Genomic DNA, 144179 nt, shown 5'->3' on the forward strand with positions numbered 1-144179 from the left:
CGGTACCCACCGCCGCCCGCCATGCAGATAGCAGTACCCACCGCCGCCCGACATGCAGATAGCGGTACCCCCCACCACCCGCCATGCAGATAGCGGTACCCACTCCCGCCCGCCATGCAGATAGCGGTACCCACCGCCGCCCGACATGCAGATGGCGGTACCCACCGTGGAACGGCGGTGACTCACCGCCGGGGAACGGCGGTGGGTACTGCTATCTGCATGTCGAGCGGCGGTGGGTACCGCTATCTGCATGGTGGGCCCCTGGACTGAATGGGCATGGGCATGAGCATGAGCGGTGACTCACCACCGGGGAACGGCGGTGGGTACCGCTATCTGCATGGCGGGCTGCGGTGGGTACCGCTATCTGCATGGCGGGCCCCTGGACTGAATGGGCATGGGCATGGGCGGTGACTCACCGCCGGGGAACGGCGGTGGGTACCGCTATCTGCATGAAGGGACATACCAACTGCCATTTCACAATGTAGATTTAAATGTTGTGGGAAGCCTGTCCCCCCCCCCCCCACGCAGCTTGTGTGAACCTCCATCGCGGTGCCGGAAACTGTATGCATTTGTAAGATGCACCCTAGTGGCAGCGCACGCATGACCGCGCCGGTGTGTCCCCGCCATGGCACCCTATTCAACAGCCAATGGGAGAAGCATTTGTGGAGGCTGAATGCAAGTTTTGAAATTGCGGCAGGCGTGCACTGCCAGCGCGAGGCCAATTACTGCATGGTCAGGCACTCATTCCGTGTTGGCAAGGGGACATGGGTGGGTGAGCAGGTACATGTAAATGTAAATGTAAATGTACAGGAATTTATATAGCGCAAATCACCAAGCGGTTTCTAAGCGCTTGCTTAGGGAACCCGTCCTGGTATTCCCCTGTGAGATAACCCCGGCAGGGTATCCGCAAGGTAAAAGCCAGGCATCCCGCCGCGAGGGGCCGTTGTTGAGATTAAGCAAGCTATTGCCCAGAGTCGCAGAGTGTGAACCCGTGAATCGAGTAGGCACCGGAGCGAGAATTGTCGAGTCCATGGACCTTTTAGGACTCAAGACCCCGCCGAGCCGGGAATTGAACCCTGGTCCCGGGCTGACCTCTGCTTCCAGGTCTGCCTCCTCTAACCAGTGAGCCACACTTGGTACCTGCACACCATGGTACCTGCAAACACATCATGCTGTGGAGCGGGCGCTGTCCAAGGGTGTCCATTGGCCACCATGATCATGCAACAGGGCAGTGCTAACATTGCAAGTTACACATCCAGACCAGTGCTGTGTGCACATGCCAGGCCAGTGCACATCTGTGACAATGTAGTGATGTGGTGGCTCACATGTGACATGGGTTGTTGGTTTACATTGACACAGTTCATTGTTACTATGGACCTGCATATTGTGTTACATGTGTGTCTGTGCATGGTATGTGCAACGACATGTGATGATGTGATGGATGCACTATGAATTTGTTGCTGTGTGATGTATGCCTGATGGATTACCCTCTCATGTGTTCTTGTCCAGCCTATGCAAGTCTAGTCAGAGGTGCATGACCTCATGGACTGTGTATTTATCTATTGGCATGGTGCAGCACAAAGATTGGGGCCTGTGTGAATGCCTGTCTACACATGAGGTGTATGTTGCACAATCAAGGCTGTCTGTGCTACATGTGGGAACGTGCCTTTGGGCATACACATGTCTGTGACGTCATTGTGGGGATGTCAATGTGTGGCAAGTCTACAGGTGTGCCATTGTTGTGTGCCAGGGCCAACCCACATGTAGTCAGTGGTCCCATCACTGGTGATGTCAGTCATTGTTATTGCTGTGTCTGTCATGAACACAAATGTGGTACAGCTGTGTTTTGTTTACAATTGGCATGTACTACCATCCTAGGAGGGCTCCGAATGTGCACCGTCCATACACCGTGCTGGAGGACATTGTGGACGGCGAGGTGATGCACAGATTCTGCTTGGACGGTCCCACATTGCAGATCTGGTTGCCCAACTGGAGCCCCACCTGCAGCCACGCAGGGAATATCCCGGGGCAATCACACCAATGGCCAAGGTGATGGCGGCACTTCACTTCTTCGCTACTGGCACTTTCCAGCACACAATTGGTACAGCAGGGGGATGTCACAACCCATGTTTAGTGTGGTAGTGCTTGATGTCCTGGCAGCCATGATGCTGTTTAAGGATGAATATATCCAATTCCTGGGGCAGCGGAATTGCCAGCTGTGAAGGCTGATTTATACGCTCTGGGTCGGATTCCACATGTGGTGGGTGCCATTGATGGCACACATATTGGTCTGATTCCACCACAGGCTTGTGAATACATTTATCGTAATAGGAAGCATTACCACTCCATCAACGTCCAAGTGGTGTGCCAGGCCAATCAGATCATCTCGCATGTGTGTGCCAGATTTCCAGGCTCTGCACATGACTCCCACGTCCTGCGGAGCTGCACTGTGCCCCGATTGATGACGAATATGCATCCGGAACGTGGCTGGCTTGTTGGTGAGTTGTAAGTGTCAAACACTGTGTTGTATGTGTGCCCTGCTCACCCCCACCACAGTGGTAATGTTGGATGTGCCTGTCCACCTCTCCCATAGGTGACTCTGCGTATCCAAACCGGCCATGGTTGTTGAGCCCAGTACGGAATCCCACTACCCCCGGCGAACAGAGATAAAATTTGGCACATGGCAAGACACGTCGGGTGGTGGAGCGCACATTCGGGCTGCTGAAGTCAAGGTTCCGCTGCCTGGACAAGACCGGAGGGGCCCTGCCTTACTCACCCGTAAAGGTCTGCAAAATCGTGGTCGCCTGCTGCATGCTCCACAACCTGGCCCTGTGCAAGGGGATCCCCCTGATCCTGGACCCTGCAGACCAACAAGTGGCTCCGCATGCTATCCTGCCTGTGTCCGGTGATGATGATAGTGGAGAGGAGGAAGGTGTGGACCAGAGACGTCAGCTCATTGAGCGCTACTTCCCTTGAAGGTGGGTGTCAACGTACGGTGTTGACATGGTATGCGGGAGGGGTGGTGGTGGTGATGTCTGGATGTGTGTTGTGACTGCTGCCTGTGGTTGGCTCTGTGCTGCTTGCAAATGTGTGTGGGACATGGTAGTCATGCACGGCACACAAATGGGTATGTTGTGACTGGTGAAAATTGTGGAGTGGATAGATAGCCCAGCTGTGAAATGTGGTGTGGTGTGAAGGCTGTGATGCAGTTTCCTGACATGTGTATGTTGTGCTCTTGTTCTCCCTAGGTCGCTTCATTTTCAACATGAGTACAGACAAGCATTGCTCCTTGGACATGGTAACGTTTACATCATTGTACACCCTGTGACTTAAACTTGGAGTACACACAGACATGAGTGTTTGAAGGGTGTTTATTTACAATGGTGGCAGTGTTGGTGGAGTGCATATTTACAAGATGGGTGGGTGGGGATCATCAAGTTGAAAGTCATGGTGGATGAGAACATCGTGTAGAACCCACATTGTCGTGGAAACCCAGTACAACTCATAAAAGCGATGGCCTGGCGATGTGGGGGAGGATAGTCAGCAGAGTGAATCGCAGGCTCAGGGCATGGTGAAGTCAGCGCTGGCTCCTCGTCTGGTAGCTGGCTGGTGCTTTGCCACTGGTTTCAGCTGGCTATTTCCTCGGGCGTCCCCTCTGTATTTTGGCCGGAGGGGGGACTGCTGTGGGGGCAGCTTGCTCGGGGGCCACATCCCTCTCTGTGGCCTCAGGGGATGTTTGTGTAATGACATCCTGCTGGCCACTTGGGGTAGGGGGAGGTGGTATATGGGTTGCAGGCTGCTCCCTCTGAGACGCTGCTTGCTGACCCATGATGTCCACCAGTTGTGCCAGCCTGTTATCGATGGACCGCAACAGCTGTCGGTACTCCAGTGTGTCTTCGCGTGCCTGTGCCTGTGCACGCTCATAAACGTCCACAACCCTGTTGATGGCATCCAGGGCCTCGGCACCACAATTGGGTGGATGTTGCTGGCCACCTGCCCTCCTGTCCGGAACCTGTTGCCTCACCTGGGTCCTAGACCAGAGACTCTCCCTGCTCTCCTGGGATGTGGTGGGTGTTTCATTGTCCAATGAGTCTGGGAGGGTGGGACAGGGTAGACTTGTTGCAGTGGTGGTGGTGGTGGTAGTGGCAGTAAAAGTCCCGACGGCAGGGCCACTGTTGCTGTTGTGGTCAAGGTGGTGGTGAGAGCAATGTCCTGGGACCGTGAAGGCACTGGCGACACTGGTGTATTGGCAACATCCACGGCATCCGAGGCATCGAGGTCATCAGCTCCAGAGAGTCCATGGTCTGAGGGAGTGCCTGGTGTTGCCGGTTGCTGACATTTCCTGCCAGTTCACGATCACCTGTTGTACAAAGGATAGAGAGTCATTGATGTGTACTGCACAGGTTGGTTGTTGTGACAATTGGGATGTCATGTCATGCAGCACAAGATTGACGAAATCATCACATTGTTGTGGTACACAGTACTGGGCATCATGACGGGTTTGGGTGGCATACGCCACTTGGCTAGGTGTCATACTTTGCTGGCCCCTCACCCAGGTACACCCCTCCCTGTGAAGATGGCTACCTACCTGTTACTTTGGTGAGAGAGGTTGCATTGCTAGCACATGGTGGGGGACTCCATCTTGCTGGGCTGTGGGTGAAGAGGGTCTGTTGGGAGTTGTAGTGCTGGCCCCTCACCCAGGTACACCCCTCCCTGTGAAGATGGCTACCTACCTGTTACTTTGGTGAGAGGGGTTGCATTGCTAGCACATGGTGGGGGACTCCATCTTGCTGGGCTGTGGGTGAAGGGGGCCTGTTGGGAGTTGTAGTGCTGGCCCCTCAACCAGGTACACCCCTCCCTGTTAAGATGGCTAACTACCTGTTACTTTGGTGAGGCTAGCACATGGAGGGGGACTTCATCTTGCTGGGCTGTGGGTGAAGGGGACCTGTTGGGAGTTGTAGTGCTGGCCCCTCACCCAGGTACACCCCTCCCTGTGAAGATGGCTACCTACCTGTTACTTTGGTGAGAGGGGTTGCACTGCTAGCACATGGTGGGGACTCCATCTTGCTGGGCTTTGGGTGAAGGGGACCTGTTGGGAGTTGTAGTGCTGCCCACTCAACCAAGTACACCCCTCCCTGTGAAGATGGCTACCTACCTGTTACTTTGGTGAGGCTAGCACATGGTGGGGAACTCCATCTTACTGGGCTGTGGGTGAAGGGGGCCTGTTGGGAGTTGTAGTGCTGGCCCCTCACCCAGGTACACCCCTCCATGTGAAGATGGCTACCTACCTGTTACTTTGGTGAGAGGGGTTGCATTGCTAGCACATGGTGGGGGACAACATCTTGCTGGGCTGTGGGTGAAGGGGGCCTATTGGGAGTTGTAGTGCTGGCCCCTCACCCAGGTACACCCCTCCCTGTGGAGATGGCTACCTACTTGTTACTTTGGTGAGAGGGGTTGCATTGCTAGCACATGGTGAGGGACTCCATCTTGCTGGGCTGTGGGTGAAGGGGGCCTGTTGGGAGTTGTAGTGCTGCCGACTCAACCAAGTATACCCCTCCCTGTGAAGATGGCTACCTATCTGTTACTTTGGTGAGGCTAGCACATGGTGGCGGACTCCATCTTGCTGGGCTGTGGGTGAAGGGGGCCTGTTGGGAGATGTAGTGCTGGCCCCTCACCCAGGTACACCCCTCCATGTGAAGATGGCTACCTACCTGTTACTTTGGTGAGAGGGGTTGCATTGCTAGCACATGGTGGGGGACTCCATCTTGCTGGGCTGTGGGTGAAGGAGGCCTGTTGGGAGTTGTAGTGCTGGCCCCTCACCCAGGTACACCCCTCCCTGTGAAGATGGCTACCTACCTGTTGCTTTGGTGAGAGGGGTTGCATTGCTAGCACATGGTGGGGGACTCCATCTTGCTGGGCTGTGGGTGAAGGGGGCCTGTTGGGAGTTGTAGTGCTGCCCACTCAACCAAGTACATCCCTCACTGTGAAGATGGCTACCTACCTGTTACTTTGGTGAGAGGGGTTGCAAAGTTGATAAAGTACCCAGACGCCGCCCGGTCTATCTTGGGTAGCTCAGCAGGCTGGTTCAAATTAGATGAAGACTTGATCTGTGGTACATTGATGTAGACCTTGTTCTTCTCAGGATTCCGAATTAAAATCGGTGTTTCTGTACTTGTAGACTGCACAGTAGTCATTTTTTAAACAGGTCAAAGGCATACCTCATTGTCCTATCACTGGCAAAGATCTGTTTATTCATTTCTGGCAACGTCTTCCCATTAATGCTGTTGGGCATGTTCTTGATATACATTCACAACAATGGTCAGTAGTCAAGAGTTAATTCTACATAACCAAACAAGCCACTGAACCCCTTATTAGTTGCAGCACAACAGGGCACTTCAAACTGGTTTAGTTTGCATTGAGCATACAAGCGTACAAACTTGTTGCGGTGCTCAAGATATTTAGCATTCTACTCACTGGAACAGGGTACTTGAAAGAAAAAAGGGGCTTATTATGAGTTTGGCAGTCCATAGGACCACCGAATCCGTGGTGGTGGTCCGACCACCACCACACTGCTGGCCCACTGCTGGCCCACCAGCAGTAGTATTAGGATTGCAGTGGTCGGACGGCCATGAGACCGCTGGGATCAAGGATCCTGCTGGGCCGGCAGTCTGCAACTGCCAAGCATATTATGAATTGCATGTTTGTAGCCCTTTCAAAGGTGGTATTTTCACCATAAAGAAAGGCAACCTGACGGATTTTGGCTGGGGGTGTAAGCGGGGAGGGCACATGTGGTGCTCCCTGTATTTGCACCACCACTTTCTAAACAACTGTGCAGGAAGGAGCGGTCAGCTGTCTGACTGAGGTATTCTGTATTGCAGGCTCTTCTGTGAGCCTTGCAGACCGACACAACACTGCCAGCCAGACCACGATATAATTCCTGATCAGGCGGGTGGTCGCACCACAGGTTTGGTGGTCCTACAGTGGATGGTGAAGGACTGCCGCTGCTGCACCACCACCAAACACGTAATCAGGCCCAAGGTTCCTTCCATACACATCAATGACGCCATCCAGTCAATGGCACTGAGGTATTGACCCATGTCATTCACTTCTGCAAAAAGATGCAAGAGGAATTGGAAGGTTTGGAAGAGGAAGACATTTTTTTTTATATCATAAACTCACCGTCCCTGAATTCCTGGTTGTGATAGCCAAAACAAAAAAAGAAAAATTGGCGCAGGTTAAATCAGCATAATTTTGACCCTACCAAACTAGCAATCAAGTGTGAGAGGAACATCAAATGGCATGTAGATGTCTTGGTGGCAAAAGTAAACAAATACAGCTGGTTCTACAAATCAGTACTTAATACTAGTTAGCATTAGCTGAAATTTAATCAACACTCTAGGTATATCACAACTTTCTCTACCCATGTCAGGTTGATGCACTTCAAGCATTTACAGTCTGGAATCTCCAGAGAGGGGAAATAATTGCATAATTGCATTTGTGAATTTCTCTCGGGACTAAATAGTATAATCTGTGCCAGTGTTGATATCCTAGGACATGCCACATCCCTAAAAGAGCTCTATGATCACCTATGTGTCATGCTGAGGAGACTACTAGACAAGACCTCACCTTGCACAAACAGAAGTATGAATTCCACAGCACTGACATCAAGAGCTTCAGATACCACTTATCTACCAATTACGTGAACAGTGACCCCAAGACATATGCTGGTATTCAAGCCACAGTGACTCCTTAATCCATGTCAGAAATAGGTAGCATCCTATTGATTTTCCCTTCCTTATCTCTTCATTCTCATCATCTTCATCTTCATTTTCATTTTTGTCCTTTCTTTATTCCTCTTTTTTCTGTCCTCTTTATTTTTTCGCTCTCTTTTCTACTATCTCTTCTTTTATTCTTTCTTCTTGTTGTACATTTTTTCTTTTCAATTTTGAACAAGCATATCGTTGCTTCATACTTTATTACTGAATTACCTTCCGGGTTACTACTTGGAATGTTAAGGGTTTAAATAACCCGATTAAAAGGCAACGAGTTTTAACCCATCTTGCCAGGCTTAAAACTGATGTCGCCCTTCTTCAAGAGTCTCATCTCTCAGATGCAGAAGCCTCAAAGCTTAAACGTTGTTGGGTGGGACATAGCTTTCATTCTCCTGCTGTGGGCAAGAAAAATGGTATGATTTTGTTTCATAAAAAGTTAAATGTTTCCATGGCTTCTCATGATTGTGATGCCAATGGTCGTTGGGTAATTGTTAATCTGCTTGTAGATAAAATTCCTATTGTTATTTTCAATGTTTATGCTCCTACTGGTATAGATAAATCATTTTGGCCTTCCACCGCTGACAAATTGACCACAATTAATGAAGATTATATTATATTGGGTGGTGATTGTAATCAAATCCATGACCCTATTCTTGACAGGAATTCCAAAGCAAAATTTTCCTCGTCTACGATGCACTCCCAGTTCACCAACGCCATTCACCATAATGTATTGGTTGATATCTGGAGACTATGTAATCCGGATCTTAGAGAATATAGTTTCTATTCCCCATCCCACCATTCACAATCCCGCATTGACTATATTTTCCTTAGCAAATCTCTCGCTCAGCATGCCATACAATCTGATATTGGCTCAATTTTAATTTCAGATCATGCTCCTGTCCTTGTAGATATTGATCTCATTCCCTTTTCCCCTCACTCTGGCAGATGGAGATTTAATATTTCCTTACTTCTCGACCCCTCTTTTTGTACACAATTTACTTATTTTGCTTCTGAATTCTTTTCTCTAAACCAAACTCCTGATATCCCATATGTGACGGTATGGGACTCTTTCAAAGCAGCTTCTATAGGTTTCATCATAAATTTTGTCTCACAAAAGAAAAAATGAATGGAAGCTAAATCTGCTCAATTTCTCACAAAAATTAAACAACTGGAACTTCTTTACAACTCCTCTAACTCAGAATCCTCCCTCAAAGACCTCATCGATGCTAAAATCTCATTCAATAAATTTACTACTGACGCCGCCTCCAATCTCTTATTAAAATGTAATTCACGTTATTACGGTGGTCAGAACAGAATCGGGAAATTGCTTGCCAACTACCTGAAGGTTCGGAAAGAACGTACTAAAATTGAATCTATCCGCTCTTCCTCCGGGGAGTCTCTTCAAAGACAAAGACATTCTAAGCGAATTTGTCAAATTTTATAAAACTCTTTACTTCCTGAAACCATCCCTTCCTCGGAAGATCTGCGTTCCTATTTTCATTCTATTCCTCCTCCACCTTCTACCCATATTAATTTTGAATCTTTAGAACATGATGTCTCTCTTACAGAAATTTCCCACGCTGCTACGAAGCTACGTCATGGTAAGGCCCCTGGTCCCGATGGCTTCACCATTGAACTCTACAATCACTTTGCTTCTCTTCTTCTACCAAAACTTTCACTTCTATTTCAATCTTTTCTTGACGCGGGTTTGTCTAGCGGCTCATTTCAACAAGCTTTAATTTGTTTGATCCCTAAAGAAGATAAAGACCACTCTTTATGTAAGAATTATCGGCCCATTTCCTTGGTAAACACCGATTACAAAATCTTGGCCAAGATTTTGCCTCTTAGAATGGATCCTTTCTTACCCGACTTAATCGGTCCTGAACAGTCCGGTTTCGTTAAAGGTCGCCTTTCTTCGGACAACTCACGTGTCTTTTTCGACATCCTTAGTAAGGCTTCTTCCCTAGATGTTCCTTTAGCTGCTATCTCTTTAGACGCTGAGAAAGCTTTTGACAGGATTGGTTGGGATTTCATGTTCCATGCTCTTAACTGGGCGGGATTTCCACCCAAATTTATATCTATTATTTCCTTACTTTATTCTGGCCCTCAGGCTTCAATTTTTGTTAATGGTACGATTTCAGATTATTTTGATCTCCAGCGGGGCGTTTGTCAAGGCTGTCCATTATCTCCTCTATTGTTTGTTATAGCCCTGGAACCTTTTCTCACCAAAATTCGTCAAGACAATTCTATTTCTGGTTTTCTATATGGCTCCCATCAAGTTAAACTTTCGGTTTACGCTGATGATATTCTTTTCTATTGTTCGGACCCTCTTTCTTCTCTTCCTGCTTTTCTTCATCAGGTTTCCTCTTTTTCCGCTGTATCTGGTTATCGTCTTAATGCCGACAAGTGTGAAATCTTGCCCCTTAATCCTCTCTGTCAAAAACATCTCTTTGACCAATCTGGTTTTTCGTGGCAACCATCCAAGATTAAATATTTAGGCATTTGGTTTGCCCCCCTCCTGTCTGACACTCTTAGAATAAACTTTGATTGTATTTCAAAGAAATTGGATGCTGCCATCACTTGTTGACACCCTCTCTTCTTGTCATGGTGGGGTGGAGAACCCGACCTTATGGGCCAGGCGGCGCAGGGCACGCCTAAGATCTCCGAGTTCACCTGCTTCGACCGACAGCGACACGAGACACTCCGTTAGGCGTAGAAAAGTAGTTTTATTAGCTGCAGCTAAGCACAGTTATCTAAGAAGTACCACACAGGTAGGTTCTCAAGAGACTGCCACTTCAATCCGTGGCGCACAGTCTATTATACAACACAAGTTTTCAATGACAACTCCCAATATACACAAAACTGACAAATAGGAATAGTTCGAAAACAAGCTATCGGATGTCTAAAACACACCCTCCTTTCAGACCCCGTGTGCTCTCCTCCCCTCAGGTTAATCAACACTAGTGCCCGTAATTCAATTTGCAGGTGGCAAAACATGTGTAGAATGCTTCAAAAGAAGGGCTATGTAACGAGAGAACACACGAAGAGAATAGTGAAGGCCAGTTAAATAAGATAAGGTAGAGAAGAATGGTGGGTCCCAAACAGTGGAGTAAGACATGGATTAATCAGTCTAGACATGGCTTTGCGAACTCGGCCAGACCCTGACATCAGTATCGCACACAAGGACAATAGTTGAAGAAAAACATGGAGCAGCTGAAAAGGCAGAAAGACCATTTTACCACGTTAGTCGTGCTGCCTGAGTGAGGCAACAATAAATGGCGACTAAACACAAAATGGTGGTTGTAGCGAAGCGGGGCCGAAAACTACGTAACCTCAGACCCTCCTTTTGCCATACTCAGGCAATGCACAAAGGAACTCATGTTAGTCTGAGTCGATATCAATGGTCATGAGATCATTGAGGTGTTGTTGCACCATCATCTTAATATGTTCTGTCTGCTGTGCTACTGGTTTGGAGACACAGATCGTGGCACAAAGTCCACAGATGGCTGGACCACACTGTAGACAAAGACAACAAGAAAAGACGAGTGCTAAAATCATTCCGAGGAAAGTTAGCACTTTCCATCCCCAAGTGGACAGTAGTCCCCAAAACCATCCCATCACAGACCAATCTCCAGTATCTTGGTGAATAGACTCAGAGATGACATGTAGCTTAGAGATGGCTTGGTATACTGTAGGGGCATTGTCAGGGATATAAATGCAACAACTGGATCCAATCAGTTTACAGACTCCTCCTTTATCTGCAAGGACTATGTCTAAAACCATTCTATTCTGTAAAGTCATAAGTCGATTCGCCTGAAGCTCAGCAGTCAAATTCTTTAATGCTCCAGAAGTCACATTGATGGTAGCATCAACCACATGGACCAACTGTCTGATATTTTTGCTATTAGACATCGGACCCCAAAAGGGAAGAAACCCTTTCAGAAAATCCCCTCCTTCTTGTCCTGCTGTATCTTCCGAATCTACAACTCCTCTAGCAACTCTCTTTATATGATAATCAGCAGGAGCAGTATATGTAGGAGGGAGGAGAAAAGCTATATAACACGTCCCCGAGAAGTATGGGGGAAGCCATGTATAAGCTTTGTCATGACAGATAAAATATGTACCTTGCGATGCCACCAATGGTGCGGGGGTAGAAGGAGTATAGACATAAGTATGGGAGCAATTGTTCCTCTCCTGCTTAGTTTTGGTATTCTGGCCAGTTATTTGCAAGCACAAACGACCTCTTTGGGGAAGTACCCAAATCGGTGTAGAACTCTGTTGCTTAAGCTTGTCGGTGAGGCTGAGAGTATAACGAGTTATATTCCACCCATCGTATGCTCTCTTCTCGTCTTTGGGAATCTTGATAATGTCAGCAATCTTTGCCATCGTTACAATACCCTTTATCAAAGAACTGTGACTGAAATCCACTCCACCATTATAGGATCCACCAGAAGGATATCGAAGTAAGTTCTGGTATGCATTGGAAAACATAGCCAGATAGGCCCAAGCAGAAACTTCGTATGAAAAGGGGAGGACTAGATACGGCATTCCTCTTTGTGTATTATGTGGTATGAGACCACAGACCCAACAATCAGTAACATTTACTATCAATTGATGCTGGTGTAACAGTTGAATGAACGAATTATTAAGATATTCCATTCTTCTCATTTGCTCGTGGTCTGGGAGTGAGTAAAATGTATGCGGAGTAACAGTAGTAGAGGGATTTAGAGGGGCAGAAGCGGGAACAGGTACCAACTGCAGAACGTGAATAAGCCATCCTATGCATACTAATAAACTACATAAACATACCAAAACACATAGTGCTACGCCACAACGACCAAATAATAATTTCTTATAATGAGCTCTCTTCATCGTTTTAATATCACTTCCTTTCCCTGTACTATCCATTACTCTAAAGGCGTTGCTCACGATAATCTTCCTTAATCACTTGGCTGTGATTGTTAGCCGTCCTATGACACTGCAAGTCCTGTTGACCTAGTCACTATTCAGGTCACAGCTCAAGACTCCTACCGTGACCCTGCAACTTGATGGATAAGGGAGAGAAAAAAAAAACGTTTCTTTATAAACAGAATTAAAGGAAACCAAAATTAATTGTCTTTAGGCAATCTCTTTCTCTGATTGTATCGTCTCTTTCCAGGCGTTGTTTGGTCCTCGAATAAATGTTCAGGATCTGTAGTGTTAAGTCTCAGATGCACAGGTACAGCTTCCTGTAAGACGTCATCGTCCTCCTTCTCTGATCTAGTCCAATCCAGGCGTGCACTGCTGAACGGTACGAAGCTGGGTACCTTCTCGCACTCACTATCGCCAATACCTTCTCGGACCCACTGGTCATAAGGTAAAGGCAATGGTACCCTTTTGCAATGTACGCCGTGGATCCAGTTTTTCTTTCCCAGGACCTTGACAGCTGTACGAGTTGTGAGTAACACTTGTCTCGGCGGCCCCCAGCGAGGTTCCAAGTTCTTTTTCCTCTGGAAGTTCTTCAGACACACCCAGTCCCCAGGCTGGATGGAGTGTCCGGGATCTGAGGAGGCCTCCGGTAAAGCGTTTTGGACCTGTTGACGAATAACATGCAACTTAGTGGTGAGATCATGCAAATAGTCAACCAACAGCGGGTATGGAATATCTGAGTACTTTTTGGGTCTGGGGACTCCCCAGACAGTAGCTGGGCGTCCGAACACAATCTCGTATGGGCTAAGCCCCAAACGAGAATGAACAGTCGTTCTAGTTAAAAGGAGTGCCAAAGGCAAGGCATCAGGCCAAGAAAGGCCCGTGCTGGGCTGAATCTTTGCTAACTTAAGTTTGAGAGTGCCATTATAGCACTCTACCAGACCTGCTGACTGAGGATGGTTTGCCGCATGGAATTTCTGTCTAATGCCTAGACCCACACACACCTTCTGCATAATTTGACCTACAAATTCACTTCCATTGTCACTCCAGACAATGCGCGGCAAACCAAATCTCGGGAAGAATTCTTTCAAAAGTACTTTTGCAGTGGACAAGGCAGTGTTGTCCTTTAGGGGGTAGGCCTCTATCCATCTGGAAAAGGCACAAACCACCACCAGGACGTACTTGAGATTATTAAAGCGTTCCATATGGATATAGTCTATTTGCAGTACCTCGAATGGGTACGTAGGGGGTGCAAAGTGACCTGCTGGAGTTGGTGTTCCCTTTCCTGGATTGTGCATTAAACAAACAATGCAATGTTTCACCACATTGTCTGCACATTTAGGAATACCCTCATTCTGCCATACTGGAGCTAAAAGCTTGCATATACCCCTTGCATTAATATGGGCTGGTCCATGGGCCATAGTAACTACAGGCAGTACATACGCATCTGGTAGCAACCATCGTTGATGTTCTGATAATTCCGTCCAACATCCCATACTATCCAACATTCCCGTACTCTCTCTCCACGTACTTAACTCTTTCTCGGTGGCCTCCTTCTGAATCGCTTTCACGCTTTCCACTGTGTCTTCACACATACCAGCTTCTGCGACCCATCTAGCAGGGCCCGCAACATACATGCGACTGTCAACATTCCTCGCTGTCTCCTTCGCTATTTCGTCTGCAAATCCATTTCCTTGACCTACGTCATCAATAATCTTTTTATGCGCACTGCACTTCACAATCGCTATTTGAGTAGGCAGAGCAAGTGACTCAAGAAGGTCAGTTACCAACTGACCATGCTGTATCTTGGTGCCGTGGGAGGTAAAGAATCCTCTTTCCCTCCACAAACGACCAAAACTATGGGCAACGCCAAATGCATACTGACTGTCAGTATAGACAGTCACTCTTTTCCCTTTCGCCAACACACATGCTCTTGTCAACGCAATCAATTCTGCAGCTTGTGCTGAATTATGTGAAATGCGTGCAGTTTCTACCACGGTGTACAAAGTCGTTACTGCATAAGCAGCTGTAGTTTCGCCATTAGGAAGTTTGAAACAAGACCCATCTACCCATAGGATCCCATCCGGATCCACAAGTGGTGTATCCTTCAGATCTATTCGACCCTTCGTTTCTTCTTCAGTGCGAAGAAAACAATCATGCTGATCTTGTACATGGTTCGCATCCAAAATAGGCAACAATGTTGCTGGATTCAGAACATTACATCTTTTTATGTGTATATGGCTAGCTAGAAGTGTCAACTCATATCCAGACAAGCGAGCACTCGTTAAGTGCTGAGTTTTCGTCCTGTTAAGAAGAGTATCTACTGCATGTGGCACCATAACATTAAGAGTATGATCTGGCACTAGTCCAGCGGATTGACAAATAGAAATTGCCGCTGCTGCTGTTGCTCTGAGGACACTAGGTAATGCCTTAGCTACTGGATCTAATGTTGCAGAAAAATAGGCACACGGCCTTTGTTTGTCGCCGAATTGTTGCGTCAGTACTGATAATGCGCAACCTTCCCTTTCATGAACATAGAGGTGAAAGGTTTACTGTAATTTGGAGTACCCAACACAGGAGCAGAACACAAGGCAGTACGTAAATCTGAAAAACTCTTTTGACATTCATCAGTCCAAGGCAGAGGGTGGGGCGTATCTTTAAGTGTAAGTGCCAACAGAGGTTTAGCAAGTAAGGAAAAATTTGGAATCCACTGTCTACAGTAAGAGGTAATGCCTAAGAAAGCACGCACTTCTCTTTGTGTGGATGGCACAGGCATCCGTGCAATTGCATGAATACGTTCTGGAGTCAATTGCCTTCCCTCCTTCGACAAGAGATGACCTAAATAGGTGACTTCTTGTCGGCAATATTGTAACTTGGAAGATGATACTTTATGATGTAAATCAGACAAATGTCGTAAGAGCGACACAGTTGCATTTTTACAGACATTTTCCGAATCAGCAGCGATCAACAAATCATCCACATATTGGATAAGAGTAGCACCTGAGGGTAAAGAAAAGGTGTCAAGCTGAGACTTTAGAGCTTGACTATATATGGAAGGACTTTCACAATAGCCCTGAGGTGCACACTTAAACCGGAAGCTTCGGCCTCCGAGAGAGAAGCCAAAGAGATCCCTACTTTCTTCAGCAATAGGAATGCTAAAGAAAGCATTCTTAAGATCAATAACTGAAAACCAAACCGCTGAAGCAGGAATCATAGTAAGCAAAGCTGTTATATCTGGCACAACAGGAAACTGAGGGACAACAATTCTGTTGACCTCTCGAGATCAATTACAAAACGGTACACAGGTGGCTGAGAGGGATCAGTACGTTTAAGAATAGGCAAAACAGGGCTATTGCAAACATTCCCTCTAGTCTCTTCAACCACATCCTTCTGAACCAAATCATGAACAATGGCCAACAAAGCTCTCTCACCATCACTAGATATTTTATATTGAGGAACTTGTGGCATTTTAACATTGTCTTTAACAGTAATCACATATGGTGGAATTTGCAATAAGCCAACATCATTCGGACCCGTAGCCCAAAGTGTAGTAGGAAGTGAACGTAATTCAGGTGGTAGCTGTTCTTTAGATACATACATCGGGGAAGTCAATTTATCACTCAAGGTGAGGTGCACACCAGAGGGTGAACAATACAGTGTAGCATGTAGACGTTTCAATCAATCCAACCCCAATAAATTCTCTCTGCATCCTGTTGTTAAAAGGAGTGGAGCTTCCAAATCGTACGGACCAATGGAAATGGGCACAGGATAAGAAATAGGATTTGAAACTGGGGCGCCAGAGAATCCCACAGAAACATTTGTTAAGCCAGACAAAGGTGCCCCAGGGAGTTTAGAATGCATTATGGAACTTCTCATAGCACCAGTAACCAAAAGAAATGGTTCTGTAACACCTAATGTCATAATATTAACATAAGGACCTTCCTGATCTACTGGAACTGATACGACTCCCTTACTTTGCCTATGGCTGTCCTAGCTAGTATGAAAATCAACGTCCTCATTATCGAGACAATAGTCATCATTGTAATATTGTGCAGATTGAGAATTCTGCTGATCAAAGTAATTTGTAGAATCCTCAGGGGGAGAGGGACGTCGTTCCTGAATCGACGCACCACGACCCCTACCTCTGGACATGGATCGAGAATCACCACGACCCCGGGACGCTAATAGTCCACCATACCGCTGTAATAAAATTGGACAAGTATTCTTAAAATGACCATCTTCCTTACAGTAGGCACACTGCTTAGGGCCCAATGGAACTCGTGGAACTGAGGGTACTGGCTTCTGTAACAACCTCTGAAACTGCAAGGGCTGTGGAAATTGGTGTTGAGCAGAACGAGGGGGATAAGCCTGTTGCAGAAGAACCTTAGTTTTTAAATCTTTAGTCTTTTTCTCCGCTTTCTCCTTATCTTCCTTATCCCTATTCTCATAATATTGAGCAGTAGCCAATATCTGAGCAGTGGAAGAAACAGCCCACGAACTCTCCGATTGTTTTAATTTATGCGATAATTCTGGAAGTAAATTAAAAACAAATTTGTCTACGAATAATCGCTGTCCACCTTCAGTACTCATGTCTTGCCCACTATGGTCGATGAAAGTCTCCTCGAAACGAGTAAAGAAGTCGGAGACACTTTCATCCGTCTTTTGCTTACACGCCGCTAACTTATCCCAATTGACGCGCACCGCAGGCATCAGAGTTTTCATCAAATCTATTATTCTTCCAGGTAATTCCGTAATCAGGACATCCGGTTTGGCACCACCTACTTGTCCTGCATCCGCAGCTGTAATGGCAGCCCAATCACCACCTAAAGCTGCAGCATGATCCTGCCTACGAATCTTGGTCCATATTGCTTGTGGGACTACATTTCCCATAAGTAAGTCAACATCTGCCAAATTCATAATACAAGCGTCAACAGTTTGAGACAGCTCTTTATAATACCCAGCAGGATTCTTACGGGGGTCCGGTAAAGACTGTTTAAGTGCCAATACTTCTGACCTTTTCCAAGGGTCATGTACCCATATACGCTGAAAATGAGCAGGAACACCAGGAACATTACCTGCTGTGGAACCTCATCTCTCCATATTGGAGGAACTTCTCGCATAGGATATTGTGCCGTCTTACGACGAACCGCGCGATCAGGCTCAAGAAAGCTTTGAGAGAAAAAGGCGGATCGAAAAGTAACAAGCTTTTGAATAGCATGTTCTACAGCAGGACCCACGATAAGTCCCTTATCGAATTGATCCTGTATTTCGAATAAGTCCTGAGGAGGTGAATCTAGATCCACGTTTCCCCATTCTTTAATCAGAGTATTGCACATAACATTGAATACGTATCTCTGTGTGGGCACGTTCCATTGAAGGAAAGTATCCAAAATATCACATACATTATATTGTACACTACTCATAATCCAATTCCTAGCAAGAGAATCTAATGTAGTCCGTTCTTCCAAATCCGGAAACTGACTACGGGATTGTCTCCTAAACGACGCAGGAGAAAAGTAAAGAGGCCAAGAAAAAGCGACAAAAGACCTGAAACAGTATCGACTAAATGTTGTCGAGCTGTAGGGGAATCTGACACCAAAACAGGAGACAACGTATTTTGTAAAATAGACGAAGAATCTGTAGCAAAGGAAACGACAGATGGGGAAGGCTGAGGCACAGGAGATTGGGGTACAGATGTCGCTGGTAAAAGGGCGGAGGTGGAATCACAGGAATAGGCAATTGTGCAGGAACTAAAGCAGCTGGATTAACAGCAGGCTGCAACGGTGGTGCATTAGCACCTAACACATAAGGTGGAGGTAATGTCAACAAATGAGACATAAAAGAATCATCATCAGGAGTTTTACTCTTTGATACAGTAGGTAACACAGGATAGCATCTATCTATTGCCATATGATGTTGTCTTGCCGACACCTCAATCACCTGATCAGCTTCGTCATTTTTAAATTGCTCGGCAGCCTGTAAAATCGACATACTCTGCTCTTTCTTATCTTTCTTCATTTGTTTAATTTCTGTTTGGCTTCCTTACGCCATAGGCGAAAGAGTCAAACATTGCCGGCCGGGCTTTTCACTTGAATAGAATCGCTTCCAAATTATCTAATATATCGGGCTCAAAAGAACCATTTTGTGGCCACTGTAAAACACCATCTTTCTTAGTGTATCAGATCCATGTTTCATTAAAAACAATAGGACCCAGACCATGTTTCGAATACAGCTCGTAAGCAGGAGTCCCAACTGGAGGGATCGGACAAGAATCCTCCAGCCGGGAATCCCTAGAACAACCAAAACAACAAAATTTCTTAAACTTACTAAATACAAGCATTTCGGAACAAACTGGACTTCCTTACAAACGTCAAGGGATTTTCAGACAATAGAGTCACAGCACAAGCGTACTTACCCCTTGGTTTCGGTTAGCACGCTAATCGAATAACAAATACAAAAACAAAGAGAGTGGGCGCTACCCACAAATACTTAACTAAATGCTTTTCTCACGCCAACAGATGTCCGTCTAACGTCTCGCGATACCAATCATCACCAAAGGGCCAAGGCAGGGCGACAGTCAGGGTAGCAGTCGTCAGCAGCCGTCGGGAAGGAGTAGCCACGCCTCAAAAGACCTTCGGTCCACTTCGAAATGCAGGGGTCGCTCACGTGGTTCGCGAAATCCTCCGGAATTTTCTTGCGAAGCTCCTCACGACTCTCGGGCAAAACTACTACCGCTGAAGTCGCCCACACGTTGGGCCGCCAATTGGAGAACCCGACCTTATGGGCCAGGCGGCGCAGGGCACGCCTAAGATCTGCGAGTTCACCTGCCTCGACCGACAGAGACACGAGACACTCCGTTAGGCGTAAAAAAGTAGTTTTATTAGCTGCAGCTAAGCACAGTTATCTAAGAAGTACCACACAGGTAGGTTCTCAAGAGACTGCCACTTCAATCCGTGGCGCACAGTCTATTATACAACACAAGTTTTCAATGACAACTCCCAATATACACAAAACTGACAAATAGGAATAGTTCGAAAACAAGCTATCGGATGTCTAAAACACACCCTCCTTTCAGACCCCGTGTGCTCTCCTCCCCTCAGGTTAATCAACACTAGTGCCCGTAATTCAATTTGCAGGTGGCAAAACATGTGTAGAATGCTTCAAAAGAAGGGCTATGTAACGAGAGAACACACGAAGAGAATAGTGAAGGCCAGTTAAATAAGATAAGGTAGAGAAGAATGGTGGGTCCCAAACAGTGAAGTAAGACATGGATTAATCAGTCTAGACATGGCTTTGCAAACTCGGCCAGACCCTGACATCAGTATCGCACACAAAGACAATAGTTGAAGAAAAACATGGAGCAGCTGAAAAGGCAGAAAGACCATTTTACCGCGTTAGTCGTGCTGCCTGAGTGAGGCAACAATAAATGGCGACTAAACACAAAATGGTGGTTGTAGCGAAGCGGGCCGAAAACTACGTAACCTCAGGGGGCGACTCAATTCAATAAAAATGATGCTATCACCTCTTATACTTTATCTCATCTCTATGATTCCCATTCATATTCCTGATTACTATTTCAAAAAAATTGATTCCCATCTGCTCAAGTTCTTATGGAACGGCAAGCGTTCTCGTATTGCTCTTGCTTCTTTACGTAAGGATAAATCCCATGCTGGAGTTTGCTTCCCGGATTTCAGGGCCTACCATCGTGCTTTTTCCTTGAAACAAACATCTTGTTGGCTCTCCATCGATCTCCCTTTTTACCCTCCACTTTGGCTGCAAATTGAATCCTTTTTCACTTCTCCCTTTGATTTCCGCGAAATCCTGTCCTTTACGTCTACTTTGACTTGTTTCCGTAATCCCATTCTTTCTCACTCTAGTAAACTTCTTCTTCCTTTCCTATTATCTTCTTATCCTTATCTTTCTTCAACTCATCTTCAACCTATTTGGTATAATAAACTTCTCAAACTTCGTAATCGCTCCTTTTTCTGGAAAACTGGCACTCCTGTGTGTGACAAGTTGGCCTGGTATATGATGCTCACTAGTTCTAGTGATCACCTTGTACCATGCCAAGTAACCCTTATGATGATTGGTTGTAAGTCAACCTTAATAGACCAGCTATCCTAGTAGCCTGGACAAAGCAGTCTTAGGCTAAACTCTGTAAAGGCATGTGAAGCAAGCTGTTTTACCATACACAATCCCCTTGAATACCAAATGAAAGGACACCACACAGATATATATTGAAAATATATATAGATTTATTTCTACAAATATCCCCTATACTCTTTATGAGCACAGAAGCAAATGCGTTAAAACAAAACACAGTTTAAATATACAAAAGTTGCACAATATGGATGAGCCCTAGGGGCCACCTAAACCATATACTAAAATAGTGGTATAAGAACCACTATGGGGAAAGGAAAGAGGTCTAGGGCCTTGGGAATCTCTGGAGCTGTTCGGGACTAACAGTGATGAAGTCGGGAAAGGCCCACGGGACTCGGGTGCAGTGCTCAAAGTGCACGCATGCACCAATGCAAGTCAATGGTGCGTAAAAGTTACAAAGTTAGTGTTTTAGGAACCTTCCGATGGACCTAAAAGGATAAAACTTTAGACACAGGCACTAGAGGTGTATACCAGTGTGGGAACACCGGCGTTGCTGAGTTACCTCACCCACAGGAAGCGGGTGCACAGGTGCAAAGTAGTGTCGGGTTTCGTCACGCAGGTCGATGGTGCTTGGAGCTGAAGATGCTGCAGGCGGGTCGTCGAGGAGAGTTCCGGTGGATCCAAGGGTGGATCTGAAGAGGTGAAGACCTGAAAGCAGAGGGGACAATGTTCAAAGTCACTAGCCAGTGACTACCGAGGAACCAGGAAGGAACCAGGCAATGTCGGGTGCAAACAGGTGAAGAGGTGCAGCTTGTCTCCGCAGCCACGTGGACACGAAGAGGTCAAGGACGTCCAGGAGTCGATCACGAGCTGTCCCACGAAGGCTCTAGCTGATGGCAGTGTCGGCAACTTGATTGGAGCAAACAGGCCTTGGCTAATGCAAGCCACGCAGGAAGTGGAAAAAGCTTAACACTCGGACCAGCAAGGTCAGAGCGGGTGCTCCTTTTCAGAGGAGCAAGGGCCAGTCTGGAGCAACCAGACCAGTGGTGCAAGTCGTAGTTTTCGTCGTCAAGATGGCCACTAGCCGCGTGGCAAGTGACCGGGATGGCGCGTCGAGTGGGAAAGTGCAAAAGGGCCCCACGCAGATCGTGGAGATGCTGGGAGGCTGATCTTCGGTGCAAATGCTGCTCGGTGTTGGGGCTTCTCAACCCCAAAAGCACAGCATCGAGGGTGCCTCAGGTGCTGCGCAGTCAGCTTTTCGAGGGTCTTCCGAGATGTCCGGTCCCACGTCTCTCGGTGCCTCCACGGGTCTCTTCTTTGCAGGGACTGTGGATCGGGCTCTGAGATGTCTGGGAGTCTGGGTCTCGTCGGGCTCTGGGCTCGGGCTCCGGCTGGAGGCGGCGGCAAAGCAGACGTCGAGTTGCTGGTTGGTGCCTGTATTCACAGGGTGGTCACTCCTTGGCCACGAGGGAGATTCTCTTCAGTCTTCTGTGCAGCAGAATGTCGAAGTCCAGTCTTCTTCTTAGTTTCAAGTCGAGTTCAGGATGATCTGAATTCTTGGGACACAGCTCCTACTCTTATTCCAAATCTAGGGACCGGATTACCTGCTAGGTCCCTCCTCTGGGTGGGACCAGGAAGGGGGGCGGTTACACCCCTTTTCCTTTGTCCAGCTTCGCGCCAGAACTGGGGCTGGAGAGCCCCAGCACTGGTTTGAACTGGCATATGCACAGGGACACCTTGTGTGCCCCAGGCATGTCTGATTCTATTCAGCCCTGTCCTATCCAATACACAAAATCCTGTCTGGGGTGGTGCTAGCACCTCCCAAGGCATAAAACCCTTTGTCCAAGCCGCCCTCGCTGGAAGGACTCCCAGCAGCAGGAGGTCAGACTTGTGTCTGTGGTGGCAGCATCCATTTTGTGATGCTGAGGCTCATGTTTAACTTTACCCGGGTTTCAGGTTATGTACATGTCGTGTCCCTCTAGAAGGGTGGAATGCTACCCCCGTCGCCAGAACTGGCGAGGGGGTAGTATTCCAATTCGTATGACACCTTACTCGACATGTTTTGATAAAGCCAAACCAAAGATAGCATTTAACCGCGAGGTTCATAATGCACTTAAGAGTAAATGGTATGGCAGTATCATAGAACAGCAAAGGAATTGGTTCCGAAAGCTTCAGACAGGCTCAGCTCATGCCAGAGCACCATCTCACATATTTCCAAGCACTCTGCCTCCAGGATTGATGAGGCCTTCCATAGGAGTGGCTGATAGGACATATGTGTCAATTTTGGGTTAGGTATAGGCATACTACACCTAAGTAAGGGGTGTTTACACCGACTTACCCCAGCTGAGTGATCAGCCAGTTGTGTCAAATATGGAGGCCAGGCCAGGGGTGGCACAATACGTGCTGCAGCCCCTGGTAGGCCTTGGAAGCACCTATGCCATGGGTACCTGGGGTACACTGTTACAGGGGCCAATAAGGTGAACCAGTTCCAATTTGGTAATGCACCTAATGTGCATTGGCATCAATTTAGAGAGAGAACAGCAGGCTGTGGGTCTGATTAGCAGGCCCACAGCCACATTAAGTCATAAACCAGTGAAGCAAAAAGCAAAAATGTGGGGTGACCATAGGATAGCAGACCCTACTCTCCTACACAACCCCCCCCCCAAATGCAGGGAGATTAGACTAACCTTGACCAGTTGTGTCTTCATGTTCTAAGTGGAAGTACCTGGAGAGACCATCTGCATTACCATGGTCAGTCCCTGGGCGGTGCTCCACTGTAAAGTCCATCCCCTGTAGGGAAATGGACCACCTGAGCAGTTTGGGGTTTTCACCCTTCATCTGATTAAGCCATAAGAGGGGCTTATGGTCGGTCTGAATCTTGAAGTGAGTGCCAAACAAGTATGGTCTCAACTTCTTCAGGGCCCACACCACAGCAAAGGCCTCCCTCTCAATGGCAGACCAACGTTTCTCTCTGGGGGTCAGCCTTCTGCTAATAAAAGCAATGGGCTGGTCTTGACCATCTACATTAAGTTGTGAAAGCACAGCTCCCACTCCCAACTCAGAAGCATCTGTTTGGACAATGAACTCTCTTGAGTAGTCAAGACTCTTCAGGATAGGTGCAGAGCACATGGCCTTCTTCAGGTCATCAAATGCCTTTTGACAGTTTACTGTCCACGGAACCTTTTGGGGCATCTTCTTGGATGTCAGATCATTAAGAGGAGTCATAATGGACCCATAGTTCTTAACAAACTTCCTGTAGTACCCAGTCAGGCCCAAGAAAGCTCTGACCTGAGTCTGGGTAGTTGGAGGGGACCAGTCCTTTATGGTCTGGATCTTACTCTCCAGTGGTTGAACTTGGCCTCCACCTACAAGGTGGCCCAAGTATACAACCTTACTCTGCCCTATCTGGCACTTGGTTGCCTTGATAGTGAGGCCTGCCTTTTGCAGAGCCTCTAGCACTTCCTTCAGGTGGACCAGGTGATCCCCCCAGGTGGAGCTAAATACAGCAATATCATCCAGATATGCTGCGCAAAAGTCATCCAACCCAGTAAGGACTTGATTCACCAACCTTTGGAAGGTGGCAGGTGCATTTTTCAAACCAAAGGGCATTACCACAAATTGATAATGCCCACCTGGGGTAGAAAATGCTGTCTTGGCTTTAGACTCCTCAGCTAACCTGATTTGCCAGTAGCCAGCTGTCAAGTCAAATGTGCTCAAATACTTGGCAGAAGCCAATTTGTCTATGAGCTCATCTGCCCTTGGAATAGGGTGTGCATCTGTCCTGGTGACAGCATTGAGTCCTCTGTAATCCACACAGAACCTCATCTCTCTCTTTCCATCTTTGGTGTGAGGTTTGGGGACCAGAACCACTGGGCTAGCCCAGGGGCTCTCTGAAGGCTCAATGACACCTAATTCCAGCATCTTTTGCACCTCAGTCTTGATACAATCTCTGACATGGTCAGGTTGTCTGTAAATTTTGTTTTTCACAGGAAGACTGTCACCAGTGTCCACCACATGGGTACACCAGTTAGTCTGACTGGGTGTCAGGGAGAACATATGTCTGTATGACTGCAGAACGTGTCTACAGTCATTTTGCTGATGTTCAGTGAGGCTGCCATCTAAGGCCACACCATCAACTGAACCATCCTCAGGGTTCTGAGTCAGCAAGTCTGGGAGAGGGTCACTCTCTTCCTCCTGCCCCTCATCTATAGCCATGAGCAAGCCCATGTCTGCCCTGTCAACATATGCTTTCAGCCTGTTAACATGGAGCACCCTGTGTTGGCTCCTGGGAGTTCCTAGGTCCACCAAGTAGGTAACCTCTCCCTTCTTTTCAACAATTGTATGGTGTCCAGACCATTTGTCTTGGAGTGCTGCTGGGGCCACTGGCTCCAACACCCATACCTTCTGTCCAGGCTGGTACTCAGTCAGGACAGGCTTTTGGTCATGCCAAGCTTTCTGTAATTCTTGGCTAGCCTCAAGGTTTTTGGATGCCTTCTCCATGTACTCAGCCATCCTGGAGCGGGGACCAAGTACATAGTCCACTATGTCGTGCTTGGGCTTTTTGAGAGGTAACTCCCATCCTTCCCTCACCAAACACAGGGGTCCTCTTACAGGGTGCGCAAACAACAATTCAAAGGGGCTGAAGCCAACCCCCTTTTGTGGGACCTCTCTGTAAGCAAACAGAAGGCAGGGCAGAAGGATGTCCCATCTTCGCCTGAGCTTTTCAGGTAATCCTTTGATCATGCCTTTTAGGGTCTTGTTGAACCTTTCAACAAGCCCATTGCATTGTGGATGATAGGGAGTGGTGAACTTGTAGTTGACACCACATTCCTTCCACATAGCTGTTAAGTATCCTGACATGAAGTTGGCACCTCTATCAGATACTACCTCCTTAAGAAACCCCACTCTGGAGAAAACGCCAAGTAAGGCCCTGGCCACAACAGGAGCTGTTGTGGTCCTAAGTGGAATTGCCTCTGGGTACCTGGTGGCATGGTCCACCACCACCAGTATGAATCTGTGCCCGGATGCTGTAGGGGGATCCATTGGACCAACAATGTCAATCCCCACTCTTTCAAAGGGTACCCCCACCACAGGTAGTGGTATCAGGGGGGCCTTTGTGGTACCACCTGCTTTGCCACTGGCTTGGCAGGTTACACAGGAGCAACAAAACTCCTTGGTATCTTCTGACATGTGAGGCCAGTGAAAATGACAGACAAGTCTGTCCCAAGTTTTATTCTGGCCTAGGTGTCCTGCTAAGGGAATATCATGTGCCAAGGTAAGAAGGAAGCCCCTAAATTGCAGAGGTATGACCAACCTCCTGGTTGTACCAGGCTTGGGGTCTCTACCCTCTGAATAAAGGAGCCCATCATCCCAATATACTTTATGGGTACCTTGAGCATTCCCAGCAGCCTCAGCAGCAGCCTGCTGTCTGAGGGGTTCAAGAGAAGGACAGGTTAACTGAGCCTGCCCCAAGTCTGCCCTAGAAGGTCCCCCTGTCCCCAGAAACTCAACCTGATCAGGTTCAAGCTCTTCAGGGACAGTTCCTTCAGGGGTCTCAAGATCATCTTCCTGTGAAGGCTGATCCTCACTTGTAGGCAGTTGGGAAGGCACAGCCTTTACCCTCCTGTTCTTCTTCTTGGAAGGTACTTGGTCGATTGTTCTAGGATCCAAGACCTGAGGTTCAGAGAGGCACTTTTTGGCCTGTGACCTGGTCACAGCAAGGACATGTGATGATATCCCTAACATCTCTGCATGAGTCCTGTACTCAACTTCTGACCATAGAGAGTTCTCCAGGTCATTGCCCAACAAACATTCTACTGGGAGATCAGCACTAACCACAACTCTTTTTAGGCCAGTTACCCCTCCCCAGGAAAAGTTAACAAGTGCCACACTATGTGTAGTAGTGACATTGCTGGCATTGGTCACCAGGTAATTATCACCTGGTAGGTATTGTCCAGGGTCCACAAAGCTAGGTGTCACCATTGTGACACTGGAACATGTGTCCCTGTATGCTTGAGCCACTTTTTCATTAATCAAAGGTGTCTGTCTGTACTTGCCCAGATTACTGGGACTGACAGTAGTGGATAAATCAATTTCCACATCACAAATCAGAACAGCCTGTGTAGGGGTTCTGACTAGGCCAGAATCTCCCTCAGTTCCCAAGGTGATACCTACTACCCCCTTATTTTGTGGACCAACACTGCTAACTGTACTATTGGGTGCAGGTGCCTTAGGGGCTGCAGTGTTGGGGGCTCCACCCTTTTTACACTCACTTGTCCAGTGAGAGGTGTTTTTACATGTACTACACCAGGGTTTTCTTTGACCTTCTTTCTTCTTCTTCTTGGAAGTTTGGGACCCACCCTCAGAATTAGTTTGGGGCCCTGTTGAAGACTTCTGGTCTTTAGCTTTCTGCTCCCCACCCTTCTGGTCTGTTTTCTTTTGGTCACCACCCTGGTTCTGGTTCTGGTTCTTTTGCTTAACTCTGGTTCTAACCCATTTGTCTGCCCTCTTTCCCAATTCTTGGGGAGAGGTCAGATCTGAGTCAACCAAATGTTAATGCAACTGCTGGTTCTGACAGTTATTTAAAATCTGTTCTCTCATCAGTAAATTGTACAATCCTTCATAGTCTGTAACCTTACTTCCCAGCAACCCGCCCTCCAGAGCCTTAGTGGCACATTCAACAAATTCAGACCAGTCCTGAGTCTGTGTCTTCTGGGTGTCTCTGAACATTAACCTGTACTGTTCAGTGGTTAAGCCTAAACCATCAATCAGAGCACTCTTCAGGACCAGGTCGTTTCTAGAATCCCCATCACTAACTGTGAGGAGTCTGTCTCGGCCTCTACCTCCAAAGGAGAGCCACAAGATTGCTGCCCACTGCTCCTGAGGGATCTGCTGTACTCTGCAGGCTCTCTCAAGTGCAGTCATCCATTTGTGGATGTCATCCCCAGTCTTGTAGATGGGCACAATCTTACTCAGGTTTCTATTGTCATAGGACCTGTCTTTATCCTTTTGGATATTGCTGCCACCAGTGGATCCTAATCCACTCTCTCTAGGCTGTCTTGCTTTAGCAAGCTTCTCTTTGGCCAGGGCAACTTCTAATTCTTGCTTCTGGATCCTAAGTTCAGCCTCTCTCATTTTGGCCTCATGTTCCCTTCTCTGAGGGCTAGACAACTCCCTTCTGGAGTGTCCATGAGAACCTCTAGAAGCTTGGGAGGCATTGGACTCACCCGAGTAATTCCTTCTCCTCCTTTGCTCCTGGTTAAGTCCACTTGGGGGTCTGAATGGGTTGGACCCACTTTCAGTCCCAAATGAGCTTAAGTTAGCCTGGTTAAGCCTGCTGACTAGCACCTGACTATTTCTCTCATCCTCAGACCCACTTTCCTCCTCCTCCTCCTCTTCTTCTTCATCCTCTGGCTGAGTATCTCCAGTGACCTGGTCTTCCTCATCTATCTGGATGACAGGGGCAGGGGTGTCAGTGTTGTTATCTTCAGTGGGAGAGCCTCCATCTCCATTCCCTGAGGGGCCTGGTTTGGAGGTCTTTAGAGCTTCAGACCTGTCTAAAAGCTCTCTGAGGTGTTCTGCTGTAGGGGTAGGACCCGTTTTGATTCCTCTTAAGGAACACAGCTGCCTCAGTTCTTTAAAAGTAAAGATAGCAAATTTGGATGGTGCCCTTGGAGGGTCACTCTCAACAGAGATAGGTCCAGTGGATCCCTCTGCCCCAGACATTGCTCTAGTGTGGGTGGATATGTTGCAATCTACCTACACTGGTGTTTACCTACCAAACCTATCTAGTAGTTGTAGTCAGGGTGTGCTACTCCCTATCCTCTACAACAACTAAGTTCAGTAGAACTTAAGTATACTAGTCTTGTTTTAGTGTACCTATCAGGTACCTGTATAATCTTTCAAATGATACTTCTCAAAGATTGTAATGGTAAAACAACAGCAAGCTCAAATCCCAACCGCTGCTCACCAATGTGAGAAGTTGGCCTGGTATATGATGCTCACTAGTTCTAGTGATCACCTTGTACCATGCCAAGCAACCCTTATGATGATTGGTTGTAAGTCAACCTTAATAGACCAGCTATCCTAGTAGCGTGGACAAAGCAGTCTTAGGCTAAACTCTGTAAAGGCATGTGAAGCAAGCTGTTTTACCATACACAATCCCCTTGAATACCAAATGAAAGGACACCACACAGATATATATTGAAAATATATATAGATTTATTTCTACAAATATCCCCTATACTCTTTATGAGCACAGAAGCAAATGCGTTAAAACAAAACACAGTTTAAATATACAAAAGTTGCACAATATGGATGAGCCCTAGGGGCCACCTAAACCATATACTAAAATAGTGGTATAAGAACCACTATGGGGAAAGGAAAGAAGCCTAGGGCCTTGGGAATCGCTGGAGCTGTTCGGGACTAACAGTGATAAAGTCGGGAAAGGCCCGCGGGACTCGGGTGCAGTGCTCAAAGTGCACGCATGCACCAATGCAAGTCAATGGTGCGTAAAAGTTACAAAGTTAGTGTTTTAGGAACCTTCCGATGGACCTACAAGGATAAAACTTTAGACACAGGCACTAGAGGTGTATACCAGTGTGGGAACACCGGCGTTGCTGAGTTACCTCACCCACAGGAAGCGGGTGCACAGGTGCGAAGTAGTGTCAGGTTTCGTCACGCAGGTCGATGGTGCTTGGAGCTGAAGATGCTGCAGGCGGGTCGTCGAGGAGAGTTCCGGTGGATCCAAGGGTGGATCTGAAGAGGTGAAGACCTGAAAGCAGAGGGGACAATGTTCAAAGTCACTAGCCAGTGACTACCGAGGAACCAGGAAGGAACCAGGCAATGTCGGGTGCAAACAGGTGAAGAGGTGCAGCTTGTCTCCGCAGCCACGAGGACACGAAGAGGTCAAGGACGTCCAGGAGTCGATCACGAGCTGTCCCACGAAGGCTCTAGCTGATGGCGGTGTCGGCAACTTGATTGGAGCAAACAGGCCTTGGCTAATGCAAGCCACGCAGGAAGTGGAAAAAGCTTAACACTCGGACCAGCAAGGTCAGAGCGGGTGCTCCTTTTCAGGGGAGCAAGGGCCAGTCTGGAGCAACCAGACCAGCGGTGCAAGTCGTAGTTTTCATCGCCAAGATGGCCACTAGCCGCGTGGCAAGTGACCGGGATGGCGCGCCGAGTGGCAAAGTGCAAAAGGGCCCCATGCAGATCGTGGAGATGCTGGGGGGATGATCTTCGGTGCAAATGCTGCTCGGTGTTGGGGCTTTTCAAACCCTAAAGCACAGCGTCGAGGGTGCTTCAGGTGCTGCGCAGTCAGCTTTTCGAGGGTCTTCCGAGATGTCCGGTCCCACGTCTCTCGGTGGCTCCACGGGTCCCTTCTTTGCAGGGACTGTGGATCGAGCTCTGAGATGTCTGGGAGTCTGGGTCTCGTCGGGCTCTGGGCTCGGGCTCCAGCTGGAGGCGGCGGCAAAGCAGACGTCGAGTTGCTGGTTGGTGCCTGTATTCACAGGGTGGTCACTCCTTGGCCACAAGGGAGATTCTCTTCAGTCTTCTGTGCAGCAGAATGTCGAAGTCCAGTCTTCTTCTTAGTTTCAAGTCGAGTTCAGGATGATCTGAAGTCTTGGGACACAGCTCCTACTCTTATTCCAAATCTAGGGGCCGGATTACCTTCTAGGTCCCTCCTCTGGGTGGGACCAGGAAGCGGGGCGGTTACACCCCCTTTCCTTTGTCCAGCTTCGCGCCAGAACTGGGGCTGGAGAGCCCCAGCACCGGTTTGAACTGGCATATGCACAGGGACACCTTGTGTGCCCCAGGCATGTCTGATTCTGTTCAGCCCTGTCCTATCCAATACACAAAACCCTGTCTGGGGTGGCGCTAGCACCTCCCAAGGCAGGAAACCCTTTGTCCAAGCCGCCCTCGCTGGAAGGACTCCCAGCAGCAGGAGGTCAGACTTGTGTCTGTGGTGGCAGCATCCATTTTGTGATGCTGTGGCTCACGTTTAACTTTACCCGGGTTTCAGGTTATGTACATGTCGTGTCCCTCTAGAAGGGTGGAATGCTACCCCCGTCGCCAGAACTGGCGAGGGGGTAGGATTCCAATTCGTATGACACCTTACTCGACATGTTTTGATAAAGCCAAACCAAAGATAGCATTTAACCGCGAGGTTCATAATGCACTTAAGAGTATATGGTATGGCAGTATCATGGAACAGCTAAAGGAATTGGTTCCGAAAGCTTCAGACAGGCTCAGCTCATGCCAGAGCACCATCTCACATATTTCCAAGCACTCTACCTCCAGGATTGATGAGGCGTTCCATAGGAGTGGCTGATAGGAACATATGTGTCCATTTTGGGTTAGGTATAGGCATACTACACCTAAGTAAGGGGTGATTACACCGACTTACCCCAGCTGAGTGATTAGCCAGTTGTGTCAAATATGGAGGCCAGGCCAGGGGTGGCACAATACGTGCTGCTGCCCCTGGTAGGCCTTGGAAGCACCTATGCCCTGGGTACCTGGGGTACACTGTTAAAGGGGCCAATAAGGTGGACCAGTTCCAATTTCGTAATGCACCTAATGTGCATTGGCATCAATTTAGAGAGAGAACAGCAGGCTGTGGGTCTGATTAGCAGGCCCACAGCCACATTAACTCATAAACCAGTGAAGCAAAAAGCAAACATTTGGGGTGACCATAGGATAGCAGACCCTACTCTCCTACACCGTGGTATCCGCTGGATCTCTCAAATCCTTTCACATGATCATCCCCTTTCCTTTTAAGAACTTCAATCGCGATTCTCCTTACCATCTAGTTCTCATACTCAATACAATTTGCTGCTACCTGTTTTTACTCAATACCTACAATCCTTACCAAATTCTAGTGATATCCCTCTCACTCATCGTTCTATTTCTTCTGCATTGGATTCTTCTCCTTCTGCATCTTTCTTTAATAAGTCTTTCTTCCTCTAATTAGATAGACCTAAGTCTAAGACTAAACTAGCTTGGGAACGTGATTTTCAACAAGAATGGCCGGTCCCTTTTTGGGATAAGATTTGGTCTAAACTTCATAAAACCTCTAGAGCTGCTAACACTACTCAAACTCTTTATTTCATTTACAATCGAACTTTATTTACCCCGTTAACTCTCTCCACTTTCTCCTCAGACACTCCTTCTACATGTTGGTCTTGCCCTTGTCCATCTGCTGATTTGAAACATATGCTATTCGAATGTCCTCCTATACTCCAATTTTGGAAACTGGTCTGGCTCCAAATCCAAAAAATCTTTCATTTTCAAATCCCCTTCTCACCTATACACATTTTTCTGGGTTCGTTATCTCCTACTCTCCCCCAATCTCCTCACCATCATTTGCTTATAGATCTGTTACCAGCAATTGCATTTCACCTAATCACCACTAATTGGAAACAAGCTACTAATGTTACTTTTCGTGCATGGTGGAATGCGGTTTGCTTTCATCATCTTCTCGATACCAACTATGTTACCCCCAGCTCTCTAGCGATTAAAAGAGACCTTCTCTGGCTTTCTTTGGTAAATTATCTGTCTTCATCTGCCCCCTCAGCCATTACCTCCAATGTTAGATCAGCTGAAGTACAAAAACCTCCGTGATTTACCGTTGCCTTTTTCCTCCTTATTATTATTCATTGAATGTTTCTCTTAATAGTGTTTTTTGATATATTGCATAGTCTTGTTGGCTCTTCAATTATTGATATGCTTATGTTGTTTCTATTTGCATATATTTTCCTTGATTGCATTTGGTATTTTTTTTTTTTGTCATTTGTAATATCATAATCTTTTTTACATTGTTTTACCTCATTCATTTATCATTTTATCTGTTTCTTCTTTTATGTTTTATGCTTTTGTATTGTGTTTTCTCTTTGATTTTTAATAAACTTAAACTTTTAAAAAAAATGAAATAGGAAGCATCATAACGATGTTTAAATACCAATAGAACTTGTCATGGAGACCAGATAAGGAACTCACATTCCAAGCAACCAAGAATGTTTCACTTTGAATACAGCTCAATATGGTGTTAGAGCCAATTGAAAAAGAATAAACTGACATCACATGTCAGCTCCATTAGGATTGGCAATGTTCTTCTACAGCAGCAGTACAGCAACAAATAGGCACCTCTGATGTATGCTATCTGGGTCCTTACCAGTACTGAAAAGAGGTATCCCCATTAAAAAGAGGCAACCATCATTCTGGGGGTGTTGTCACTTTAATCTTTACCTATATCAAGACCTAATTTCAACTCATTATAAACCACTGATTCCAATATTCCAACAGTCCATTAAGCCGCAGAAATACTTGTTCTAGGTGATTTACAAACAGGGTCTGTCAACCCAGCAGACTACATGTCAAGACAACTGTACAAGAGGCTTACCAGTTTTGGAAAAGGGGGGTGGTGATGGACAGAGTTTCTGAATGATGCAGAATACTCTTACCAAGTCAAGAGATCATGGTTTTAATCCATCACCGTTTTTTAGCTCAATGCACCATCCCAGCTCAGAACCTGGCTATATGCAAATTAGTCTGTTCCTGTCCCAATGCATGATGGGAACAGGGCAAACCAAACTACCAAGCCAATTCTTATACTGGTAAGGAAACAAGCTTCCGGGGACCGGTTTCTGGCATCACAGCCTTCTTCGGCCCGGCTTGCTTGAATCCTGATGGTGCAATGAGCAAGGGGCTCACGTCTGAGCATACCCTCCCACACATAGTGTGGATAAACCGATTTTGGAAAAGGGGGGTGGTGATGGACAGAGTTTCTGAATGATGCAGAATACTCTTACCAAGTCAAGAGATCATGGTTTTAATCCATCACCGTTTTTTAGCTCAATGCACCATCCCAGCTCAGAACCTGGCTATATGCAAATTAGTCTGTTCCTGTCCCAGTGCATGATGGGAACAGGGCAAACCAAACTACCAAGCCAATTCTTATACTGGTAAGGAAACAAGCTTCCGGGGACCGGTTTCTGGCATCACAGCCTTCTTCGGCCCGGCTTGCTTGAATCCTGATGGTGCAATGAGCAAGGGGCTCACGTCTGAGCATACCCTCCCACACATAGTGTGGATAAACCGATTTTGGAAAAGGGGGGTGGTGATGGACAGAGTTTCTGAATGATGCAGAATACTCTTACCAAGTCAAGAGATCATGGTTTTAATCCATCACCGTTTTTTAGCTCAATGCACCATCCCAGCTCAGAACCTGGCTATATGCAATGAGCAATGGTGCAATGAGCAAGGGGCTCACGTCTGAGCATACCCTCCCACACATAGACGCCTGAAATGGCAGAAACCGGTCCCCGGAAGCTTGTTTCCTTCCCAGTATAAGAATTGGCTTGGTAGTTTGGTTTGCCCTGTTCCCATCATGCACTGGGACAGGAACAGACTAATTTGCATATAGCCAGGTTCTGAGCTGGGATGGTGCATTGAGCTAAAAAACGGTGATGGATTAAAACCATGATCTCTTGACTTGGTAAGAGTATTCTGCATCATTCAGAAACTCTGTCCATCACCACCCCCCTTTTCCAAAATCGGTTATATCCACACTATGTGTGGGAGGGTATGCTCAGACGTGAGTCCCTTGCTCATTGCACCATCAGGATTCAAGCAAGCCGGGCCGAAGAAGGCTGTGATGCCAGAAACCGGTCCCCGGAAGCTTGTTTCCTTCCCAGTATAAGAATTGGCTTGGTAGTTTGGTTTGCCCTGTTCCCATCATGCACTGGGACAGGAACAGACTAATTTGCATATAGCCAGGTTCTGAGCTGGGATGGTGCATTGAGCTAAAAAACGGTGATGGATTAAAACCATGATCTCTTGACTTGGTAAGAGTATTCTGCATCATTCAGAAACTCTGTCCATCACCACCCCCCTTTTCCAAAATCAAGAGGCTTACCAGGCCTGAGAAACAGAAGAGTGGATCACTGACATAATATTGATCCATAAAATATCGAATCACAAAAATATTAGGAATAAAATATCAATAACAAAAATAAGAGGTGGTATACTTAACTAGAAAAACCACAAATATTGAGAACACAAATACTGTTGTTAGAAATATCAGTTTCTACATATATCGAAAACAAAAATATCGTAAACAAAGAATTGTTACCGTTAACCCCTTGACCGCGGCGCAAATTCCGCCGCTGTGCTGTGGAATTAATGAGTGGGCGTGTTTTGGACGGCCCCGGCCATCCTCCGCACATGCCCACTGTGACCTCGGACGGCCGGGGGCTGTCCGACGCACGCAACAAGTTAAATAAACATGTATGTCACAAATATCAGTTCACACAATATAGACTACAATATTATCGCCAAAATAATTACATACTCATTAATAAAAAGATTTTTTTTTCTTTTTTTAAATTTATTTTATAATAACAATGCAAACGAGACAGTTCTGCACAGAATTGTTACAATCGATACATGAGTACTTTAGCGGGCATTTCACAATTACAGTCAGTTCTGGATCATAAATATTGAATATGACATTTTAAACATATCGTCACCTCAACTGTGTATCCTGACCAAGTTCTACTAGGCTGATTCCCCACCCTCCCCAGTGGTACCTGGTGGTTCTCAGATGTTACCCCTAAATGTGTTCCAGGCCCCCTGGACTTTACACCATTTTTCTGGACATCCACGGTGGATGTAGACAGCCTTCTCCGCCACCATCGCCTCATCCATGTCCCTTCACCAATTACGAAGCGTCGGTGGTACTGCCGATCCCCATAGCCTGGCGATGTTGCGCTTTGCCATCAACATGCCCAACATTACCCAGTCCTGCTGCCGGTGGTTCAGGTCATTAGGTTCCCACACATTCAGCAAACAGCGAAGACGCTCCGGTAGCAGGGAGATGTCTATTGTTTGAGAAATCGTGCGCATCACTGCTGTCCAGTATGTCGTTTTGAATCTGCAGTCCCAGATGGTGTGGAAAAATGTCCCCTCCTCCCCACAGTCACGTAGGCAGAATTTATGCGTGGCTTTTCCTATCTTGTGTAGGATTGTTCTAGTGTAGTATGTACGGTGCAGTATTTTGAGTTGGACCAGTTTCAATCTTGAGGGGATCGCGGTCTCACGCGGCGAGGGCCTCCTGCCATTCAGAGTCTTCAAAGGGGCCCACCTCCTCAGACCAGTTCTGCTTCAGTGTGGCCGTCACGTCCGGGAGGTTATTAATGAGCTTCCTATATGTGAAGGAAGTGGCCTTGTCCTGCATGTGTTCGGTTAGAAGTCTATCTTCGAGAGGAGACGACTCCTCCAGGACGGTACCCGTCAGAATAACCGACTGTAGCGCATGCTTAATTTACAGGTATCTAAACTTCTCCGTCTGTGACATCTCATATTGTGTTCGTAGGTGGGCAAAATCTACCACCTTACTCTTCTTCCATCGATCACCTACCACCGAAATACCAATGGTGTCCCAGGCCTGGAATCCCTTACTATTTCGGAGGAAGCCCAACTTGCTTGAGTCCCATAGCGGTGTCATTTGGGTGATAGTTCCCAAGCATTTGAGATGCCTGTTGGCCCTGTACCACAACTGTACAGAGTGCTGTGTCGGGCCTATCAAACCTGGAGGCGGGCGAGGGCTGTAAAGATTACCTAGCAGTCCCCTACCTTCCAAAGAGTGTCTATCAGCAGAGTATGCCGGCTCAGTTTGTGGTGCGTGTAACCAGAAATTAATCTGCTTTAGATGTGCCGCCCAATAGTATAGTTCTATGTAGGAGAGTAGGGTCTGCTATCCTATGGTCACCCCAATTTTTGCTTTTTGCTTCACTGGTTTTCGACTTAATGTGGCTGTGGGCCTGCTAATCAGACCCACAGCCTGCTGTTCTCTCTCTAAATTCACAGACATGTACTCTAGGTACATAACCAATTTGGTACTGGACACCTTGTCAGCCCCTATACAGTGCACTATAGGTACCAAGGGCATAGGTGCATCCAAGGCCTACCAGGAGCTGCAGCATATCTTTTGCCACCCCTGGCTGGTACTTAAATCGACACAACTGGCTGTTCACACAGCTGGGGCAAGGTGGTGTAATCACCCCTTGCTTAGATGTAGTATACCTGTCTAAACCTATATCTGGACACATATATACCTATACGTCACTCCTATGGCAGGCCTTAACAATCCTGGAGGCAGAGTGCTTGGTTTTATGTGAGATGGTGCTCTAGCATGAGCTGAGCCTGTCTGCAGCTTTCGGAACCATTTCCTTATAGCTGTTCTAGTGATACTGCCATACCATATACTCTTAAGTGCATTATAATCCTCGCGGTTAATGCTAACTTTGGTTTGGCTTTATCAAAACATGTCGTGTTTGGTGTCATACATTTTGGAATACTACCCCCTCGCCAATTCTGGCGACGGGGGTAGCATTCCACCCTTCTAGAGGGACAAGACAGGTTACTTACTGCAAATGCGGTTATTCCTAACCAGAGCCCCAGCATCACAAAATGGATGCTGCTGCCACAGACACATGTCTGACCTCCTGCTGCTGACCGAAACTTGGCAGAGGACGCCTGGATAAAGGGTTTCCTGTCACAGGAAGGTGTCACACCACCCCAGACAGAAGATAGTGGATTGTAGCAGGGAGGGTTGGAAGAAACTAGACACTGCCTGGGGCACACAAGGTGTCACTGGGCAGATTTCAGTCAAACCGGCTCTGGGGCACTCTAGCCTCAGTCTTGGCGGCAAACTGGACAAAGGAAAGGGGTGTAACCACCCCCTTCCTGGGTCCCACCCATAGGAGGGACCTAGCAGGTAATCCAGCCCCCTGATTTGGAATATAGGTGGGAGCAGTGCCAATGCACATCAGATTATCCTGAATGAAACTTATGAAACGAAACTCTGGACCCTTCGACATCCCACTCGACGTGGAAGACTGAAGAATCTCCCTTGTGGTCAAGGAGTGACCACCCTGTGCAAACAGGCACCATTCAGCACCTCGACGTTTGCTTTGTTGCAGTTCCCGCCGGAACTCGAGCGACAGAGATCGACAAGACCCAGTGTGCCTGCCTTCTAACAGCCCGATCCACAGTCCCTGCAGAGCTGAGACCCGTGGATACGACCTGAAGCGTGGGAGCGGCCATCTTGGAGAAACAACGAAGCGCTGACCTGCAGCATCCGAGGCCCCCTCGAAGCTGTGCATTGGAGTCTGAGAAGCTCCAGCCCGAGCAGCTTGTGAACCGAAGCTCACCCCTCCACACTCGACGAGTGCTGCGCGGGGCCCTTTTGCATCTTTCTGCTCGATGCGTTGGTCCGGTCGCTTGCCCCTTGGCTAGTGGCCCCAGTACCGACGAAACCTTGAATTTACACAGCTAGTCTGGTTGCTCCAGACTGGCACCAGCTCCCCTGAAAAGGAGCACCTCCTGGACTGGATGGAGGACAATGACATTCTAAGCCCCCTCCAGGCTGGCTTTAGGAAAAACACGTCCACTATGGACCAGATCTTCCGCCTCCTGCTCCTCTATTGGAAATCAGTGAGGATTGAGGGTGGAAGGCTGTACATGGTGTTCGTGGACCTGAAGTCAGCATTTGACCTGGTGCCCCGGAAAAAACTTGGGAGGTTTTGAATGAGATGGGAGTCCCCACCCATCTCCTACAGGCCATAATTAGACTCCATGAGGGCAATTTTGCTCAAGTTCGGTGCGGGAGGGGAGGAGTTTTATCCAAGAGGTTCCCTGTCCTAAGGGGGGTAAGGCAGGGTTGCGTTTTGGCGCCAACACTGTTTTGCCTTTACGTTAACAACGTCCTGACCCACTTAAGTAAGGTCAGGGACAATGATGCCCCTTTTTTGGCGGGCAGAAGGGTGCCGGCTATCATGTTTGCCGACGACACCCTCTTGCTCTCCAAATCCCCAATGGGTATACAGCGGATCCTGGACGGATTTGGTCTTTTCTGTAGACAGTATGGTCTGGAGATCAATACAGGGAAGACCAAATTCATGATATTTAACCCCCCCCCCCTAAGACAAGACCTAACCCCACACTGAGCTCAGTAACTTTGGAGAGTATTTGGGCGTATTGTTGCATGAGAATTTATCCTGGGATCCACAGATATCAAGTTAACGGTTAAGGCTGTCAACCACAAGACACAAAATTAGTCCGACCCTGTCCCAAACTAAATTCTGGCTCCTACACAAAGCCTTTTGGACCCCTAGAAGACTCTTCCTTCACAACATCAAGGATACTGACTCCTGCTGGAACTGCTCGGAATCAGGAGGAGACCTTGAACACCTAATATTTAAATGCCCCCGAGTTACCACCTACTGGGACAGAATTTTTGAATTCATTAACGAAACACTACACATTTCTCTCCCGAGAGAATTTGCTACTATAGTTATGGGTTCCTCCAAAGCTGTCACTTTAGATGAAAATGACAAAGCCCTACTTGATCTACTACTGACAGCGGCGGTTAAAATCATAACGACCAACTGGAAAAACACAGCCAAAGCCTCCTTCCCCGACTGGCTAAACTGGGTTTCAAATCTCAGGGGTGCCGATAACATTACCCTTGCTTCTAACCCCTGGCGTCCACAACATAGGAAACTATGGTCCTCGCTTGACTCTCATTTTGATCTCTTCAAGCCCCCGTGAAATGCCCAAACTCTGCCTCCCCAATCAACTTCTCAAGGGTTACAGGTTGGACGTAATACACCCTACTGTGCTGTATATCTGATATAGTTCGCTTACTGCAATAAGCCTCTAGTGTTGTACTGATAGGATGTTTTATTTTCTTGTTTTTCTCCCCCCCCTCTTATGTTATTCTTCGCTTGTCGATTTCATTTGTACTTATTCCGCGAAATTCTATCTGCTCTTGTATGTACTGTTCATATCATGCCAATCTCTCTCAATAAAAAACCTTGTGAAATAAAGGCTGTCACAACTGTACGGGGCAATTTTGAAGGTTACAAACACTTCTACCTACAAACCTATAGCCCCTGCAGTTGAAATGTACAAAACACAAGCCAAGTCGGCCGCACTATATGGCAGCGAGCTGTGGGGATTCAAAGCTGGAAAAGAGTTGTCTAGTGTTGAAAATAACTTCTTGAGACGCCTTTTGGTCCTTCCGCGTGGTACACCTTTGCTTCCTCTACGACTAGATACGGGTCTACCTCCCATATCGGACGACCTTGAGTTAAAACCATTAAGATTTTGGCATAGGCTTTGGTCTACTAACGAGCTCAAACATTATAGGCAAGATCTTCTCCATGTTATGAATTTAAATCACAATGGAAAAATTCCATGGCTATCCTCTGTAAAGCAGGAATTGTTTCGGTTGAATCTCCAAGAGTTGTGGGAGGCTCCTGAGTTGGGTTGCCAAAGAGTTTCCCGGAAAAGACTTGTAGAACTTCATAGGGAAAAAAGTCTTGCCTCCCTTATGCTTGCACCCCGCATTGGGATTTTAACTGAACGTTTCCTGGATTCGAAAAATTCTTATTACTTCGAAAGTTTTATGGACATCATCTTCCCGATTCTGGCAAGAAAGCTATTTATCCAATGGAGGTTTGGCACTTTACCTATTAAATCCTTCATGTGCAAGTGGGCCAATGGGGGGGATAAAATATGCCCCGGTTGTAGCAACTGTGAGGAGGAGGAATCTCATGTTCTCTTCTTTTGCCCAGCCTACGAGAGACCAAGGAAACATTGGCTAGTGCCTCTGTGTAGGAATCTGGGCGTAAGGAGCTATGTGAACTCGCTCAGAATACTGAAAACGGACTCCTCCCCTCATATTGTATTCGCAGTTGCTAAATTTTTAATGGCCATGTGGCACATTAGGAGCAAACTACTTAAAGTATGATTATCACAGGATTTATTGCCAATTTAACTCAAATGCCATTGAATTTTTTTACTAACTCTACGGGCAGTGGTTGTTCCCTTATATATCCTTTCCAAGTATGTCTTATGTCTTAAATTTATGGTATAACTAAAAAGTTTCTATGCATGTTTTTATTTATTAAGCAAGTCTTAATTTGGTGTTATTTAATAATGTTTTTATGTATGTTTTTATGCATCTTTTATGGCCTAAATGGCCGAAATAAAGAATTTTTGGATTGGATTGAAAAGGAGCACCCGCTCAGACCTTGCTGGTCCGAGTATTAAGCCATCTTCGATTCCTGCGTGGGTTGCCTTTGCCAAGGCTTGTTGACTCCGATCGTGAAGTCGACACCGCCAACAGCGAGAGCCTTCGTGGGACAGCTCGTGATTCACTCCAGGACATCCTCGGTGCCCCAGAGTCCACGTGGCAGCGGAGACAAGGCACCCGACATCGACCTGATTGCGCCCGACATTGCCTCGTTCCTTCTTGGTTCCTTCCTGGTCACTGCCCAGTGACCCAGACTCTGTCCCCTCTGCTTTCAGGTACCCTTCAGCTTCGATCCACCCTTGGATCGCACCGGACACTTGTCTTCTGGAAGCCTGCAGCATCTTCATCTTCAGGCACCATCGAACTGCGTGACGAAACCCGACACACTTTGGCACCTACGCACCCGCTTCCTGTGGGTGAGGTAACTTACTAGCGCCGGTGTTCTTACACTGGTACACACCTCTAGTGCCTAACTCTAAAGTTTGGTAGTCCTAGTCCAGTCGGAAGACTCTTTAATCTGTGAAACGATAACTTTTACGCACCATTGACTTTACATTGGTGCATGCGTGCGCTTTCTGCACTGCACCAGAATCCCGCGGGCTACTCCCGTCCTAACTGTGGTTAGTCCAGTGTAGTCCCAGCGATTCCCAAGGCCCTAGGCCTTACCCCATATCGATTAGTGATTGTTATACCACTTTTTTGATATATGGTTTGAGTGGCCACCGGCCTCATCCAAAAACGTGCAACTTGTATGTGTTATATTGTGCCTTTGTTTAAAAGCTTGTGCTTCATTGCTCATAAAGAGTAGTGGGGATTATTCTGAGAATAAATACATATATTTTTATAATATATAACTTGTGTGGTATCCTTTCATTTGGTATTACAGGATTGCATATGGTAAAACAGCTGGCTTCACATGTCCTTTTGAGTTAAGCCTTTAAGGCTGCTTAGTCCATGCTACCCCTAGGATAGCTTGTCTATAAGGTTGACTTACAACGACCACCATAAGGGAATGTTTGGACTGATACAGGGTGCCCATAGAACTGTGGACATCATATACCAGGCCAACTTCTCACATTCTATATTTGGAAGTGCTATCCCCCCATCGTACCAGGTTCAAGTTAACTTATCTTGCGCGATTCGAGGAGGCTTCCCGCCCCAGAGTAGATGGGATACTGTTGCAGCGACAGTTTTGAAATATTGTGCAGGGACCATTGACGGGGTATTTTCAAGCACGTATAGGAAGCGGGGGAGCGCCATCATTTTATACAGCGCTGCCATGCCCAAAAGTGTGAGAGGGAGAGTTTGCCACACCTTTACGTCGCGCTTGAACCGCTCCAGAAGGGGGCTGAGATATAGGCTATAAAATTCGTCAGGGTCTGACGTTATAAAGATACCCAGATATTTAAATGCTGTTGTGGTAGCCCTCAGGGGGCAGCTCAGGGGCAGAACAGGCGAGGGGCCAGCAAGGACAAACAGTATTGACTTAGTGCAGTTAATCATATAACCTGACACTCTACCGAACTTCTCGCACACATTTAGCAATTCGAGAATAGATTTTTTTGGGGGACGTAAGATACAGGAGGATATCGTCTGCGTATAGGGATATACGATCCTCCCACACATCAGTCCATCGGAGCCCCTTGATGTAGGGTTCCCACCTGATCCAGATCGCAAGTGGTTCCAAGATCAATGCGAAGAGCAACGGAGACAGTGGGCATCCCTGTCTCGTGCCTCGGCCAAGCGGGAAGTCTCGTGAGATGTGCCCATTTGTGACAACATGCGCTAGGGGTTTAGTGTATAGCAAACGAACCCAGGCGCAAAATTTGGGACCAAATCCCATATGTTGGAGCACTGCAAATAAATAGGGCCATTCGACTCTGTCGAACGCCATAGTAGCGTCAAGCGAAAGGATGACAGCAGGTTCTTTAAGGTAAGGTGCACGTGCCAGGACCGCATGAAGCCGACGGAGGTTGAGGGCTGTGCTCCGATGTGGCATGAAGCCAGATTGATCCGGATTAACTAGCGTTGCGAGGTGAGGAGTAAGTCGCAACGCCAGCAATTTGGCGAGTATCTTAGGCTCCGCGTTGATGAGGGAGATTGGACGGTAGGAGGCACAATCTGTCTTAGGTCTACCAGGCTTGTGGATCGCGACAATCGTGGCTAGTCGCTGGTCCCGCGGCAGCTCCCCTATCTCAAGGCTGTCGGATAACATACTTAGGAAGAAGGGGGCTGTAGTTTGCACCAATCTCTTGTGCATTTCAACTGGGAGCCCATTTGGCCCCAGCGCCTTGCCGAACGCTAATGCGTAGGTAGCTGTCTGCACCTCATCAGTGGTAATGTCTGCCTCCAACAGAAGCGCTGCCTCCGGGGAGAGCTTAGGTATTGATAGATCCTTAATATATCCATATGCCTCTGCAACCGTATAGGTTGCCCGGGGAGCATAAATTTGTTCATAATGGTCGGCTAGGAGATTGACTATACTATCAGGATCAGAGACCGGGGAGCCTGCAGGTGATGTCAGTTGCGCAATGACTTTATGCGCTCTTTCTTTCCTATCCAGCCAGGCTAACATTTTCCCTGCCTTATCTCCCAGCTCGTACACCCTATGCCTAGTAGCTTGTATCTTGCTTTGCGCCATTTCTCTTTGGCGGGCCAAAACTTCCGCTTGTTTTAAGCGAACCGTACGGGCGGTTCCCGGAGAAGGGTAGGCTTCCCACGGCCAGTTCAGCTTCAAGACTGTCCAACTCCACCGACTTTCCCGTTTGTGACCCAGGATGGCAGCCATTGCCTGTCCCCGGAGGACCACTTTATACGCCTCCTAGAGCATACTGGGTGAGTCCACCAAACCCTGGTTTTCTTGGAAAAAGTGTTTAGTGGTACGTGTGAGGGTCAACTGAATGGGTGCCATCTGGAGGAAGCCAGCATGCACCGGGAACATTCGTCTTCTGCAGACCTGGGGATGGGTATATTTATACAGTATTGGGGAGTGGTCCGAGATGCCCCTGGGACGGATAGTGACCCTGCAGGGCGTCTGCGGATACCAGAAAACAATCAATGCGTGTGAGACATTTATGCACTGCTGAGTAGAAGGTGTATCGTGTTTCATTCGGGTGCTTGAATCTCCAGATGTCTGTAAGTCCCAGGGCGTCTACTAGACCAAGAAGACGTCGCCCACCCTGCGTCTCCAGCCTAACAGGGAATCTGTCCTATGTGCCATCAAGAATGTCGTTGAAGTCGCCCCCCATCAGGAGTGTCGCCTCCGGCAGTGTCAATAGAAATGCCGTAAAGGCGGAATGGGCTTGTGCATGGAGTGCAGGTGGTATATAGACAGAGACCAAATTGAATAATTGCCCTTCCCACTGACAGGTCAGCGCCACAAAGCGGCCTTGTTCGTCAACTCGTGTTTGCTGCACCACCAGTGGGAAGTTTTTCCTAATAAGAATCCCCGTACCTCTGGAGCCCGAGGAAAAGTCTGCATGGGCTAACATCTGGTATCCCCATCTGTCCATAGCTCGAACCGCTGACCCAACCAGGTGCGTCTCTTGCAAAAAGACCACCGCAGGGCCACAACGTTTCAAGTATTGCAATACCAGGCCTCTCTTCACTTTGTCTCCTAAGCCTCGAACATTCCAGGTAAGTAGAGTGAGGGTTGTCCGTTGAGCCTGTAGCCCCGGCGAGGCAGTTTCAGCCATCATCTACAGTGAGGTGTATCAAGTATCTAGAATTGCATTTGGCCCGCAAAGCTAAAGTATCGTCCCACAGTGCTGTCGCATCCAGATTGCGTTTAACAAAACAAAAAGAAACAATCATATACGTAACAAAGTCAGCAGAATTTAGCGCATCAGTTACCTTCCCATCCCGAGTCCCACCCACCCTCCCTGCCTCCCTGCTCGGCGAACCTACAACTGCCCGCCACCCCAACTTTGCAGAGTGCTTTATTTTCCCTCCCAGAGCTGCAATACTTGCGTGTCGGGGGAAGAGTCCTACGAGGCAGCAGCCTTTTGGAGTCCCTCAGGCCCCCCCCAGTCCAAAGCTTCAAGTCAGCTCGAATGTTAATGTCCCTAGTGCCGCATCATCAATTATGGTTGATTGTTCGCAATACGGCCGACCCTATTCTTCTTCAGGAGGTAATTCGTGGTGGGGCTCCTGACTGCCGGAGCCCATGTCTTCTGGGGAGTCCTCCCCCTCCCGGCGGCGGTGCGGTCTCGGTCTACGGTCCGGTTTGTTCACTGGACGCCAGCCCTCCAGCCATTCGTGTGTCGCCTCCGGCGAGTCGAAGAACCATGTCTGCCCTTCAGCCACCACCCTTAGCTTTGCAGGAAAGAGCATGGAATATGGCAACTCTTGCACCCGTAGCAGTTTTTTAACTTTGAAGAAGCTGCGACCCCTCCTTGAAACGGCTGCCGTGTAATCCGGGAAGAAGGAGAGGGTTGAGTTTAATATCCGGATAGGGGGGGAGATCCTTGCCGCTTGTAGAATTGTGTTGCGCTCTCTAAAGTTGAAAAGGCGTGCCAGTACTGGTCTCGGGGGCGCCCCCGGCTTCGGCCTTACCCCAGGAACTCTATGAGCGTGATTGACCGAGAAGATGTGTGAAAGTCCCTTAGGCTGTAACCTGGTTTTTATCAGTTCTTCCACATATAGGTCCATTGCCTGGGTTCCTTCTGTCTCCGGAATGCCTATAATTCTGACGTTGTTCCGTCTTGTGCGCCCTTCTTGGTCGTCCAGTTTGTCAGTTAGCATTTTATTGTCCTTTTCCAGGCAGGCCATCGACACTTGGAGGTCTGATGTGTCCTGAACCAGGGATTTTGCCACTATCTCCACGTCTTTCACTCTATCCGCCATTTTGCGGAGGTCCGCCCGCAGCAGGGAGACGTCCGTGGAGATCGTTCTGACCGTCGTCTGGACATTTGCAAGTGCCTTCATGATGTCGTCCAGTGTCAGCTTCTTCCCTCCGTCGCCCTCCTGCGTTTTGCCATGAGGTGGTGTTGTATGAGATCCTTTCTCATAAGCATACTTGTCTAATTTGGCCTGGACAGTCTGATTTCTGGGCCCTCTGCCCGCCATTTTACCTTGGATTGTAGGGCGAACAGCAGGTGTGAACGGGGTGGATCCACCAGTTAAGCCGTTATTATGTTCCCAAACTGTTCGCTCCCAGCGTTCTGGTATCCAGGGTTTGTAGTTGAGTGGAGGCAAAAAGGTTCGCAGCAGCGTGAGTTGGTGGTCAGGGGGTGAGGGGGGGGGGGGGGGGGAGGCCGGACAGGCAGTGGAGTAGAGACCTCCTTTATAACTGTGCAATCGATGGGTCCCGCAGGCTGCCAACCCCCGGGGCCGACTTCAGTCTCAAGCCTCCGGGTGGTAGAGCAACTCTGGACAAAAGCGAAGCATGTGATGGGTGCACCCCCAAACTCCGATGCTCCCTGCAAACCAACCCTAGGTTCACTTGTGTTCAAAGGCCGGGTTGGGAGGCTCGCAGCACAAGGAATATTCTGATCCCGTCAGGCCACTCGTGGATCTAGCATGCCCCTGGGACTGGGCATTAGTGCAACCCAGAGCTGAAAAGGGCGTATCGTCGAGGAGCCAGCCTGCTACCACAGACCGTATGGTGGGGGACAGGGAAGACAAGGTAGACCAGAAATATCACCGCTCGCCGTCCAGGCCCGCCTCCTCCGCCGTCCCGGAGCTCGCGCCGGAGTCAGAAGCCTGTGCCGGTCACATCAATAGTACCAGGGGGGGGTCCGTTACATGCAGCAAGGTCCCCGCCGACAGGGGAGGTCACCACAGGGGGCAACAAAGGCGGCGGGATCGCCGTTCAGAATGTACAGATGCCCGTGTGTCCGCCGCCGGCCGCTTTATCAACTTTAGTCCCCGGTCCTCCAGGCCCTGCTAGGCCTCGCGCAGTCAGGCGGCGATATCTGCAGATGTCGGCATCGGTTTGGAAGCTGGGAAGAACCAATGTGCGCCACTTGAGTTCCGACGTCAGGGGAACCTCTCGGTATACTCCAATTCACCGGATTATTGTGCGGATTTTAGCGTTAGGGCTGCTACGTCCCCGGAGCTCTCAGACTAGGCAGCCATTTTCTCCGGCCGGTAGCCACGCCCCCCATAAAAAGATTTTTAAAAACACTTTATACAATTACTTTAAATACACACAAAACTTGTTATCCAAATATTTACATTTATAAAAAAATGATATATCTAAAATATTTACAATGAAAAAAAACTAAATTTACATTGACTACAAACATTGAAACACCAATATATATATATATATATATATACATATATATATATATATATATATATATATATATATATACACACATATATATACACATATATAAATTTATAACCGAAAATATCAAATTATATATTCTACATAAAAAGGAAAACCTAAATTAGTGTATGCCATAGAAGGACTCAACTTATAAAATAAAATGACAACTACACTAAACCAACCAATAAAGTAAAATTATAAACAACTTTAACCAATAAAATAAATAAAAAACAATTAAATCAACATTAGAAAAGGCACACTAATTAAACAACTAAGGGCCTGATTACGATGACGGGGGTACCGCCACCGACAGCCCATCGGTGGTGGTCCCACCCTCATCGTAATAGCGTTTACCAGCCGCCATATTAGGACAGCGGGGGCGGTTGTCTGGCCACGTATCCGATTGGCTTAAGGTGCCCGTTGGTGTGTCGGAGGGAGTTGTATCCCTACAACAGTGCTAAGGCACCGCCGTAGGGATTACAATGTCTCTTTCTGCCGGCCATTTCATGACGGTTAACCCGCAATGAAATGGCTGATGGAAAAAGACTTTGGGGGCCCATAGCGGGCCTCCTTACTCTCTGGACCTATGACATGGCCCCTGGGGGGACCCTTAGGTGGCCCCCTAACTATCCCTGCACCATGTGGCAGGCACCGCAGGGTGCCTGCCACATACTGCATGGATATGTAAAATGTGCATTCTTTTGTACTGCGGCGGGTGCTGCAGCCCGCACCACACCCCGCAATACAAAGAATACACGTTAATGCCTTGAAGGCGGTCGCATTCAATTCTTATGATGGGACCACCAACACCAAGTCGGGCGGTCTCGTTCCCGTAGGGATGGCGGTCGGACGTAAGTCCGCCTGCCATCCTAAACAGCCCCTAAATACTTAGCCATGCTAATCATCCTAATCAGGCCCTGAATACTTAAAAATGACAAACACTGCAAGAAAAGGAAACATCCTGATTCTCTCAACAAACCATTAAGAATAACAAAATAGATCTGAACACCTACATTACTAAGTAATACTTATATTGAATCTAAAACATAAATATTATGAAAAATAAAGATTTAAAACAGCAAATAAATATTAACATACTGTCCAAATGTTATCCTTTTACATAGACTTCTTAAAAGAACAAATCTACAGATTTAATACCGATAACTGCAAACCAGCAAAAAGATATAAGAAAGTAAATATACATAAATAACAAATTTTGAACTCACTCTTATAGCGAACAAAAATAAACCTTACGACCTCAAGCTCTACAAACTATCAACAAAGTACCATTTAAAATGTAACATTTTTTTTTCATTCAACAGAAGAGAAAGCACCTGCTTCACATTAAAATACCCCACAACGGAAAAGCTGCAAAACCGCTCAAAACATGTCAACAGCGCATACATGAAAGCATACAAAATAGAAGTGATTGCGATTAAATGTTAAAACATATTTTATATTTTTACAATTTCACTACTTACAGACACAAGAACAAGGACCACAAAATGTATCACTTCACAGAAAAGAAAACAGCTTTTAATCACATGGGCTACACCTACTGCCAAGAAGTTGCATCATCAGAAGCTATAAACTGGAAATGTACTATATATTATTTGAATGCATGCTATGGGAGGGCATCTACAAAAGATGATGTTGTAATTCATGTAAGAGAGCACAACCACCCTTCAAATGTGAAAGAAATAGAAGTAAGAGTAAGAGAAATATTGCAAGTTATACCTAGAGTCCCCAAACACATACCAGGGAAACTACCACCTATCCCTTCTTTAAAATGTTTAATTGCATAAACTAATAATCCCACCAGTGGTACCACACCTGCCTCTAGAAGATACCAAGACATAGACATGCCTGAACATTTAACAATTACACATAATTAGGAACCTTTCCTTTCACATGAAAACCTATATAATGAGAAACTATTTCTAATCTTCTCTACAGCAAACAATTTAATGAAATGTAGCCAATATCAAACCTGGTTGATGGATGTGATCTTCAAACTGTGCCCCAAACCATTCACTCAGATATACACCATACATGGTGAATATCAAAACACAAAAATCCCTTTTATTTATGCCCTACTACCAAAAAAAACAAAGCAGCACTTACTACAATCACTTAAGGCATATACAACATGAAACAAATAACTTCTATCACCAAAAAATAATCACAGACTTTGAGCGAGCCATTCAAACCATTCTAAAAATATACCCACACACAGATACACAATGCTGTATTTTTAATTAAACTTTTTTTTGATTTTCATTGTTTACATTAAGGGAGCAAATTAATAAAACAAGTGATACTGCATCATCACACAGAAAAATCTCATAAAGAAATGCATGTTATGGATTTCTAATAGTGGTATCTTCGGTGTGAGGAGTACTATGCTACTATCGAGCCTTGTGGTGCTTGGGAGGCTGCAATTACATTAGTCGTGCTCTGTTGTTAGTCCCTGTCTGTGTTATCATATTGACCTTACATATGGAATTGTATGATGAATGCAAGATATATGGGGTGATTAACTCGTAATGAACTTGGGCAATTGAGTATAAACTGTGGGTACGCTGGATGAGAGGCACAAGCGAGGATGATATAGATGGTGGAGCTGGGCGAGTGGATACGACTTCAGTGTGTTTGTATTCTTAGGGGAAACGGGTGTAGCTCACATATCCTATGCCTGGGCCTATGTAGGATGATGCTCTAGCTAACCTTTATGTGTGGCCAGGTGGGAGAGGGTGCTATGTGTGGTCATAGATTGGAGGGATCAGTTGGCATTTGAGATGCATGTGGTGATAGCAGGGAGGTTGAAGTGCTTGTGGTGATACGTTTGAAATCTTGGAGTGCTGCTCTATGCATGGAGATGTGTCGTTTGCATGTTCGCTGAGCCTCTTCGCATTGGAGTGCGTCTTCTTTGGATGCTCCCCATTTTCTGACCGCCCCTATCCAAGCCGACAACGGGGGTCCCGCTGGTGCGCACCAGTGCATGGCGATTCCGTGTTTTGCTAAGAGAAGGGCTAGGGATGCAAATCACATCTGAACTCTGTGATGTTTATAGCCCCGGACAATACCAAGGGCACAAGCGTCTCATGTATTTATGTTGGTGAGCCCTGTTGTTTCTCTTATTGTGCTGTGAATTGTGCTCCAATATGGTTGCAGCGCAGGGCAGCTTAAAAACATATGGAGAAATGTTGTAATGGGGGGTTGGCATCTGGGGCATGTGAACTGTGTGTTTGGGTAGTAGCATTGGAGTCGTTCAGGTGTTAAATAAACTCAGTGTAATATGTAAAATTGTATATTTTTAATACGGGCATTACAACTCCAATGCTTGTTTCCATTCCTTGTCATGCAGCGGTCTTTGGAACTCTTCTTCCTACTGGTGGCATGGGGGTTAGTGATATAGCTGTGGGCTCACGTATAGATATATATATCCAAGTGACTATGTGGCATCCAGGACCCATTTGTAATACAGCATGGATGACCGGGTGTGTCACTGGTTCACCTTCAGTTATATGCCAGTTGCGACGGCAGTTTGAGACCAATTGCCTGTGCAAAAGGAATTGTCCTTGAGGAAGTCCATACTCCTCTACAATATCATAGAAGGGAGCAAGCTGTCTGTTTGTGAAGAGGGAACCGACCTCTAGGAATGAGTGGTCAGTCCAGATTTGAAAGGTGCGTGTGGTTTAATGTTGACCGTTAGGTAGGCCTAGGGGGCAGGAGGGGGATTTATGGTGGGGTTGCTCGGGATAGTGGATGGACGGGGAACATACTAGACCAAGCCATTCTCGCTTGTAGGGAGAGGGTCGCTGTTGGGTAGGGACCAGGTTGGAGCATGCGTCACATCATTGACATGAGTAGCGGTCCTGCATCTGTGGCTATCTCTTCCAGTGTGCATCCTGCTGTCCAGCGTGATAGCCACTTGAGCTCGGCCGCAAGAAAATATGCTTCAAATGACGGAGCTCCAAGTCCTCCCTGATCTATAGGTAGCTGCATTTTAGCCAGGGCAACTCGTCTGTGTCCATTCCCCCATATAAGTGTAAATATATGTGTGTATAGTTCTTGGAAGAACGAGTGGGGGAATGATTGGGATATTTGCAAAATGATATAAGTGGCGTTGGACCATGACCATTTTGGCCTGTGCAATTTTACACATGGGAGACAGAGGGAGAGTCCTCCAAAAGTTGATGGAGGTACGAATGCCTGCCAACGCTTTCCGGTGGTTGCCCTCATATATATATATATATATATATATATATATATACTGCGGGGTGTGTTAAAGTTGTACACCTAAATAGCAAGGGGGGTGTGCGCTCCAGGCAAGACTGATATACAATGCTGTTACTATCATTTCAATCAAAGTATTTGGCGGCACCTCCAAAAATCTGCATTAAGGATCTTATTACGAGTATGGTGGTCCGAGTCCTGCTGTATCCGTGATCCCAGCGCTGCGAGCTCAGCAGTCCAACCGCCATATTACGATTTGGGAGGATTGCATTTGGAAAGACCGAGGCTGACCCGGCAATACCGCCAGCACACCGCAGACCGCCGGGGTCACGGTCAGGGAAAAGCAGCTGGCAGTACATGCGAGCTGACCATGGTGGTGGAATTGCCAGTTTTAAGTCGGCAGAAATGAAGTATTTGGGGTGCTTACTCACCCCTTTTTAGGTCGAGGTAATATCCGGTCTGCCGAAGGCAGAACCGAAAGTCCGAGATTTTATGTTGCTTAGTGGGACTATTAGTCCCGCCTCTGCTTTTGGCTCTCTCCTATTGGCTGGCTTCCTAAATGGAGGCCAGCCATTAGAGGAGAGAGCCGTCCCTCCGAATAGGCTCCGTCTTTTTCGGATTTGGGGGCGTAAGTTTTGCTGTTCTTTAGACAGTGACGTCGTCTGTCACTCAAAACAGCAAAACCACGCCCCCGAATCTGAAAAAAATCGGAAGCCTGCAGCCGCCATTTTCTTTCCCCGCAGTGAAGGTGAGCCTCGAGCCTCGAGCCTCTGCCTCTGCCTCTGCCCCCGTTTGTGCTGTTTTTAGTGCTCCTGCACCCCTGTTTGTGCCGTTTTTCGGTCCCTACTTGTGCTCACAATCAACGTGTGATTAAATCTTTCAAATAAGGATTATTGTAGCTCCGTAACTCGTACAAAGTCCTGCTGTCCAAGTCACACGAGCCTTGGGGCATACTAAACTCCTCTGTGATTGAAGCTACGGTTGGCACCAACCAACTGTCCCAAATGGGGGTTCCGGTGAAAAACGTTGCATGAAAACGCCCATCGCGAGCATTCTGTTAAATGCTCAGCATTTCTTGGCTTTTAATCACGGTGTAATATGTTGCTTTACAAGTGTCGTTAGGGGTAGCAGGTGATACTGCCTTCAGGGCGCTCCGATGTTAGCGCTGCTCCCCCCTTCCATAGTGGATGGAGGCGACCGCTGAGGAGAAACTTCGTTGATGTCCGGCAGGAGCTGTCAGGGGCCGCCGGGGGGTGATGCAGCCAGACCGAGGGAGTAGCGGAGGGAGCCGGCGGGCCAGTGCCTGTCCCCGCTGGTAGCTCTCGCCACCCCGGGCCTCTCGTTTGTGTACAGCGCGCCGGGAGCCACCAAAATGTCGGTCCGTAGAAGCGGGGGGCCCCGGCCCCCACTTAAGGTAGGTGTCGCCCTGTGTTTGTGAATTTGGGGGCGGTGAGGGGGCTCCGTCGGTCGGCGTGATCCGAACAAGTGTTCCCAAGCTGCCATGAACCTTGCAGCGCAGGACAGACCGCCACTGCGCAGGGCAGCGGCTCGTGAGACGGCAAGTGGTCTGTGCAGTTCTCTCAGCTGGGATGAAAAACTAATATTTAGAAAGAGAGACGGCTCCGGCCAAACTTATTTGAAGCACCCAGCAGCCTTATGTAGACGTCTATCAAGGCGACGTTCACGTGCGTGTATTTTTAAAGATTTACTTTTGGAACCTTGCATTGCCCCGTTGTGTACCTGCAGAACTGACTGCGCCCTTCATCTTTACCATGTCGATCTAGAGCTCGATTTAGGTGTAGAATAACGCATTCGGACCGGTCATGTTCTGCTGAGAGCTGAGTAATTCACAAGTGCTTGCCGAACGTGCGCCTCTTTATGTCCTGCCCATCACCTGTATTTCTGAAATAAAAAAAGAGCGTCTCGCCTCCATATTTATTTACAGTAGTCAAAGTGTTGATTGTCTGGCGCTTCCCCTCAATTTGTCTTTCAAACTCACGGAGGGTGCCATCTGCTCGGCTTCTGAGACCCAGATTGGTTGCGGAGTGCACGAGGCACCGGCTGCGGAGCAGCTCCAGCTGGGTGCACTCTTATAGCGCCTACAACCTGTTGGGGCACACAGGTCGGGACTTAGGTCGCATTTGCCGTCGCTTTGACATTTAGTGCGTTATCTTGCTTTTGATGCACATTCATGTTTGTTCCTAAATGTTAAAAGAAATACCTTTCACTGGGGCAGTCCCCGATGGGAATGCATTTTGACTTGGATTGTGCTGTCGTACGATAGCCCCTTTTATTTATCATCAAAGTACCTGCTCTTCTCTGCTGTTTAACAGCGCATGCATTGCCAGTGTTACTTTTTTCAGTATCGGCCCTTCGAAACAGGAATGCTGTACCAGTACTTTATATGCGAACTCTTCTCACTTCTGCGGCTGGGCTGTGCTCATTTATTTGTGTGGGTGGTGGTGGGTGGGGGGAAGGAATGTGTGTGTTTTTTCTCCGATTCTAGATACAGACTTGGCTTAACTTGGGATATTGTTGAACTGAATTCTCAAACCCATTTGACCACATTTTGGTTATGGCTATTAATTTACTCTCAAAGTGGCCCGCACATGGATACAGCGAAACCAGCAGATTAGTAAAACTGCACTTTTTTGTCACATTTAAAAGTGACAAAAATGTGACAAAAAAGTGCGAGCATTATCCAGGGATGACCACTTAACGATCGTTTATGTACCTCAAAAAAAGCGCAAAGAACAAGCGCTCCGATTAATTGAGTTTTTTTTTATTATGAAGCAATAATCAGTGTAACATTAATCAGTTTCCATTTGCTCCCAGTTAAAAGCAAGAGTTAACTGAATGCAGTGCTTGCCTGTGGGAACAGTTGCGTCAGAGATAACACGTACAGTGATGATATCCCTGTGAAAAGGGCAACGCAAAGTCAGACAGTGGGAGCTGGAACTGCCCATGTGGGCCCAGTTGCATCACAGGCCCTGTGACTGGGTCTAAAGAACTAAAGTGTTTCACCTCGTGTATTTTGTAAATCACATGAGGAACTTTCATGTCTTGTCCTAAAAACAGATTTAAAAAAAGAACATAATTCGGCAGCCCCAATAAAGTAATACAAAATGAAGTCCCCCCCACGCCGCCTGCAAGATGTCATTAAGGCCCTCGATTCACCTATATCTCAAATATTCAATGTTTTTGGGCTGAATGAGCGTCCTCTGAGGCATTGCGGCCTCTCTACTTCGTCCTCTCTACTTCGCAAGGGCCTGCATTATGCCTTTGAGCTGCCCCTTTAGTGAATCCATGCATAATCTTTGCTGCATTTGCTATTTGTAAGCTATTCAACAGAGGCACCAGAAACCAAAAGAAGTCGAAGACCCAAAATGCGGTGGTGCTTTGATTTTAATCGACGTGCTTTTTTCAGGAGCTTGCATCACTTTACCGCTTAAGCTAAAAGTTTGTAGCTTCAGTCTATGTATTTAGCATACTGGGGTATGCTGATTTCATACTCGCTAAACGTACCTGGATTTTGCAAAACGCACATACAGAACTAAACGCCTTCCCTATAGCTGTAATGGAATAGGAACCAAATCCGCTATCCAAACTCTGAGCTAATCTCTCTACCTACCAATTTGTGCTATTTGAACCCTCTACATGCTCCTTATGCAGTCCTCTACACAATCTCCGCTGCCCCCAGTCGCTCTGTAACCTCAGTCAACCATGAGCATTCTTGTCCATTCTTGGTGCTTGCTATCTCCTATCCTTCTATCCCTTTTCTTTACCCTAACCTCTAACCACCATCACGTGACAAGTCCTACTCACCCCCTTCTTAGCCCAGGCTTCCTCTGGCCAGCTAAATATTTTAACCCTACACTATTAAATCGCTCTCCGTGCAACTACATTTTCCCTACATATGTTTGCTTCTTGCTAGCAACTACCCTTCCTGCTTCACGATGGCTTGGGTCCTCACTAACTGCTTAGTAGATGTCTTTGCCCTCAAACTTTTTACCCTTTCTCTTGACTCCAAAATCCTTAAGTGACTAGCACTCAACAGTCTTATCGTCACCCCCAACAAAAATGGGGAACATAAAACAAATTAAACTTATCTACTGTAGTGTAAGCAAGCAGTATCTCCACGATGTTTGTGGAGTCGGCGTGCCTCGTAGAGTATAATCACATATATTACTCTTGGGTTATAACTAGAAACTCAAAGCAATCCTCGCCTTTAATCCTTTAAAGGGACCAATGCTGTTCATTTAGTATTTAGAGGCAGTGTAAAGAAGAAGCACACCGACCGGCGCCCCGCTGACGGAATGCCAACATAGTCTGAAAGAAAAGAAAGGAAGCATATATCAGCCCCCACCCTGCGGTTGCAAGCATCTACGCTTAAATGAATGAATTACTGTTTGTATGCAGAGCACATTCATGAGGCGGAAAGATATCTTTTTGTGTATTTAACGCCCTCTAATGGCCAACTATATTATGTTTCTACAAGTGAAGTAGATTTGGCCGTAAACTACAAGCCCATTTGGAGTTTCCACAGAATTACGGCTATCTGCAGGAATTTTCTTAGGAGATTCCTGCAGTTCAGTTAGACTATGAAATGGGGAACAACACTGCAGGCCGGATTTTTCCTGAAGGCATTGTCTCGACGCTCCATCTGTGTTGTGAAAGAGGGCCGGTCACCGCCTGAGAAACAGTAGTGAGTGCAGAGTAGTGAGTGCAGAGTGCAGGGTAGTGAGTGCAGAGTGCAGGGTAGTGAGTGCAGAGTGCAGGGTAGTGAGTGCAGAGTAGTGAGTGCAGAGTAGTGAGTGCAGAGTAGTGAGTGAAGAGTAGTGAGTGCAGAGTAGTGAGTGCAGAGTAATGAGTGCAGAGTAGTGAGTGTAGAATGCAGAGTAGTGAGTGCAGAGTAGTGAGTGCAGGGTGAGTGTGCAGAGCAGTGAGTGCAGGTGCAGAGTGGTGTGTGCTGTTGAGTGCAGAGTGCTGTGTGCTGTTGAGTGCAGAGTGCTGTGTATTGGCAATGTAAATGACAATGCCATTTATTTATGATTTAAAGAAAAAAAAAGAAATGTCATGAGCAATGCCAATAGCTCTACCTTTAATGATGCCGAGACCATTGCATTGTAAATGCTTGTTTGTTCTTTCGGTCAGAGTTTGACGTGGATCCCTTTCTTCAGCTCCTCCCTTCAAAGCCGCATCTTCACCCCGAGGATTACGACCCTATTTGTGGCGATATACAGGTGAGTCCTTTTTGTACCATATACCTATTGCCTTGACTGACCACATATGGGCCTGACAAATGATAGCTCTAGCCTATGTCCCTGTCACAAAAGAAGCCAACCACTATAATTTACTAATTGAAAGCCCTTTCTAACAACAAAATGAAGACCAACTAAGTTCCCTAACAACTATTTTCAAGGCGCTTGGGTTGGTAGACTGCATCTCTCGAGACACAGGCGCCAACTCAAATTCCAAATACCATGGTGGAATGTCTATGACAGTACCTTGGCACAGTAAGCCAAAACAAACAATACAGGGTAAGAATGGCACAATGACGAATCACTGACATATTATCGAAAATGAAAAAATCGACATACACAAATATCGAGTTCTAAATATCGATAACAAAAAAATTGACGTGCTATACTTATTTATAAACTACAAAAATATCGATAACACAATATCGTAATGCAAAGCTATCGACTACACAAAAATCGCAAACACAAACATCGTAATCTAAAATATCGAAGGTTATAAATAAACATAGTACATATAAAATATATTGATAACAAAAATATAGACATCAATATTATCGACAATAACAAAATATCGACAACTCAAAAATGCATGCAAAGTAGTATTTTCCACACTATAATTCAAATAATTAACATATACACTCATATCACATTTAAAATATAAAACAAACATAACTAACACAATTTATCCAACAAAAAATAAATAAAAGCTACTACAGAAACGAAAACATTTAAAACAAATACACTCAACATCTACAATACTTAAAATAAATAAAATACCTTTTTAAAACAATATACCTTTATAATGTCTTTCATCAAAGAATAAAAAATACAAATTTACATCCAACTAAAATATTTAACAAACTAAAAAGAAAATTCAAACAAACCAATAAAAATACAAATAAATAAATCTGACCAATAACATACAACTAATTAAAAACTCACTATATAAAGAACTAAACTGAAAACTATTACACCTTTAACGAAAAAATCAGGAAGGAGAACCTCTACCAGATTGTCTACACCCTTAAAGACTCTTCTAAAATAAAGCCAACTACAAATAACAAAAAGTAAGTAAATAACCATTTTTAAATAAACTGTCAATTTAAATGTAACCTACATTTTAATTACTTACTAAAAATACTAAATTATATGTTGTATCTCTTTATATTTCCACAACAGATCTAACTATAAAAAATAAGAACATTTTCAACTTGCAAAAACAGCTAACTGCAAAAGTAAGTATACTTTGCATCTTTTTTTAGTATAACTAAAACAGAACAAAACACCTAAAATGTCCTATCCATCATACCAACCAGTTTATAAAATAATTCTAAAACATAGAGAATGTAAACTTAGTCCTACAAAAACGCCACCACCACATATAAATAACAAAACAAAGCATTAAATATACTTTACTTTCTTTCCACAGACCATTTAAAAAAGAACATCAGCAAGAAATCAAGAAAACATCTACATTCAACTGCAACTAAATAACAGTTGGTAAGTATATAATAAATGTACATTTACTATTATTCATGCATACTGTATAACATTGTTTAAGATAGTCTTTTTTACATAGCTTTCCAACTTTTTTATAACTTGTAGAAAATGTTTATAAAATAAAAGTAAAACATTAATCATAAAATACTGTGTCCTACAAAATGCCAACATCACATATAAATTTGAGACATAGACTAAAATATACTTAACTTTATTTTCACAGACCACTACAAAATAGAACAGCATTCACCAAACAGGGACAAATCTACATTTAAATTCAACTAAATTATAGTTGGTAAGTATATACTAAAACTGCATATATTATTACTCATGCCTAAGGTATAAAATAGATTGTCAAATAATTTTATATAAATTTTTTCTAGATTTTAGAACTCCACAATGACTGAAGATGCCAAATACATTACATCTCAGAAAGGGAAATTTTTGTTGTGCTATATGGGGTATGTTTATACCCAGGAAAAACAAACCGGGCTTAACCGCATCGCTGCTAGAGCGATTCCCCTGCTGTGCTGGACAGCAATAAAAACGGGTGTGGCAGCTCGTCATGAGCACAGGAGCACTGTACTGCATGACGAGCTGAGCTCGTCATGAGCATGGAAGGGGTTGAAGTAAACTGGAAATGTTCTAAGTGTTACTCAAACAAATGTTATGGGCGTGCAACAAACAGGGAAACAAGTGTAATACATACAAGTGAGCACAGCCAGCCACCAAATATCACAGAAATAGAGGTTAGATCTACTCTAGAAAACATTAAAGAATTAAGTAGCACCTCAGAACTACCAACAAGTGTAATACTTAAAGAACTACTACCTAAAGTACCTTGAGAGGCAAGAGGGCAATTACCAACAATATCTTCTATTAAAAGAACTATACTAGAACAAAAAAATCCACAAGACCAACAATACCCACACCTAAAACTTTTCAAGAGGTTATAATTCCCCCTGAACTTACCATAACTCATAATGATGAACCTTTCATCTTCTATGACAACAACAATAAAGATAAAGGGATAATAATGTTTGCTACAGCAAACAATATACAGAAATTAAAAATAAGCCAAACATGGATGATGGATGGCACTTTTAGTATGTGCACTAAGCCATTCTATCAACTATAAACTATACATACCATAACACTTGCATTCCATTTATATATTGTTTGTTACCAAACAAACTTCAACATACACCGAAATGTTGAATAAAATAAAGGAAGAAACAACAGACTTCTTTCCCCAAAAAATAGTGATCGACTTTGAACAAGCCATGATAAACTCCATCCTCAAAATATACCCTCACACATCTATATAAGGATGTTATTTCCACTTCAACCAATGTCTGTGGAGACATTTACAAAAATCAACATTTGGGGGCCCATTAGAATGTAGGGCGGATCGCCCCCGCCCGCATGCCCTACATCCTAGCCCGCCCGCCACCCATTTCCCTCCGCCACATTAGTATGGCGGGGGGACCGTGGCGGAGAGGAAGACCGTCTGCCGCTTTTCCGCCCGATCAATGAGTTGACTGGGCGGAAAAGGGTTTCATATGGTGGGGGTGTCTGCTAGACACCGCCATCCATATCAGGATGCAGGCAGGAGGGTGCCTTTCCGAGGCGGCGTTGCCACCACGGAAAGGCATGCAGTGTTTGTGTTTGGGGGCCCATTGCGGGCCCCCAGGATGTTGGGGGGGTGGCACATGGGGGGTACCTATGGTACCCCTCAGCAGTTCCATGCACAACACGGCAGGCACTGCGCGGTACCTCCCATGTTGTGCATGGAAGTGCACAACATGCCTTCCTGGCATTGTGGCGGGCGGTGCTGAGTGCACCGCCCGCCACCATGACAGGAATGCAGAATGCGCCCGCCACTGTGGCGGGCGCATTCTAATTGCCCACACGGGACCCCCGCCCATATGGCAGGCGGTTCCAATCCCCGACAGAATGGCGGGCAGACAAAGTCCGCCCGTCATCCTAATGACCCCCTTACTGTTGAATATGCAACAAACATCACGTTTGCATACCAAATAAAACACCTAATAGCCCTGCCCTATGTGCCAGTCACAGACGTGGCTGAGCACTATAACATTTTAATAGAAAGTCCATTCTTCAACCAAAACAAACAAAAATGATCTCCCCTTTTAGATTATTTCGAGGACACCTGAGTGGGGAGACTACACAGATCAGGCCATAGACGCCAACCTAAATGCCAAATTCCTTGGTGGAATGTATATCTACCAACCCTAAACCAAGAAGCCAAAACCAACAATGCAGAAGAGGGTTGGCATAATGCCTTCCTAGCTTCATCTGGCCGAACAACTCCTACCCTACGCAAACACTAAATGGCAATACAAAAAGAACAAAGTTTTCAAGAGTTGAGAATGGAACAATCTGTACTACAATTAAAACCTAAAGTATCTAGGCAGACTGCTCAAATGTACCAATATTTACAACAACAAGTACAACTTTATCCTTTAACAAGAGGGCTAGAGTACTTAAAAATGATTGCAAAAATTCTAATCTAAACCAAGAAACTATATTAATTAAGAAACAGCCCAAACAAATTAAAAATATAAACATATACTTTTTCTTTAATAAAAGAAATAATTATTTTGTCTAATATATCATACATTTTTAAAAATATATAGACAAAATAATTACACAACAAAACAACAATATAAAAATTACAGATTTTCCCACCCACAATAAAATATATTGAAAAACACTTACCTTTTGCACTGCTGTAATATGAAAATTCAACTCCTCCAAAATAATCCTGGTAGTTATAAATCCATAATGTATAAAAATAGACCCCAACAAAATGCAAAAATACAACTGTGCCAAAAACTCGAACATCCAGAAGAAATCGTTAATCCAATATCCATTAAAAAAAAAAAACGTAAAAAAAGCTTAAAATCCGCTCCAGGAAAACGGAATAATAAAGGAAGTGTAAAATAAATATAGTTTATACAACTAAAATACACTTCCTTTTAGTAAAAAAACGCAAAACTCCATAAAACGAAAACGCTTTCTCCAAAAACCTAGAATCGAAACATAAACATTCACAGATTCTAATTAGGCCGTAAATCCAAAATACGTCGATAAAAATCGAGTTGATCGGGCGGAAAAGGGCGTCATATGGTGGCGGTGTCTGTTAGACACCGCCATCCATATTAGGATGTGGGCGGGAACATGCCTTCCGTGGCGGTATTGCCGACACTCAAAGTCATGCGGGAATGTCTTGTGGGGACCCGTTGCGGGCCCCCACTGTCTGGTGGGTACCCATGGGGGGTTCCTATGGTACCCCACCCACACGGTGCCTGTCACTTTGTGCATTGAAGTGCGCAATGTGCATTTTTAGCATTGCGGCGCACCGCCCACCGCAATGTTAAAAATGCGGAATGCGCCTGCCAGTGTGGCGGGCGCATCCTAATAGCCCCCACGGGACCGCCGCCCTTATGGCGCGTGGTCCCGTTTTACGTCGGGATGGCGGGCGGACAAAGTCCGCCCGCCATCCTAATGGGGCCCAAAATCTATTTAATTTAATATTCCCACTCCAAATTAAAATAAATTAAGTACCTTCTAAAATATATACATACATATTTACAATTTTTTATAATTTTAAATACTAAAACAAACAATTTTCATATATTTTTTTAAATATAAATGTTTATTTCTAAATATATGTAAACACACTCTCAAATATTATCCCATATAAACTCATCATCCCAATCCTAAAATGTTATGTAAAATTCGAAATTTATTGAATTAAGTTCCTACAATTTTTTCAAATTTTAATTAATTAAATATAAAAATGTTATAACACTCCCCACCTTTTCCCCTATAAACCCAACATCTAACTCTTCAAAATATTTAAATTAAAAATTTCAAAAATTATTTTCCTATTTCAATTTCGAAATGTATAAATATTTTACAATGCTCCCCACCCTTATCCCCATGAACACAACACCCCACTCCTAAAATGTATTTAAAATGTTAAAATTGATATAATAAATTTCCTATTTTATTTTCACATTTTTATTACTTAAATATAAATATTTTAAAACACTCCCCACCCGTAACTCCTATAAACCTAACACCTAAATCTTCTAAATATTTAAATTTGAAATTTCTAAAATTAATTTCATATTTAAATTTCGAAATTTATTAAAAAAATTATAAATATTTTAAAATACTCCCCAACCTTATCCCACTCCTAAAATGTATTTAAAATTTTTAAATCTATATAATCAATTTTCTGTTTTATTTTCAAATTTTTTATAATTAATTATAAATATTTTAAAACACTCCCCACCCTTATCCCCTATAAACCCAACATCCCGCGCCTAAAATGTATTTACAATTGAAATTTCTTATTTTATTTGAAATTTTTTATAATTAATTATAAATATTTTAAAACACTCCCCACCCTTATCCCCTATAAACCCAACATCCCGCGCCTAAAATGTATTTACAATTGAAATTTCTTATTTTATTTGAAATTTTGAATAATTAATTATAAATATTTTAAAACACTCCCCACCCTTATCCTCTATAAACCCAACATCCAGCTCCTAAAATAAAATTTATTTTTAATTTAGAAATGTTATAAATTGTTTTCCAATTTTAATTTTAAATTTTATTTTTTTTGCAAAAACGGTTTTTATTGGCAAGCAGGTGGAGAGATACAATACAGAATAAAGCAAGTCAGGCATCGGTTAACGATGCGATAAAGCGGCACAACTCCAACACTACACCGTTTATAATGAACAGTCCCCAACTGACCCCCCCCCTCCTACAATTCCCCCCCCCGTAGCCAGTGTGTCATGCTCTTCTCTTCCAGTCGATGATGTGTTATCAGCACTCGTCCTGAGTAAGGACCACAATGGAGGTGAAGAGGCCCCCCTCAACGGAGAGTCCCGACCCCCAGATCAGCCAGCGGTAAGTGTAAGTAGTGTGTGCACCTTGGGGAGTGTGAAGAATCCCAAGTTCGGTGCCCTCACCCCGGGGTCCCCCCCTCATCCTCGCTCTGGTCGTCATCCGGCAATTGAAGCGCTACCACCAAGGCCTCCCACGCCCTGGCCACCTCCAGCGCTTTGTCATTGTCAAGACTCCTAGCCTGTCGCAGCCGCAACGTACTCTCCGCTTTCGCCCAGCGCTCTAGTGTTGTCTTCCAGCGCAGGTAGCTGGGGCCTTGAATTGACTTCCAATGCATGGAGATCTCCCGCTTAGCCAGTATTAAACCCAGGTCGCAAAATTTGCTGGTAACTCGGTTGCGAGGGGTGTGAGGGAACCACAACAGAAGGCATGTGCCCATGTCAATATCGATCTGCCGGTCCGTGACAGCATTCAGGCAAGACACTACCGCCTCCCAATAACCCGCTAGCTTGGTGCAGGTCCAGAACATGTGGGCGAAGTCCGCATCCGCGGTTCCGCACCTGGGGCATAGCGAGGAAACCCCCTCGAAATACTGCGAGAGCTTCATCGGTGTTAGGTACGCTCGGTGTAGAGTGAAAAACTGGACCATTTGGAACCTGGCGTTCCTTGTGCCCTTCCACGCTCTGCGCAGTAGCTGTGGCCACACCGTGTCAGGAATAGGACGCCCGATGTCCCCTTCCCATTTGGCTTGTAGCCCGTCTAAGGGCCGCAAGGCCGTAGATGTCAGCCGTCGGTAAAGGCACGTGACGGCCTTATAAGTGCCAGCGGCCGTCACCACATACTGGCAGCACTCCGAAGTCGGGGGTTCAGTGAGCCCACTCCTCCAATATCGGCGAACACCTGCTACCAATGCAGCATGCAGCAGGTACCCACCCCTCGGCAGACCGTAGGAGTCCTGCAGCTCCTGAAACGGGAGCAGCGAGCCGTCCCTGTAAAGGTCGCCGACCATATGCAGGCCAAGTTCCTCCCAGACTGCTAGGGCGGACCAGTCGCCACCATGAGGGAAGGCAGTGCACATCCCGAGCGGGATGTCTGGGGCGTAAGGGCGAACAGCACCAGAGCGCTTGTGCGCCCGAAGCCAGCAGCTACGGATCGTCCGTTCCTCCAAAGTGAGCAAAGCTAGGTCCAGTTTCTGCCCCAGAACTATAAAAGAGATGATATGCCTCGGGAACAATTTTCCTGGCGCGTCCTCCGGGCCACGGAACTCCAAAGCCACTGCCTGGGTCAGCCACTGCAACTGCGCTGCTAGATAGTACCACTCGAAGTCCGGGGCGGCAAGGCCTCCGTCCGCCCTGGGGCGCATCAGCGTGGTCAGCGCAACCCGTCTCCTGCCCGAGCTCCAGATGAATCCCGTCATCAGGGAACGGAGTCCGCTGAAAACCGATACGGGTATCCAGATCGGCAGAGTGCGGAACAGATACAGCAATCGGGGAAGCGCTACCATCTTCAGCAGCGCGACGCGACCCGCGACCGAGAGCGGCAGCGTCTGCCAGAAGCCCATGCAACCCCGTAGGTTCCGAATTGCCCTGTTGATGTTGCCGTCGAGGAGGGCCGCAGCCGAGTGATAGATGTGCGTGCCCAAATAGGGGAGACAATGGTGCTCCCACTGCAAGGCACCCTCTAGCTGGGTGTCATCGGCCCTCGGAGTCAACGGGAAGAGGCAAGATTTCCCCCAGTTAACTCGCAGCCCCGAGAGGCGACCAAAGTCCGACAGGAGCTGTTCGGCCCCGCGAAGTGAATCGCCCGCGTCTGCCAAGAACAACAGGCAATCGTCCGCATAGAGAGAGATGTAATGGGCGTCGCCTCTCAGCGGGAGCCCTGCATACGCCCGTCCCAGCCGGGCATGCGCCGCCAGCGGTTCTATGGCCAGTGCAAATAACAGGGGTGACAGAGAGCACCCCTGTCGAGTTCCCCTACCCACCACATACGAGGCAGAAATGGTGGACCCCGTTTTGACCCGGGCCGTGGCCGCAGCATAGAGCAAGGCAGTCCACTTCACAAAGCGTTCACCCAGCCCAAATGTCTCCAGGACCCGGAGCAGGTACGGCCATTCGACACTGTCGAACGCCTTCTCGATGTCAATTGAGAGGATTGCGGCATTCGGAAAGCTGGCGGCCTCACCCCCCATGATCCTGAGCAGCCGGCGCACACAGGTGGCAGTGGTGCGCTGAGGAATAAAGCCCGCTTGGTCGCTATGCACCAGGGAGCGCATGTGGGTCAATAGCCGCGTCGCGAGAACCCGGCTGAGGATCTTATAATCCGTGGTGAGCATGGAGAGCGGGCGGTACGCCGAGCGGCAGCTCGCATCACCCCCTCTCTTCAGTAAGGGTATCACCAAGGCCTCGCGAGTGGACGCCGGCAAGCGCCCCAAGTCCCAGGCCTCTTGGTAAACCGCCCGCAGTCGTGGAACCAGCACATCCGCGTAGGCCGCATAAAATTCTATCGGGAGTCCATCCGTGCCCGGAGTCTTTCGGCGAGCCATGTGTTTGATGGCCACCCTGATCTAACCCTCGGAGATGTCTCCGCCCAGCTGTTTCACATGCTCCGGGTCGAGCTTGGGTAGCTGCGCCGACACCAGGAACTCCTCCAGCCCTGCCGGTAGCCCCGGCATCCTGCTCACGTAAAGGTGTTCATAATACCGAAGGAATTGGTCGTTAATGTCTAGTTGCGTGTAGACCATGCGCCCCTCCGGGGTGGCGAGCGCCACTATAGGGGAGCCACGGGCCCCAGGACTGGCCAACCACGCCAGCAACGAACCCACTTTGTCCCGCTCAGCGTGAGCCCGGACCAGGAACTCCTTATAATCAAAGCAGCGCAGCTTTTCCAACGCCGTCGCCACCCCCTCTCGCGCCTCCGAAACCGCGCCACAAGCCTCGGGGTCCGTGTGGTTGCGCCGTTCCTCCGCGCGCAATCGGTCCTCACTGCGCTCCACATCCTGCAGCAGGGTCTTGCGGACACCTGCGGTGGCCGAGATGCAAACGCCCCTAACCACCGCCTTAAATGCGTCCCATTCCACAGCTCTGCTGGAGGCTGTGTCCACATTGGTGTCAAAATACCCCTCCACCCCACTACGCACACTTGCCTTAAACACCGGGTCTTCCAGCGTCAGTGGGTTCAACCGCCACGTTGGAATAGCTTGGCGTCGTCGCATCCACTGTACCGACACTAGGCAAGGGTTGTGGTCAGACACCGTTCTAGTCAAATACTCACTATGGCGGATCAGGCTCTGGATGTCCAGTGAGCACAGAATGCTGTCTAAGCGAACATGCAGATCGTGCGGGGGGGAGTAAAAGGAGTAATCCCTTTCCGACGGGTGGTGGGTCCGCCATGCATCGAGTAGGCCCCAGCTACCCTGCCAATCTCTTCTACCTTGCGCTAACTTGTGAGCCGCTGCCTGCGCCAGTGGCGGGTGAGAGCGATCCAGTCCCACGTCCAACACAGAGTTAAAATCCCCCCCAAGCAGGACCGTGCCAGCCAGGACAGTCGCCAGCTTCCCAGACAGTCGCGCAAAGAAGGCAAGCTGATCCACGTTCGGGGCGTAGACACTGCAGAGTTATGTTATGTTATGTTATAGTGGCTTTTATAGAGCGCACGGCTACTCAAAAAGAGTGTCCCGGCGCTTTTAATTAACAGGCTGCAGTGAAACTAACATAACACATTAAAAAGAGAGTAACAGCTACACAGTCAACAACAGAAAAAATAAAACACCGAGGACCTACTGTCCTAGTGTCACGTCCCTCCCATCTAGGCGGCCCTGTACAGCAACAAACCTCCCCTCAGGATCAATTATCGTCACTAAAGGCTGAAAGGGAACCCCCGCCCGAACCCATATCAAAGCCCCCCGAGCAAACGCCGAGTAAGTGGTACAAAACACATGCCCCCGCCACCTGCGCTGCAGGGCCCGCCCCTCAGTTCGATCAATGTGAGTTTCCTGCAGGAAGGCGATCTGCACCCCCCTGCGGACAAGATGTGCATGGACCCTGTGGCGTTTCAACATGGAATTCAGACCCCTCACATTCCAGGTCACACACTTCAGGTCAAGGAGGGTCCCCATACCTCAGAACAAGCACAACCCCAACGAAGGCAACTTCCGCACGCACACTGGCTACTCCCCATGAAATGAACCCCGACACATCCCAACAGCCCCATGTCCCACCCCTCCCCAGAATAGGTCCCCAACAGTAGAAACCCATCCAAATAGGTAGCACCCAACAGCAACAATCCCTGGTAACTACCAGAGTCCCACAATAGGTGCGGGAAAAAATGAGGGGGCGGCCTGCTGCCTCTCTCGCCAGACCGCCAGCAGCTCACTCCCCCGAGTTCGTGAGGCCTCCCCTACGCGCCCCATGCCCCCCGCATCCCCTCCACAAGTAAAGCTATCAGCACAACAGGAGGTGGCCGCCCAACTCCAGTCCCGGGCCCAGCAGGCCAATGTCGCCATCCCAGTGCACGAACACAGCAGGTCATACGATACCAGTTCAGGAGAGCAGCAGCTTCACTCGTCCATCAGACCATCTGCAGTCCCAGGCGTGACATGCGGAGGTGCGGGGTCCCCAGTCACCGAGTCCTCCGAGGTCCCCCCGCCAGTGCCACCTCGAGACCCCGATTCCACAGCCGTCGCGGAGTCCAGCGCCTGGGAGATGTCGGAGACCGCCTGGAGGGCATCCCTGCGCTCCTGCTCAGTCTGTGATACCGTAGGTGTCCGAACCTTCGGCGGACGTTTCTTGCGTCGCCTGCCCCGTTTAGGCCGCGGTGGCGCCTGCCGCTGTTCCCCAGGCGCGTGATGTGCATCCGCACCGGTCCTGTAGAGCTCCAGCCAGTCCCAGACATCATCGGGGTTGTCGTAGAAGGAAGATTTGCCATCAAGCATGATCCGCAGGCGGGCTGGGAACAGGAGAGAGTAGCGGACGCCCTCCTCCCGAAGCGCCTTCTTGACCGCCAAAAAAGTAGATCGCTGCCGCTGGACCTCCCAGGAGTAGTCAGGATATATGGAGACCTGGGCATTGTCCACTTTATAAGGCCCCAAAGCTCGCGCCCTTTGCAGAATGAGGTCTCGATCTCTGTAGTGCAGCAACCGCGCCACCACCGGGCGGGGAGGTCGGCCCTCGGCCGGAGGGCGAGCCGGCACGCGGTGGGCCCGCTCTAGAGTGTAGAACGGCGACAGCCCCTCCGGGACAACCACGTCCCGTAGCCAGACCTCCAGATAGCCCAGCATGTCGGTCCCCTCAATTTTCTCCGGCAGGCCCACCACGCGAATGTTGTTGCGGCGGTTTCGCCCTTCTGCGTCCTCCGCCCTCTGTTCCAGCAGGTGCACCCTCTGCTGCAGCTCCCCCAGCAAGGCGCCAGCCGCTTTCGACGAAGGTTCCAGCGCTTCAATCCGGGTTTCGGTCTCCTTGACCCGATCTGCCAATTTGCCGTGGTCTGCACGTAGTAGGCCCAGGCTCGTGGACACCTGCCCGATATCACGATGCAGGGCCTCCCTGGTATCAGCGATGGCCTTCAGGATCTGCTCCAGCTGACTTTGCGGCAGACCCGCCGCCGGGGCAGCGTCCGAAATGGGGCCCCCATCAACCACAGGCCCCCCAGCAGCCTCCGGGGGGGGCTTCAAGGGGCGTTTCCCCATGAGGGCAGCCGCGCCTCTCCCCCGCAGCAACAGGGTCAACGTCTTACCCCGCGTACAGCTCGCCAGTCCGCAATCCTCGGGGCCTCTTGACGTGCGGCACTTCCTCTGGGCTCGCCGGTCCCCAAAACCCAGCCACTCTCCGACGATGCCAGGGACCCCCTCGATATAATGTAGGCCGCCGGCCACCAAGGGCCCCCCCTGCCGCAGCACTCCCTCAAATCCAACTGCGACGTGCAGTTCCGTCAGTCCAAAATGGCGGCAGGGCGGCCGTGCAGGGACCCAAGTGCACGAGGGTCAAGGATCAGCGTGCCCGGGCCCCAAGAGAGGAGCCCCCGGGCGTCCTCAGGTGCCGATCACCAGTTCGTCAGCCGGTGGTGGTAGGGTCCCTCAGTGGAGGATGGCCAGGGGTCGCGCAGGGGCGTCCCCCCCCAGGTCGGCCGCCTCAAGGTCCGGATGCACCCCAGTCCCGGGGCCCTCGGCCTGCAGCACCCCCCTCCTCCGGCTTGCACCGCAACGGTCCGCACCTCAAGCCTGCGCTCCACAGGCGGTGCACAGCGGGGGCCCCAAATCAAGTCGGGAGGGGGCAGCGCCGGTCGCCGTGTCCCTTGCGGGCCATACAGGAAGAAGTCCGACCCCAAGCGCGAGCCTCTCGGCCGGGCAGCAGCAGGGCCCCCCCCGGGCCGGGCACCTCACCAGGTCCTCTCGTATGTAGGCTCCCCCGACGGGTCCCCACAGGCACCCCACAAGGAAGCGGGTCGAATCCCGTCGCTGCGGTGAACTCCGCACCCAGGGCTCCAGGCCACTTGGCAGCCAGTGGCTGGCCAGGTATCACCGCAGGTCGGCCGCCGGAGTACGTGAGGCCGGGGATGCGGCTGATCTTCAGGGCCGCAATATGGCCGGCGCCGCCCACCAATCCGTCGGTGCGGCGCGGGCTCCACGCAGCCGGGGGCTCGCCTCCGCCACCTCCGGGCAGGCCCCCAGGAGTACAGGAGGAGACACGGGCAGTCTCAGGGCGCCAGGGCCACCAGGATCAGTTACGGCAGGATTAATGGGGGAAGGCCGCTGTGGAGCTCAGCGCTCACAAGTCTTCCTCCATCGGCCACCAAGCCACGCCCCTCTTTAATTTTAAATTTTAAATAATTAATTTTAAATATTTTAAAAGACTCCCCACCCTTATCCCCTATAAACTCAGATCCCACTCCTAAAACAATTATAAAAATAAAACGTCATTATATACATCTTAAAACAATATTATACTTAAAACTTACTAAAAAATAACATAAAACACATACTAAAACGATATTTTTACATATCGATATTTTTAATGTCGACATTACTTACCTCGATATTTCACACACATATTTTTTACATCGATATACAAAACATTGATATTTCTTACATCCGATATTTACAAGTCGATATTCTGCATATTGACATAAAAGACTCGATATTTTGACTGTGCACCCACAATGACTTCCTACCGACACCACGCAAAACTCAACCTACACTACACAAATGTATAGAAACATTACAAGAAGAGCACATCTACGAACAACTACAAAATGGAGCAATCTGTTATCCAAATTGGTCCTACACTTAGCATACAAATAAAAAAAAATGTATGGCATGCTAAAATTTAAAGTTAAACTCTTCATAAATGACAAAGTAGTAGATTACTTAGAAATGATAGCCAAAAAATATTATTAAATAAATGTTAACCTACCAAAGTCGTCAAAAAGTATGACAAACTCTAAACCAACATGCCTAATCATTTTTGCTCAACACAATCAACATAATATTTTATTAGATCAGTCAAAACTTATTTAAAATCACAATATTAATGAAGACTGATATAATGAAAATACATACAAATTATTTGTAATTTTTTTTAACTATAACCAATTAAAATAGATAAAATAAAACTCAATCCATTCATAAAATATTTACACACATAATCCAAACGATTTCACATATATTTGACATAATCAATATAATATCACATTTTCCACCCAAAATAAATAAAACCTACTGTTCTGCAGCTGCAGAACTTTCTCAGTTTCATGTAATAGAAATGATTAATGCACCAACAATTAGATAAATGAATCCAAAAATCCCCCCAAAAATTCAAAAATATAACAAATCCATTCAAAATCCCTTGAAACAATGAAAAGTATCTTGCTTCCATAAAAAAAAAAAAACGAAGTGTTGTAAAAAATGAACCCCCCAAGGAAACTCTAAAAAAGGGATATCAAAGTAAAAACTATTGGTTTATTATAAACCAACACTGATTTCCTTAAACAAAATAAAAAGTCAACTTGAAATGCCAACAGAGCGAGCTCATAAACAAATGACTGCAAAGTCAATTTTAAAAACCCAACCGCAAAACACATTACATTCCCAAACATACATATACATAACAGTTCATCATCAAAATATAACCAACATTTCACAGTTTAACACAGCATAGTAATGCAGTGCTAAAAAATGCACGTACGATACATCTAAATATACCAAAAACCCACAAACATTATAACAAAATTTTTAACCTCCCACCTAAATCCGTTATAAATAAGTAGAACATACCAAAATTGTTTTATAAGATTATGAAAAAATTGTAAAGTATAAATTAAATAATAGTATAAAATATATTATAATATTTTATATATATTAATAAAAGCTATGTTAAAACAATGTTGAAAATATATACATAAAAAAGCTTAGACATGTAAATGAAACAATTAAAGATAAAACATATCAAACAATGTGATTAAGAACTGCGACAAAAATCATAAAGTAAAAATGGAATATTAGTATGAAATAGATACAATTATTTAAAATATACTAATAAAACGTGAAATAATATTGAAATTATTTATATATAAAAAGTGAAAAATTTTAAAAATAAGAGTTGAAAATGTACAACCTACAAATGTATATAAATATGATTTACTTAATTTTGATATCATTGAAATATAATGAAAAAATATTTTATTTACATATCTTTATATATACAAAATTTACTTGAAGTATATATGATTCAAAATGTAAAATAATATAATTTAAAATTGGAAACAAATAAAAATAGAAAAATGTGACATGTTTTTTATACAAAATTTGGATGTGTTGGATACTAAAGGGGTTACATTTACTATTCCCACTCCAATCTAAATCATTTCAGTGATGGTGTTGGATACTTAAGGGGTGACATTTAGAGTTCCCATTCCAATTTAGACCATTTTGGGGAAGGTGTTGGACACTAAAGGGGCCACATTTACTATTCCCACTCCAATCTAACACATAATGGGGGAAGGTGTTGGACACTAAAGGGGTGACATTTACTACTCTCACTCCTATCTAAAACAATTTGGGGAAGGTTTTAAACACTATAGGGGTGATGTTTAATATTCTCACCCAATCTAACCATATTGGGGGGGAACTACACACTAAGGCCCCCATTAGGATGCCGCCACAGGAAGGCATGTGGAGTCTACTTTGGGGGCCCGTTGCGGGCCCCCAAGGACTCCGTGGGCTGTGGGGGTGCACATGGATGGGGGGTACCTATGGTACCCCCGTGCATTTCAAAGGACAATGTGGCAGGCACCATGCGGTGCCTGTCATGTTGTGCTTTGAAATGCACAACATGTATTCTTAACATTGCGGCGGGCGGTGCATTCAGCACCACCCGCCGCAATGTTAAAAATGCAGGATGCCCCCGCCACTGTGGCGGGTGAATCCTAATTCCCCCCACGGGACCCACACCCTTAAGGCGGGCGGTCCCTTTCCATGATGGCCCGCCCGCCATCCTAATGGGGGCCTAAAGGTGTGACATTTACTATTCCCACTCCAATCTAACTATATTAGGGAAGGTGTTGGACACTAAAGGGGTGACAATCTCACTCCAGTCTAACTATATTGGGAGTAGGTGTTGGACACTAAAGATTTCAAATTTACAATATCCATTTCAAAATGAAATATTCTACATAAAATATTACAAAATACAAATATTACAAACACAATCAATACTCCATATTTCCACATCATTTTTCTAATATAAAATGTACAAAAATGCTATCTAAAAACACACTAATCTAAACTACAAATCTTTATATACATATTCAAATTTTTAATTACAAATTAACTATTTAAATTACTATTAAAAAAGAATATATTGTTCAAAATATTTACAACCAGTCATAAACTTTAGGCAATAAAAAAACACAAAAAAATCATAAATGTAAAAATATTTCTATAAATTGGATATTTTAAAAAAATTTACTTACAATTATCCATTACAATTTTTTAAATGAAACAAATTAAAAGATGTATACAGTTTTAAATATTTCTTAAAAAAAATGCTGTTTAATATAAAAACATTTCTAAATAACATCAAATTTAAATATATTAAAATATGATTATTCAATTCAAAGAAACTATTCGGTCAATAGACCATTAAAGTGCATATGCATAGTAACAATTCATTAAAGCAGTCAAAATAATCCTTGGGAGAACAGGATCGAGCCCCCACAACCAAATGTATAAATACCATCGATTAGAGCCTATGCCCGATACAGCAATAAATACAAATCTAAAATATTAATAAAAACAAATATATGACATAATAAAAACATTAAAAATAACTTTAAAAACCGCAGAAAAATAGGGATAGATAAAATGAGTGAATCCAGTTAAAACAGGAAGGTGTTAGAATCTTGAACCTATAAACTGGCATTCAAAAACTTGTTGCCTGCACACCACATAGAAGATAAGGAGCGCAACACCACAAATACAATAGGCAATTGTGTTTTGTATTTCAGCAGTCTGAATGCCTCTGCGCAATGCTGTGTGCCTAGGTTTCTGCATAGCTGAAACAGCCAGCTCTGCCTAACCCTCCTGTAGCCATGGCAAAAAAGAGTATGTGGTATTCTGTCTCCTCTGCAATGCTGCAGGCAGGGCAACCTAAAGGGAGTCTGCCAGCCCTTGTGTGAGTGAGGGCATGCAGCGGGAGAACCCCGTGCCTGAATTGCAAGTATAACTTCCTAGCTAGGGCCAGTTGAATGTCATCCAAGACAGGCTCCAAGCTGTACTGGTCTTTAAATCTCAGGAACACCGCTGTTAACGAGCCTGTTGCTGCGCTCCCCGTAGTTGTGTAAATTTACACTTCCTATAGCTCCATGCAGTTCCTTCCTGGAAATCATAGGGCAGGCTGCATCTGCATTAAGCCAAAGGCTTGCTCTATTCATGGCCAAAAGTGTGTCCTTGACATGTGCTATCCAAGGTAATTTTCCCATACCATGTAGGCTCAGTACCTACCTGAACTCTGTCCAATACTCAGCCAAAACAGGGATAGCCCATAAACGACGCCAGAGTGTAAAGGGTCTGAGGGAGATTTCATCAGCAATTGGCCTTAACCCAATGTCCAGATGGAGCAGTGTAAGGTGGTAACTAAGGGGAGGCCAAATAACTGTCTAGCAAAGACATTCTCAGTCTTAGGGGCCCATTAGGATCACGGGTGGCTCGCCACCGCCCGCATGGTCGTGGCGATCTGCCCGTGATCCGACCCCGCCCGTCATCCATTTCCCCCGCCCGCAGCAGACAGAAAAACCGTCCACCGCTTTTCCGGCCGGTCAACTTGTTGACCGGGCGGAAAAGGGTTTAATATGGTAGCGGTGTCTGTTAGACACCACCAGCCATATTACCATCGTTGCGGAAAGATGCCTTTCCGTTGCGGCATTGCCGCACAGAAAAGCATGCGGGAATTGACTGCGGGTGCCCGTTGTGGGCCCCCAGATACTCTGGGGGGTGCACATGGGGGTACCCCCTAGCAGTTCCATGCACAACATGGCACCGCGCGGTGCCTGCCATGTTGTGCATTGAAGTTCACAACATGCCTTGCTGGCATTGTGGCGGGCGGTGCTGAGTGCACCGCCCGCTACAATGCCAGGAATGCAGGATGCGCTCTCCACTGTGGCGGCCGCATCCTAATTGCCCCCACAGGATCTCCGCCCTTATGGCGGGCGGTCCCTTTTACAATGAGGATGGCGGGCGGACAAAGTCCCCTCGCGATCCTAATGATGCCCCATGTAATACATTGTGGTGACCAATGCCCCCAAATTTCAGACCCATACAAAGAGGCACCCCTTGGCACTTTTTACATTTCAACAAATGGACCAATGGGTTTATGAGTAGATTTCCTGTATAATTTGATCAAACCCCCCCCATGATCTGCATTAGCTTTAGGCTAGGTTTGTTAATGTGGGCTCCCCAGTCCATTTTTTCAGTTAAGGTGACCCCGAGATACTCAATGACCGACACCCTCTCCAACGGAAGCCCTTGTAGGCAGAGGTTATGTCGAGTTGAAGACCATACATTTTGTCTTCTGGGTATTGATTCCGAGCCCCCTACATTTACAAAGGCATTAAAACTATCAAGGATCCTATGTACGGTAAACAGTCTAAATATCGACTTTTCTATTTCGACAGGCAATAATATCAAGTCCAAAATTTCGGAGGGACAAAATATCGAAATCAAGAATATTGACGACCAGAATATCATCCTGAAGGTAAGAAATGTTTTTGTTGGTATCGAAGTTAGTAATATCAATAGCAAAAATATCGATGTTACTAATATCAATATTAATATTAGTGTTATGTATTTTATTTTATGTTTATTTTTATTTATTTATTTACAAAGTTTTATATAGCGCAAACATGACCCACGGGGGTATCAGAGCGCTTTACAATAAAAGAATATAAATGGTTGAGGTGGTATACACACATTCAAATTTGTCAATTTGTACAATAACAATATAAAATATATACATAACAAACATAGAAGACCAAGATTCTGCAGGACGTTGTACAATAGACAGTTAATGAACGTTAGGAGATTGTGCTAGCAAACATACAAATTATAACTTCTAGCGATTCAAAGTTGATATATAAAATGTATAGATGACCAGCCTACTAAGCATTAGACAATTTACAATTATAGAGCAGAAAGGGCTGTGATATAAGTCATACATACGGTAGACTATACCAATCCATCTGAGATTGGAAGTGGTGATAGGATCTTAAAGATGACTCAGTGACCTCCTATAATTAAAACTTAGGAGATTAATTTGTTCATTAGTAGTCTTTTTACTTCCTTTTTTAATGCAGTAAAGGAAGTGATTCCACGCACTAGTGGAGGTAAAGAGTTCCAAATCTTTGGTGCAATTCCTGAGAAAGCTCTACAGCCTGTTCTCTTCTTATGGAACAATTGAGGTTTCAGAAGGAAAGTGCTCGCACTTCGTAATTGTCTGAATCCTCCAAACCTTTCAAGCTTTAACGCCAAGTAACTGGGTGTATTGTTGTGAAGTGCTTTGTGTGTCATGCATGCCACTTTAAGGTGTATTCTTGCCTCATACGGCAACCAATTCAGTGCTTTCAAGGTTGGTGAGATGTGACTATTTCTTTTGGTTCCAGATACCAGTCTAACCACAGCATTCAGTGCTGCTCTCAGCGGGGCCAACTTGTATTTAGGGAGACCACAGAGGGTGGGCTGCCGTAATCTAATCTTGGCAGTACTAGGGCTTGTACTGCAATTTTTAGATCTGCCCGAGGGAGGAAGGGTCTGAGTTTTCTTAGTATACTCAACTTGTGATTAGCTCCATTGGTGACAATAGAGATGTGCAACTGCATATTCAAATGTTTGTCAATGGAGATATCTAGGGATTTTGCTGAGTCAATGATGAGGGGGACACAGTCAAAGGAGGTTAGGTGTTTTAAGCAGAGGTCTAGCTTTGGAATGTGGCTCGGAGGTTTGATGAGAATAAATTCTGTTTTTTTGGTATTCAACATCAGATGGTTGTTAGTGAGGCAACTTTGAGTGTTCAGTAGAGTAGTGTTGAGGGCAATGAAGTCATCAGGCGAGGTGATTTTTAGATACAACTGGGTATCATCCGCGTAAAGTTGATATAGAATGTTCGCTGATTTCAGTGCATTTGCAAAAGGCTCCATTAGGAGGTTGAAAAGAATGGGTGAAAGGGCAGAACCCTGGGGCACCCCAAGTGTGACCATGGAGGGTTGTGAAAGTGAATTATTCATCTTGATTCTTTGTGATCTGTTATTCAAGAAGGAGGAGAACCATTGCAACACTGTGCCCAAGAGGCCCATCCTTCTTTCCAATAAGGACAGAAGGTTGTCATGCTTAACCATATCGAAGGCGGAGGACAGATCAAGAAGTATCAATAGGCATGATTCATTGTGGTCAAGCATTTTTAGTATATCATCCATAATGTGTGTGAGTGCAGATTCTGTGCTGTGTCCTTGGTGGAAGCCCGATTGGTGACAGTCTAAGAGGTTGTAGTTCTCAATGTGGTTGCATAATTGAATTTGTACACATTTCTCCAATAGTTTCGACAAGGTGGGGATGTTGGTTATAGGACGGTAGTTGTTAAGATCAGATGGAGCTTTCTTTAGTATAGGAGTGACCAGCCCTATTTTTAGACAGTCCGGAATGACACCTTAACTCAGAGAGGTGTTAACAATTTTGGCCCATAGTGGTAAGATAGATGCTTTTAAAATCTTGAACAGGACAGGAGGCATGGGGTTCGAGAAATGATTGGAGGGGTTGATTGCTTGAAGGATCTTGGAGCATAGGTTGCGGGAGGGCCATTTTAGATTGGATGTCTAGCTCTATGGTCCTAGTCTTTTCGTGGAAGAAATTGGCAAGCACGTCACAGGTAGGACTGGCCAGGTCATTTAACTCACTAAAATTAGTTGTGTTACATGATTGTTGCTTGACGATTTCAAAGAGTTTTTTTGGCCGGTTGATAGCTTGATTCAACTGAGTTCTGAAAAAGTCTGCCTTTGCCTTAAGAATCTTCCTATTGTAAGCATTCCTTAACCTTCTAAGGTGCTCAAGGTTAACAGTGTTAGGAGCGGATTTCCAAAGACGTTCTACAGCTCTAAGATGTTATGCTCCAAATTCAGGCCATCATTGAACCAAGGCTTGGAAATCTTAGAGAAGACTTTTTTTCCTGTAGGGGCGCTGTAGAGTCCAGGATTTCGAGTATCGTGTCATTGCAGAAGGTTTATAATTCTTGTTAATTTTTGTACTACTTTTAAAATATATCTATTAAATGTTTGAAGTTAGTAATAACTTATTTACGTAAATTATGCATTTTAGTCCTGTAGCGGGTTGTGGGTTTATAGGGGAATAGGGTGGGAAGTAATTTAGTTATAGTAAATTAATTAAATATTTTTTAGGAATTATTAAATATTTTAAAATAAATGTGTTTTAATTCTGTAGCGGGTTGTGGGTTTATAAGCGAATAGGGTGGGAAATGATTTAATTGTAATTAAGTAAATATATAATTTTTATTTATTGGCATTGATAAATATTTTTATGTTAATTAATTATTAATTGGTAATACATTTTTATTAATTGGTCATTTATGTTTATCAATTGATTAATTGGTAATTATATTAAGGGGCCGATTCCGATTCGGTAAAATCCAGTCCGAATCGCCGTATGGAGCGATTTTCCCGTACGATTCGTACGCAGAACCGTACCCGTAGGACGATGTGTACTCAATGCAGTTCTCCGTACGAATCTGGAGTTGGAATAGTAATTTTAACCCCTACGCTATCCAACACTTTCCCTACTGTTGCACCCTCTGGAGTTGGAATAGTAATTTTTACCCCTACGCTATCCAACACTTTCCCTACTGTTGCACCCTCTGGAGTTGGAATAGTAATTTGAATCCCTACGCTATCCAACACTTTCCGTACTGTTGCACCCTCTGGTGTTGGAATAGTAATTGTTACCCCTACGCTATCCAATATTTATTATAGTTAATGTAGTGTCTAATTTATTTAAAATTCATTTTTAAAATTTGTGATATATAGATTTGATATTTTTATTTATATTATTGTTGTATGTGTATGTATTTATTTATAAAAAAATTTTTTAACAATTTAGAAGTTATTAGAGTAATTAATTGTAAATATTATTAAGTATATATATTATATTTTATATGTACATGTTTTTAAATATTTTAAATATATTTTAACAGTTTTTTATTATATGTATTATTTATTTAGTTTTATATTATTTTTAAACATTTGTAAAAAAAACAATATTTTTTACGTTATTTTTTTCTTCGATATTTATGTACTTACCTTTATGTAGATAGGACTTCGTGATTTTTGACGTTGATATTCCACCTCCGATATTTTTGACTTCGATAATTTCGATGTCGATATTCTGTCAGTGATTCCCTCTGTACACCCATTGGTGATTTAGAAAGCAGGAGTATCGTCCGCTAGAACTTTCCTGTTCGCTAACTCGGGTGCATCAATGTCCTTCCCCACATTAAGGGCCCCATTAGGATGGCTGGCGGATTGCCCCCGCCAGGCCGGCGGTAGCCATAGTGGCGGGCACATCCGAATTCACACAGTCGGTCCGCCGCCTTACTGGCGGGCGGACTGATGTCCACCCGCCATCGTATGAGCCCCTAGGTCCTGCAAGATTCCAAGACAAAGCATGCATGGATGAGGCTAGATGTCTATCTGCATTAGGGGAATGGGCATCTGTTACAAGTGGTCTACCTACCCCCTGGGTAGTGCTCATCCTCCTAACCGAGCAACTAATGCTGTTGTGACTCTTATCAGCTATAGGGGTTGGGGACTGTAAAACCAGTGCAGTGACCTGGTCTGCCCCTTGACGCAGGCTCCTAGGTGGGAGTTTTGAATATGATAACATAAATTAAAAAATTCAGGATGATTAACTTGCATTTCTTTAAAATTTACTGTACAATCTATATATATAAAAATGAATGTATGTCTGTCTGTCTGTCTGTTTGTCCTTTATGCATTACTACACCATTCATCCGATCGCCATGAAACTTTGGGAAGTTATGAGTACACTCCCGCGAACGTTTCTGGCATAACAATTTTTTAGATTTCGGCCCCCCAGGGCCCTCATAATCTTTCGAATACTGATGTACGCACAAGACGGAAAAACAAAAAATTGTGTATCCACAAGCACTCGAATAAATAAATAGAATTGAAACAGCATTCATCCGATCGCCATGAAACTTTGGGAAGTTGTTGAGTACACTCCCGCAAAGGTTTCTGGTATATTTTTTTAAAATATCGGCCCCCCAGGGCCCTCATAATCTTTCGAATACTGATGTACGCACCAGACGGGAAAACAACAAATCGTGTATCCACAAGCACTCGAATAAATAAATAGAATTAAAACACCATTCATCCGATCGCCATGAAACTTTGGGAAGTTGTTGAGTACACTCCCGCGAAGGTTTCTGGCATAAATATTTTTTAAATATCGGCCCCCCACGGCCCTCATAATCTTTCGAATACTGGTGTATGCACCATATGTAAAAACAAAAAATCGTGTATCCACAAGCACTCGAATAAATAAATAGAATTAAAACGACACTTTGAAATGTTTTCAAAATTAAAATGAATACGTTTCAATAAAAATGACACAATGAAAATTGAATGTTATCATAACGAGTTTCCTTGAATTTCCTTTCTTCGGAGATCGCAGCAACGCACGACGGGTAAGGTAGTTTACATATAAAATTTACAAAAATGTTTTCTAAAACCCCACATCAAGGGGGTTATTAGGATGACGGATGGCTGTCGGTATTCGGGACCGCCCGCCATAAGGGCAGGTATCCCGTGGGGGGGGGGGTTATTAGGATGTGCCCGCCACAGTGGCGGGCACATCCTGCATTTTTAGCATTGTGGCGGGCGGTGCTCGCTGCAACGCCCGCTACAATGCCAAAAATGCATTTCAGCATTTGCATTTACAAAGCGGCAGGCACCACGCGGTGCCTGCCGCTTTGTAAATGCAAATGAAGGGGGGTACCACAGGTACCCCCCGTGTGCACCCCCCACCTATACTTCACTCTGGGGGCCCGCAGGGGGCCCCCAGAGTAAAGACCGCATGACATTCCGTGGCGGCATCGCCGCCGCGGAAAGGCACCTAAATACAACCATCATAATATGGCTGGCGGTGTCTGATAGACACCGCCACCATATTATTCCTTTTCTGCCCCGGCCGCAAGGCGACCGGGGGGAAAAGCCGCGGACGGTCTTTCCGTCCGCCGAGGTTCCCCCTGCCATACTAATATGGCGGGGGGGGAAACGAGTGTGGATGTCGGGCGGATTGCCCGCTACCGCCAGCCTGGCAGGGGCAATCCGCCCGACATCCTAATAGGCCCCCTAAACTACAAATCTCTATGTACATCTATATAAAATCATATAAGTAAATTGACAATAATAAATGTAAAAATATTAAAGAAATGATATATTTAAAAAATGATTACTTAAAATTGAAATTCAATTTTTTCATGACAACAATTAAGATGTATACAGTTTAAATTTGAATTTTAAGTGCATAAAACATTTCAACATAACATCACATTTAAAAATATTAAAATAATAATATAACAAATTTAAAAATTCTGAATTATTAACTTGCGTATCTTTAAAATTATGACTATACAATTTACATTTTTGAAACTCTAATTGCTACTAAAAAAAAATGCAATTCATTATATACATTATTACAACTAATACAAATTTCAACAATTTCATAACTGAAACTAATTTTAAAAAACATACAATCAAACACACTACAATACATTACAAATTAACACTTACAAATGATATTACATACAATATTTTCAACGTCAATATTTTTACATTGATATTTAAAAGAAAACTCAAAACAATATTTTTACCTATGATATTCCTGTCCATGATTTGTTGATGTCCCAATATTCTTGACATTATATTTTTGTACCATAATATTATTTTTCCATTATTTTGTCCAAACACCGGAAGAGCATCTGCACCTGTTAGTAGGAGGCTTCAAGCATTGTTCCATCTCACTGGACCTGGTAAGTGATAAAGTTGCATGCGATCAGTGACTATGGGTAGTAAACCATGCCACCCAGAAGCACACCTGAAGATCCATAATGTAAGGACTTCTGTGCACCTGAAAACCCTTACGGCCCTCCATATGCTGTAGTGAGAGCTCACAGTGACTGATGATGGGCTACTTTTGTGTGTCACAAGATTTCTTGCCTGCCTCTCTCATCCCCTGCACTCTATGGGCCCAATTCACAAAGGTACTTACGTGTAGTAAAATTACGAGTGCAGAATCTCTGCACTCAGCGCTGAATCGGCGCAATGTAGTTTTCAGTGTGGGGATTCTGCACCAAGTGCGGAGTTTATGCCCCAAGTGCATAGACCACCCCAAGTGAAAAGACTCCGGCACAAGTGCGGAGACTTCACACTCGTAACTTTACTACACATAAGTACCTACGTGAAGAGGGCCCTACAACTTTCCCATGCCAGACAATAGAAGATTGACAAGAAGAAGACTTCAATAAAAGGCATTGCGAGCTTCCCAAATCTAGAATCCCTGAAGGCAAAAGTTTAAAATAACTGCCTGTCTGTCATGCTGCTAGATCAGTTGACCTCTCCCCCCCCGGCTATTTTGAGGAAAAGGGAAATTGGTAAGACATGATGAATGGTAAATGCTGGTTGATGTAGACAAGAACACCATATATTTAGACATAGAAGCGTAACAGTTTTTTAAGAGGTAATATCAAGATTGGAAAAATCATGCCCACCAATTGATAACTAAAGAAGGTCAGAAGGGATAATCAACCTCCCTTCCATGGACAAAAGTTTGCCAAATACTTTGGATATAACATGAAGCATCTCAAGATCACACCATGGTGGCCTTATGCAAATAGTGAAGCCGAGAGGGTCATATGAACCTTTAATAAAGTGACACAGATTAACAGCTGCAAAGGTCACAACGTTGAAAGAGCTTCATACAATTTGCATAGAGACTAACACAACACTCCTCGTTCCACACACACAACAGCATCAATGCAAATGGATAGGATTGTAACTGAACTGATTCCATATTTTATTATTCATCTTTGTAAGCAACGGTTCCTCATAGAGAAGCTACTAAGACATAAGGAACAAAGCACAATGATAAAATCAACATCCACCAGACGGTTTGCACACCTGAAAACCAAGCAGGTGACTGGCTCTTGATAAACGACTGGCATCTAAGATGCAAGTCTTGCCTTCTTTTTTAGCCTAGTACCTGGTTAGTGATAGCATTCATACGGACACTTGTGACAGTCACCAGAAATGGAGATGAAGTGATCAAAATCGGTCTTATTTCAATAAAGCACCAAAAAATTACTCTTTTGTGGAACAGTATTTATTGTATTTCACCAATATGGTGATGTGCTAGAGGTCCCATGAGCCCATTGGATGTCGTTGCAAAGGCTGAGCCACACCAAGTGCTGCTCTGCTAATGTTAAAATAGTGGTCAATCTAAGCATGAATGCTGGCTGAACTCTAGTCCCTGATACATAACCAGTCTCACCACAAGGGTAATAGATCTGGTATGTGTTGAGCCAAAACTTTAGCCTATCTGTTCTGATTTTAAATGTTGATAGTCTAGAGTTGTCATGGTTGTGCTATTCTCTTACAAAGAGTGGGGAGGGATGTTATGTCCATGCATTGGCCATGGATGTTGATTTGCTATGCCATCAATTTAAACCTCGCCCCACTTATGTAATGTGGATGGTTTAGCATATCTGCCAAGACTGTGCCCTTGTGTGTGGCATTCCAGTGTCTTCTGTATGACACATTGAGAAATGCTTACTTGAAAGAAAAATAAAGCAGTAATAAGATACATATCAGAAATTACCTGTGAAATATAATGTTCTGGAAACTACATTAAACGACTACAAGCCTCCTAAAGTGATGAATGCAACCCTCCTGAAGTGCCTAAGCAAGGTCACTCACCCACCTTTTCTAACATGATCCAGGCCATCTGACAGCTTTACCTTAATATCCACCCTACTGTGTATCTCTGCCCCTGGAAAGGTAAAAGATTTCAGCGCAAGCTAGGGAAAGGATGACAGTCACGCCCTATCAAAATAAACAAGAACAGCAGCACTCAGTTTGCTGCTTGCTGCAGAAAACCATGAAATCTGTAAACGTGTACCATTCTATATACGCTTTAAATAGCAAATAGTCCCGGTGTTGTGAATGTGTTCAGTCCACGCAGTTCCTAAGGGGAACAAGGGATGTAAAATGTTCTGTTCCCTGCCTTCAGCAGTGGTCAGTCACTTGCTTTAAAGTTGAAATGGAAAATTCCCCCTTTTGGGAGGAAATACTAAACCTGTAAGAGAATCCACCATTGGTATTACATTCACCATGGCATCCATATGATGAAGGAAATTCCACTGAGGAATTCTACTCCATATTTAGCATTGCCATCAGGAATCGGAGAATTCTCCATTACGATGCACATCTAAATCAGGCCACTAGACTGGTGCACTGTAACAGAACTAAAATAGTGAGTTTGAGGTGCTATTCATTTATCCCTTGTTCATATTGTAGGAAGCTGGCTCTGTATATACTATACCAAAGTGAGGTATAGTGTGCACAGAGTCCAGTGGAACCCCAAAGGTAGGCAGAGGTAAAAGTAGATAGCACTTACTCTCTATTTGTGGTAGTATGGTCGAGAAGTAAGGCTTTATCAGAGGACAGTGTTAAGCATTTGTTGTACAGACTCAGTCAGCAAATGAATTCACACACTGAAAGACTGAACTTCAGACCAATGGTTTTTGTATAAAAATATTATTTTCGTTATTTGATTTTCTAGACGAAGCAAGCCTGGCACAGGTAAGGAATAAATACTTTACAGTAGTAATGCAGTTGGAACACAGTTTGGATTGCAATTGTATATGCACTTTGTTTTGTTACTGAAAATGCAATGCTTTGGAAATATAGTACTTATACTTTGTATAGGCTTTTTAGTAATTATGACCAGTAGATTACTTTGCAGATTACTTTTCTTACACAGTTCAGTATACCTGGATACTGCACTGGGACATTTCCTGAAAACAGGTGAGTAAAAGCGTTTTTGTTATTTAGTACAATTTGAAAAGGATTTCTTAGGTTTTCCAACTCCACACTTAGAAACTTTTCACAGAAAAAGAGTCAATGTCATCCTATGGCGGAAAACAGTGTTATCGGTTAACAGGTAAGTACTTTGTTTTGGGAGTTGGTATTTTGGGGTTAGACTCAGGGGTCCCCCAGGGTCAAGGATGCACTCTTGTTACACCATCAGCGGCACTAGGGCGGCCGGGTGCAGAGTGCTGAGGCCCAATGTTATCCAATGGCCTCCGGTTAGTGGCTACTGACGAGCAGGCCACTGGGTTATGGGAGCAAAGCTCCTGGATTTAAGCTCAGGGCAAATGTAGGTTTAGGCCAGCGCAAAAGATGCACCCTCGGGGGCACTGGGGCGGCCGGGTGTAGAGTGCTGTTTTGGCGCCAGGTGCCCTGTGGCTTTCAATGGGGGTCTCCGATTTGCAAACACACTACAGGCTCGGGAACGAAAGTCTTCTGGGTGTGACCACTACTTGGAAATGTAAGTTGGGATGCTGGGGGTTGTTTAGGCACCATGGGCTGGGCCACCCAAAGCCATGGGGCGTCGGTGCAGGGATGCATTTTAGGGTCGGATCTTCTTACCAGCTCCTGGTCGTGGTTGAGGGGTCCTTCCGGTTTGAAGCTGCAGGCATCGACTGGAGGCTTGAGGCAGGTCAGGGATCACCGGATCTCAGTTCAGGGTCACTGGAGAGACCTCTTCTTGGTGTTGGGACACTCGAACTCAGGCCGTGGGGGTTGGGTGCAGAGTGGTGCAGATCCGCGGATCCTTGCGGAGCTGGAGTTTGTTGATGAACAAATCCAGTGTTCACGAGAGACAGTCTCTTTGGAATGGAAGGCAGGCAGGTCCTCCGGGTCTCTTGAGGTTGCTGGCTGCAGGACACACCAGGATTTTGCTGAAGCAGGTTCGAAGTTGGGACAGGACTTTAGGGCTGGGGCCAAGTCAGTGGGCGTCCTCCTCTGGTTAGCTTTGGCATGGCTTTTCGGTCCTTCTTCTTTTAAACACAGTATTTAGGGGGCGTTTTAGGGGTCTCGATGTCAGCAGACAATGGGCTACTGACCTTAGGATGACTACATCCTTAGTGTGCTCAGCCCACGTGGGGTAGTAAGAACAATTGCTAATCCTGATTGGGGAGTGACTGCCATCTGCAAGATGGCGGGCACTGAAGAGTGGGCTTCACCTGCCTTCCACACCTGAGGGGTGAGGTTGACAGAGGTGGGCACACCTTCTAGGCTGGCTAATTTTTACCGCCTGTCTTCCAGGCGAAAAGGAGGGGAGACAGGAAGGGGGCCATGCTCCTGATAGCAGGAAAGGCCAGGGGGTCGCATTACAAAGGCTGCCAAGACTTTGAAGTTCCCCTGCCCCAGATGGCTCTTCCTGTCCTGGGGGAGGTGTGAACACCTCTGCCCAGGAAAGGCTTTGTTTCTGGGCTCAGGGAGTGAAGGCTCCCACCCTAGGGGTCCAGAAACATATCTTGTGGTGGCAGGCTGGTGTGTACCGGTCAGGGAACCCACCAGAGGCTGGTCGTTTTTCAGGGGGCATCTCTAAGATGCCCTCTTAGTGCATTTTTCTTTAAATCCCACACTGGCATCAGTGTGGGTTTAATGTGCTGAGAAGTTTTCAGTATAGACATTATGGTGCTGTGGAGTTCGTAATGACAAATTCCCAGCACCATATACTCTTAATGGCAGCACTGCACTTACAATGTCTAAGAATGGACTTAGACACTGTATGGGTACAGGGATCATGCACCTGTACCCTCACCACTGGTATAGGGGACCCAGCTAGAGGGGTGACTGGTCTATGCCAGGGCAGTGGGTTGTTGGCATGGCACACAGGGATGTGTGCCATGTCGAATCTTCACTTTGTCCTGCACCAAAACATGCAGCCTGCAAAGGAAGTGTGTTAGTGTAAAGGTACCGGACCTCTAAGGGTGGCACAATAAGTGCTGCAGCCCTTAGAGGCCTTCCCTCATCACAGTGCCCTGGGTACCTGTGGTACCATTTACCAGGGGCTGACCTGTGCCCAGTTAGTGCCATTTGGGAGTACAAGGTACAGTTTTGAGGAAAGAACACAGACCCTGGGAACCTGATTGGCAGGGACTCAGGGCACATCAAGTCAAAGTGCATTAGTAGTCTTGCAAAAAGTGGGGGGTTACTGCAACAGCAACCCAGCTTCCTATACATACAGATGATGAAACTCCTGACACCTTCTTAGTGTGTTTTGCTTTGCAATTTACCCCCGCCTCTCTTTCATAACTTTCTCCTTACCTTATTTACTTATCACTGTCCTTTCACTATCTATTTCTCATTTTTCCTCTATCTAATTCTCCCTCACTCTTTCTTTCATACTTCATTTTATCAGTATTGTCTCTTTCCCTCTCCTGTCTCTCCTTTATTACTTCACTCTTCCACCCATCTATACATCTCTAGTTCTGCTTTTCTCTGTCCTCCGCTCTTTTGCCTCCCTACTCTTCATTGTATTTTCTATTTTTGTGTGTTTGTCTTCCCATCTCCTGTTTTGTCTATTTTCTTTTAAACCTCTTTCTCTATTCCAATCAAGAAAGGGTAAAATATTCAGTATTTATGATCGCTAAAGATTATGGGCCGTATTATGATGTCAGGCGGTCGGACCGCCAACCACTATCGCAGCAGTCAGGAGACCGCCTGACAAGCAGTTGGCAGTCCCCACGCCATATGATGGTACCGTTGGGCTGGCGGTCAGATAGTATTCCTTTACACTGCAGCTTGTGCTGTAGCCCAGGAAAAGGGCTGCAGTACAAGCCACAGTGTAAAGGATCACTTCCTGCAACTCCATGCACTGTGTGCCAATGTGGCCAACAACGGATGGGGACCCTGTTTGGAGCCCCCAAAATCAGTGTCTGATAGCCTTTTCATGACGGTCTTTCTGACATGAAATGGCTGTCAGAAAGGAATATCGTAATCCCAACGGTGGTGCCTACCTCTGCACCATCTCCATTCAGGACTGTGATTCCCACCGCCGTCCCGACGGGATCACTGATCCTGTCGGTAGCTGCGGCCTTCCCCCCGACCATTTAGGGTCCGACCACCTGGATAGTAATCCAAAGGTAAGGCCGAAGGGCTGTTGGTCAGTCGGACCACTACCAACAGCCTGTCGGTGGCAGTCCGGCCAATATCGTAGTAAGGCCCTAACTCTTGATAGACCAGGATACGATTGGGTGATATATGTATCAAAATAATTAAGTCGGATAGATACTTGGGTGGTTATATATTTTCATAAAGTCACCATCCTTAAGAGATCTTAACTGCAGGAACAGAATACTTGCGATTGAGTCTCAGGTCGGGTTTTGCAGGGAGAACAGTATCTGGAAGAAAGCAGATATAGATTCCCCTTTCAGGGTGGGCAGACAGAATAGGTGGATAGGAGGAGAGAGTAGACATCAGCTTGACTGTGGGACTGATTCACAAACTGCATTCCGGAGTATATAAAGTAGTAATCTTGTAGCAGTTATTGGCTAACTATAAAATACAATTAACAAACCAATGGGTGGAGTTATCCGAATCTCCCATCTTTTATGTAAGGAGATCTCTGCCATGGTGCAGAAGACCTCTGCACATCAGGGCCTACGTTTTCATAATGAATGGGGCAGGTACCAGAGGAGTAGTCTCAAATGGTGAATAATTAAAACAAAAATGGTGAGGGTCAATGGAATACTAAGAAGGGGTTTAGGGTTGTTCACACTAATATGAAACATACACCCATTAAACCGTAAGACCATTGCAATCCACAAAATACACTTCCACATTACTTCAGCCTTAACTGCTTCAAAACAGTCTTATATGTTCTCCAGCCAAGCCTTGGAGTGAGCAAGCACCACACATGGCGAACTTCTAGTACTGCAAAACAACCTGGTAGAAAAAGATGGAGGCAAGAGGCAATGAATTCAACTAACAACCCATAGGAATTAATGATAAATCAATTCTATTTTTGTTTATAAATATATATATATATATATATATCATTTTTATTGTGTTAAAAAGTATAAGTATTGTTTTAAAAAATGTAAACATACATTCAATTTACTTTGTGAATATGACTTCAATCTCTGCAGCAATTTATTTGTGCTGCAACTCCTCCTGTTATACATGACTTCGCTGCTCCACTCTCAAGATTTCTTGGAGGCATGTATTTGGTGAAAGTGGGCGGACTAAACCAAGTGTAAGAACTAATTTCAGAGCTCTCCAGATTTACACATTCTTATGTGTGCTCATTAGTATAATTGATGACATCACAGGAAATTACATCATGTAATTTAATGTCATCACAAAAAGTGACATTAGAGGAAGTGACATCACATCCAGTAAAATGACAAAATGTGTGAGAATCAGCCGCCTCAGTGTGACAGCTGATTCTCTGACTAATTTGCATTGTTCCCACACATGATGCATGAGGCTCAGGGCTGTATTACAAGTTAGAGGTCCCATGGACCGTTGTATCAGCGGTGGTGGTGGAAGCGCGGTGCGCTCGGCGGTCTGAGCATCGTATTACAAGTTGGCGGATCACCCTTGCAAAGATCCCTGCAGGACTGGGTAAGGGGAAAGGTAGTCGTCATAGGGCAGTACAGGGGAGCTGCACTGCCGCCAATAATTACGAGTTGCCTGATCCACAAGCAGACCGTGGCGGTCTGACCACCAGCTTCAAGCTAGCGGTGAATAAGGATTTGGGATGTGTACTCACCCCTTTCTTCTTCAGGCACATTCTGACGTGGATCCCTTTCTCCAGGTACCCCCTTCACAGGAAGACCTTCACCATGAGGATTACGACCGTCTGTACGGTGATATACAGGTGTGTCTTTTTCATACCATATGCCCATAGCCAAGACTGCCAACATATGGACTGAACCCCAGTAATGGGTATATGGTATTCTTCCACATATATCATGCATATGTGCATCCAACACATATGCAGTCAAAATGCACACACAGACATTGCCATATTTGAGAAAAATACTCACCACCACTGCAAGATCCCCATCTCCACACCGCCTGACTCGTGATCAACTCGTTATACGGCGGTCTTTGGACCGCCAGCACCATGAGCTGCTTGGCGGGGGTGGACCCAGTCCTACGGCGGTTGGACCGCCAAACTTGTAATAAGGCCCTAAGTAATTGAGCCAGTAGGGCCAAGACTAGTCTCTTTTGGGAAAAAAGCACTGTTTCATGAGCATGAGCACTAAACCTTAGGGTTGCAATCTGCTCGTTTTATTATCAACATGACCGATATTTCATGTCCCAGTCCCTACACAAAGTAGGAAAATCACCTAAAGGTAGTATTTTATTCTCTTATCATTACATACTATAAAGAGCAAATATAAGAAGAGAGCAGTTTAAAATGTGTTCCAGAGCTGTCTTAACGATCCCTGGCTGATAATTAAAGTAAACAAAGACTGAAAGGCTATGTTAAAAACGAATACAGAAGATTTTCTATAAAGTCCCATTTGAGTATCATGTTTGGGGCTTTGCAGACTCCTAAAAGGTGAACAATGGCCAGTATTTTTCTCAGGGAAAGGTGGCACCCTATACATTTTTCTGCCTGACTTAGCAGCATGCCATGTCAGCCCACCATCTATCTTTGCCCAGTCCTGCCACGTACCACACATCACGCGTTAGACTAATGTATTTCTGTGTGGTGCTCCGCATCACCGCACTGAAATGCATTGTCACGCATTATAGTCATAGCGCCTCAGCTGTTACTGAAGCTGTTAGCACTGCCTAAAACTGTTAAATGGGAATGGCAAGGCAGCTGCAGCTTGCCGTGGCGTGTGCGCGCTAGTAGCAGCTCTGCTGGCAGGCTGCATGCTACGATATATCATCCTTAAGTTCAGACCCTCTGAGACAGTGATTAACTAGGTGTGGGTCTCAGATTGATGTCACTGATCACGTCGAGGTAGGGCCCAATGAGGACTACCGAGACATGACTGCCCAGTCCTGCCAGAATTAACTTGTGGAATGAGCAGCAAAACATTTTACTTGCACTTTAAATTGCGGTAAATCATGGCGCGGCAGTGCTACCTGTTCCCACAGGCTGCCGTGTGGCTCAGCTGTCTCAGTCTGAGAAAGTGCAATAAATTTAACCCCGGGCCGTGCCGTGGTGATCTCAATTGGCGTTGTCAAGAGGGACACTGGACTGACGCACGACAGGCTTTGACGACTCTAGGACTTACTGACTGTGACCAGGTGGGCCCCAAATGCTAATTGCGGTGGTGGCTTGTGGCCTGAGCTGCAACAAGTCATGTAAAGTAAGACAGGAGTGGTGCAGTGCTGCAGCCACCCGAGTGTGTGTGTAAGTGTGCTCCAAATGTGAACACAGTCACCCCCATGTTTGCCGACATCATTTTTCAGTCAAGCCATCAATATTTCTGATCACTGTAGCATTTTGCATACTTAGTAAATATTTAAACTCACAAATGATTTTAAAATCTTACGCTCCGTGCAACATGATCTCGAGAAACAGGAAAAGCTTCCAATCCCCACCGCTTAGGCCAACGCATATTTGACCATGGTGCCGTAAAGTCTATTGCAGAGGCCACTGGCCACCACCCAAAATGTTGTGCAGCACCTACACCTCCATGGTGCAGGCCTCCAGCACCTGCACCAGAAACGTCTCTAGCTCGGCATCAGCCACGCTGGGATGATTGGTGAGGAAATGATTTGTGGGCGGCATTCTGTCCTTGCAAGGCTGCTCCAGCAGCGACAAGACCTAGGCCTGCACGAACATCAGATACAAGCAATAGGAGACCTCCATCAAGCAATAGAGCAGGCTAGGGTTGGACCTTAGAACTGTTGGTAAAACACTCTTCTGCTCCCTGGGCTAGTACCGCAAGTAAAGCCCCACCCCAATTTCCAACTTTTCACAGTTGAGTAACAAGTACAAGTCTAGTATTGCAGCAAACATTAGAGGGATTCAGGTAGCCTACATATTAGTTGTAATAGTTAGAGGTCCTGTGTTCTGGCCTACAAGTGGGCAGCAGACCTGGAAAAAAAACAAAGGAATACACAACCTCAAAGGGAGAGAAAAGGCACAGAAAGAATAAAGGACACCATCCCCCAGAAGCATGGCTGATGATAATCAAGCACAAGCCCAACAAAGAGCCCCAGTACAACACGCACCTACTGGAGTGCTGCCATCCTTCAGTGAACTGGCGGACCCGGCGACAGTGTCCCCGAGGTGGAAGATTTGGATAGAACGTCTGAATAACTATTTCGTAGCCACAAGGGAGACCGGCGGGGCAGTGAAAAGGTTTTTACTTCTCCTTTATGCCAGAGATGAAATAGTCAAGATATTCAAACACTTGCCAAACTCTGGCATTGCCACGGACTACGAGGCTGCAGTGGCGGCATTAGATGCGCACTTCGACCCCCAACTTAATCCCGATTTTGAACAATTCAAGCTGCACTAGGCACGCCAACGTGAAGGGGAGTCAATTGACGCATTCTACGCTTGTCTGCGCGAACTGGCCAGCACGTGCTCGGAGGATAATCAGCCAAAGGAGATAAGGGCCCAGATAATCCAAGGGTGCCGAGACAAGACACTAAGAGGCCTCATTTTGTGTCAACCAAAAATCGCCCTGGAAGACAACCTCATATTAGCCAGGACCCACGATCTATCCCCTGGCAAAAGCAAACAAAATAGACCAGGCCCTCACGAAGATGCAGGAAAGATCAGAGACCATCAAAACGGAACGAGATGACGCTCTACGAGCACGGACACGGAGTGATATATCCAAGTAGACAAAAATTGAAATGTCTAAGATGCGATATGGGTACTGTTGGCATGAGCCTCATGCGGCAAAGGACTGCCACGCGCAAGGCAAAACCTGCGCGAATTGCGGGATTCCCAACCACTTTGTAGCAGTAGGCAGAAGACGAAATCGAGGTTGAGACACCCGAGGACAAAGGCCACCCTCATGGACAGTGCGACAGCTATCCATAGCAGACTCCACGCAGAAGGAGGAACCACAAAGAACTAGCCAAAGGTACCAAGGGCCAGAAGACTCGTCTACGGAGAAAGACGAAGTGGAAACATACCTAATCTCGTTCACACGAGAAATCAAACGCCGCAGAGGGCCGCAACTCACATGTGTGGTCAGGATTTCAGGATTGGAGGTGAGAACGATCAATGATACAGCGGTGTCGTAAATGTGATGGGCCTTAAACAGTACCGGCACCTCCAACCTCGACTGCCGATCACCCTGTCCCAGACCAACATATTTGATTATGGGAGCCACACCCCTCTGACACTGAGAGAAAAGAAGACCAAGAAGTCATAACCGTCAGCCATGTCATAGACCGTGAAGCGGACACCCTAATCAGCAGTCACACTGCGGAAGACCTTGGTTTGGTATTGTTTGCCAGAAGTGTCCAGATGAACCAAGCTGATGAGTTACTGGACCATTTCCCAGAACTCTTCCAAGGGCTCGGACACATGAAGTGTGAAGCTATAAAACTACACATTGACAAGACCATCACCCCTGTGGCACTACGACATCAGCAAGCCCCATTTCACCTGAGGCCCCTGGTGGAAAAAGAACTTGAAAAGCTCCAGAAGCAAGGGGTGATCGAAAATGTCTCCGGACCAATGTCATGGGCGTCCCCGATGGTCATCGCGGAGAAGCCCAAGCAGCCAGGAGCCATATGTCTCTGCATCGATATGAGGTTACCCAACCGGGCAATCAAGAGGGAGCGCCACATAACGCCAACCATGGATGACATAATTGCGGACGTCAATGGGTCCAGGTGTCTTTTAAAAATAGACCTGAACGCTGGGTATCACCAACTGCCTTTGGTGGAAGAAAGCCGCTACATTACAACTTTCAGTACCCACCTGGGGTTCCGTCGTTACAAACAACTGAACTTTGGAATATTCTCCAAAGCAGACGTGTTCCAGAACACTATCCACAAGATGTTATCTGGTCTGCCCGGGGTGATAAACGACAGCGATGACATCCTGATCCGCCTTAGTGATCATGGCACAACACTCCACCGGGAGAAGTGTCTGTTTGTACAACCGTCTCTAGAATTCTCCGGATACATGTTCAACCAGGAGGGTACCAGGTGGATCCGAAGAAGTCGCAAGCAATCCGAAGCACCCCAGCTCCAACCACGCCCACCGAAGTCAGGAGTTTTCTTGGCATGGCCACCTATTGCGGGAGGTTTATCCTCGATCTTTCAACCCACGCCGAGCCACTGATGGCTCTCACATAAGTGGATGTTAAATGCAACTGGGGACTGTGGGAAGAGGAGGCATTCCAGAGCATCAAGGACGCACTACTGGGAGAAGCCATCCTCGCCTGTTTCGATCCGGTGAAGCATACAGAACTACTGGTAGACACCAGTACGGTGGGGCTGGGAGTAGTGCTCGCCCAGGAGCAGGAGCCAGGCTGGTGAGTGGCTCTGTCATTTTCCAGGAAGTCGCTGACCCCCACTGAAGGAAGATATGCTCAAATTGAGCGGAAGGCGCTTGCGATAAAATGGGCCTGCAACCATTTCCATCTGTACCTGACAGGCCAGCCATTCACTGTGGTGACAGACCACCAGCCTCTGGTCCCCTTTTCAATAGGTCAGCCCCTTATCCACCTCCCCAAATTGAGCAATGGGCCATACATCTCCAGCCCTACCAAATGGAAGTAGTCTACCGACCCGGGGTGAGGAACCCCGCTGACTTCCTGTCCCGAGACCCGCCCCCGAAAGAGGAGACAAACGACCTTGAGGAGGCGGAACAGTATATAAAAATGATCTCCGTTGCGGCATGCCCCCAGGCAATGACGCTGGAAGTCATCAAGAAAGCCACTGAGCAAGACCCCATATACACCCGGACTCTTCAAGCAGTTCAAAAAGGGTCATGGAAGACATACCTCCAGCAAACCAACGCGTGAGTGCCTGAGGACTGTGGAGAGTTGATGAAAATATGAAGGGTGCGGAGCGAACTGAGCGCCATGTCAGATGGAGTACTCCTGCGAGGCCTGAGGCTGGTAATTCCACAAGCTCTGAGGCAACGAGCAACTCAACTGGCCCATGGGGATCACCAAGGAGTGACCAAAATAATGGCCAGAATGAAAGAAAAGGTCTGTTTTCCAAGACTCAAAACGATGGTCGAGGACCTAGTATGCCACTGCCCAGCCTGCTAGATGACAAGCGCACTTGAGCGACCGATCCCGATAATCACAGAAGAGGTCTTTACCATCCTGTGGTCGAAAGTCAGACTTTGAGAGCGTCCCGGGAGGGAAGCATACGCTCGTCCTCATAGATGCATACTGCAAATACCCCATATTGGAACCAGTCGTGTCGAACGCCTTCGCCAATGTGGCACCCGTCCTGGATAAAGTGTTTGCCACATTTGGGTTCCACACCGAGATCCAAAGCGACAATGGGCCACTGTTCCAAAGGGCTGATTTTGCCACCTTCCTCCAACATTGAGGGATCCATCACCGCCATGTCACGCCCTAATGGCCCCATGCCAACGGGGGCTTGGAGCGATTCCTGAGGACATTAAACAAAATACTGCGCATTGCCAACGTGGAACAAGCAGGCCCTGAGCGGCGCCTCGACGAGTTCCTCTGGGAATATAGGAGCACCCCACACTGCACCACGCTGCAGAGCCCCTGGGCCCTCGTGTTTAGAGGGCTGCGGAGAGACCTGATCCCCACGTGTCCAGGGTGGACACCCCAGCCCCATGACGTCCAGGAAACCCAGGCGAGGCGAGAACAGCAAAATTGCCAGGCAAGCATCCGACACCACGCCGTGCACCGGTCACCCCGGCCAGGTGCAACAGTCCTCCTCAAAGATCGCCGGCCTGGGGGAAAATTTTGGATTGCCCATGAACCAGGCAAGTGGACAGTCATTGCCAGCAATTGGCACCATGGTGACAGCCTGGAAAGGGAGCAAGGAAATATCCCGAAACATCTCCTGATTGAAGGAGGTCCCATCAGTGTCCTTAGAGTCGGACCCTCGGCACCCACCGGACCTGGACAGGGATACCCCATGCAGAACAGAGAAAGAGATCAACATCCCAGAATCAATTTCATCAGGGCCTCTGTTTCCCAGTTCTCCACCACCCATACTGTCGCCATGTACACCATCCATCCGAAGTCAACAACACCGCTACAGCCTACGACCCAATCCCTGACCCAACAAGCATCTTCTAGACTTTGTGTGTTAAAACATCAAAGACTGATGCCAAGGCTTCTTAAGTGCTTGCTGGTCTTCCTGGACCTGTGTTTAAAGATCCAAGTTGGGGAGGGATGTAATAGTTAGCGGTTCTGTGTGCCGGCCTATAAGCTGGATACTGTCACAGGTCAACCACGGGCCAGGTGTTAATAAAAGGGGAGGACCCCCCACGTTGGTTTTCTCCCAAGACCGGTATGCTGAGTGTGTCTATAATTACTGTCCCCCAATATAGCCCTGCGTTTGTCACCGTTGAGGCCTCACCTCCATACCACGTCAGCTGGATAGAACACTTAGTAAGAGCTTGACTATTTAAGACGCGTGTTTGTACATCAGCTACATGAGTTACGTCTTGCTTGTAAGAACTGGAGTAATTTAAACAGCACTACCTCCAATCCAAATGAGGCTAAAAAAGTGTCTTTCCTCCTGAAGCCAGTATATATACACCAAAATCCAGTCTTTATAGAAATGCTGAAGTGCTATTTAAAAATGTTTTTATGATTATATGACTGAATGCACCTAGGGCTTGCATTCTTTTTGGAAACTAGTATCGTTGGTAGGCCCTGGGCCAGTAACTGGACGCACACACAGACTGCTTACACTGGTGGCCAGATCTTTACTGAACCACGCCCAGAGCCCTGGGCTATTTATTAATGTTCCTGCGTGCCGGCCCGCGCGGACGCAGGGTCAACCCACTTTGGTCACGCTAGTAGGGGTGTGGCCATGCATCCCCTCAAAAGACTTCAACATGGGCTTGCCCGACCCCGAGCAACATTACATTCCTCCTTTACCTACTAATGCAAAACATAAAAAAACCATAGAATGATGCATCAATGACTACATATAACATTACAGTCTATGCCAAACGTATTAAACAGTTGGAACAGTCTTACTTGGTTCTCGCGTGTGCCCCGGTTCGTCCCTCTGCTAATGGCTGGCAGTGGGCAACAAAGTCTCGATACCTCTGTGATGGTCTCGGATGGGGACGCAGGTGGTACCTGCCCTGGTGACTCCTGCCTGGCGGGGTTTGGAACAGGTCCTTGGAACAGTCTGTCCCAGACGGTTCTTGGCTGCTCTGCGTCCCTTGCGACGGGAGACCTACAAAGTCCTGGGTGGTTTGGTCGCTCCTTCCGCCTGAGGCCAGTGGAGGGGTGTCATCTTCGGCTGTTTCCCCCGAGGCTTGAGGGGTGTCCGGGTTGGCCGCTCCTGGTTCTTGAAATTCTTCCCAGTCATTCATCGGGGCTCTTTTGAAAAACTACACGTTCCTGGTGACCCTTTCTTCTCCTCGGGACGCGGTGATCATGGTGCCTTTGACTCTTGTCCCGGTCCAGGGATCCAACTCGAAAGGCAAACGGAACTTCCCTCCTGGGTGGCGGTCCCGTACTAGCACTCTGTCACCAATACCAATTGAGCTGTCCATCGCCTTCCTCCTCCGGGATGCGTCCATGTTTGTCTTTGTTCTCCGTTCCATGGACTGGTTCGGTGGGGCCGGTGATGCTGCCCAGGTAGGGTGGTGTGAGATAGTGTCCGTTACTAACCTGCCGAAACAAAGGCGGCTCGGTGGGACTCCGGTGGTGCAGTGGAGGGGTCAGGCGGTATTCTCGCAGAAACTGGTAGAGAGCTAGTTCTAGACCTTGGTCGTCAGCCAGCGCTATTTGAATAGTCTTGTTCAATGTCAACATCAGCCGCTCCACCTCCCCGTTTGCTTGGGGCCACCGTGGGGTTATCCGGCGGTGTTTGATTCGGTGTGACAACAGAAACTCGTCCAGTTCGGTGCCATTGAAAGGTGGGCCATTGTCTGTTCGCAGTTCGCCAATGAGACCATGGGTGGCGATTATCTTCTCCAGCTTTGGTATGACCGCTGAGGCTACAGTAGAGGACAGGATTTCCACCTCGGGATACCGTGAGAAGTCGTCCACCACTACGAACATGTATTTTCCGCCTGGGAGAATGCCGAAGTAAGCACTGGCTCATTCCCACGGGGACGTCGGTCCATCTTCGGTGATCACTGGCGCCGGGTAACATGGTAGGCTGGTCGCCAGACACACGGGGCACAGATGGACTGCGGTTTCTACGATCCGATCCAGGCCTGGGAACCAGAGTTTGCTCCGAAGACGATTCTTCGACTTTACTATGCCTTGATGCACGCCGTGCGCAAGGAGGGCCGCTTGGTGAGTGAGGCATTCTGGTAGCACGAGGCGAGGGCCTCTCAACAGGCAACCTTCCGTGGAAACGGACAGTTCGTTGCGGACCAGGTACAGCGCCTTCAACGTGGCTTGAGCTTCAGGAGTGCGGAATGAGGTCGGGCTTTGAAGAGACCTTCAGTTCCCTGATGCGCGGGCTTGAATGGCTATTTGAAGGCAGTCGTCATCTTTGGTGGCTCTCACTACTTCGTCTAGGGAGATCCGGAGTGGCCTGGATCTCTCTACAATCATTCAGACATATTCTTCGGTGGCGGCAGCTTCAGCCGCCTCCACCTCGGTGACTGGGCGGGCATGCCGTGACAGGAAGTCCGCCGGGTTTCGGGTGCCGGCCGGTACTCAACGGTGAACTGGAATTCTTGGAGCTGGAGCACCCATTTCTCGATTCGGGGTGGAGGGCGTGTGGAGGAACCTTGGAACAGCGGAACTAGAGGCTTGTGGTCAGTTATCACTATAAACGGGTGTCCATACAGGTAGATGTGGAAGTGCCTGCACCCCCACAAGATGGCGATGGACACTTTTTCTATCTGCGAGTAGCGCTGTTCCGTTGGTGTGATGGTCCTGCTTGCGTAGGCAACGGGGCCCATTCCCCGCAGGCTTGTTGTTGAGCTAAGACGGCCCCAAGGCTTGTCGGGCCAGTGTCTACCAACAGTTGTGACTCGTTCCGGGGGTCAAAGTAGGCCAGGGTCGTGTCCGCAGAGAGCGCGGCTTTGTTATTTGTTATTTGTTATTATGGGTTTATATAGCGCCGGGTCACCTACAGGTCTCAGGGCGCTTTGACCACAGAACATAACATCCGAGAAAAAGAAAGGGTGGAGTGCCTAAGCTGGACTGAGTGCTGTTCTGAACAAGCTGGTCTTCAAGGCTTTCCTGAAGCGGAGTAGATTCTCCTCCTTTCGGAGTGTTTCAGGCAGGGCATTCCAAAGGTTCGGTAATAAAACCGAAAAAGATCTCCCTCCCATTGTGGCTAGCTTAAAACGAGGACATACAAGGAGTTTGGCATCAGAGGACCTGAGATTTCTTTCCGGTCTATATATCTCGTTCCTTGATATAGGTCGGGCCTTCCCGTAAATGGCTTTGTGGGCTATGCACAGGCCTTTGAAAACAGACCTCTGTCCAGTTGGTAGCCAATGTAGACTTTTTAATAGTGGAGAGGCATGCGTTCTCCGCGGGAGATTGAAGATAAGTCTCGCGGCGTCGTTTAAGACTACCTGAAGTCTGTTTGTTAATATTTTTGGCAGGCCTAGGTAGAGCGCATTGCCATAGTCGAGTCTTGACACTATGGTGGCCGAGACCACTGTGCGTAACATCGACTGGGAGAGAAGAGGGACTAGTTTACGCAACTGTCTTAGAAGACCTGTACAAGTGCCAACCACGGTGGAAACCTGGTTGGTCATTGAGAGGCCGCTGTCCAATTTAATACCCAGACTTTTGACCGTGGCTGCTGGCTGTGGGGTTGGGCCCAGCTCCTGGGGCCAGTACATATCGCTCCAGGAGGAGCACTTAGATGGTATTATCAGCACCTCTGTCTTTTACGGGTTGATTTTGAGCTGGTTGATGGACATCCAGTGGACCGTGTATCTGAGTATATCTTGCGCGTGCAACTGGGCATGTGCTGTATCATCTATGCCCAGCAGCAGCTGTGTGTCATCAGCATAATTGAATACCCGGCAGCCCATTCCCGCTAGTGTGTTAATCAGGGGCTGTAGATATATGTTAAACAGGAGTGGGGATAGTGCTGAGCCCTGGGGGACGCCACAAGTCAGGCTTCCCACTCCTGATACACTATCTCCCATCTGGATTCTCTGCGTTCTCCCAGATAGAAATGATTCCAGCCACCGAAGGGCTAGACCCTGGATCCCGAACCCAGCCAGCCTGTTCAGCAGGATGGGATGGCTGACAGTATCGAACGCCGCTGATAGGTCTAACAAAATCAGGGCGCTCGGTCTTTTACTGTCAGCCATCCTTCTGAGCTCATCCAGCACCGAGAGCATGACCAACTCGGTGCTGTGGTGTGCACGAAAGCCTGCCTGCCTCTCATGGAGTAGATGGTTAGACTCCAGATAGCTTGACAGAGATTTTAGTACATGCTGTTCGAGTACTTTAGACAGGAAGGGCAGCTGGGATATGGGTCGATAATTTTTTAAGGCATTGGGATCTACCCCCACTTTTTTTAACAGCGGTCTTACACGAGCTTCCTTGAAGCCAGTTGGGAGCCTGCCAGTACTCAGGGATTTATTAAGTGTGGCTAGAATATGGTTCTCTAGAATTGGGCCTGCCAAGCAAAAGATGCTTGGGGGGCATGGATCCGCTGGAGAGCCAGATTTTGTCTTTCTCATCAGTGACTCAAGGGTTAGTGGATCCATAGGGGGAAATGATAATAAGCAGCTAACCGTTGGCTTTAGATCGATATGCTGCTCAGTTAAACTGCACCCCGTGCTTTTTATTTCGCGCCTGATAACATCAACCTTATCCAGAAAATATTTCTGGAAGGTGTCACAGTCTATGCTGCTTTCTGCATCTTGGGCTCTTTTTGTTAGTTCTTTCAGGATTTTGAACGTTTCCTTTTGAACATTATTCGCCTTATTTATACGGATCTCGTAGAATGCGGCTTTAGTTGTCTGGATAGATTTTTTGTAAGTACGGAACGCCGTTTTGTATTGTTCGCAAGTGGCTATATCCTTATTCCTCCTCCAGTTTCTCTCTATGTTACGCAGGGCCTTCCTTTGGTCCCTCAAGGCAGGTGTGAACCAAGGGGCTCCCTTTTTCCCACTATTTTTTGTCTGAAGTTTCTCAGGGGCTATTTGATCAATGGCCTTTACCAGAAAGTCCATCATGTCTTTACAATCCTGATCTACATCTTGGTTAAGCATTATTGGCTGGGCAATTCCTCTAAGTGATGTAGTCAGTGTATCTTGGTCTATGTTTTTCCACTGACGGGTCAGTCTGGTCTTAGGTGCTGGACGTGAGGGTATGGTGTCCAAAGGGATGTCACAGTAGATCAGATGGTGGTCTGACCACATACAAGGAAGGATTCCGACTAGTACCACCCTGAGATGTGTGGTCCATATCAAATCCAGGGTGTGGCCTTTTATATGGGTGGGGGCATTCACAAGCTGCCTGAATCCTAGAGAAGACATGGTTGTCTCTAGGGTGTTGGCTGCTTTGGTTCTCTGGAATGATTCCTGTTGCTTTGGGCCCCACTCCCATGTGCTTGTGGCTTTAGTTAGGTCGCGAAGGGGGCCAGTGAGGTCTGACAGGCCTTTGATGAACCGCCCGCAGTAGGTGACCATCCCTAGGAAGCTGCGGACGGCCGTCACTGATGTTGGAGCGGGGGCCTCATGAATGTCCTTGACCTTGTCTGGGTCCTGGCCTATCCCTTGGTCCGAGAAACGGTAGCCGAAGAAGCGGATGTCCTGGCGCAGGAATTCGCAGTTCTCCAGGTGGAGGGTGAGGCCTCGGTCTTGAAGTCGAGCAAACACTGAGTGGAGGCCTTTGATGTGTTCGTCTAGTGTGGGTGAGTGGACGAGGATATCGTCACTGACGTTCAGGACCCCCTCCAGCCCCTGCAGGACGTTCTGGAACACCTCCGCCGCACTTGATATCCCGAAGTTGAGCCGTGTGTATCGCCACAGACCGGCGTGAGTGGTAAAGGTGGTGATCGTGCGCGAATCCGGGTGGAGGGGAATTTGGTGGTACCCCGACTGTAAGTTCATCTTTGAGAACCACTTCGAGCTGGACAGCTCCCCAATGATGTCATCTATGGCCGGCGTCAGGTGGCGTTCCCGCTTGATGGCGAGGTTGGGGAAGCGCATATCCACGCATATTCGGACGGCATCGGGCTGCTTTGGTTTTTTCGCTACCACGATGGGCGACACCCACGGGGTGGGGCTGCTTACTCTCTCGATGATACCTGCCCGTTCCAGCAGGTGGAGCTCCGCTTCCACTTTAGGCCGTAGGTGGAATGCGATGCGTCGGTGTCGGAGGGCTATGGGGGGACCGATTTGTCTATATAAAGGTGGATGGCTGGTCCCTTCAGGCGTCCAATGCCTTCGAATAAGGCCGAGAAGTCTTGTATCAGATGGTTGAGGCCGTGAGCTTGGACCGTGAGGGCAAATTGGATCAACCCGAGGTCCTGCGCTGTTCTGCACCCCAATAAGAATCCCGAACCTTCTTGAGACACATAGATCTTGGTCTGCTGGCGGGTGGTCTCATGGGATAGGTCCGCCAGGAACATCCGGCACAGGCGAAGCGGGCGTCTGGTGCCATAGGCGTACACTTGTACCCTGGTGGGATGGAGTGTTGGGGCGTCTACCAGTGTCCGGTACACGCTGGCCGCCATCAAGTTGATTGTCGCCCCTGTGTTGATCAGGGCTGCTACTGCTTGGTTCTGCACATTGATGGTGCACATGGGCGCTGCTGTTGGCGTGGCCGCAAGGGTGTTTAGCATCCGGACTACATGGACAGAGGCAGCGTCAGCTTCGTCGTCGTCCATATCGCTGCTGGTTGGGCTGCCGGGGGTTTGTTCCACCGTCCTTACTCTCCGGGGTGGGCCATTCTGTTACTTCCTTGGTGTCGACTGGCACACACTTGCGGAGTGATTGATTTTTCCGCAGGCGCTGCAGGTCTTGCCCTGCGCCGGGCAGGCTCCGTCGTGTGGCGTAGGGCCTCCGCACCATGCACAGGCGCGGCTGCGCGATGACTTGACGGGCTTGGGAGTCCCTCTCCGGGGAGGCTTTGGGCGGGTGTCTGGGGCGTCCGTCTGTAGAGCATACACCGGTTCTGTCTTGATCGCGATGGTGGGCTTGGCCTCCATATGCACAGCTCTGGCCTTAGACAATTCCTTTGAGCGCCCGAACGTGAGGATGTCTCGCATCGGCATGTTGTCCTCCTGAAATACCCTCTCACGCAATTTCGAGGACGCACACCCCCCGGATGAACTGGGCACGGATTTCATCATCTGCATCAGTGAGTGTGCACGTGCTGGCCAACCTCTTCAGCCTCGCGTAGAAGACATCGACGGACTCATCTGGGAGTTGGCGGGCTTGGCAGAGTAGGAACCGTTCGTAGTCTGCGCTTGCGAAGGGTTCAAAGTACGCGTTGATCGCGTTGCGCATCAAAGCGTAGTTTCTGGGTGGGCCGTCCTCCTTCATGTCCTTGGAGATCTCATGGATGTTTGCGCCTCCGAAGTGAAGCAGCATAGCACTCCGCCGTGGAGTCGCAATTTCAGCCGCCTCAAAGAAGTTCTCAAGACACTCAACCCATTTCTTCCACTTTGCAGCTCGCGATGGGGGAGGGTCGGAGACGGTGAAGGGCTCCAGGGGGGGCACCGTGGTCATGGTCGCAGGGTCCTAGTGTGGGCGAGTAGGGTGAGACGTCCTCCGTCAGGGGTGCACAGGCGTAGGGGGGTCACAGCTGGTGGGCGTGCTGTAGGAATGTCTGACTAGGGCGTCCGAAAAAGTGTTCAAGGTGTTTGAGCTGTGGGCCAGGGCGGAGACGTATACCCACGCGAGATGCGTGAGGTATGGCACCAGTCTATTGTCCTCCGGGAGGACGGATTGCATGTACCCCCATGGGCGGTGACCAAACCGCTGGCCTGCTAGCTGGGGCCGGTGTGTTGGTAAGCCACTGTGGGGCAGGGGAGGCCAGCCGAACGTTGGTGTACGTAGCGCACTCACCTGTCTGCGATGCGGCCCTTCCGCGGGCCGGGGAGTGACATAGGCCGCAGCCGGCGTGCATGCATGCGCAGACGTGGCACCTGAAGGCAGGCCGCAGACGCGGGTCGGACAAGGCCGAGCGCTCCCGGTGGGTAGGCAGGGTCTCGTGGCAGGGGGCCTAGCCGGAGCAGGAGGCGTGGCGGGGGCCAACGGACCCGTGAAGCAGGGCTCCAGCACCGCGTGGGAGGTGCCGGTAAGCTGTGCGGACGAGGTGAGCCACTGGAGGTCACTGCAGGCTGCACTGCGGGTGGCGGTGATGAGGCACGAGAGGGCGCGGCGGGTGGCGAGACCACCTCGTCGCCAGTGTAGTATCGTGGGTAGGCCCTGGGCCAGTAACTGGACGCACACACAGACTGCTTACACTGGTGGCCAGATCTTCACTGAACCATGCCCAGAGCCCTGGGCTATTTATTAATGCTCCTGCGTGCCGGCCCGCGCGGACGCAGGGTCAACCCACTTTGGTCACGCTAGTAGGGGTGTTTATTTATTTATTTATGCGATTTTCTATAGCGCGAACTTTACCCGAAGGTGTCAGAGCGCTTTACATAAGCACCAGTTGAGAAACATAAGGATTTAGGATTACATGCGTTACAAAAAGGATACACACGGAAAAAAATTGCAAATGTACAAGATGTAAAGTCACACAAGGAGGCGATACACGTTGATATACTCTAAGATGGTATTAAGGTCTACTGCATATACTAGTGATTACTCTATATACATAGGGAAGGGATAGACATGGATATACTCTAGGAGTCACATAGAAATGGAAGAGAGCACAGCGGTCTACTGCATATACCAGTGATTAGAGTTATCTCTATATACATAGGGAGGGGATACACATGGATATACTCTAAGAGTCACATAGAAATGGAAGAGAGCACAACGATCTACTGCATATACTAATGGTTAGAGTTATCTCTATATACATAGGGAATGGATACACATGGATATACTCTAAGAGTCACATAGAAATGGAAGAGAGCACACCGGTCTACTGCATATACTAGTGATTAGAGTTATCTCTATATACATAGGGAAGGGATGGATATACTCTAAGAGTCACATAGAAATGGAAGAGAGCACACGGTCTACTGCATATACTAGTGATTAGAGTTATCTCTATATACATAGGGAAGGGATATGACTGGATATACTCAAGGGTCACATAGGAACGGTAGATGGTACAAAGATCTACTGCAAATACTAGTGATAAGAGTTATCCCTATAAACAAAAATAAGCACACATAGTAGAGATCCTCAGGCAGAGTTCCCTTAAGTGGGGTTGTAGGGGCGACGAAGTCACAACACCAAGGTAGGGTGGGAGGGAATCAAGGGTAGGGAGAGAAGGCAATGCATAAAAGGGAGGAAACATTTGAGGAACATCAAGGGGGGAACGAGGGAAAAGGGTAAAAGACGAAGGAATGGGCAAGAAGACAAGCCGGGGACAAGAGAAAAACGTCCGAGAGCAGCAGCAAAATGGCGGGCAGGAAAAGTGAGGAGGTCCATGAGAGTCTGTGGTCCACCAATACAGTGCCTCAAGTGTTTCCCGTACCAGGGTGAGTAGTTAAGGTCATCCGACACTCCGATGCATCTTATAAGAGTGCCCCTGGCCAAAATGAAAGATGGAAAGAAGTGTGGCCATGAATCCCCTCAAAACACTTCAACATGGGCTTGCCCGATCCCTGGCAACATTACAGAAACCCGAGCGATAGTAAGGACCTCAGTTCCCTTTCAATTAATTCTCCTTAAGGCAGCTGCTATGTGAGTGGGAATGCATGTGGCTCCATTGTTTCCGTGTCTTCATTGCTTGATTTTGCTTGCAACAAAGTGTCACTCATAGTCGTTAAAAGTCACTCATATTTTCACTGAAATTATGAAAATGTCACACATAAGCAATCTGAAACCCTGGCAGCTATGTTTGTGAGTTCATGCAAAGTGGAAATGAGCATCTGTAACGCAGAGAGAGAACACACTTATTTACACAGTTGATCGCTCAACCATCTCCAGTCCTTGTGGGGATGGAATTCGTTTCTTATGCGTTACACTATCCCTTGAAGTGTCACACTTTGGCGGGGCTGGGTTGGGCAACGAACAGGGGCATAACGCAGGTCCCAGCGGAGTCCCCTGGCCCTCAACGTTTATGCATATCCGTGAGATACATGAATTTCAGAGCCCCGCCTAAATAGGTGGGAACCTCGCGCGTGTGGCACATAATTGAATACTTACTGTGGTTCCGTTTAGAAAATAAGTCGTTCTACTTGAGAATGCTTAATGCTTTCGTTGGGTATTCAGCCACCCGGGCTCTGAAGGATACGCTGAGCGTACGCACGCAGCGCCGCGTCGAACCGCCGCAGGGCGTGGCCGAGGTTATAAATAATGCGGAAGAAGTACTCGTGGCTCATTTCTTATGTGAGCGGGCTGGCTGTGTGTTGGTGTTTTATGTGTCTGGGTTTGGGGTTTTTGTTTGGGTTCGGCGTATCCCGGGTTTGCCTGAATAGAGCCCACCATGGCCTTTCATCAGCACAGTACGTGTAATTGATGTCTGGCTGCTGTAGCCTTTTCTATAGGGCGACTCTTTCGGTTTGTTATTTGAGTCAATGAGTACACGACTGTCAGTCTCCAAGTGTGCGCACGAACTCAAAAGCACCTTCAAAAATCAAAGACCTATCTATTCATGCAGGTTTGCCATACACAATGATAGCTATGAAAATGAACACCGAGCGAGGCTGTCGTAGACCCAACGAAACAGCAGATGGCAATGTTTCACTTCATCATAATTATAATTACGTTGGACTTCAATAATTGTGTTCGCATTGTTTGGTCGCCAAAGTTTCTTTTTTAATTATCTTAAGTGTGCTATCACTTGTCAGCCTAGAATGTCGTTAAATTCCTGTAAACAGTTGGGCCCTTTAAATTGCATTCAAAGTGGGTCGTCTTAAGTACAGATGCGCGCTCAACGCAGCCAGAAGCGGATTTCTCCGAACTTAAGCAATCGTTGTTGAGGCTGTCAATTAAAATATTCTGTGCTGAAACGTTCAATAAAAAAATGCGTAAATTCATCCGGGAAGGTTGTATTCTGCATGGAGAATTGTTCCTTCCAACCTTGACCACTAAAACAACATCTGATACCTTCATTTATTTGTGTTTTTTTTCCAACTAAGAAGCAATGCTCACGTTTTCAGCATTTCAATAACGACGATGAAGTTGGCTTCTTATTCAGCCAACATCTTAATCGCTGGTGTAAATTCTCGTATATATTTTTTTTAGCAGAATTTTAAAAGCTGAAATAGTTCACTCCTCAATCATGATTGCAAATCACAGAATGGAGGTAAAACTAACTTGTATAAACCAAAAAAAGTATAGCTTTCAGAAAGACAGTTTGAACTTATTAATAAATGCAGGATATCTAAAAAGCAAAATTCATTACTAAGGTTTCCGAAAAATGCATAAAAACTAACATTTAAAATATGTATTACTGCTGTTCCTTTCAAATTAATAAAGTGCATAGACAGAATTTATAAAGTGCATACAGTTGAGTAATAATCATTGCAACAGTTTCTCACAAATATAATAAAGTGCCTAATGCAAAACAGAATAGTGTCGTGATGACCCTAACGCTATGTAAAAGCAAAATGAAAAAACACTTCAACAATATAGTACAGCAAGCCAACAATGAAGTTTTCTATCACCCAGGATTCGATTAACAGCTCAGCCATAACATAGTAAAGAGCAACATGGCCTTGTAAGTTAGCATCCTATTGGCCAGCATCTTATTCTGCTAACATTTTTATTTGTAGACAAAGTTTTATATAAAACACAACCTTAAATAATTCAGCTAATTCCATTTTATCACACTTCACATTGCCATATTATGAATTTGTTGTTTTTCAATCGCCGCACATACCACTAATACGCCTATTAGGATTTAGTCTGACACTACCAATCTTCCCCTGAAACATGGGACAACTTTGCCACACTCAAAATTAATATCTTAAGAAATGGAGAACCCCCTTGCAAAACCTGTATTTAAATTGCCCAAGCAAGTCATTATTTTTGGCACCATATGGCTCGCCATGACCTCAAGGCATCCCTAAGGATTTTTCCCAGAATAAGTAATCATACTTTTCCTATAGAAAATTAACACTGGCCCACAAATATTTTGAACACACAATGTCTCCCTACTAGCTTCATAAGGATTTAGACTGAGCCAAGCAATGCTACTACTCTCAAGCCAATACATCCATAGGAGCTATAGACAAATAAGTAATCATCCTTTCTGCCATTAAGATCAATATGGCTCGTCAATTTTCATATTGATTCTAAAGAGATCACCCATCTACACTACACTTTTTAATATTTATTTCTCAGAATTGGCAGCTCTCATCAGATGTTTTGGAATGGCTCTAACATCCTACGCGGATGACACCCAAATTGTGGTAGCCATCAGCAAAAATACTGTACCCCGAACAAATAGATTTAGGGACTGTATGTCAGCAGTCAGTAAATGGATGAGCTTGCATTGCCTCAAGCTAAATTCAGGGAAAACAGAGGTAATTCAGGGAAAACAGAGGTGATTCTGTTCGGTAATTTCCCCCCCTCCTGGTTCCCGATTTGGTGGCCAGATGACCTGGAAAAAGGCACCTATCCCAGTCCCTAAAGCAAAAAACTTGGGTGTGATGATAGACCAGAGACTGGATTTTGAATCTCAAGTGAAGGCAGTTTTGTCATCATGTTTCTTTCTGCTTAAAACTATTAAGAAAATCCTACCTCTGATACCCGTAGAAAGTAGGAAAACGGTAGTCACTTCCCTAATGCTTTCTAAACTGGACTACTGTAACGGGTTTTACCTTGGTATGCCCATGAAGCAATTACGAAAGCTCCAGATGATCCAAAACGTGGCCACAAGGCTTCTCCTGGATATCCCGAAATTCCAGCCAGTGGGAACTCACCTCCAGAGCCTACACTGGCTTCCAATCAAAAGTCTGATCAGTTTTAAAACTCTGTGCATTACCTATAAAGCACTACACGGAACTCAGTTCCTGAAACACTCACTGCACTGGTACTCTCCAACCAGATGCCTGAGATCACAAGAGGCAAAAGTGATACTCTCTCAGATTCCTCAAGGTATGTTGGATTGGAAGGAAATTTGTGGTGGGAGCCCACAAGGCTTTGCAACTCCCTCCCGTTAAACATCAGAAATCTGTCTTCCCTAACGCTATTTAGGAAAGCCATGAAGACCTGGTTTTTAACTGACTAATGCTTTTGTCAGCTTCTCGGTTTGCTTGCGCCAAGACACCACTGGTATTTGTGCGCTGTATACGTTTTTTAACATAACATACTTGTATGTAAATTGCCTGAGCCAAGCAAACTTTGTCACTACAGGTGGCACCAAACAGGTTGAATTCATTTCAAGCATTCTCATGTAGTTACATAAGTTCTCTTATAGGCAAAACACATTGGCGCACACACATTTAAGATGATTTTCAAATACACCACATTCCCCAACAAGCTCAAAGGATTTAGTCTAAGCCAGGCAACGTTTCCTCTGTGCCAGCCTCAAGACAATGTCTTCCATAAGAGTCATAGGGGAATAGGTAGCCATTCTTTTTCCCATCAAGATCAACTAGGCTCACCAATTTTCATATGGTTTCTATTAAGGGGAGCACCCCTCTATAGTACCTGTATGGAAATTTCCTAGCCTAGCAAAATTTGTCACAACAGGTGGCACCAAACGGGGTTCCCTCACCTCAATGTATTCCTATTAAATTATGTCGGAATAAGTAATTGCAGTTCTCTATTAGGAAAATTACATCTGCTCGAAAATATACATTTTGTTTTTAAAACACCCCATCCCCCTACAAGGTTCATAAGGTTTTAGCCTGAGCAAAGCAACATTTGTACCAAAACATGAGCCCACTGTACCACTCACCAACCAATGGCATTCATAAGGACCTATAGGCGAGCAAGAAACCATCCTTTCTCCCATATAGATCGGCTTGGCTCACCAATTTTCATATTGTTCATAATCAAGAGAGCACCCCTCTATGATACCTATATGTAAATTGTCTGAGCCAAGCAAATTTTTTCGCAACAGGTTGCAACAGACTGGTTGCCCTAACCTCAATTTCATTCCTACATAGTTACATCTGAATAAGAAACTGTAGTTCTCTTATAGGAAACCAAATTGGCTAAAAAATTTGGTTGATGTTTTTCAAATACACCACATCCCCCTACAAGAACCATAAGGATTTAACATGACACATGAATAATTTCCAACAAAACATGGGCCCACTGTACCACCCATCACTCAATGCATTCTTATGGGGCAATAGGCAAATTAAAAAAAACACCCTTTCTCCTATGAAGATCACATTGGCTCACTAATCCTCATACTGATCCTAATAAAGAGAGCACCACTCTACACTACCTGTATGTAAATTGCATGAGCCAGGCAAAATGTGTCACAACAGGTGGCACCAAACTGGTTGCCCTGACCTCAAAGCATTCCTATATAGTTACATCCGAATAAGTAATTGCAGGTCTCTTATAGGAAAAACACATTGTCTCACAAATATGCATGATGTTTTTCAAACACTTCACATCCCCCTACAAGCTCCATATCGATTTAGCCAGAGCCAAGCATTGTTTTCACCTGTGCCACCCTCAAGCTTGTGCATTACTCTGGAGTTATAGACAAAATCCTTTCTCCCATCAAGATCGACTTGACTCTCCAATTGTCTCATATTCTAATAAACGAGGCATCCTCCTATATTACTTGTATGAAAATTGTCTGAGCCGAGCAGAAGGTGTCACAACAGGTGGCATCATACTGGTTGTCCTTATCTCAATGCATTCCTATAGTTAAATCCGAATAGGTAATTGTTGTTCTCTTACATGAATAACACATTGGCTCACAAATATGTATTATGTTTTTTAAACACACCACATCCCCTTACAAGTTTCATAGGAATTTAGCCTGAGCCAAGCAAAGTTTCCACCTGTGCCCCCCTCAAGCCAAAGCATTCCTTAGAAGTTAAAGGACCATAAATAACAATCCTTTCTCTCATCAAGATCATCTTGACTCACTAATTTCCATCTGGATCCTAATAAAGAGAGCACCCCTCTAAACTGCCTATATGTAAATTGCCTGAGCCAAGCAACATTTGTCAGAACAGGTGCCACCAAACTGGTTGCCCTTTCCTCAATTCATTCCTGTAAAGTTATATCTGAATAAGTAATTGCAGTTCTGTTATAGTAAAAGCACATTGGCTCACAAATCTGTATGATATTTTTCAAACACACCACCTCCCCCCTATAAGGTCCATTAGGTCCGAGCCAAGCCATGTTCCCACCAAAACATAGGTCCACTGTGCCACCCACCAGCTAATGCCTTCCTATGGGGCTTTAGGCCAACAAAAGACATCCTTTTATGGATGAAGATCCACTCTGCTCACCAGTTTTCTATCTTATTCCAATAAAGAAAGCATCCCTTCATAGTGCTTGTACGTAAATTGTCTGAGCTAAGCAGAATGTTTCACCACAGGTGGCACCAAATGGGGTGCCCACCCCTCAATGTATTCCAATACAATTAGGTCTGAAAGGTAATTGCAGTTCTGTTATAGTAAAAGCACATTGGCTCACAAATATGTATTTTGTTTTTCAAACACACCACATCTCCCCTACATCGTCCATAAGAATTTAGCCTAAGGTAAGCAACATTTTCACCAAAACATGAGCCCACTGTGCCGTCCACCAGCCAATGCATTCCTATGGCATTATAGGCAAATAAGTAACCATCCTTTCTTACTTAAAGATCATCTTGGCTCACTAATTTTTAGATTGTTCCTGATAAATAGGGCACCCCCCTGTACTACCTGTATGTAAATTGCCTGAGCCGAGCTAAATTTGTCGCAACAAGTTGTCCCAGACTGGTAGCCATTACCTTGATGCATTCCTGTGGAGTTACATCAGATTAGGTTGTTTTCCTATAAGAAAAGCATATTGGCTCCCAAATATGCATGGTGTTTTTCAAGCACACTACATCCCACTACAAGCTCCATTTAGCCTGAGCCAAGCAAAGTTTCCATCTGTGCCTACTGCTCCACCCTCATGCCAATGATTTCCTATGGAGTTATAGATAAGTAAGTCACCATCCTTTCTCACTTGAAGATTAACTTGGCTCACCAATTTTCATCTTGATCCTAACAAAGAGAGCACCACTCTACACCACCTGTATGTAAATGGCCCGAGCCAAGCAACATTTGTCACTACTTCTGGCACCAAACTTGTTGCCCTCACCTCAATGCATTCACATGAAGTTACATCCAAATAAGTAACTGTGATTCTCTTATAGGAAAACAAATTGACTTAAAAATATGTAGTTTGTTTTTAAAAGACACCACATCCCCCTACAGTGTCCATAAGGATTTAGCCTGAGCAAAACAATGTTTCCACCAGAACATGGGCCCACTGTGCCGTCCACCAGCCAATGCATTCCTATGGCATTATAGGCAAATAAGTAACCATCCTTTCTTACTTAAAGATCATCTTGGCTCACTAATTTTTAGATTGTTCCTGATAAATAGGGCACCCCCCTGTACTACCTGTATGTAAATTGCCTGAGCCGAGCTAAATTTGTCGCAACAAGTTGTCCCAGACTGGTAGCCATTACCTTGATGCATTCCTGTGGAGTTACATCAGATTAGGTTGTTTTCCTATAAGAAAAGCATATTGGCTCCCAAATATGCATGGTGTTTTTCAAGCACACTACATCCCACTACAAGCTCCATTTAGCCTGAGCCAAGCAAAGTTTCCATCTGTGCCTACTGCTCCACCCTCATGCCAATGATTTCCTATGGAGTTATAGATAAGTAAGTCACCATCCTTTCTCACTTGAAGATTAACTTGGCTCACCAATTTTCATCTTGATCCTAACAAAGAGAGCACCACTCTACACCACCTGTATGTAAATGGCCCGAGCCAAGCAACATTTGTCACTACTTCTGGCACCAAACTTGTTGCCCTCACCTCAATGCATTCACATGAAGTTACATCCAAATAAGTAACTGTGATTCTCTTATAGGAAAACAAATTGACTTAAAAATATGTAGTTTGTTTTTAAAAGACACCACATCCCCCTACAGTGTCCATAAGGATTTAGCCTGAGCAAAACAATGTTTCCACCAGAACATGGGCCCACTGTGCCATCCACCAGCCAATGTATACCTACAGTACTCTAGGCGAGTAAGAAACCATGCTTTCTCCCATGAAGATCAAAATGGCTCACCAATTTTCATATCGATCCTAATAAAGAGAGCACCCCTCTACACTACCTGTATGTAAATTGCCCAAGCCAAGCAAAATTTGTCAGCACAGTTGGCACCAAACTGGTTGCCCTCACGTCAATGCATTCCTATGGAGTTACATCCGAATAAGTAATCATTGTTCTCTTCCAGAAAGTCACGTTGGCTTACAAATACATATATTGTTTTTCAAAAACACTGCATCACCCTACTAGGTACATGAGGATTTACCTCCAGCCAAGTCATATTTCCATCCCGACCCACTGTGCCAACCTCCAGCCAATGCATTCATAATGACTTGTAGACGAAAAAGTAACTATCCGTTCACCCATAAAGATCAACTAAGCTCACAAAGATTTTTATTGGTCTTAATAAAGGAAGCATTGAAAATGGTTCATGCAAAATTCAATGCATTTTAATTAATGTCTAAAAGACTAAGGGGCACATGCATCAAGCTAGGCAATTGTGATTCCTTAATAGCGATTATTAAGGAATCGCTATTGCCTATGCATGTAGGTTTTGCAAAAATATTTGCGACTCCTACACATTCCGTAACTATGGAATACCTTCCTATTCATTCCAATGGGCATAAAGGCCCATAGGAATGAATCGGAAGCTTTTGGCATTGGATTTTCCGTACACTGTACAAGATAAACACTGTGGAATATGAGAATTGTCAATAACATTTTGTTTAACCCCTTTGCTGCGGCGGCAATTCCGCCTGCTCAATAGAACGCGCCGCGCAGGCACGCCGAGCGGGCCGTGACGAAACCGCTCCATCACCGGCACAGCGCAACCGAGGCTGGTGACGGAGCAGTTCCGTCACCAGCATGGAAGGGGGTAAAAAGAAAGTGTGGTGTGCTGTGTGTGTGGCTTTTAAGATGGCCTGTTGTCTTTCAATAAGGAAACCACAGGGCTAAAATAATAAGTCTTTATCCAGAAGTAGCAGGAAAAAGGCTCAGAACATAAAAATGATACCTTGTGTGTTTGAAACCTCAAAAAAAACTTGACACTCAAAGTTAGTGCTCTGGCTCCTTGCTGAACATTTTTGTATACAGAGAGGCTCAAGTTCTTATCAAAAAGATTTGGAGACTTTCTAGGCAAGAAGTAAATTGGAAAATGTTTCTCTCTGCATTGCTATATCCATTAAATGAATTCTAGAGTACATATGCAAAGCATTCTTCAGTTGCAGACTGCCATGCAATTATGAAGCAACTGCTTCTGTAGTAACACCTTTACTGTCCTAGCAGACAACACCAACACAGTGCAGTCAAATATGTAGTCCGAAAGCTACTGCCTGCAATTTGTATACAAATAGTCTATCCCTCATTATCAAACCCGCATTCTATACAGAATCAAAGTAAAAGACTGACCACAGCTACTTTATTAGAATATATTTCATGTGTGAGGATTTACTTGCCCAGGCTGTACAGATGTTGTTTATATGTATGTTCTCATTGATGTGGCTTATGCTTATTGATGTTGTATTGGTAAGAATTTAGAGTAATTTGTAGATGCTGTCCAACTGACACATGGATGACATAATACTTGCAATTTTCATTTGATGTGTCTGCTGTCTGTTGAGTTGATGCGTCTAGATAATATGCATGTAAAACTAACAATTAAACAATTTGCAAACAAAAATTGCATAAAATAAATCTCTTTTTAATTAAAGTGCTTTCTGTCAGGGTTTAGGTTTTAGGGTAGTGAATGAGTATATGAAGTAAAGCTACTTTACAGACAGTTTGCCTCTCCAGAAGTGTTGGTTATACATGCAAACAAATATTATATTGATTTTTTTTCCTCATAGTTGTTCTTTGTGTCTAATCTCTGATAAAGAAAAACCCATAGCCGAAATATAAAAAATAGAAACAAATAGCTGTTGATGAGTGTTGCTACCAACGTAATTGTGAGCAGAGTTTATATTGTCTTCATAATCTGCAAGTATTTACTCCACTTCTATTTTTTCCATGCTGAGTGTTTTTGGTTTACATATGTCGCCATTTATTTTGTACATGTTCACTTCAAGCCAGTCGTTTGCCGCCTTAGTGTTATGAAACATTCTCTTTCCCTGTAAAATGAAGAATAATGTGTAAAAGTTTAAATATCAAGTAATAAAATGTAATATTTTGCTTCAGTATCTTTTTATAGCAGATACGTTTATAGGAACTTTCTATAGCTGGTCTCCGCATAGTACATTCTTTTTTTAATGTTTAATGAGCTTTATTAGCAACAAAACTGCAAAGAATAAATACAAACAATACCTTATTAAATAACAATTAATGAGACTGATAACTTACAGCAGAAGAGAAAGCTGTTTACAATTTTTTTAAACAATAAACTATGGGGAAAAAGGAAGGAGTAGAGCAAAAAATATACAACTGAGGATCGGTTAATATAATACAGTGAAATATAGTAACTTAAACAATTAAGGAAGTAAATAAATGACTATAGTGGTTAAGGGTACTGAAAAAAGGAATAGAGAGACCATTCATGGGGGCTTACAATTTTCAGAACAATTGCAAATTAATTGTTGTTTTGCAACTTTATTCAAATAAGAAGTTAGTGGTAGCCAAAAGAACATTGTTGCACCATGCTGTGATTGGAAGTTTTGAGGATGATGTCCAGTTTAATGTAATCTGTTGAAAGGCCAAAGCTAACATGAGGTCAAATAAACCTAATTGACAACAGGGTAAGCTCGCTGAAGTGTTGTGGCAAGATGGCCGCTGACAGGCCGTAGGGGGAAGACGTGCTCTCTCTTCTCTCCCGTGGCTACAAACTGTGAGCGACACACCACCCTTCTAGCTGATGGAAAAGGACGAGAAAATCCCCTGAGACCCCCCTGAGATCCCCCATGAAGAACAATGCTTCTCGAAATCAAATTGAAAAAACCCACGGTGAACTTATCTTCAGTCTTTGATTCGGGCTCTCCTCCCGCGGCAGAGTGGTCAGCGTTGACTTTAAAGGAGAACATCAAAGGGAGCTTGAGCCGTACTCGTCGATTCCTAGAACGACTTACCGATACGAGTCATTGGTATTGGCATCGCTTAAGGAAGATTGTAATGGCTCCAAAACAGCAGAGAACCGCAAGGGAGCAAAAGGAGGATAAGGAGAAAGCGCTATGCAGCGATCCTGATGCCCCAGCAGCAAATCTACGGGCGAAAACAACCTTACGTAAAATAGAAGAGCGAGATATGGAGCCGGGTAAAGCAGTCAGCAGCAGCACCGCGGTGAACCAAAAAGAAAAAAAAGAGAAGCTAAAGGATAAAATTATCGCAAACAGGAGAAACAACACTGGTACTAAGATGTCTGAACAGGCAGCGCTAAGACAGCCTACGGTGCTAGTGGCGTTCTCCCCTGCTACGGCGGCGGCGGCGGCAGCGGCGGCAAGCATGAACGCCAAGGATATGGTAAATGCCAAATCAGATAGATCAGCGGCTAAAGAGATCACCCAGGCCCCGCTTCTATCGGTCTCTGGGCTTTATTCCCCAACAATATTGCAGGAGGCAAACGGGAGACTCATTAGCGGAGCTACGGATCACTCAGGTACAATGGTTACGGGCACACAGGGGGCTGGACCAGAGACAGAGTATCGGCCAGGAAAGGCCCTGTTACACACTGTGCAGACTCAGCAGATGGAGCAGTCGGAGCAGAGGACAGGGCAGGCTTCGCTGCAGAATGATGCAGAGCGATTAGAGAGGGTATACGCGGTACAGAGGAACGAGATTCAGGGCTCTGAAAGTGTACCTGCTGATTCTCAGATTCCAGCGACCTCGGTACCTGCTGCTTCCCAGATTCCGGCGACCTCGGGGACATTTCAAATAATACAGGTAACGCAGGAACAGGGGAAGACCAGTGTAATGTGGATTTGACACAAGAACACGATAAGGAAACAGGAGCAATAATACAAGTTAATTCTGGGGACACAACCTATACTTTAGATGCCGTGGGTAGAGAGGAGCGAAAAGGAGGTGGGGAGGTAATGTCCGTATTAATGGTGCCTCAGACTGATAGGACTGTACTAGATTCTGATTTAAATTCCGGGGCCCCAATTCTAAATTCTGGCCTAAATCCCGGTTCACCTAGCGATGAATGTTTCTATTCGCTTAATGAGGGTGGCGATGACGAGGAAGGGGCTGTGGAGGGGACTGAAACAGGCTCAGAGTCCACTAATGCTACAAGAGGTACAGACATAGAAACTGAATCACTTGCTTGTGGATTAGACTGTGATATTTCAGATAGCTCAGATGTGAGGGAAGATACAGTTCATAAACCCCCTTCCAGACGTAAATCAAAGAGCCTTGCGAGAAAGCGACAGAGTAGATCTAAAAGTGGTGCAAGTCCCTTACAAGTACAGGTTGTAAAAAGATTGGATTGGGACTACTCCGCGACATCACAACTGTATCAAGAGACAGCGGGCTCCGTCCCAATTCAAGATCAGTCACAGAGGCAGACTCAAGGTCCAGGTCAAGGTCAAGATTCACTTGGATTTGAAATGATGTTATCAATGTTGAAGCAGATTCAGGTGGAGGCTAGAGTGGAGAGTCGTAGAGCAAGGCAGGAGAGTAAGAAGATACAAGGGTCCCTTAGGAAGGTCAATAAATTGTACACAGATCTAGTGGGAAGAGTCACTGAGGTGGAGGAAAGAACTGGTAATTTGGAGGATGAAGTTAATTAATGGCAGGACTTCAAACACGATCAAGAAAAAACTACATCAGATGTTCTGTGGAAACTTGAAGACTTTGAGAACAGACAACGAAGAAACAACATAAGACTACTGGGTGTGGCAGAGGGGAAGGAGTGGCAGGACGTGAGGGCATATGTAATTGAATTACTCAGAGGTGCATTGCCAGATATAATAGGCTGGAATTGGGAAAGCGAAATACAGCGCGCGCATAGGTTCCCATTTGTACAGAGTAAGGGTAATACGACTGCCAAACCTAGAGCAATACTCATATATGTTGGAAATTACCTATTAAGGGAAGAAATTATGGCAAAGGCAAAACCTCAGGCTAAATGTCGATACAAAGATGTGGAATTTTTTGCTAGGCCTGACTTTTGCCACACAACAGTTGAGAGGAGATGGAGGATGAGGGAGTTGATAACTCCATTTCAAAAACTAGGATGTGAGGCATATTTGATGTTTCCTAGTAGATTAAAGGTAGTCAGAAACGGGCAATTCAAAGTTTTTTACTCTGAGATTAAGGCCCAAGAATATCTGGTATGGCTGAAAGAAAATAGAGCTCAGGATGGTACGGTGGCTTTGATTTCTCAGGGAAGCCGGAAGACTTAATAAATGAGCTCAAAAGATGTTTATAAACTAACTTAGCTAGCAATCTAAGGGTAAAACAAGAAGAAGAGGAGGAAGAAGAAGAAGATGGGTGTAGGGGGGGCATGGGGGGGACGGAGAGGAAATTAAGGGAGAATGGTGTGTCTTTGGGTGTTTTTTTTTTAAAGGTGTAGGGATAGGGAGTTGAGCTGAGAGAGCGCGGCACTCCTGAGGGGTCACAGTTGCCACATATAGGTCTCATGGACCTATTTGCCAGTAGGGGGAATGGGATCGTCGGGGGGGGCTTTCAGTGGAGGGGGTGGGGACGTACAGGGGGTAAGGGGCACAGCATGAAAGAATTCTATACAAAAATGCAAAGAAACCAAAAGATAATAAACAATAAGCAATCGTGGAGGCTATATCTGATGAAAGGATTAATTGAGTTGAAACGGTCTAAATGGATTGGGAAGGTATTTGACGTTTTTTAATGGCTGTACGAATAATGTCATGGAATGTATGTGGCTTGAATGATAGGCAGAAGAGGCAGAAGGTCTCTCTTTTGTTAAAAAATACGAGAGCTGATTTCTTACTTTTACAAGAAACGCATATTATGGCATCTGAAATACATTTCTTGGAGCAATTGGGCTTTTCAGTTTTAGCTTTCTCAAGACAAGGCTCTAAGAATAGGGGGGTGGCAATACTATCAAGACGAAGGGGCACCACTACTAGGAAGAAACTGGAGGATGCTTGGGGGAGATGGGCTCTGGTAGAATGTATGGTCGGGGAGGAGTGGATAACTTTAGGTTCTATCTATGGCTCTACAGGGGATGACCCGGAAATTTTTGAATTCCTAGATGTGGAGCTGGCTACCTGGGCACCCTGCATTATACTTGGAGGGGACTTTAACATTAATGGTGCAGGGGGATTAGGATTAGGGGTAGGACCTTATACACTGTATCAAGGAAGGAAGAGAAGAGTTTTTCAAGCAATCTGCTCTATGACTAGGAATAATGCCTTAAATAGATCTCTGGGACACTTTAAAACCGCAAGAGAAGGGATATACATACTATTCCGCCCCGCACAGGGTGAGTGTAAGATGAGATTATTTTTTGGTTTCGAGTAACTGTTCATCTAAATTTCAGATTGAGAGGATGCCACGCCTATTGTCTGATCACAATCCTCTAATTTTAAATTTTGCTGTGACATCGATCCCTAGAGGGGGTACACGGTGGACATTTGAGAGAGCGCTCTTGGAGGATGAGATATATATCCAACACATGATGCAAGGGATTGAGGGATATTTGGCAATAAATAGGGGTAGTGCATCAGAGGGTATGGTATGGGATAGTTTCAAGGCGGGGGTACAGGGGGAGACTCTTAGTTATAGTGTGAACAAACGGAAACAGGAGCAACAGAGAAACCAGGTATTAAAAAGAGAAATGCTTCTAGCTGAGGAGGAGCTAAACGAATGTATAGTAACAGGCAATCCATTGGAGGCTTCACTTATTAAATTAGCAAAGATAAGGATGGAGGCAGAGGAAGATATAGCAACCAAGGCAGCAAAAATATATGTGGCAAATAGAGAGAAATGCTATGAAGCTAGTGAAAGGGTGGGACGAACACTAGCAGTACGAGCAAGGCAAAAAACAGCGTTAGGAGAGAAAGGGCGATTAAGGATAGCTCTGGGAATGTGGTAACTGACACGCAGGAGATCAGAGACGTTTTTAGACAGTTTTATATGAAATTATACGAAGAGCAGCAAGGAAAGGATCTCGGGGAAATTGCACTCTATCTAGAGAATATTCCAAGAGTGATGTTAGAAGATGAAGAACGACAGAGATTAGATACTCCATTAGATTCTCAGGAGATCGAAGCGGCTCTCATGAGTCTCCCTTCCGGAAAGGCAGCAGGACCGGATCAGATACCGATAGTTTTTTAAGGTATTCTGGAAAGTATTGGGGAAGGACATGGTGAAGACCATGCAACAGGCACAGATAGGGGTGTCTGTACCAGGCTCATGGTCAGGCGCAGAAATTGTGGTTATATTAAAGAAAGGGAAACCACCAAAAGACCCCGGATCTTATAGACCTATTACACTTATGAATGCCGATACAAAGGTTTATTCAAAGGCATTAGCAATAAGATTTGCAAGTGTGATAACACCACTAGTCACCAGCAATCAGCATGGATTCATACCAGGGCGTGGAACTACCCCTCATACCCGGAAGCTTATTACCTTATTTGACACCATGGAAGTCGCGGGGAACCCGATGGCGGCGCTGTTTTTAGACGCCGAGAAGGCTTTTGATCGGGTCTCCTGGGACTATCTATGGTGTGTTTTAAAAAGGGTGGGATTTGGGGAGGGCTTTGTTAATGCGATAAAAACACTATATAGGGATTCAGTAGCAGCTGTCAGGGTAAATTTAGGATTGACTAGGGTGATTCAAATTAAGAGGGGAACAAGGCAGGGGTGCCGGTGCTCCCCCCTGTTGTTTGCTATGTATTTGGACCCTTTGATTCGGAGGATGGAAAGTAATGAAGACATCGCTCCATTGATTACGCATAGAGGGGATTGCAAGATACTCGCGTACGCCGAAGATGTGGCAGTTCTTACACCATCACCCACGGAGGCTATTCGATATGTGGAACTTGAGGCAAAAAGTTTTGGAAAGGTCTCAGGCTACTCCCTGAATACCAATAAAACGCAAATAATTAAGAACAACAACGTAGTATGTTAGGATCAAAGGGTGGTACAGACAGGTGTATATCTCGGAATCACAATTACCTCAGAATTAGATAAGGTGGTGGAATTAAATATAGCCCCTATTATAGTCAAGGTTGGAAGGGATTTAGATAGGCTACACAACCTCCACTTGTCAATAGTTGGTAGAACAAATATTATTAAGATGCTAGTGCTACCAAAGTTTTTGTATATATTTAGGGCAATTCCATTGATGTTTGACAACTCCTGGTTTAAAAAGTTAGAAGTTATGATTAATAGGTTTATCTGGTCTAAAGGAAAGACCAGGAGAGCACTACGTTTGATGACACTCCCAAGAGAACGAGGAGGGTGGGCATTACCTGATTTGAAACTTTATTACTGGGCTGCTGCCTTACAATATATGGTGGGTTTAATAGGTGGAGCGGAGATGGAGGGGGAGGATGATCTAGAAACCCTGGCAATATATGGTCTCTTGCTGGGTGGGGATGCGAATAATGTGCTTCTTAGATATTTTGACTGCTTATTTCAAGAGGACTCGTTTTAAGACTCTCATGGCAGCATACAATATTTGGAAGGCCTTTAGCAAGAGATATGGCCTGGGTAAAAATAACAGATACACAAGAATGAAGAATAACTCAACTTTTCCTAATGATATCTTTTCGGATGCAGTATTCACGGTTTGGGTAAAAAAAGGAATTACGAAAATTGGTGATTTGATGGGGTTACAGGGCTTGATGCAGTTTTCAGAGATCCAGGCAAAGTACGGGATAGAAACAAGGCATTTTTTTAAGTACCTTCAAGTAAGAAGCTTTTTGATAAATAAAAGAGGCGGCCCTGCTGGATTTGGAAAAAATACCATATTGGAGCTGGTGCAGGAAGGGGTTAGCTGCAACATTAAAAGGTTTTACTACGAACTAACAGAATCAAAACAGGATGATATGGCGAAATGGGGGAAACTTGGGCAACTAAATTGGAGATTGAAGCAGAGTGTTTTAATCTGTCATTAGAGTTGGGTCAGAATGTTTTGTGCTCTGCAGCATTGCAGGCACAACATTACAAGACACTGTACCGACTATATTATACTCCGGCAAAAATCGCATAATGGGGAGCTACAACGGACATTAATTGCCCAAGATGCGGAAATCTACATGCTGATATAGTACATGTATTTGCAACATGCCCACACTTATTCACAATATTGAAAGAAATTGAGACTTTTGTGCAAAGGGCCTTGAGAATACCAGTTAACTTAACCCCCTCGTTAATATTGTTGGGTGTAAATCCGGAGGGTATTCAGGGGGAAGAATGTTATTTTATCTTTGTGGCTATGGCGGTATTAAGATTATGTATCGCTTCAGCTTGGCTCGATCCATTACCACCAATATATCAACAGTGGTTGGCTAGGATTCTCAATACATATAATTTGGAAAAAGCAATCTATGATAGGAAGGGGAAGAAAGGGAGAACACTGGGATTAAAAATATGGGAACCAATAACTAAATGGAAGGATGAGATTTAGGATAATAGGACTGTATATAGAGATGGATTGATTAATGATGTTATTATATATTGCTCTAGGTTGTTGTATCTCTGATGTTTCTCTATCCCCATGTTTCTTATTTTATTATTTTTATTATTTATTTATTTCTCCTTTTTCTTTATGAACTTATTATGTGCTTCTGTATGTTTAAGGTAAATTGGTTTTATGTTATGCTGTGCTTCTTGCCCTCGGTTTAGGGGTTAAAATTCAGGTAAAGGAGGAGGAGCTTGGCGGGCATCCATGATGGCCGCGTGAGCACAGCGCTCCCCGGACCCCCGCCACTCCCGGCATGATATCCTGAACATATCCTGATTCTTCACGAGGATTTATGTAGAGGACGCTGGGCTGATCTTCCTGTGCTTTTTGGAATTTGATTTGGACCCGGGGCGCCGAAGATATGGCGATTTGAACTTTCGGGGTCCGCCCTTGGGGTGTGCCCGGGACTTGGTGAGGTTCTCTGGCCGACTCGGAGTTGAACAACAACGGCAGGGGGACTGGACTTGTGGGTCCCCCTCTTAAGTTTCGGTTTCGATTCTGCCTTGGACTGTGACATCTGGCAGGGGAGTCTGGCCTGGGCTGGGTCCGGCACACGGTACGGCTGTCGGGCCTTTGGCTGGCTTATTCTCCTTTCAAGCTGGTCCTCTCCTAGTGGTACCCTTGCAGCGGCCTTCTGGTCCCGACGCCCTACTTTCCTGTGGCCATTTCCATCGGGTCGAGTGAGTCTCCTGGTGGCGCGGTCTCCGACATGGCGGGCAGAGGGGACCGAGAGACACGAAAGACCAAGACGCCCCTGCGTGGGGGCCCGGTCCAGTCTAACGTTATGGACCGTTACACCCATGCGAAGGGGTCCCCCGGAGCCGCCCTGCCTGGCCCAAGTGCGGTTGATCACATCGTAGACGCATCAACGGAACCGTCCTTGCAGGACATCATGGGCGCCATTTCTGGCATAAAGGAAACGATAGGTCAACAATATGAAGCTTTGGCCCACAAAATCGACACCGTGGCCATTGATGTGAACTTGATTCGGGCCGACCTATCTAAAACCAATGAGAAGGTGAAGTCATTGGATCTCAAGTCATCCAGCCTCACGGCAGACGTCTCGGAGATACAGACAGAGATTGGCAATCTCCGTAAGGTGAACGATTTCATGACCCGGCGCTTGGAGGACTTTGAGAATAGGGCACGTCGCTGTAATGTGCGTGTGGTGGGCGTTCCGGAGAATCCAGAACCGCACTCTGTTGATCTCCTGGTTGAGGACCTGATCCAGAACTACCTCTCTCCGTCTGGGCTGAGTAAGTTATTCGCAGTGGAGCGTGCCCATCGTGTTCCGGGAGGCCAAGGTAAGCCCGGCGCCCCGCCGAGGCCTATTGTTGCGAAACTCTTCCACTATAGGGATCGGGACGCTATCCTGCAGGCATCACGTGTGAAGGGCCCGCTGAGTCCGCCGCCCACCCGGGTGGTGCTGAGGGTGGTGTAGAGAGCTGAACTGTTTGTTTATGCCCGGGTCCTCGTGTCAAGTAACTTCTTCTGGGTTCTATGCCCAAGTGCCTCTGCTGTCTGAGTGATCTCTTTGTTATTTTTCTTGTTGGGGTGGCGGGTGGGTCGGAGCCTTTCCTCCTCCGGGGTCTTTTTGTAGAATGGGGGTTCTTGGGCGACAGGCACACTGCATGTTGGGGTGGCTTTTTAGCTTCTTGCAGGGGTGCAGGGTGGGGGGTGTTTTCTTGATTGTTGGGGGGTGGGTGGATGGGAAGTTTGAGGTTTGTGTGTTGTGTTCTCAAGGCGATTCTATCTTGCTAATGATGTTTTTGATGTCATGCTCATTGGAGGGGGGTTGCGGCGTTGCTTTATGGGATGGGGGTAGCGGGTTGAGGTTTATTTCGTGGAATGTTAATGGTCTGGGGGATCGTATTAAGCGGGGTGTGGTGTTGCGATGTATACGACGTTTGTCTCCAGATATTGTTTTTCTGCAGGAGACTTACTCGGTAGGCAATACATGTCGTGCAATGAATAGGTGGGGCTATCGCCTCGCCGCACATTCGGGGTTTACCACGGGTTCCAGGGGGGTGGGTATCCTTGTTCGGGCTTCCCTCCCCCTAGCTATTGATGATGTGATCCTTGATGATCGGGGGCGATACGCCGTCCTCGTGGGTCGTTATGAGGGTCGAACCCTTTCCTTGTTTGCCGTTTATGTGCCCCCTGGTCTACAGACCTCTACCTTTTCCGATTTGGGCCGTGTGTTGTTGAACCTCCCTGATAGTACTCTCTTCATAGCAGGTGACTTTAATTCTGTGCTCTCCGGTCTACATGATCGTCACCCCCCTAGGGACACCCCTTCATCCCAACAGTGGCTGGGTGGGTTTCTGGATACGTTCGGCTTGGTGGATTGCTGGAGACTTATGCATCCTACTCAGCTTCAATACACTTTCCACTCTGGGGCCCATGGGAGTCTGTCTAGACTGGATTATTTCCTGATGCCTGCGGCGCAGTCGCCAGCGGTTCGTGAGATTAGGCACCTTCCCCGGGGCATCTCTGATCATTCCCCGCTCTGGCTTTGATTTGAGGTGGGGGTGGAGGCGGCGGGCCGGGTGGCTCCTATCAACCCATGGTACCTCACCTCCCCCGAGACCCGAAATCTCTTGATTAAGTCTTTGGACAATTATTTTTTGGACAACGAGGGTTCCGTCTCCTCTGCTGTATCCCTGTGGGAGGCCTTTAAGACAGTGATTCGCGGGCAGGCCCTCGCCCTTATTGCCGAATCCAAGAAGGCGAGGAATCGGGAGGTGGTAGACCTTGAGAGGGAGATTGCTGAGATAGAGGCTGACCTAGAATCGAACGTTACATCTGATAAACTCCATGCCCTGGGTCTGAAGCAATTTGCTTATAAGTCTTTGGTCACAGATGCGGCTAAACTGATGTTTCGGGAGCAACAGGGTCGTTTGTATGATGTGGGGACAAAGCGGGTAAATTACTGGCATGGTTGGATAAGACGGAGAGGGTGAATCGTGTGGTGCCTGTGATTCAGACTTCGAGTGGCTTGGGAGTGACAGACCCGGTTGAAATAGTTGAATGTTTTGCGGATTATTTTCGTGCGGTTTATACCCCTGTGTCTGTACGGGATGTTGATGACTCTCGCCTTTTGTTGCGTGATATAGCTCTGCCCAGTGTTTCCGATTTAGACCGAGTCTCTTTGGAGTCCCCTTTTACTACGGACGAGATAGCGACGGCCATTCGATCACTCCGTTCGGGCAAGGCTTTGGGCCCGAATGGATTGCCAATTGAATTGTACAAGCTACGTCCTGACAAGGTGGCGCCCTATCTTCGTGCCATGTTTTTGGAATCCCGCGAACGGGTATTCTCCCATATGATCAGCGTTTGGCTACGATAGTTGTTATTCCCAAAGAAGGTAAACCTCGGGACCTTTGTTCGTCTTACAGGCCCATTTCCCTTTTGAATGTTGAACCCAAGGTCCTGGCTAAGCTCCTGGCAACCCGCCTCTTGACGGTCATTAGTGGCTTGGTTCATCCGGATCAGTCCGGATTTATCCCGCATCGCAACACGGCTCTCAATCTACGCCGTCTCCACGGAGCTGTTGCGAGGGCGGGGCTACTGACGGAGCCGGCCATTTTGGCTTCGCTGGACGCCTCGATGGCCTTTGACACGGTAGAGTGGCCCTATCTTTGGGCAGCTCTTGAGAAATTCGGTTTTGGGCCTGAGTTTATTGGTTGGGTGAAGTTGTTATACGCCGAACCCTTGGCACAGGTAGTAGTAAACGGTCGAGTTTCTGTCCCCTTCTGTCTTGGTAGGGGGACCCGTCAGGGGTGCCCACTGTCTCCGTTGCTTTTCGCGCTTGCTCTGGAACCGTTGGCTGCGTGGCTTCGATGGGAACCTTCACTCAAAGGGATCCGTTGGTCACCGGATTTTGAAGACCGCGTCTCGCTTTACGCGGATGACATTCTTCTGTATCTTACTTCCCCGCGTAAATCTTTAAATGTCTTATTCGACGTTCTTACTTCGTTTGGTGCTAACTCGGGTCTGGTTATTAATTGGGCTAAGTCCTGTGTATATGTTCTCTCGGGTGTTTTGCCCCCATTACCGGACAAGTTTCCTATCCAGGTTGTCCACTCTGGCTTCAAATATTTGGGGATTTTTATCACGCTGGACTCCTCACTCCGGTTCGAGCGTAACCTCCTTCCCCCGCTTCTTAGACTGCGACTGGATGTGGCCCGTTGGCGTAAGCTACCCCTGTCTCCTCTAGGCAGGGCTGCCCTTTTTAAAATGATGTCTTTGCCGCGATTCCTATACGCGCTTCAAAATTCTTATGACGACATTCCCGCTACCTATTTCTGGGAGATCGAGAGTCTTCAAAGGCAACTGATCTGGGACGGGCGTCCACGTATTGCCCTTGCGAAACTTACTATCCCTTGGTATGACGGGGGCATGGCGCTCCCCGATATCAAGAGATATTATTGGGCTGCCCAGCTGTCTGCCATTAATCACGTAATGTATTCCCCGGGTCGAGATCCGGCCTTTGAGATGGATAGACTCCAGCTGCCGGGAGGAGATTTTAATAGAGCGCTTTATTCCAGATCGGCCGGGCGCCATCTTGTGGGCCCGTCCAGGATCGCAGTCAATGTGTGGCGCGCCGCGAATGTGAGTTTGGGATGGGAGAACAGACTGACAATGGCGACCCCGCTTTATGCTTCTGAACGTTAGGGGTGTCTCTGGTCTACTAAGGGCTTTGACCGCTGGGATATGATTGGGATATGTAAAGTGGGTGACGTTTGTGTGCAGGGTAGAGTGAAGTCTTTCCAGGCCCTTAAGGCAGAATATGACTTGAGTGATAGAGAGTTTTTTCGGTATTTGCAGGTCCGGCATGCCCTGGCCTCAGTTCTGACTCCTGATGTGACCCTGCCCGAGTCCTCTCCCCTTGAGGATCGTATACTGGATGGACACCTGCCTGATAGCACTATCTCCCTTATTTACAAGAAACTTATTAATAATCGCGCTGACTTATTGGTCCGACTTCGGGAGGTTTGGGTCGATGACGGATTGGACTGGATGACGAGGATTGGCAGTCGGCACTCTCTTCTCCGAAAGAGGTCGCCATCCCCGCCCGTCTCCGGTTGGTTCAACTTAAGATCCTCTACCGGGTGTATGTAACTGGTCCGCGTCTGGTTGTGATGGGTTTTTCCCCGGATGCTCTATGTAAGCGTGGTTGTGGGATGAGTGCCACATTTCTGCATATTCTTTGGGAATGCCCGGTGGTAGCAGCCTACTGGATTGATGTGCTTGCGGTGATGAATGTTGTGACTGGTATTACCCTGCGGCCTGAGGCCCGACGATGCTTGTTGAACGTGTGGGAACCCACCGATTATTCTGTGGCCCAGACCAGATGGGCGACCTTGGGATACATGGTCGCGAAGCGGGACATTGCGCAACTTTGGGGCGCATCCAGACCTCCCGAAGTTTCGGTGTGGGAGGATAACATGGACTGGTCCATGTTCCGAGAGAAGACCGTCTATGTGGCTAGGGGCAGACCCAGGGCGTGGACGAAGATTTGGGGTCAGTGGAATGCATATCGTGGAGATATTTGTGCCCCTCCCCTGGTTGACGCTCTAGATATGACCCTATCTCCCTAGGCTGACATTCCCGAAAATTTTTCATATGGTTTTAGGATTTTCCTGCCCTCCCCGCTGGCCCCCCCCCCACCGGCCATGCCGAGTTTCATTGCTTTGCTTTTGTCTTCCTGATTAGTTGCTTTCCCCTCCTCCTCCTGGGCTGACTTGATTACTGTGCATTCGCCTTGTTTTAGAGTTTGTTGTTTTCATGATTATTATAAAAATTGTCATGTCCTGTCCTATGCTTCGAGCAATAATTGGTACCTTCCTTCGCCCGGCCACGGGAATGATCGTTCGCTACTTATGTTGTGCGTTGCTACTAGCGGCCAGCCCGTGTGGTTGTAGGCCCATCTCTGTAACTCTTATTTTATTGCTCAATAAAAGTTTTTAATATAAAAAAACAACAACAAAAAAAAAAAAAAATCAGGTAAAAAAAACGAATAAAAATAAAAAAATTAAAAAAAAGACAACAGGGTAAGCTCAAGGTCAGAAAGACTACAAGAAAAACGAATACGATGGACAAGGGGGAGTGTAAATTAAAAATAAGTGACATACAAACCCAAACTTACTTCCAAAACATGGCAGTGTGAGGGCAAGTGAATAAGAGATGTAGTAAGTCTGCTAACTGGATTGTGATATAATCTATGATAGACAAAAAACATGGTTTGAGTAGTGGAGGCAGATCTAGAAATTTTCAATGATCTAGCCCAAATGTTGTCCCATAGATCAGTGCTCCAAACACATCCCAAGTCAGTCTCCCGAGTAATCTTCAGCTTTGTTTTAGTACGTTCGGGGTTCGGGGCTGTTGGAAAGTTGTAAATCAGAGCAGCTTTCGGGAAGAGAGAGAGGATCTTAAGAAGATTATCATCTGGAGGGGTATCATCATATACCGGAAGCGAATAGAAAGCATAAAGATTTACCTCCATAAGAATTGAATATTTAAACCAAAAGGAATGAGGACAACGGAAATTAACCTGAAATTGAGGAAATGAACAGGGAGACGTGCCGTCGAATAAGTCTTGTACCCAAATTGTACCCTTAAGTCTCCAAGTTTTCCAGTAGATCGGTCTATTTTTGAGAGTGATAAGACGATTATAGCATATAGTTGACTGAAGAAAGTCCTGTCTAGAAAGAATCTTGGATTGATGATGAGGACTTAGCAAAGAGCAAATATGCTTAAATAATGGGGAAGAAGTTTACAGACGTCTTTGAAAAAAAGCAAGAACTTCTTTCACAGAGAAGGGTGCTTATAGAGAATGTTCACTAATACGCCATTAAGGTAGAAAAGGAGAAGCATCAGAAAGGAACCATCTAGAAGCTTGCCGAAGACAATAAGCTTTATGATAAAGGCAAAAATTAGGAAAGCGAACCCCTGTTAGATTTAGCCTGTCTGAGACATTGTAGGGAGATTCCAGGTTTCTTATTATTCCAGAGAAATTTAGATAATATTGAATCCAGCTTTTTAAAATAAGGGGATGAAATAGGAAGAGGGATCATAGACAAGATATATAAGAATATAGGGAAAATCGTCATTTTACTAGAATCCAAACGCCCCCACCATGAGAGAAATAACGGGTTCCAAGAAGAGAGAAGCGTCTCAACTCAGTTGAGACCTTCTTTCATATTAAGGGTAACAGTATCAGCAACAGAACTAGTAAACCAAATACCTAGATATTTAATCTTAGAACTGCTCCAAAGAAAACCATTAAGATCAAAAGATTTTTTAACACAAAATTTGGTAATAGGAAGAATCTCTGTTTTATCTGAATTCATTTTGTAACCTGAAACTAAAGAAAAGTCAAACATTTCTTGTAATAAAGGGGGGATAGAAGGTTCTGGATTGGAAATAAAAAGCAAAATATCATTAGCGTAGGCAGATAGTTTTAGGTATCATTCACCGTACTGAAAGCCAGAAATAGAATTGTTATTAAGAATATGAGATAAGAAAGGTTCGAGGGCTAATATAAACAGAAGAGGTGACAAGGAACAACCATGATGGACACCCCGTTGTAAAGGAAAAAATTGAGAGGTCGGTCGATTAACCAATACTGAAGCCCATGGAGCAGTATAGAGCAGAGAAATAAAAAAAAACAATACTGAAGCCCCTGGAGCAGTACGTCCAAATCCATGCCAAGCAAGGGCTTTAAGTAAAAAGGACCAGTCAACTCTATCAAAGGCTTTTTCTGCATCAATGGAAACTGCAGCTAAAGAGTATGAGAGATGAGGGGCTTTATTCAGGACATTGAACAGAAGCCCAGAATTGTCTGAAGTCAATCTACCTTTAACAAATCCACACTGTTCCTTACCAATGAGATGGGGAAGAAGAGGGTCCATTCTCAGGGCAATTGTTTTAGCAAAGATTTTATAATCTACATTTATCAAAGAAATAGGTTGATAATTATTACAAAACGAGGGATCCTTGCCCTCTTTGGGAATTAAACAAAATGGTGGTTTCCTGAAAGGTACCACTCGCTCCACCCATGTCCTGAAAATAAAGAAAGAGTTGTAAAAGTTTAGGTAGGAGTAACTTAGAGAAATGTAAGTAAAACTCCACTGTAAACCCGTCTGGCCTTGGAGTTTGACCTTTTTAAAAATGTAAAGCCTTGCAAATTTTTTCTAATGATAAGTCTGTGTCAAGGCGTCATCAGAGGAAAAGGGAACATTAGCGAGATATGCATCAATAAGAGAAGAAGTGGTAGGGGACTCCAGGGAATACAGGTGTTGAATTTTGTTTGGAAATTCATGCAAAATATCTTGATCTTTGAATAGTATGGATCTGTCTGACAAGTGAATGGATTTAATGAGCGAGCGTTCTATTTGTGATTTAAGATAGTTAGCCAAAAGGGACCCTGCTTTATTGCGGCCTCCATAATATCGAGTTGTTGGCTTATGATATAGTTTACTACAAATTAGTTCCTCTTTGATATAAAGTGTCAGATCTAAAAATATTGCTTCAGTTGTACTGTAGTGTGTAATGAAGCGAATATTTGCATCATTACTGTTTAGATATTCAAAAAATCTATGTAATTCAATTACTGTCCCTGTCCAAATCATGATACAGTCATCGATAAAAGGACCCCAGTACAGTATATTCTTATTCCAGTTGCTGCCATCTGGGCCCCAGATAATCACCTCCTCCAGCCACCCCATGAAGAGGTTCGCACAGGAAGATGAAAATCTGGAGCCCATGGTTACTCCTTGCATCTGTCTGAACCACTTATCTGTAAACTGAAAAAAATTATTCGGTAAGATGATTTCCGTCATTGTGAGCAACATCTGGGTATTGCAGATCGTTTTCCAAAAAAGTACTTCAATGCTTTAATGCCAATTTCATTACGGATACTCGTGTAAAGTGACATGACATCCAGTGTCACCAAAATCATTCCAGGATCCCAGACTACATCTCCTGATATATTAAGTATATGCACTGTATCCTTTATATATGATGGTAAGTTAGCAACCAATGGTTGAAGGAAAATATCCAGAAACTGTGATATCTTTCTGTGGGGCCTCCAATGCCTGAGACAATTGGTCTCCCCGATGGAAATGGTAAATCTTTGTGTATCCTCGGCAGGGTATAGATACATGGATACCTTGGCGGATCTACTCTTAGATATAGATATTCTTCTTCGTTAAGAGGACATTTTTAATGCCATCCTTTTAAAAGTCCATTAATCATTGTCACCAATGTAAACATAGGATTATGTGGAACCCGTTCATAACATCAAGTGTCATTTAATTGGGAATAGATCTCACATTCATAGTCTGTTCAGTTCATCACCACTGTGTTTCCTCCTTTATCTGCTTTTTTTATAATCATTTTTATTTGGTGACTGTAAGCTTTTTAATGCTTCTGTTCATCAGAGGTCAGGTTGTCATTACTGATTCTTAGAGCAGGTTCATGTTTCGTCAGATAGTCATCTAAGTCTTGTGTCACCAATTTATGGAAGATCTCCACATTATTACCGCTAGACAAGTTAGGAGACCACCGTGACTTCATTTTTAGTCCACTAGTGAGTGTTAAATCTGCTCTTACATCCAAGTGGTCCAATACCTTGGTGGTGGTTATAGGGTCCTCTTCTAGTTCAGTGATTGAAAGTAAGGTGACAGTGTCGTGTATGTCCTGTATCGCGGATTTACTCAGTCACACTTTGTGCCATTGTATCATGCTCTTTATTCTGTTGTGGATTTAATGCAAAATATTTCTTCAACTTCAAACATCTTATAAACCTAAAAAGATCAATTTTCGTATCACATATATTTCCTTTATACTCAGGACAAAAACCCAATCCCTTCTTGAGTACAGAAATCATATCATCACTGAGAGTTTGATCAGAAATATTTATCACATTTAATTGATTAGTCCCATTACGTATTAGTTCTTTTTGTTCCACGATCGGGTTTTCATTCCCATCTTGTCTCCTTGTGCTGCCCCCTCTTTTACCTCGCCTGCTTTTCCTGTGTTTATTCCTTTTCTAGGTAGTTCTCTGTTGCCTCTTTTGATATGTTTTCCTTCCAGTAAGAAGGATGAATTCCCTAAAGGGTTTAGAGTTCTAGCTGATGTTCCCATTTCTGCCTCATTCTCACTCGCACTAGTTGGTATTGTACTAAGAGAGACACTACTCGAGCTAGTTGATAAGAGATCAGAGGTTTGTTTTTTGCTATCTTCCGGAACCAAATGGTCATATTTTTTATTAAATGTGAAAATCCTACCACTATTGTAGTCTGCTTCATCTCCCTTTAGTTTCCGTGCGTTCCTCTGTCTTATATTAGTCTGACGGTTAGATAGTATCTCTTTCCGAATTTCATAGTTCTTAGCAGTAGCTTCTGGTAGATTTAGAAGGGAAATCTCACTTTCCAATTGTGCAATTACCGTTTGTAATTTTATCACTGTTCTATCAGCATTTTCTATTAGAATATCAATTAATTTAAACGAGCTTGATGTCGGCTCTTTTTCCCACACATTCAATAAATCCTCATCAAGATTGTCATACGTCGGGATTATTTGGGATCTCAGGGTTCTGGGAATTCCCCTTAGTTTTATATATTGTCACAGAGTGGCCCCATCCCACTATTTTGACATTTCGTTACATTTGTTTCTCCAATGTAATGAACTTCTCTGGAAGCCCTTCTTTTCTTTGCATATTTAGACATTTTACGGCTTCTGAAACTGTGCTGCCCTTACACAAGTTCTCAAATAGTTCTTCTGCCAATTTATCGCGATCTAAATTATCACTCATTATCTTTACAATAAAGTGCCACTGCAGCCGCCTAACCCTTCTAGACAAACTCTTTTTACTGCTGTTAGGTGTGTGAGTTTATGGCTCTCACATGAATTGCACTGTAGACTTAAAGACACTTCTATTACTGCGGTGCCCTTGAAAAGGGGAGACACACCCTGCTTTCCCCAATTACCAATCCATAGACTGATAAAAGCAAACAATTCACTAAACTTCAAGGCACATGCCACAATATCACAACACAAATGTGTATAAATTAATTCAAAATAAAATTAACTTAATATTTCCGTTCTTGTGTGTGTTCTGTTTTATTTCCCTTTAGCCACAAGCCAATACGTTTCCTCGCAATGGAATTACCCTTGCAACTTCATCAGGGCAAAAAATACAATAGAAATACCACTGTTGTAATACATGTTTTTTACCATTTTAAAAGTAGATTGCAAGTCTTATACGCCCTGTGCAGCACAAGAATCACCACATTAGATCATGTGGTAACCATCTCCATTGAAAAAAATATATTTTTTTAAAAATTCTCCAAATATAAAATTAATTCTTCATACATACTTGAATTCCCTATAGAGTCGTGAAATATTCAACCACTGGTGTGAACAGAAATTGCTGATAGTGCTCCCTCAATATACACAAAACACCCATTGCGCACAAAGAGTTGATAAACGAATTTCATATAGATCTTTATCATACCTGCCAAATACGTAACTCTAAAAATTATGAAAGAACCTGAGGAGTCAAACGAGAGCATCTCAAAATTAGCCCAAATGGGTGAATGCCACTATAAAGACCTTTTACCTCAACTACAATATAAGTAGTACTGAGATGAATCATCACTCGTTTACCTCCTTAATTCTGTATTTTACTGGAGGTTTCTTAGTGCTTTCCAAAATATAGCCCGTCTTATATTCCAAGATTTTACACCTGCATCTTCGAGTTTAAACCCTGTGAATAATACCACAGAGGTGAGCCCTTATTTCACATAATTACTACCAAGGTAGACTAATATGTCCACAACAGCCTAAAATCTATCATTTCTTAGCGCGTGGTAAAACTCCACTAACCCGGGTAAGTCCACGCCTTCGCTATAGGCGTTTATCAATATAGACCATCCACCGGACCCTGCTCGTAATCGTACGTTGAATAGCTACAAAAACAAGATAAGAAATATTTATATATTGTATGCCTTACTACCTTCTTAATCTAAAACTCAAAAATACACCCAAGTCACCCCAGAGCTTTCTTCCTTACCTCAAATCACCACGAATATCTGGCGTTGATCCACGAGTGCCCGAATATAGGTCACAACAACTTGCGATTCCTACCTCTTATTTCAGTATTAAAAAGCTAAAACGGACTTTGACCCAGACGTGATTTAGTTATGGGCGCCATCTTAGACTGATATATATCCCAGTATACGGATCACTATTACTCCAAGAATGAATCTAAAACCATAAGTCTACCAAAAAAAAATATATGGGGGGATTCATCTACATTTTTACTAAGACAGAGAAAGAGCAAACAAATAGTCCTACGTTAAGTCATGATTACCTAAATACAGGTCCGGACTTATTTGTTTTTCTAATTCATAATTCCGATTCGAACAATATAAGCAGACTAAGTTGCTAAAGATAATTCACAGGCGCCATCTTAGATGAGAGTATAACCCATAGTCAGATCATCAATTCATTAATACTCATGTAATCGCTCCTCTAATACGGATTACTTTTACACGCAGAACAGGCAAGTAATGTCTAAAGAAAAATGCAGGAACTTCAAGTCTCTTATCTTCAAGGTGGAACAGTATAAACGTTCCATCTACAAAGATTTCTTCCATAACATAGTTGTTATTATACTGTACAGATTCATATATACAGTTTTACTGCAGAAATGTTGTACCAATTTATAATCTCTATGTTAATTAGTCATATGGTATGTTTAATTCAGGAATAGCAACCAATGTCATGAGTAGGTTCTCTTCCTACGAAATATTGCAATTCCTGGTCAAAGTTTAAAACATCTTCTACTGCCCTCAAGCACATTATCCATTTGGGTTCATGTCTGCGCAATTTGAGCTCTAAATTGCCTCCCCGTGGGTCTCTTGTCACATGCTCAATTCCAAAGAAGGTAAATGTCTTGTTCCTTCCTTGTTTCTCATATGTGTTTATATGTTCAGCAATCCGATACTCCATGTCATTTTGGTTTACAGCTCATAAATGTTCACTGATCCTGATCTTTAAGGCTCTTTTTGTGCTTCCCACATAAAGTGTCCGACATTTACAGAGAATAACATATACAACATATTTTGTATTACAATTGATGTTGGTAAGTATTGTGTATGTTTTATTGGGAATCATACATAACTCTTTTGCTTTGTCTTTCGCCTATTTGCAAATTCCACAGTTTACGCATTTAAAGAACCCTTTTCACCATGGTGTTAACCAGTGTTCTTGATGTATCGCTGTTGGATAGCTGGGGCTAAGTATTGATACCAGGGTTTTCCCTCTTCTATATGTAATCTGTGATGTTGAAGCTATACATCCCTCCAGACTTCTGTCAACCCTCAGTATATTCCAATTTGTTTTAGACTCTTACGTACCACATAACTCAACTGTGTATAGTCTGTGATCAATCGTATTTCTGTGGATGCTTGTTCTTTTGTCTTATTCAGTTTTAATGTATCTGTCCTCTTGGTCCTCGTTGCTTTCTCTTTGGATTTGGAGATGTTCTGTTGTGAATAACCTCCCTGAATCAATCTATTCTCTATATCCTGTAAGCATGACATAAAATGTTCATCTTCACTGCAATTCCTATTGGCCCTGAACATTTCATCTCCTGGAATTGCCCTAATTTGGTGTTAAGGGTGAGAGCTTTTAGCATGTAAAATGGAATTGCAAGATGTTGGCTTATGATATATATATATATATTATTTTATATTTCCAAGACCTTTATTAAAGCAAAGAAGAATAAGTACACCGCCAGGAGCCTACATCCCTGAGGCCGGCTATAAACATGAGTATGACGTGACATTAAATTGTTATTACACAGCCCATCAGCCGACAACCTGCGGTCCGGCGGCGTAAAACATACACTGGAGTCTTGATTTTAAACTTTGAAGGTGTACATGGTGTGACCTGAAAACAAACATTTAAAACCCTTAACTGAGACCAGTAGATTTTGACGGATGGTACACAAAGAATGTGAATAGTAACAATCATAGTATTGTGTCTGGAGCACTGAGGACCGCAGCCAACAATACAACCACCTCACTCGTGCTGTGTGTTGTTCGCCGGCTCTTCCCCTGAAACATCCACCAGAGTGTCCAGGTAATCTGTCAGATAACACCAAAAGTCTTTGGGTCTAGATTGTGCGGGAAGATCTTCCTCATATGTAAGTAGTCTGTCTCTACAGCCAGCCATGTCCTTTAACCATCTCGGTATGGTCGGTTTCAGGGAACCGTTCCAGCATTGTGCAATTTGTCTTTTGGCTAGCAGTAAGGAGATCATACAGAACTTTCGTTTGGTGGATTTAAATTGTGAGGTTACACCCAGTAAGCCAACCCTTATATTGCATTCAATTTCCGAATCCAGCATTATGGAAAGCTTGCGAAATACCTCTACCCAATATAACTGGATGTCGAAACAAAACCAAGCCAAATGCAAGAAATCTGCTCCCTCTCTACCACATCTTTTGCATCTATCATCGTCCTGCAGACCAAACCTCAACATGCGTGCAGGTGTATAGTATGCCTGGTGAATACATTTATAATGTATTATTCTAAGGTTACCATTAGGAGTGAGGATACTGATCAGGGAACATGTCTGTTGCCATTCTTGCACTGTCAGCGGGGAATCTAAACCTACGTTCCATCTCTCCATGGATTTCTCAGTTGTGTGTGGTAGTTCTGCCTGTACTGCTGTGTATAGTCGTGAGACTAGATGTGACGTGTCTTGGGATGTGATGATCAGCTGTAAGGCAGCCAAACTCTCTGGTTCATCGGGGAAGGAAGGATAGTGTTCTCTCATAGCCCGTTTCAGCCTATAGTAGGTAAAGTGAAACAACTGAGATTTGTTTTGTATATAAGTTAGGTCAGGGATATCAAGGAATTTGTGGTCATGAAAGAGATCACCCAGATGCACCATTCCCACCTGTTGTAATAAAGACATCCCTACCTTTTCATTGGTGACCGATAGTGCCTGATGGTGTGATAGTGGCAGTGCTGAAGCGTATAGAGGCGTTTTGTGTGTGATCTGGCACAACCTGTGCCATGCATTGACAGTAGTGTCCACTGGATTTATATCTTGTGCGTGCAATGGCGGATGTTTGTGGGTAAGAATAGAGGTGAGGGGAACTGGGGCTGGGTCGTCTCTATTGCTGTATGGGTAAGGTATGGTACTTCGTGGTACCAGTAGGTGGCATATTGCGCTTGTGCACATAGATAGTATAAGAATAAATCTGGTACACCAAATCCTCCTTTCAGGTATGGGAGGGTCAAGGTCTGGAGTTCTATGCGTGCTTGTTTGCCCGCCCAAATTAGTTGTAATATTAGTGATTTAATCCTACGAAACACTTCCGCCGGGGGGGTAATAGGAATGTTATTAAACAGGTATAGTAGTTTGGCTAAAATATTCATTTTAACTATCGCGATGCGATCAGCCAAGGACAGGGGTAGTTGTATCCATCGACGCACCTTATCCTCCAGCTTGGAAATTGTCGTCCCATAATTTGTTCTAATCACGACCTCAGGATCTCTGTGGAACATGACCCCCAGATAACGTATCGGGTCTTCCTGCCACTGCAGTGGGTATTCCGAGGTTACGGGGGTGGCCAGATCAGTGAGTGGGATTATGTAGGATTTAGACCAGTTTATGGCCAGACCCGAGTGCCCCTCAAATTTTACATACTCTCTCATGAGTGGGTTGAGGTGTATTTCGGGTGCACGCATGTAGACTAGCATATCATCAGCGTATAATGAAATGTGCAGTGGTCTAGATAAGAAACGCAGTGCTGATGTCTTGTATTTCTGCCTGATCCTGCATGCTAGTGGTTCGAGGGCCAGAGCGAACAATAGGGGTGATAGTGGGCATCCCTGTCTGGTCCCACGTTCTATCTCAAAGCTGTTGAAGACATAACCATTTATACAGACTCTAGCACAAGGTTTGGTATAAATCAGCGTTACCCACTGAATGAACCTTCTAGGGAATCCCATTCGATGGAGAATAGTTATTAAGTAACTCCACTTGATGGAATCGAATGCCTTAGCGGCATCAAGCATTATCGCAACTGCCTTCGTGGATGGTTGTAAATAATGAGAGAGGGCAAAAAGCGTTCTTGTGTTGTGTGCAGTGGAACGTGTAGGTATTAAGCCTGCCTGATCCGGGAGTACCAAATTATTCATCAGAGGTGTGAGTCTGACGGCAAGAATCTTGGCTAATATCTTGGAGTCAACGTTAATTAGGGATAGCGGTCTGTAGGAATCGCAAAGATCTGGGTCTTTGTGGGGTTTGAGCAATGCAATGATGATCGTCTCCCTAAGTGTGAGGGGGAGGATTTCTTGATCAAAAGCTGAGCCGTACATTGCTTCCAGGTGTGGGGCTATAATATCAACGTATTGTTTATAAAATTCATTTGTGTACCCGTCAAGGGCCAGGAGCTTTATTATTGGGTAGTGATTTAATCACCTCGGTGATCTCCTCTACCGAAATTTGAGCCGCGAGGTACTCCCTCTGACCATCAGATAGCCACGCGATGGTAACATCATCCAAATACTGTAAAATCTCTTCTGCAGGAGCAATGGGACGAGATTTGTATAATGACCCGTACGTGTCTACAAAACAGTCTAGAATATCGGACGATTGTGTTTTAACCTCGTTCTCGCCCGATTTGATCTTTAAAATGGGTGTTGAACCTTTACCCTCACATATTGTAGCCGCTAAAACCGTGCCCGGTCTCCCTCCCTCTCCAAATGCTTTGGCTTTGTGTTTTTTGTCCATGTACTTTATCTCATCTTCCACAAAGTTCTGGTGTTCTGTTTGTAATAAGCGTAATTCTGCTAGCAGAGTAACGTTCTGTGTGGTTTCGTAGGTCGTTTCTATCTCTCTCATCGCGTTTCACAGCGTCGTATTTGTTGCCTGATGTCACGCAGGATGCCCACCGTAGTGCCCATACACACCCCTCGAATAGTCGCTTTGAAAGCTTCCCAGAGTAGACATGGGTCCTCCACCACTGGTTCGTTTATCTGGAAGTACTCCTTGATCGCCTTGAGTATGGTGTGTGCATAAATTGTGTCTGTGAGGGCACGAGAATTGAATCTCCATTGAAAGGGAGGAGGAGTGTAGTGTGGTAGAGTGAGTTTAAGGACAACTGGATTGTGGTCCGATAATGATCTAGGAAGTATCTGGACATGTTGACAGAGCCAAGCCAGAAGTCTAAACGCGACCAGCTAATATGGGCAGCAGCTATGTGTGTTGCCCCCAAGGTCACGGGGTATTTGTGTCTCCAAAGATCCGTTAGGGCTAAGTCAGTTTGCATGTTATGGAGCTTTGAGTTTGCTTGCTTGTGAGGTTCTGTGGAGTTAGGGGATCTGTCCATGGTATCATCCAATACCACATTCCAGTCACCCCCGCATAATATGTGTGAGTCTGTGAGATTGGAGGATTTCCCATATTTCCTGGATAAATTCAGGCGCGTTGGTGTTTGGACCATATACATTTACTATCGTGAGTCTTTGCCCTCTCAGCATGCCAGTCACTACGACGTATCTACCGTTCGGGTCTTGTATAACCTGTTGTTGCGTGAAGTTGGTACCCTTGCGAATAAAAGTTATCACCCCTCTAGAGTAGGAAGAGTAGTGTGCTGAGTAGGATGATTCTGCCCATCTCTTGCCCAGTGATTGATGAGAGTTAGGTGCAATGTGCGTTTCCTGTATTAGTGCTACATCCACATCCCATCTAGTCAAATATGCGAATATTTGTCGTATTTTCTGTGGTTTCGTGAAGCCTCTGACATTCCATGTGAGAAGGTTAATGTGCTGTTTGCCTGACTTGGTTATCTGAGACATCGGAAAGGTGAGCATAGAAGTGCCAACATTCTTCTACAAACATGAGCACGAGTGCATTGACAAAAAGCGTGTATGGGTGCACACCACCCAGTAGCCCACAGACCTTGTTCGTATAATCCGCTTGTGTAGTTTAAGTTAGTTGGTCTCATAACAGTAACAAACTTTCGCCCCAGCCTTCCCCCACCCACTTCAGCAACCCAACCATGCCGAAGCCATTTACCCTTGAAATAACCAATGTTAACCCTGGAAAGAGTAGATGCTCCTCCCATTTGAACAAAACATTTGTGGGGAACTCCCTTTCGGAGGTCCGCTCGGGGCACAACTCTGCATCCAACTTAATGGATGTGGACGACGCTAATGCAATCTAGTATTACATAAGTGTTGTGACTGTGTATTACCCGGCCCCTCTTGATTGAGTGCCAGGTTGCGTTATGGTGTAATGATCTTACAACCTATCGTTAAACCCATGATGTCAAACAAAATATGTGGATCAATTGAGGAACAAGCAATAAAGAGACAAATTCCCTCAACCAACAAGGCGCAGCTACACAGAGATGTAGATCGGCAATATCAACAGTAATACACCACATGAATTTGAGCTATGTGGAACCCGTTGGCGTGTAATACTGCCCCAACTATACCAGAGTTTGAACGGTAGCAAGTTATCTGTCCTCCCCAACAACACACGAACTGGGCTTAAAAGTACCATCTCGCGTCTGTTGGACTGTCTCTAGCATTAATACGGTTAATCAAAATGTAGCATAGGGTGTAATTCGATCAATAGCAATAAGGCAAATTTTTCATCATGATAACATCACAAAAATGAAACAGTAGACTTCGGTATACTTCACATGTACCCAGGCAGATGTAATGATACGCCAATAATTTGTGATCGGCATATGTAAAAGAACAGATGTTGAACCCGCTAACTACGAAAAAACGTGCATGGGACAGGAAACAGATATGAGAAAGAAACAACGTCTCTGTACATGTACTGACTGTTCATCATATATATCAACCCAAAACTTGGGGTCTTGTGCATCATAGGCATTATGAATAAAGCAGAGTGCCGTTGTGTACTGTACAGCCCCTTATAGTACTAATAATGCAAAACTTACAGTAAAGCATTATGCATTTGTCTTTGGGACCGTGCAGTGTCATTGAGTGTCTTGGGTCAGTGACGGACCCACCTGGATGGTTGCGCCCCATAGTGTGAGACATAGTCCGACACATCCCAGAAGTTTGCACAAAGTCCGTTACCTCTCACGTAAATGCCAGTAGTTCAACCTTACCGTTGGATAGGCAGTCATCTATATGCTGGAATGGTGAAACTTAATCCGAGGTCGCTTGTTGGTCATCATGTGCTCTGGCTTTTGCTTGTTTTTCTGCCTTTTTAACGAACTCCTGCGCAGTTTTCGGCGTGGACAGGATAACTGCTTTACCTTCCCAAGTTACGCGCAGTCGCGCCGGGTATAACATCGAGTATTCAACATGTAGTTCTCGTAGCTTGGCTTTCACCAATGCAAATTCTCTCCTAGCCTGTTGGACTGCGACAGTGTGATCAGGATAGAACTCCAATTTGTTCCCTTGATGTGTGATGGGACCCTTCTCGCGTGCCAATCTGAGGATGGTATCTCTGTCACGGTAGTTTAATATCCGAGCCACTATGGGCCTTGGAGTGGCCCCTGGAGGAGGACATGGCGCTAGGGATCTGTGAACCCTCTCCACAATGAAGACGTTAGAAAGGGCCTCGGGGCCGAATAATTCGGAGCATAGTTGTTCTACAAACAGTTACATTCGGCCCGTGTTTGTCGATTCTGGTATTCCTGTGATGCGTACGTTGTTGCGTCTAGAACGCGCTTCCAATTCCTCCTCCTTTACTCGGATTACTTCAAGTACCCGTTCCATACCCGCACATTTGGTCGAGGTGGCTCTCGAGTCATCTTCAACTTCCGATATTCTAGATTCGGCCGCGTCCAGGCGTTCGCCATGTTTTTCAATTTTGTCCGACATGCCATCCATTCTGCATGTTAAGTGATCCAGCTTCCCATTAATGTCTTGTAGGTTGGATTGGATTGCCTGGAGTATCTTCTCCATGTTAGAGTTGGGCGTTGACTCAGGCTGTTCTCCACCTTCAGCCATCTGTTCCGATTTCTTAGGGGGTTTTCTGGCCTCGAAATTGATTTTCTGTTGTTGCTTCTCCGGTCTAACCATCATCCCTGTCCGAGTCGGCAGCGGTTTTGCTGGCTGCGAGGAGGATCTTGTGGATCTGGTGGACGCCGTCGTGCTTAAGCCCCCTGCCCTGAGTGGATGCGATCTCTTAACCCAGTGCACAGGGTGATGCGAAGGTATCAGCTATATCTGCTTCATAATTTTGCGTGCGGTATGATGCTGGGGTTACCATGCATATGTGAGATATTGTGGATGAGCGATTTGATGCGCCAGGGCCTCACCATTGGCATAATTACTTGATCAACAGCCCGCTTGTTGAGTGGTAGTAGGCGCTGATAGAGCGCGCGGGTCACCCGACCAATAATTTCGCCACTTCTGGCTTCGGGCCCATATATTTCAAATCACCATATACATTGATCAGATGACCTCATGCTCTGCTATCAGATATTTGTGAGTTCCTTTCGTTATTCTTCAGTGTACCCGACTTACCATCCACCGACACGGGTACCTATGACCACAATGGATCAGGGAGCTAGCTGTAAAAGGAAAGGCAGCAAAATACAAACCCAACAACTAACATTCAATACTTTTTGTAAAATGACCACGGACAACTGGAAGTTTTAAAGTCTTTATCTAATTTAGTAAAATTCAGATAGCATCAAATTCACAGTAATTAAGCAATCGATAATCAGAATAACAGAAAGTACATAGCTGAATAGGAAATAAGTCAGTGCAACCATTTATAATCTAATGGAACCAGGACACATTCAAAAATGAAGGATCAGGAATTAGAACGTTTAAGATGAATCACTAAAGAGGGGATAGGCTTTGATTAGAACTAGTATTCTAGAATTATTTCAAGGGAATGAGACAGGAGTTCGGGACATTTATATAACTATAGGAGAGTCTAGAGAGAGAGAGACGCTATGCTTTAAGGCAAAAGTGCTTTAGACAATTTAAGTAGGGAGGTTCTAGACCATATCAGGAAATGACAAACTGCAATGCAAAATATAATTTCTAACAGATAGGGTGACATAGGAACACGTTATAAATGCAAATGACTTTATAATTCAAAGGTTGCGGAAAGCATGGAAAATTAACATATGCAAAAGTATGTCTTTATTAAAGCAAAAGACAGAAATATAGAAAGGTGCAGTTTCAGGAGATTCTGAGTAATATTTACCTAGACTGGTGTGAAAACCAAACCCTGGCCACGGGTCAGTTAAGGACAGGAAACCCTCAAGGAAGGATACCCCTCAATGGACAGCAGGTGCAGAATGGACACCCAGGACAGGACAGGAAACCCTCAGATTAGGAATCAGGACAGGACCTCTCGGACAGGACCCTCAGGACAGGACCAGCACCCGCAGTTCGGAAGCAACGCCT

The 144179-nt window shown here is 45.8% G+C and overlaps 1 long non-coding RNA gene across 1 annotated transcript; it reads right to left on the bottom strand.

The window, feature by feature from the left end:
- Positions 1-3375: 3375 nt before the first annotated feature.
- LOC144819749 (uncharacterized) lies at positions 3376-106160 on the bottom strand. Its single transcript, XR_013607547.1, has 3 exons — positions 106088-106160; positions 81486-81641; positions 3376-4360 (listed from the first exon to the last, which is right to left on the bottom strand). It is a non-coding gene; the product is annotated as an uncharacterized LOC144819749 (long non-coding RNA).
- Positions 106161-144179: the final 38019 nt, after the last annotated feature.

Source organism: Lissotriton helveticus, chromosome 2_1 (assembly GCF_964261635.1).
Source record: "Lissotriton helveticus chromosome 2_1, aLisHel1.1, whole genome shotgun sequence".
In the NCBI taxonomy this organism is placed as follows: domain Eukaryota; kingdom Metazoa; phylum Chordata; class Amphibia; order Caudata; family Salamandridae; genus Lissotriton; species Lissotriton helveticus.